General features: G+C 39.4%; 14 protein-coding genes, 3 long non-coding RNA genes, 1 other non-coding gene and 1 pseudogene across 24 annotated transcripts in view; 10 read left to right on the forward strand and 9 right to left on the reverse strand.

The window, feature by feature from the left end:
* Positions 1 to 5,914, forward strand: part of LOC133715009 (dihydrolipoyllysine-residue acetyltransferase component 1 of pyruvate dehydrogenase complex, mitochondrial) — a 7,359-nt gene extending 1,445 nt beyond the window's left edge. Inside the window, exons 6-23 of the mRNA XM_062141312.1 lie at positions 32 to 76; positions 288 to 361; positions 719 to 788; positions 1,129 to 1,308; positions 1,402 to 1,446; positions 1,560 to 1,633; positions 2,334 to 2,403; positions 2,661 to 3,056; positions 3,512 to 3,572; positions 3,653 to 3,697; positions 3,791 to 3,874; positions 4,058 to 4,134; positions 4,207 to 4,269; positions 4,535 to 4,605; positions 4,694 to 4,754; positions 5,102 to 5,162; positions 5,250 to 5,330; positions 5,504 to 5,914. Of these exons, the coding sequence (XP_061997296.1) occupies positions 32 to 76; positions 288 to 361; positions 719 to 788; positions 1,129 to 1,308; positions 1,402 to 1,446; positions 1,560 to 1,633; positions 2,334 to 2,403; positions 2,661 to 3,056; positions 3,512 to 3,572; positions 3,653 to 3,697; positions 3,791 to 3,874; positions 4,058 to 4,134; positions 4,207 to 4,269; positions 4,535 to 4,605; positions 4,694 to 4,754; positions 5,102 to 5,162; positions 5,250 to 5,330; positions 5,504 to 5,562 (1,617 nt within the window). The 3' untranslated portion in view covers positions 5,563 to 5,914. The remainder of the gene's footprint in view (positions 1 to 31; positions 77 to 287; positions 362 to 718; positions 789 to 1,128; positions 1,309 to 1,401; positions 1,447 to 1,559; positions 1,634 to 2,333; positions 2,404 to 2,660; positions 3,057 to 3,511; positions 3,573 to 3,652; positions 3,698 to 3,790; positions 3,875 to 4,057; positions 4,135 to 4,206; positions 4,270 to 4,534; positions 4,606 to 4,693; positions 4,755 to 5,101; positions 5,163 to 5,249; positions 5,331 to 5,503) is intronic.
* Positions 5,915 to 16,195: 10,281 nt separating this feature from the next.
* LOC133717785 (receptor-like protein kinase FERONIA) lies at positions 16,196 to 19,329 on the forward strand. Its single transcript, XM_062144523.1, has one exon. It carries the CDS (start codon positions 16,523 to 16,525, stop codon positions 19,139 to 19,141), a length of 2,619 nt encoding a protein of 872 aa, XP_062000507.1. The 5' UTR covers positions 16,196 to 16,522; the 3' UTR covers positions 19,142 to 19,329.
* A 4,497-nt stretch (positions 19,330 to 23,826) lies between these two features.
* Positions 23,827 to 25,056, reverse strand: LOC133715579 (uncharacterized). Its single transcript, XM_062142115.1, has 3 exons — positions 24,839 to 25,056; positions 24,649 to 24,768; positions 23,827 to 24,574 (listed from the first exon to the last, which is right to left on the reverse strand). The coding sequence occupies exons 1-3, from the start codon at positions 25,031 to 25,033 to the stop codon at positions 23,993 to 23,995; spliced, it is 897 nt and encodes a 298-aa protein (XP_061998099.1). The 5' UTR covers positions 25,034 to 25,056; the 3' UTR covers positions 23,827 to 23,992.
* A 2,621-nt stretch (positions 25,057 to 27,677) lies between these two features.
* On the forward strand, positions 27,678 to 30,874 carry LOC133715257 (mRNA cap guanine-N7 methyltransferase 2). The gene is made up of 11 exons (XM_062141682.1): positions 27,678 to 27,867; positions 27,964 to 28,045; positions 28,154 to 28,248; positions 28,596 to 28,667; positions 28,778 to 28,887; positions 29,012 to 29,134; positions 29,223 to 29,315; positions 29,723 to 29,791; positions 29,969 to 30,057; positions 30,145 to 30,239; positions 30,368 to 30,874. Exons 1-11 carry the CDS (start codon positions 27,751 to 27,753, stop codon positions 30,542 to 30,544), a joined length of 1,122 nt encoding a protein of 373 aa, XP_061997666.1. The 5' UTR covers positions 27,678 to 27,750; the 3' UTR covers positions 30,545 to 30,874.
* Positions 30,875 to 31,005: 131 nt separating this feature from the next.
* TRNAR-UCU (transfer RNA arginine (anticodon UCU)) lies at positions 31,006 to 31,078 on the reverse strand. The gene has a single exon. It is a non-coding gene; the product is annotated as a tRNA-Arg (tRNA).
* A 2,507-nt stretch (positions 31,079 to 33,585) lies between these two features.
* On the forward strand, positions 33,586 to 35,524 carry LOC133717874 (ras-related protein RABC2a-like). The gene is made up of 6 exons (XM_062144622.1): positions 33,586 to 33,847; positions 34,307 to 34,375; positions 34,461 to 34,526; positions 34,767 to 34,888; positions 34,980 to 35,108; positions 35,216 to 35,524. Exons 1-6 carry the CDS (start codon positions 33,718 to 33,720, stop codon positions 35,327 to 35,329), a joined length of 630 nt encoding a protein of 209 aa, XP_062000606.1. The 5' UTR covers positions 33,586 to 33,717; the 3' UTR covers positions 35,330 to 35,524.
* Positions 35,525 to 35,738: 214 nt separating this feature from the next.
* Positions 35,739 to 40,270, reverse strand: LOC133717873 (pentatricopeptide repeat-containing protein CRR2, chloroplastic-like). Its single transcript, XM_062144620.1, has one exon. It carries the CDS (start codon positions 38,179 to 38,181, stop codon positions 36,304 to 36,306), a length of 1,878 nt encoding a protein of 625 aa, XP_062000604.1. The 5' UTR covers positions 38,182 to 40,270; the 3' UTR covers positions 35,739 to 36,303.
* Positions 40,271 to 49,347: 9,077 nt separating this feature from the next.
* On the forward strand, positions 49,348 to 52,488 carry LOC133717078 (monocopper oxidase-like protein SKU5). Its single transcript, XM_062143712.1, has 8 exons — positions 49,348 to 49,532; positions 49,624 to 49,733; positions 49,827 to 50,097; positions 50,210 to 50,339; positions 50,436 to 50,796; positions 51,024 to 51,392; positions 51,874 to 52,130; positions 52,231 to 52,488. Exons 1-8 carry the CDS (start codon positions 49,398 to 49,400, stop codon positions 52,287 to 52,289), a joined length of 1,692 nt encoding a protein of 563 aa, XP_061999696.1. The 5' UTR covers positions 49,348 to 49,397; the 3' UTR covers positions 52,290 to 52,488.
* Positions 52,489 to 53,286: 798 nt separating this feature from the next.
* On the forward strand, positions 53,287 to 55,163 carry LOC133718839 (uncharacterized). The gene is made up of 2 exons (XM_062145714.1): positions 53,287 to 54,569; positions 54,667 to 55,163. The coding sequence occupies exons 1-2, from the start codon at positions 53,465 to 53,467 to the stop codon at positions 54,948 to 54,950; spliced, it is 1,389 nt and encodes a 462-aa protein (XP_062001698.1). The 5' UTR covers positions 53,287 to 53,464; the 3' UTR covers positions 54,951 to 55,163.
* A 1,709-nt stretch (positions 55,164 to 56,872) lies between these two features.
* Positions 56,873 to 70,054, reverse strand: LOC133718556 (structural maintenance of chromosomes protein 3-like). Its single transcript, XM_062145419.1, has 30 exons — positions 69,713 to 70,054; positions 68,946 to 68,985; positions 68,760 to 68,835; positions 68,508 to 68,546; positions 68,293 to 68,360; positions 68,130 to 68,201; positions 67,905 to 67,984; positions 67,714 to 67,792; positions 67,511 to 67,628; positions 67,257 to 67,432; positions 66,738 to 66,983; positions 66,487 to 66,608; positions 65,798 to 65,942; positions 64,759 to 64,931; positions 64,581 to 64,680; positions 64,274 to 64,410; positions 63,973 to 64,174; positions 62,929 to 63,016; positions 62,674 to 62,824; positions 61,911 to 62,061; positions 61,598 to 61,789; positions 61,316 to 61,499; positions 61,169 to 61,239; positions 60,948 to 61,099; positions 60,402 to 60,570; positions 60,128 to 60,274; positions 59,247 to 59,333; positions 58,708 to 58,882; positions 57,696 to 57,889; positions 56,873 to 57,150 (listed from the first exon to the last, which is right to left on the reverse strand). The coding sequence occupies exons 2-29, from the start codon at positions 68,958 to 68,960 to the stop codon at positions 57,699 to 57,701; spliced, it is 3,606 nt and encodes a 1,201-aa protein (XP_062001403.1). The 5' UTR covers positions 68,961 to 68,985; positions 69,713 to 70,054; the 3' UTR covers positions 56,873 to 57,150; positions 57,696 to 57,698.
* A 275-nt stretch (positions 70,055 to 70,329) lies between these two features.
* LOC133718559 (uncharacterized) lies at positions 70,330 to 70,996 on the forward strand. The gene is made up of 3 exons (XM_062145420.1): positions 70,330 to 70,370; positions 70,491 to 70,593; positions 70,703 to 70,996. The coding sequence occupies exons 1-3, from the start codon at positions 70,339 to 70,341 to the stop codon at positions 70,874 to 70,876; spliced, it is 309 nt and encodes a 102-aa protein (XP_062001404.1). The 5' UTR covers positions 70,330 to 70,338; the 3' UTR covers positions 70,877 to 70,996.
* A 1,173-nt stretch (positions 70,997 to 72,169) lies between these two features.
* Positions 72,170 to 76,113, forward strand: LOC133717930 (monocopper oxidase-like protein SKU5). The gene is made up of 9 exons (XM_062144691.1): positions 72,170 to 72,397; positions 72,523 to 72,632; positions 73,050 to 73,320; positions 73,406 to 73,538; positions 73,717 to 74,074; positions 74,796 to 75,164; positions 75,278 to 75,534; positions 75,626 to 75,716; positions 75,866 to 76,113. Exons 1-9 carry the CDS (start codon positions 72,236 to 72,238, stop codon positions 75,933 to 75,935), a joined length of 1,821 nt encoding a protein of 606 aa, XP_062000675.1. The 5' UTR covers positions 72,170 to 72,235; the 3' UTR covers positions 75,936 to 76,113.
* Positions 76,114 to 93,597: 17,484 nt separating this feature from the next.
* Positions 93,598 to 94,308, reverse strand: LOC133716798 (uncharacterized). Its single transcript, XM_062143455.1, has one exon. The coding sequence runs from the start codon at positions 94,306 to 94,308 to the stop codon at positions 93,598 to 93,600; it is 711 nt and encodes a 236-aa protein (XP_061999439.1).
* A 3,584-nt stretch (positions 94,309 to 97,892) lies between these two features.
* Positions 97,893 to 99,631, reverse strand: LOC133717759 (uncharacterized). The gene is made up of 2 exons (XR_009849922.1): positions 99,376 to 99,631; positions 97,893 to 98,966 (listed from the first exon to the last, which is right to left on the reverse strand). It is a non-coding gene; the product is annotated as an uncharacterized LOC133717759 (long non-coding RNA).
* Positions 99,632 to 105,818: 6,187 nt separating this feature from the next.
* On the reverse strand, positions 105,819 to 107,701 carry LOC133715852 (uncharacterized). 7 transcript variants are annotated; one of them, XR_009849243.1, is made up of 4 exons: positions 107,562 to 107,701; positions 107,363 to 107,463; positions 107,137 to 107,239; positions 105,819 to 106,791 (listed from the first exon to the last, which is right to left on the reverse strand). XR_009849243.1 is itself a non-coding variant. In XM_062142528.1 (3 exons), the coding sequence occupies exons 2-3, from the start codon at positions 107,461 to 107,463 to the stop codon at positions 106,164 to 106,166; spliced, it is 729 nt and encodes a 242-aa protein (XP_061998512.1). In that variant the 5' UTR covers positions 107,562 to 107,701; the 3' UTR covers positions 105,819 to 106,163. The 7 variants fall into 7 exon arrangements, 2 of the variants coding, with proteins under 2 accessions (XP_061998512.1, XP_061998511.1); XR_009849246.1 differs by having other exon boundaries at positions 107,363 to 107,443; positions 107,562 to 107,685; XR_009849245.1 differs by having other exon boundaries at positions 107,363 to 107,453; positions 107,536 to 107,671.
* Positions 107,702 to 114,960: 7,259 nt separating this feature from the next.
* On the reverse strand, positions 114,961 to 117,523 carry LOC133714108 (uncharacterized). Its single transcript, XR_009848449.1, has 3 exons — positions 117,354 to 117,523; positions 116,723 to 116,799; positions 114,961 to 115,206 (listed from the first exon to the last, which is right to left on the reverse strand). It is a non-coding gene; the product is annotated as an uncharacterized LOC133714108 (long non-coding RNA).
* A 2,839-nt stretch (positions 117,524 to 120,362) lies between these two features.
* On the forward strand, positions 120,363 to 134,589 carry LOC133716799 (monocopper oxidase-like protein SKU5; annotated as a pseudogene).
* A 9-nt stretch (positions 134,590 to 134,598) lies between these two features.
* Positions 134,599 to 135,333, forward strand: LOC133717931 (uncharacterized). The gene is made up of 3 exons (XR_009850031.1): positions 134,599 to 134,647; positions 134,736 to 134,898; positions 134,995 to 135,333. It is a non-coding gene; the product is annotated as an uncharacterized LOC133717931 (long non-coding RNA).
* A 3,294-nt stretch (positions 135,334 to 138,627) lies between these two features.
* LOC133718422 (zinc finger protein ZAT5-like) overlaps positions 138,628 to 140,023 on the reverse strand; it is a 1,688-nt gene continuing 292 nt past the window's right edge. The window contains exon 1 of the mRNA XM_062145257.1: positions 138,628 to 140,023. This exon is cut by the window's right edge and continues 292 nt beyond it. Coding sequence (XP_062001241.1) covers positions 138,933 to 140,023 — 1,091 coding nt within the window. The 3' untranslated portion in view covers positions 138,628 to 138,932.

The following is a 140,023-nucleotide window of genomic DNA, read 5'->3' on the forward strand; positions in this document are numbered from 1 at the left end:
TTTATTACTGACATACCATTTTACTTGGTAGAGTCAAGGTAACATTGCTAAATGGAGGAAGAAAGAGGGAGATAAGGTTAGTTATGCAAAACGTTCATAAACTGAGGTTCTAGGTTTCATGTGAGCTGCTATATACATACAGAAGACATATCCTATCTTTCTTAGGATAAAGATAATGACAATATATATATATATATATATATATATATTTTTTTTTTTTTTTTTTGAATAAGACTGTTCGTTTCATCAGTAAATTCCGTTTTCTGACTGCTGGTTAAATCTAACAGATTGAAGTGGGTGATGTACTATGTGAAATTGAAACTGACAAAGCTACTCTTGAATTTGAAAGTCTTGAAGAAGGGTAAGTCTTATTCTTTTTGTATCATTGCATAATAATATGTTCGATTTGGTTAGGAAATAATGCATGGTATACTTTATCTGGTTCAAATCTGCTGTTCAGATAGTTTGACTTAGTCTCAGACAATTGAAGTGTTTATCTTTTTCTTTGTTTTAATTATCATCAATTCATTATTGATATTACCATTATTAGTATTTTTCATCCCTGATGTCGGTATTTGTATTTCATTATTATTATCGTCAGAGAGGATTGTAAAGAGGAAAAAGAACCATTTGAAATCATGTGATTCTGACAAATTTTATAATCCCTATTACACTATCTTAGTATATATTTTATATTTATTTATACTTTCTCTTGCAGGTTTCTAGCCAAGATACTGGTACCTGAAGGTTCAAAGGATGTGCCTGTGGGACAACCTATTGCAGTAACGGTAGCCACTAATAATCTTTATCCTTGATTGCCTTATTTCTCTTATTCATGAAGACCTGTGCTTACTGGCGTATCACTCACCCATGCACACAAAAACACACATAAGCTGAAGTTAAGAGAAAATAGTTATGTTATCTAAAAAGCCAATTTAGTGCCAAGTTCACTTCTTCGCTATTTGATAATTATTACTTCTTCATAATGCTTCATATCTTTTGTACTGCTAGTCCGTATCATTCAGATTTTAATTTTTTTTTATTTCTTATTTTTTATTATTAAGAATTACTTTGATTACTACTCAAGCAATTAGTTATTGTAGACACTAAATTTTTTGCATTCACAAGGTCGAGGATAAAGACGAAATCCAAAACATCCCTGCTAATATTGTGGGTGGATCTGAGGTGAAAGAGGACATACCACAACATCAGAAAGATGAGGCACAAGATACAAGTTCTGTGGGGATAAACACAGCAGACCTTCCTCCTCACATTGTTGTTGAAATGCCAGCTTTGTCTCCAACAATGGTAAGGAAGCTTCATTTGTACTTTGTGCCAAGATTATCAGGCTGAATTCTATCATGTAGAGCTTATGGTTGCTTTTCATGTGTTCCTGTTCAGAGCCAAGGAAACATTGCTGTGTGGAGAAAGAAAGAAGGAGATAAGGTTAGTTATATTTAATGTAAAATTTTGATTGCCAAGCAGCACATTTTTGAACTGAATATGTTATATTTGTTAACCAATGAAAATGACTTATTTTCTTGAATATATATTAACAGATAGAAGTTGGTGATGTGTTATGTGAGATAGAGACGGACAAAGCCACCCTTGAATTTGAATGCCTTGAAGAGGGGTAACATATACAATCTTTACTCATGCTGAGTTTTCTGTTGTAGAGCACATGAACTTTGGGTTATGTTAGTGCCACCGTGTTTTTAGTGCATTATCTATTTGGTTGTTATGTAGATCGCAATTGAAGAATTTGATAGTAGTACATTTTTTTATGCAGTTGACATGTACTAAAAGTTTGTAACCGTGGCTGTGTGGATGAAATGTCTGATTAGCATGTACCATGTGTTCAACATGATAAATAGAATTTAGGAATCATTGTTTTATAAACCATGTTGAGTTGTTGGAAAAGTAACTCTAAAATTTTAACCAAGAGAACATGAGGAATGTTGACTTTTATTTTCGTTCTAGATAGCTTTTAAGAATACTAGAGGCAAAGGAAATTTAAAGAGTACTTTGAGTGGAAGACTAGGAAGGTATACAGTTAAATTACACCATATAGTCAGCTACTTATTTTGCCTATAATTTAGGTAATTACTGCTGGTTAAACATATCAACTGGTCTATTGCTATGTTTTCCCCTTGGTTGTTTTGGGATCATTTGCAGCTTTAAAAATCCTGGTTCTACTCCTTTCAATTATTTTCTTACAATCATTCTTCTTTTATGCTTTGGTAAATAGTTGAGAAAAAGTGCATACATAGTTTTTAATGAATAACTGTTTCCAGGTAATCTTGATAATTTATTTTAATGGATTCTGGTTGTAGATACTTGGCTAAAATACTAGCAGCTGAAGGTTCAAAGGATGTGGCTGTTGGCCAACCAATTGCAGTAACAGTAAGTGCAAAAATCTTGTAGGACTGTATAATCTGCCTTTTACTCATCCTTGAGGAAGTTTTTGTGTCTAAAGCCCTTATAATATGAAGAGCTTCTTCAAATCAGTCAATTAATTAAGTAGCGAACTAGTTTAGTTATTTCATCCAGTTAACTGATGAAATATACTACTGATTTCATGATGTCAAACACATTTTTGGTGTCTTAAGACATATAACAACACTAATTTACAAGAATGCTAATTCTTGTTGTTTGGCAAGGTTGAGGATGCAGCTGATTTGGAAACTGTAAAGAATGGTGTCAGTGTTGGTTCAAGTGTCAAAAAGGAAAAACCAATTCATCATGATACTAAACATGAAAGTGGAGCAGTTAAAACAACCAGTGTCAAAAGGATCAGTCCAGCAGCTAAGAATCTAATTCTAGAACACGGATTGGATACATCATCATTGAGGGCATCAGGTGCTCATGGTACGCTACTGAAAGGGGATGTTTTAGCGGCAATCAAGTCAGGAACTGGATCTTCAAAAGATTCATCATCTAAAGAGAAGGCACCTTCATCTTCTCAAGCACATATAAAGATAGCTCCAGCATCACCAGAGTCAAGGTCTTTACAGGAGACAGATTTTGAAGAGTTTCCCAACAGTCAAATTCGCAAGGTAGGTTTCATTGACAGGATTAGTAGGTTTGGGAAATAAGGTTTTTCCTTTGAGTTTTGAACTAATTTGTCTAGCCTCGTGGATCTGTCTAATTGATGACTACTTATCAAACTATAGAATTAGGTGCAAAACATCTAAAAGCCAGCCATGTTTAAACCAACATGAATTACAAGGGATGTTAGACGTTTTACATGTGGATGCCAAAATGATGAAATTTTTGAAATCATTTGTATAGCTTACAGTTGCCAACTAGTGCAACTTAGTGCATGCCAAAACAATGAGATGATCTTGGGCTGTCTTATGTAATTGTATCATCCTGTATATTGGTTTTCCAATATTCTTTTAAGCTGTATGCATAATGTCTAATTCTTCAAACATTTTGGCTGGGATATTAATATTGCTAATATGTCGTTTTGCTCTAGATGTTGTTGAAGTGTTCACAATCTGTTTTGCAGGTGATAGCTAGTAGGTTGCTGGAATCAAAACAAAACATACCACACTTGTATTTATCCTCAGGTCATGTAACTATTTGGTGAAACCTTCACTTGTTGCTACAACGTAATCCTTATCTAAAATTTGTTCCTGCTGTCTTTCAGATGTTATCCTGGATCCTCTTCTCTCTCTTAGAAAGGATCTTAAAGGTATAAAGAAGCACTTCAAAATTTACTTCTTATTCTTGCCCTTCAGCATTGTTCAGATCTAATTATTTCTTTTGGTGGGTTCCTGAATTGCAGAGCAGCATAATGTTAAAGTTTCAGTGAATGACATTGTCATTAGAGCTGTAGCTATTGCACTGAGAAATGTACCGGAAGCAAATGGTAATGACATTTGAACAGTCATTCTGGTTCAAACAAATTTGTTACTGACCGTAGAATTTATTGGGGGTGGGAGTGGGCATGAGGGCTACTAGAAAAATAGCTGTTGTACAAAAGTGTATTCATTTGGAATCAAACTGGTCCTGTCAAATAATCTTCTGATAAGTTGCATTCCTTTCCCAACAGCTTACTGGGATGCTGAAAAGGGGGAAGCGATTCTTTGTGATTCTGTTGATATATCAATTGCTGTCGCTACCGACAAGGTAAGGGGTTGGTTTTTAGCTTTCAAGAAAGTATTTTACAGCACCCATTGACAAGATAGGGTTTTGATACAGGGTCTGATGACTCCAATTGTGAAAAATGCGGATCAGAAAACAATATCAGCAATCTCCTCAGAGGTATTAGGAATTTTAGTTGTTTCTTGTGAATTGCTTCCATCCTTTTATTTTCCTTTTATCTTTCTGATAAAGACAGTGCTCAGTTATGGTACATAAGTTAATATAATGTTCACTGGCTTGATATGCCCATCTTATGTATGACATTGACAACCAAACTTGGTCTAGGGAGGCCATCCTTTAATGTTTTCTCAAAAATTTTATTTGAAAAATAGTCGTATTATTATTTTTCCGTAGTTCAATATATTTTATGCTCTTTGTTTGTCAGGTCAAGGAACTAGCTGAGAAGGCACGGGCAGGAAAGCTTAAGCCAAGTGAATTCCAAGGAGGGACTTTCAGGTGAACTTATTTCTAATCTTAGTTGCTTTTCCCCATGTTTCTTTTGTTAAGTAAGTAGGTACAAACTATGTCGCTATTTCTTTTTCAGCATTTCAAACTTGGGGATGTTTCCAGTGGATCATTTCTGTGCAATTATAAATCCACCTCAGGTTCTCTCTCTCTCTCTCTCTCTCTCTCTCTCTCTATATATATATATATATATATATATATATATATATATATATTAGATCATTATCTTTAGTTATTTTTCGGTTTCTTATCTTGCTTTTTGTAAATTGTTTTGTTGCATACTCTGATTAATGTTACATACTGAGAACTGGAAAATGGCACAACAAATTTGTTAATGATCAAGTTACAACAAACTTTCTTATTACTGATCTTGAACGGAAGTTTGAGCTGTTCTATGCTGGATGTTGCTTATTTTTGCATGGGATCTCGGTTCTGAAAATGAGTAGATAGTTCGATATCTTATGTACATTTATCTTTACTTCTTCAGGCCAGTATCCTTGCTGTAGGCAGAGGCAACAAAGTTGTTGAACCAGTAATTGGAAGTGATGGTAAAATATTGCTTATTCAACTTTACAGTTTTAAGTATTCATGCTCTTATTGAGTAGGCTAATAAAGTGAACATCTGTTTCCCATAGGAATTGAAAGGCCAGCAGTTGTCACAAAAATGAACTTGACGTTATCGGCGGATCATCGTGTTTTTGATGGCAAAGTTGGAGGTACATGATGCTACAATCTTTATTCCAAATTGCACTTGAGAAAAAAAGGTCAATTTAAGTGTTCAAAGAGATACTTCTCTAGAGAAAGAGGTCAATGGGCTGATAAGCACCACTGTTTGCTCCTAATTTATTTTTATATGCTTATGAGATATATATGCCAATCCATTTTGCAGGTACATTCCTCTCAGCTTTACAATCAAACTTCAGTGACATCCGAAGACTTCTTTTGTAAATGACAAAGTGAGATAAAGCCTTAACTTAAGCTATGGGATTTCCCAGAAATAACCATGATGGCGACTCTCTTTCAAAAATCACAATATTTTGTTCCCAGGGATATCCATTCCCTGCACATTCGCATTTGTTGTGCCATCTTTTGGTTTGCAGAACTGTTGCTGTCACTTCAAATTCAATTTTCTACTTTGTGACAGCAATATAGTTGAGGTACCAGTTGGTGCAAGATTTTGCATTACTTACCATCTGATTCTAAAAATTTTCTTCCCTTTAATAAAGGGAATAATGTACAAACTTGGCACGAAAAAGATCACAATTTTTCATCAATAAAATTTCCTTTCTAATGTGCAGAATTTGAATTGCTTATATGTATTTTCCAATTTAATTTGTTCCGAGGTCTCTACCACACAGTCCTCACTTGCAATGTGCAATCTCCGTTGATAAATTTGACCAAGGGAATCCCAAAGTAGAGTTTTAGCTCCTAATACTGAAGATGAAAAATGGGTAAAATGTGATTACAATTTGCAAATGGCACCAGCTGCCAATTTTATCCGCCATTTGATGGAACCGGAACAGAACTTTAATACTGATGATTGATTATTCTTTGAAACATTGTGTACCATATTGATTGATTATTGAAGTATGATAATCTGTCTGAATGTGATTAGGCTGGCTTTAGTGTTTAATAACCCCAATAAGAAAATCTACTTGTCTGTCATTGTCGCTATTCAGGTCTTGTTTAGGTGTAAAAAATAATGGTAATCCCATCCACTTCATTTTTCTATTATCAATAGTAGGCATGTGTATGTAATATATATTTATTAAAAAATCTCAAACAATCAGTGATTACAGAGCAGCGCAGTTGGTTTAGTTACCATCCTTTTACTTCTTACTTTCTTAGAACATGATCGGATGATCCCTACTTCCGTAGGAATCTCAGTTTCTTTTCTTTTATTTCTGTTCTCTTCATTTTTATCATCTTCTATATTCCCTTTTTTTTTATTCATGCCTTTTCATTTGTTTTCGCAGACTTTCCTATCTATTATTCAAAGGTGCGGCTATTGTCATCCTACCATTTTCTTTATTCACCCTATTTGTTCATTACATTCTACATTTTAATTTTAGTTGTTATCTAACCCTTTTTTTTTTTTCCAAACTTATATGAAATAATCCAATTAAAAAAAATTTTAACGAAAATTTATCATTGAATGTATACTAATAAAGAAACTAAAATATATTAAAGTTTCAATGAATCTGATTTACTTCCATTATTTTAATTTTTTCTTTCAATTTAACTATTCGTCTATTTCAATCCATGTTAAACATTAGTAAGTTAACAGCTATGAGCAATGAAAAAGAGATTGATTTTTCTCCGTGATTTAAAGTTTTACTTTCAGTGTTCATAAATGGTATTGTAAAGATTTTGATGAAGTTAACACTAATAATTTTGTGAATTGAATAACGAATTACGATAAATAGGCAACAAAAAAGATTAAAAAATAGTAATAAATTCAAATTTGGGTGGAGAAAATGAAGATTAATGTCATCCAATGAGAAATTAAGTAGTCGATGAGCCGTAGCCTGTTAGTTAGGTACCATGGAGGTCTCGGGTTCAAATCTCACTGACATTAGGGGTGGGGTGGGGAGTTATACTGTCGTTCAGAATTTGTATTTAATTAATTGGTTATGTAATTAGTTTTTCTTACAAATTTAGGTTTTAGAAAATAAGTGTATTTATTTATTATTAATTATTTTTTTGAAAGGATTTGATGTTATTTGATATCAAAGCCATAAGAAACAGGCCAGAGTCTAACAAAACTTACATAAGAAAACCCGGGACAAACCGGATAACCTATCTAAGCCATTCTAAACTCATTAAGATCTAAAGGGACGCTCGCTGAACAGCAAGCCTAAACTAAGCAAGAGTAGTCTCGCTCTCTAAGGAAGAAATATTCATCTAGTCTAATATGTCAGTCACGCAATTGTGGTACAAATATTAACTAGAAATGTCTTAGAAAAGCCTATAGAAATTACCCCTACTTCAAAAGGCTTGAGTCCAGAATGTTTAGGAGCTTGTGGGACTTAAGAAAGCGCGAGTCCCTTCCTCGTAGGGTTGGAACCAACACCCTCTACAGCCTCCTCAATAGCCAACAACCTCGGCATCAGGTTGCTTCTCGAGCTTTTCTTGAGAATCTGTAGTCCCCCATTTCCATATTTGAGCCAAATAGGCCCAGTTCCTGCCTTTAGCCCAATCCCTTCCCTAGGCCCAGTTAGCTTCGGCCCAGAACACAGCCCAATCCCAGTTCCTGCCTTCGGCCCAATCCCTATCCTAGGCCCAGGCAACTCGACCCAGAAAGCAGCCCAGTCCAACCAGTGGTCAACCCTAGTTCAAAACTAGGGTTTCCTGCCGATTTTCCCGGCACTTCCTCCTGCCCACCTTTCGCCGCCCAGACCTCCATCCTCTGTCCAGTCTCAGCCACCAGCCCAGTCACCGCCGGCGTTGCCGAGACCCACCTCGGAACCCTTGTTGCCACCATAAAGCACGACGCACCTTCGTCACCACGACCTGAGTCGAAGGCGTCCCATCTCGACACCACCGAATGAAACAAACCACGCCGCCACGATGACGCAGAGCCCAAACGCCCCCAGAACTGCAGGCACCGACCCCAACGTTGCCGCCTTGACCCGATCCGCCACACCTCGTTCACCAGCACACCCTCAGTTGAGAAACGCTTTAACAGGAGCCTGCGAAAAACTTGGTTGGGGCCCCAACGTTGTTGCAGAAGAAACCTCAGTCTCTCTAAGCCTAGGCCGCCGTCGTCCCGCCACTGCTTGGTCTGGAGAGCATGAAACTCCCCGCCCCCAGCACGAACCCTGGGGTTCGCCTTCCCGGGTCGCTCCGCAAGTGTCGGAGGCCCTCTCATCCTCTCTACGAGATAAGCTTATGTTTGTTGAGTGACTGTTAAAAGTATTTGTTCGATAGGCAGGCTGGCTCATGACCTACTCCATGTAGGCATGTTCAGAACATCATTTGTCTAGAAAATAAGTGTATTTATTAGTTATTTTGCACTTGGATAATATAGTCTTTTAATAATTCAAGTGTTTGTAGGGTGAACTAAGAAAATCAAGAAAATCGTAGGGTGGCAATAGCCTCACCCTTATTCAATCTTGATTATTACATAATCATATATTTTTCATTCCTATATTTCCTTTTTATTCTTATTTCATTTCAACATTTTCTCTTCTCCTTGATATTTTGAACTTCATGAAATTTTCTATTTAAAAGAGTTAAATATATCCTTTATTATATCAATTTGGCTAAGTTTTTTTAATACATTCTTTTTATAATGTTATAAATAGTAAGGCCTCATTAAAATTTTTGTTCTAGGTCTCTGAAAATTCAGGATCAGCCCTGAACACAAGGATTAATCACAAAATATTTAGATACAAATATATGTTATCCTGAATGACAAACATATTAGAAGAAAATGACTAAACTTCAAAGTTCATGTTGTCGATGAAGTGGTGGCTGAGGTCTTCTGCTTTTCACTAAGATGGAGTTCCTCTCTATAGGTCAAGGTTATGTGTACTCAGGTTATAGTGAAAGCAGGGACCAAAGCTCTTATATAGAAACTTTGCAGAAGATATCTCCCATAAAATATATTTAAGCAATATATTCTCTATAGATTTTCTTATTACATATATCTTAAACTACTTATCACAAGTAAATAGCTATACGATTCTCAAATATTCAACATTCCAGATTACATGTTGAACTACTAGATTTGATTCACAATACAACCCCATTGTACTCAAATCTGGGTGTCAATATATTCATCTAAAGCCAGAAAAGGTCGTTATATACCCTTCCGCTGCCATCTACAGACAAACAAGAAGATAGTGGTAGTACCCACAGTTACATAGAAATAGACATATCATTAGATATTCATGTATGTAGACATAGCGGGAATCCTCCTTTGGTACTACTCCAGAGGTGCTAGAGAAACATAGAGTGCGCACAAATGCTTAGCTTCCTAATACAAGAAAATTATTGTAATTAGACATACTAAAAAACATAGAGTTTGGGCCCAGAGCAGAAGAACCCCAGCCCAAAGTAGAAGCCCAGACCCAAGGTTAACCAAACCCTAGGCCCAAAACCTTGGCCTAGCCTTAATCCAATCTTCACACCCATGGAGTTCACGCCGCGCACCACCATTGAGGACACTATTGCCAACCGCGCTGCGATCGTCGTCAAGTGATCACCCAACCGCTGCCGCGTGACAAGTCGCACAACGCCCACCGCCACAGCTCGCCGCCTCCTATAAGGCAAGACTATGACAAAAAAAAAAACAGACGGAAACCCAAACCCAAAAACCGAGTGCGGATCTCCTACCTTCAAGCCGTTGCTAACCCGATAGGTGGTGTCCTGTTGCCTCCACTGATTGCAATCTGCGTCTCCGCCGCCTGCAATCTGCGTTGACCAATGATGATGATGAATGTTCCATCCATAGCGATGTTCAGATCAGAAAAAAAAATCGACCCTCTTTCGTTCAGCCATTGGGTCAAGCTATCCAAAAGGATAAGCCATGGAAGCCACCCGTCCGACAGCAGCAACGACACAAGTACCGGCGACCACCGAACGAGCCACATTTGGAAGTCGGTTAGGGTTTCGTCTGTGAGAGAGAAATACAACCCCATTATTTAATCTCCAAGTAAAGCATACAATCAGTGTTAATTAACTTAATGGCAATGATGTGTTCACATATAATTCTTACAGAATACTCACACATCTTTTTTTTTCCTCCCTCTTTAGTACATTTTAAATAGCACAAGATCATTTTGTGAGTGCTTGAATCCCCTTATCATTTTAGGAGGTAAGGTTATCTGTCCCCATACTACTTTTATCTTTTTAATATAGTAGGGGGCTGATTGCTTTCTTTTTAAAACAAATAAATAAATAAAAAAAGAATCCCCTTTCCATTTAGTTGACCAAAAGAAAGGAAGAAAGAAGAAGAAGAAGACCTAAAAAAGAAAAAAGATGAGTTGAGCCAAATGCCAGAGACTATAGCAAAATTTGTCAAGTCATCCGAAGAGGAAATGATAGATTGATGTGGATTGAGAATCTCTAACGCCAATGCCAAGGGCATAAAACCAATAATCTTTAATTATAATTGAGAGACTATTACGTGCTGCCAAATTTTAACTTGCAAGTCTTTACTGGTAGGCCTCGTTTGGTTCTCGGAAAGAAAAGTAATTCCTTTATCTTTCCCATTGGAAGGGAAATGAAATTTCTTTAGAAGTTTTAATTTCGTTGTTTGGTAACATAAGGAAAGTTATCAGGAAAGTTGTTAAAAAGTTTGTGATTAATGTAATAAAGTAATTTGTTGTGAGTAATATATAAATACAAGGAAATAAGGGCGTAAAGTGATTCCTCTGGTGCTTGGAAGGAATCACATTCACCCTCATCTTCTCTTCCCTCAGGCAAATATTTCTTTTCTTTTTGCATCCCAAATACAAGAAATGATCAAGTTCCTTTTCTTGAAATTTACTTTCCGCGAACCAAACGAGGTCGTAGTGTCCACACATTTTCGATTTTGAGAAACAAAACCATATATTCAAATCTTTAAGCATCATCATTCCCATATCATCCATCTCAAATGAATAATTCTCTTGCTTTGAATATTATCATGAGCAAGCAAGCTAAGAACCCAACTAATTAGAAGTACGAACTTACTTGTATGCAGTTATCAAATACCAACATTCAATCAAACTTGCACTCCTCTTTATATTTCGATCCTTGCTTCTTTACAGTCTCACCCTACTGGTGTCCGAATTTTGATTTCAATGTCGTAAAGAAGGGTGAAGATGATATCTCGATCGGGAATGATAGTGATGTAGGGTTTACTGGCAGCAGGGAAACAAAGAACAGCACGTTAACGAAAACGAGTAGTAGTGACCAAAATTCTACTGCCAATGAATCCATCAAAGGATTGTGGGGTTCAGTCTTCTTTGAGATCTACGAGCCCAATGGAAAATGATATGATAATAACTGATTGATGAACCACATTATTGATCCAAGTTTGAGAGGTAAGATTGTTGTCGAGTGCCTGAATAAGTTCACCGAGATAGTTATCAGTTGCATGCATGACAATGGAACAGAACAACTGTCCAAGACTGATGTTGTTAGGGGGCTTGAACTTGCATTGCAACTTCAGCAGTGTGCAGAAGGGAATATCAACTGCACTGAAAGGAATGTTGAGACTGAAACAAGCAGTATTGAGCAAAGTTGTGCCATCAAAGATTCCATCAAATGTATATCTGCGACAATATATCTTCTCTGAGATAAACAAGCCAAGTGGGAGATGAGCATCATTTTGTTAGGATTGCGGCTCAATATCTAATTCCTTGTCTGTTTTGGATTCTTTACTTCTGAAGGCTTTGGGTAAGCAATTCTAGTGTATCTAGGATTTATGGAGTTTTTCCTTAGAAGTAAAGGTTTAGGATTGAAGATCCTATTGAGAGTCGGACTAATCATGAGCCTATAAATAGTCATTCAGGGATATTGGTTTGGTGTGTGCTTTCGGAGATTGGAAGACACCATTTAGAGAAGATGTGAGGGTTTGGAGATTTTCATATTGTGGGTTGAAAGAGACTCATTCTGGAGGGTGCCATTGAGACACCGTTTAGAGAGATCCATGTGTGGATCAATTGAGAGTTCTGATAATTTGAGAGATTTTAGAGAGTTGCAAGCTTAGAGAGATCGGGTGTATTTGGGAATTCTCTATTGAGAATTTGAGTTGTGAGGAGAGAGGTTATTTGAGTGGAAGAACCAAAACGTTCTTCAAAAGTTTGTAATCTTCTTCTCATTTAGTGGATCCACCATCATCATTACCCGGGGACGTAGGTCAACTGTTGGACCGAACCTCATCAACAATCTTGTGTTTACTTGCATTAGTTTGTGATTACTGTCTTGATTCGGTTTCGGTCTTGGGCTAGGGAATTCGGAAGGTGACCCGAATTTCCTAACACATTTCAATAAGAAAGCAATCTGGATAGAATCATGAACTGGTAAGTATATTGCATTATATATTTCTACTGGATTGTATGGAAAATTATCAATAGAATGTAATATATTTGCTGTGCCACTTTCAAATCACATTGCAGTACATGGCTACATTCTATATCCTTATGGTATTCCTAGCATTACTTATAGCCAATGTACATATTTAATGACTACTGTCAAATGTAACAGAAGAATTCGGTCATCATTTGGAAAGCGAGGAAGGATAACACAATTGTAGTTACAAGACTCGTTACTGTCAATTTTCCTACACATTTAGTTCAAAAGTCCAAAAGGGAAATAACAGGATATAATTATAATTGTTACAACTTTACAACCTCCAATCTATGATTCGTAATAATAGACGGGTGGTCTAAATAACACACCGGTGGTGTTTCCCATTCCCCGAGCCAGTTCAGTTGAATGGCGCTGATAACTCTTGAAATATACCCTGGAAACGAGAAAGTTATCAAATGGCCAACTTGAAATTTTTTATTTTTTATTTTTTATTTTTTTTATTAAAGGAGCAGAGCTCTATTTATTAGAAAGAGAGAATGTCAAAACAATAGGGACGGGGCAAAACAAAACCCCTCCAAAAACAAAGCAATGGCCAACTTGAAATTGAATAATGAAACTTTTGAACAATGTAATGGAAAGGTTTAATAGTGAATCAGTGATACAGGAGAAAACGCAACAAGAAACATATCAGTTACAGTAACAAGAGATAGTAGTGGTTGACAATCTGCTCATCAAATCATCAATCGTTTCTCTGTCGATGCATCTTACATCAAAGATAACACCATAATAGAGCATCATATAAATACAAATCAAACAAATAAACTTCTTTGATAATTGGCATCCACTTGTTGCAATTAACAACATAATGTTTGCAGTCCCAAAAATGCAGCTACTTCACAGGAAGCTAAAATCGTAATTTTCTGCTTTTCCAATTTGCATTTTAAATCTAAATTACAGGGATTCACCTGCATATCCCTGAAGTGATGATACCCAATAAAGCTACAAACTTTGAGTTCCTGAGAACACCACAGCACTCCTCCCAGATATATACCCATTTTCCATTTTCCGATTTCGGCTATTCTCGTCTCGGCAAGCAAACGTTGGAGTGCGAAACGGTGCCGTTTCGATGTGATGCTGTGAATTGGGGGTTTTGATTTGGGCGAAGCGAAGAGGCTGAAGGATGATGAGCATACTAGGGAGGGTTGCTTTTCGTAATTTGGCTTCGCGAATACGAGCGAACTACGTCGTTAATCCACTTCAATTTTCGCGCCAAACCAGCGGAAACGACACCGTTATTACTACTATTTTCGCCTCAAGAGAAGTTCAAAACTTTTGTCCGAGTAAACACTCGTATACATAACAATAACACATACAAGCAATATCTCGAAATTTTTTTAATTAGAAACTAAACTTATAAAATAAAATTTCAAAGAACAAGATTTCAATATGGAAGAAGTTTTATTAAGAGATAAGTTAAGAGTGCAGATAATTACAATAAAGAGTATTAAAAAGTAAAAAAAAGGTAAATCTCGTCCTCCACTTAAGGTGAAAGTCAGGGAAAAAGCAAAAGTCTACTATAATTTGTAGCTTGAAACAACACAAGAGAAGAGAAGACTTAAAGCTATGCAAGCTAATAGAGACTTGATTTTCTACATTATATCAACCCTATTAATTAATTTGTTTTCTTGAATTGGAAAGTATAGTATATAGAGATATTCGCGGAATGCCAAAGACTGTTAAACTTAGTGCACTGCCCAAACAAAAACAACTTCGTGCCAGAGAGTATAGTTCAGCCATGCAACTTGACGATAATATCTGTAGCTTCCACTGATCAAGAGAAACACAACCATACTATATCTATCGATTAAATTTCTTGTTAATATGATAATATGATTAATATCCCTCTCTATAATTCTGCTGCCTATATAACTTAAAGAACCCAACCAACAATTACGTCTATACACACCTCTATGCAGACATCAACTCAAAGTTTTTCCCCGAAGCAGTTGGTAGTAGATCCCAAGTCGAGAAAGCACCACCGTTGTCCTCCACGGGAAGCCAAGTGCCATTCACCACAGCTAGGCTTTCGCACTCGGAATTCACTTACAGATTTCCCTTTCTGTTGTAGAAATTCAAGTCTCTGCGTGCAACACAACAAAACCTTTTAAGTCAATTTAGTCACTAATCACACTAGTGCTCGAAAACTGTTGAGAAGAAAAGTTTCAATTTAGAACAACAACAAACTTATTGCATAACAAGTTTTGGGGAAGTAGTTGGGGTTTTTTTCTCAAAAGTTTTTTTCTGCCTCTAAGTCTCTCTCTAGGGTTTCGATAAAAGTCCCCCTTCTCCGTCCGGCGGCGTGCCCTAGGGGCTCTGTCGTCGGACGGGATGTGTTGTTCCGCCTACGATGGTGGAGGTAGTGGTGTCTTCATGTGTAGGGGGTTCGACCTGGGCCGCCGCGAATTGAGGAAGGTGGAGGAGGAGCTCATGGTCTCTGTTGGGCGAAGATCTAGTTCTGGTCGGAGTGGTTGGTTGCTGAGGACGCCGTCGCTGGGTTTTGGCACCGGTTGGGTCGGGTTCTGGGTTGCTGCGAGGGTGGTGTCGAAGGGTTCTTGGCGGATCTGGGTTGGCATTATCGTTGTTTCCAGATCCGATCTCGAGATGGAGGATGGCTGGGCTGGTAGCGACGGGGTTGACAGGCGGCGGCGGGTGGCGTCTTTGCAGGTGGTGCTGCGACAGGTGCTGCGGCTTCTCGGCGGGGCTGTACCAGAGCTGGGTTGGGCTTGGCATGTTGGCTGGGCTCTCCTTGCTTCTAGGGCTTGGGCTTGGGCCCTCTACTTGGGCTCAAACCAGGCTACTGTTTTCTTTATAGTTTTTATTCTTTTATGTTGTTTAGTTTTATTGCGAGTAATAAGTCTCTGCATATGTTGTGTAGAGCTAGTCGGGCCTTTTGCCTGTGGATGCACTCAAAATACCTTGTCTGCTCTAGGTAGGCGGCGAGTTCCTTGCTTCGTCAAATGGTCGCTACCTCCTAGTGGCAGGGTGAGACTAAGTGTCACTGGATATATTTTTCAGTGGCAACATGGTGGGAAAGCTGTGATTATGGAAATTATGCTATGCTGTATTCAAGTTGCAGATCGAGTTATCTTTCCGTTGTGTCACCGCTGCGAAGCAAATAGAGACGTCTGGAGCGCGTTCTTTGCTAGTATGTGCCTGTTGGAATACAAGTGTTTAGTAGAGTTTCATGATATTATTTCAGGATGTACTCTAAGTGCCTATTGTAATCAGGGGTTCAGGCTCAATGTCCCTCCCTTGTATTCGACTGTTTCATTAATCAAGGCTTGAGGGCAGCTGCACCAGCCCTTTATTCAAAAAAAAAAAAAAAAAAACTTATTGCATTGCCAAGTCACTTCTTCACGTTTACATCCTACTTTGGCCAAGAGCTTGAGTCTCTCATTCATCAAAAGAAAAAAGGAAACCTCCACTAAAACAATGTTCTGGACAACTAAAGCAAACGAAGCTCAATAATAGAACACACTTTACAAAATAAAGTTCTGAATTTTCCAAGACTAAAATCGCTGCCGTTGATGCTGGACGAAAAAATCATACAACAACCCATCCTAGAGCTCGGTCTTTCTTTTCTTTCGTTTAATGCAAGCTTTATCTCGAGAGTTCTAATGAAATATACGGTGCTTATAACTTGTTTCATAGCGCCTGTAAAGTCTTTTAAGCTTAATTATCCTCCTTCAACCTTCAACTTTCCAAAGTCCAAATTTTGAATTAGAAAATTAAACACAGAGTAGTGTTATGCTCATGATTCTATAAGCATAGTAGCTTCCCCTGTTTCCAACTTCATCCTTACTCTCTCATCTCTCTCCCTACGATGAAACCAATCATCACTCCTCTCTACCTCTACTTGTTCCTCCACATCCTCACTCTCTTCGTCACCGGTCAGTCGCCACCATACATTCCGGTCGACAATATCACCCTCGCCTGCGGCAATTCCGGCCAATCGAGCTCCAATGGCCTCAGAAAGTGGAGTGGAGATATCGACTCAAAATTCACCCCAATAGGTACCGCATCCCAATCCATCGATGCGCCGCGATCGTCCACCGCTAGCCAAGTCCCTTACACCAAAGCTCGGCTCTCTCGCTCCAAATTCACTTACACAATTCCCCTCTCTCCCGGCCAAAAATTCATCCGCTTGCATTTCAATCCAGATACATACAACCCGGACTTCCAACGCTCCAATTCCCTCTTCTCCGTCACCGCCGCCGGCTTCATTCTCCTCAAAAACTTCAACGCCTCCGGCACCGCCGATGCTTCCCGCAGGTCCCCGCTGGTCAGAGAATTCTGTGTAGACATCAAGACAGGACAGAGACTCGAGATCACCTTCAAACCAAGCAAAGATGCGTACGCTTTCATCAACGGAATCGAAATCGTGTCCATGCCCACCGGTCTTTACTATACTTCTTCAGTTAAATTGGTCGGCACCAGCGCAAGCACATATCCGATCGGAATCAACACAGCTCTGGAGATGGTGTACCGAATCAACGTCGGCGGAGGCCCCATCTCGCCGGAAGCAGACACTGGAATGTACCGGAATTGGGACACCGCCGACGAAATTTATTTGGATGATGTAAGTAAAAAATTCAGCGTGCTACCGCAGAACAATACAATCGAGCTCAACTTTGTCAAAGTTCCAAAATACTCTGCCCCAAAACCAGTTTACATAACAGGTCGGTCAATGGGAATGAACAAAACCATCAACAAGAGCTATAACCTCACATGGAGATTTCCTTTAGATCCCAAGTTTTATTACCTGGTGAGACTCCATTTCTGTGAGTTTGAATCTGATATTACCGAGTACAGAGATCGAGCGTTTCAAATCTTCATGGCCAATCAAACCGCAGAAAATATTTTTGATGTTATCCAATGGAGTGGAGCAAATGGGAATCCAGTTTACAGAGACTACGTTGTGGGCATGTTCACGTCTCCGGTTGGAAGCGAGAAGAAAGTTAACCTCTCTCTAGCACTCTCAGCGCTCAAGAGAGATTGGTATACTACATACAACGATGCCATCTTGAACGGGCTAGAAATCTTCAAGCTCAGCGACCCGAGTGGGAATCTTGCCGGACCCAACCTCGACCCGCCCCTGGTACAACCGAACAGCCCAAGTAAGAAGAAGTCTACTCCTATGGCAGCTATTATTGCAGGTGTAGTTTCCGGGTTAATTATGCTCTCTCTTCTCGGATTTTTTGTTTTCCGGCGAGGGAGAAAGGCCAAGGACTATAGCTCAAGTCAAGTAAAGTGGGGTCTGCTTTCTTTTCCAACGACTACTAAGTCCACCACGTCTTACGGTTCATCTCTGCCGTCCGAGCTGTGTCATCGCTTTTCATTGGCGGAGATTAGAGCCGCCACGCAAAACTTTGATGATTCGAACGTTATTGGGGTTGGCGGGTTTGGTAACGTGTACAAAGGTACCATCAACGGTGCGTCCACCCCCTTTGCGATCAAACGGCTGAAAGCGGAGTCGTCACAGGGTGCCCTTGAGTTCAAGACGGAGATCGAATTGCTCTCCCAACTCCGTCACGTCCATCTCGTGTCTCTGGTCGGGTACTGTGACGACAACGGTGAGATGATTTTGGTGTATGACTATATGGAAAATGGGACCCTACGCGATCATTTGTACGACTCGGAAAATCCACCTCTTCCTTGGGAACAAAGGCTTCAAGTTTGTATTGGTGCGGCGCGTGGATTGCACTACCTTCACACTGGTGTCAAGTGTATGATCATCCATCGAGACGTGAAGAGCACGAACATCTTGCTGGACGATAAATGGGTGGCCAAGGTCGCTGATTTCGGGTTGTCGAAAATGGGCACGACCACCATGTCCAAGACCCACATTAGCACCATGGTCAAAGGCAGTTTCGGCTATCTCGACCCGGAGTACTACCGTCGTCAACAGTTGACTGAGAAGTCTGATGTGTACTCGTTCGGTGTGGTATTGTGTGAGGTGTTGTGTGCTAGGCCGGCTTTGATCCGCACAGCGGACAAGAAGCAAATGAACCTAGCTGCATGGTTTACGGCCTGTCATGGAAACGGAACACTTGACCAAATCATTGACCCGAATTTGAGGGGTAAGATTGTAAATGAGTGCTTGAACAAGTTTGTTGAAATTGCAATTAGTTGTATGCATGATAATAGGAGTGAACGACCGTCCATGAATGATGTTGTATGGGAGCTTGAGTGTGCATTAAAACTTCAACAGACCGCAGAGGGTTCGGATTTGAATTTCAATGCCGGAAAGAAGGGTGAAGATGAGGCTTCACTGGTGAATGATAGTGATGCAGGGTTTAGTGGCACATGGGAAGACTCATCAGGTTCGAAGAACAGCAAGATGACCGAAACTAGTACTAGTTACCAAAATTCCAGTGCTAGTGATTCCATTAAAGGGTTGTCAGGTACAGTCTTCTCTGAGATCGATCCCAATGGAAGATGATTCGATCATATATGATCGTTGAGTGAAATTGTAAATGTTGTGCATTTGTGTTTAATGATCTCACCTCAGTTTGTAACTATATATGTTGTGTGCTTCGATCCAAGTGAGTAGTGTGATGATGTAATTGAGTAGTGTGATGATGTAATTTTGAACAAGGATATATCATTTGCTCCTACTTTTTGTGCACCTATCAGAACCCTAGTCTCCTTTTGCCATTTCAAAGGAATTCTTCCAATTTTGCAAGTAATTTTGAAGATTATGTTGTACACAATGTTGAATGTTCAGTTCTTTTGTTGTTGATGGATCTCAGTGATGTCTCTTTGAGTTTTTGGCTTTATGGGACGTTTATTGCTAGACCCTCTTCATTACCTCATTGCTTTGTCATGTTGCACATACCCATTGCTATCCCAACTTATGTAGGTCTTTTACAACGTACGATTGAAATTGTCCTGTACGTTGATCAAAAAATTTCTACATACGATCTATTGATTTAAAGGATGATGACCTACTTATTCTCGGTGTGGTTCTAAATTAAATTAATAAATTTAAGCATAAACAGTAGAAGCTTCATTTGTCCACATGAACCACCTGATCAACTAAAAAGAAAATACAAACAACCAACAAACCAGTAGTGATACGCCCCGTATCAGATTTACCCTTTTACTATATACAAGTTAATTACTCTAAGTTTTACTTTCCTCGATTTTTGTTTTACCGATTAGGGTTCCTAAGAATTGACTTTTTATAGGATAACAATTTAATTTCCCTCACGAAAATTATAGAGGACGTTAAACCGAGTCCGTGGATGTATTTGGGAATGTGCTCTTTCTACATGTACTTAGCTCTCAAAACCTCTCTGTTATTGTATTTGGGAATGTACGTGGGTTTTTCAAATTTTGGGATCTCGGGTTACTTTGTTTGAAGCTGAATTGTGATGGGTTGCATTGAAATTTGGGATTTGTTCATAAACTTGGGAGCTTTTAATAAAGTCGATACATTTGATGGCATTACTGTTTATCTCTGATATAATTACCATAACCGTGTTAACTCAAATGATACGTACCAACCTCATTCTCGATTTCCCTGTAATAAAAATGTATATGAATCTGAATAGTATCCATAGAAAATGAAACTACTGATGTTTTAAAAAAATTATATCAATCATAAACACATATTGTTTTGATTTTCTATACTGTTTGATATTTTCATTATGAAAAAATTCTGAAAATTGTATCACTATGTTACCAAATGGTGGAATTTTTCATGTTGGGTGTCAGGAATGAGTACAGATGTAATTTATAACAACACAAGAATGCACTATGTTATTTACTTTATAGATAATATGCTATTTCTCTCTCTTTCCAAATTTAACAATTCAAGGTCAGCTCTTTCTCTTCTTCTACATCATTCATTTTAGAGAGGTAGGGCTAGGGATGGGAATGCAGAGGTTCGTAAATATGTTGTTTTCTTTTTCCCTTGATCTCAAATTCTAGAAAGTGTACTTACATGAGCATTTGCAAGCATAATTAGCTATAATGAGCCACGCTCATGTTACCGCCAGCGGTACCAACTCCCGCCAAAGGAGTGACCTACGGGAACACAGCCAAGCAGGCTACAGCCTGAGCCCCGGCTTACCCCCAGGTCACCGCCGACGCGCCTCCACGCGCCACGCCAAGACAGCATCAGAAGCTCCAGAAGCTGGGAACATAACATATCAGTCCCACATCAAAAACATGGAGAAGATCAGCTCCCTCCTCACCTATAAAAGGTTCTTTCATCTCTCCTCATTAATTACGCATTTACTACTTACCTACTGTTACTTTGTCAACATAAGTACATTGACTAACTTAGGCATCAGAGAAGAGAAGACAGCCCAACGCGGTCTCCCTCTGACGCCCTCTGTATTTTACTTGACAGGTAGCGGAAGCTCTGAGAATATCACGAGTAGCGGTCAGCCCTTCAGACCAGCATTAACCAGGATTTAGCTACCGCTAAATCTTAAGCATTAACATTGGCGCCGTCTGTGGGAACCCTTGAACAAAAGGCCATCACATCACAACAATCACCATGACTAACGGTAGCAGGGCAAACGTTGAAGAGCAGGCCGATCAATCTGCCAACCCCCATCCCGCCAACCCAACGGTTAATGTTAACCGTGAACTATTCAACACACCGGTCAACCCCAGCGTGGAACCCCAGATTACTCCCCAGGTCCCGCCAACTCAAACTACAGTGGAGGCTCGGCCGAGTAACAGTCGCCCACTGGTGCAGGACCTTGCCACTATGTATGAGCTGGCATTGGCGGACCTCAACAAGGCAAACAGGGAGCGCGAGCAGGAGCGCAGAGAAAAGGCCGAGGCCCAAAAGCAGGTGGCCACGCTGATGTCAAGATTTGACAAGCTGAAGAAGGCCCTGGAAGCAAATGCTAACCCAGCGCAGAGCGAGCAATCGCGGAGCACCAGACGCAGTCGACCCAATACCGGCGGATTGGTACCCGCACCAATACAGATGCAGGTACCGCTGAACCCACCAGAACTATTGGGAATGGGTCCACCTCCCCTGCCCCCCCCTAATGTTCGAACAAGAAGTGGAGTCACAGCCGCACACCAACCGCTCGGCAGCTAGGGCTAGAACTGAAGGTAATCCACCTGTCCCCAGGCGGGAACTGATCCAGCGGAATCTCCAGACGAGACCCACCGGCGACGCAACCGCCCTAATCCTAGAAAAGGTGCAGTAATTAGAACAAAGGCTAATCCGGGAGGAGGCAGGCGCCCCAACGCCAATCCCAAACCCGCTCTTTGCGTCCAGGCCAAGACCATTCACCGCCAGGATCCTGCAAGCTGTCAGACCAGCACATGCAAAGACACCAAAGATGTCACATTACAGCGGCATGATGGACCCCTTCGTCCATATGGACACCTTCAAGAAAGTCACTAACAACAAGGGATTTGATGACGCCACCCTCTGCCACTTGTTTAGCGAAACGTTGGATAGTGAGGCAATGAGCTGGTTCTTTGAATGCCCGCCGGGATCTATCGACTCATTCCACGCACTATCACACGCTTTCCTCTCTCGGTTCATCCTGTTGTCCGCCGGACATCATAACACAACTCAACTGTTCAACGTCAAACAGGGTGCAGAGGAAACATTAAAGGCATTTGTCACAAGGTGGCGTGCGGCGGCGTCTCAGTGCTGAGACCTGGATAAAACAATGGCGCTGGCAGCCTTCAAGCAAGGACTCCTCAAGGGACCATTCCTCTATCATCTCAATTACAATCATCCAAATGCTGCATATGACCATGTCATGAGCGAAGCCGTCATCCACGCACAGGCAGAGTTCATCACATATGGAGAGGCCCCACCACCACCGCCAACACCTGCAAAGTCCACTCAACCCTCCGCCAGCCACTCAACCCCACCACCACCGCCACTCATCATAGGTATGGTGAGATCGATTCCTATTTCACATAAAAAGGGTTTCAAAGGACTGAAAATGAACCTGCCCTTTACACCAAAACTGAAGGTAAATCAAGCATTCTTATTTGTCTCCTTATATGTTGATGATTTGGTATTTACTGGAAGTTGTGAAAAAATGATTTCAAATTTCAAGTCTGATATGATGATGAAATATGAAATGAGTGATTTGGGAATCATGCATTATTTTTTGGGAATTGAAATAGTTCAATCAATGGAGAGAATCTTCATTACACAGAAAAAATATGCAAAGGCAATTCTAGTTATCAATGAAAAATTTCAAAAAGAAGATGGAAATGGTAGTGCAGATAAAAGTATATACAGAAGTTTAGTGGGAAGTTTGCTTTACTTGACAGTAACAAGGCCAGACCTTATGTATGCTGCAAGTCTGTTATCCAGATTTATGCACAAGCCAACCAGAGTACACTATGGAGTTGCAAAGAGGATCCTGAGATACATTCAAGGTACCATTGAATTTAGTATTATGAATGAGAGGAATGTGGAACCAAAACTCTTTGGTTTATGTGATAGTGATTGGGGAGGCAGTGTTGATGATTTGAAAAGCACATCTGGGTGTACTTTAACACTTGGAACTGGTGTATTCTTTTGGGCTTCAAAGAAGCAAAAATCAGTGGCCTTATCTACAACTGAAGCTGAGTATGTGTCTGCATCTATAGCTACTTCACAAACAATTTGGCTCAGACGAGTCATTGAAGATTTTGGTGAGAAACAAGAATTTGCAACAACAATTCTCAGTGACAACAAGTTTGCAATTGCCATGAGTAAGAATCCTGTGCCACAGTAGGGCAAAACATATTGCCTTGAAGTTTCAGTACATCAGGGATGCAGTTGAAGAGAATGAAGTCGATTTGGTCTACTGCACTACTAAGGACCAAGTTGCAAATATCTTCACCAAAGCTCTACTAAGAGAGAGGTTTGAATACCTCAGAGGCGCATCTAATCCCATACCATCTAGTTTATTAATCATAATGATCATATATTAAGTAAAGAATCTTTCCTCATTGAGATTTGAGTTGATAAAAAAAATCAAAACAATCCCTAAATAGAAGTGTCTGGTCACGTATCTTGGAATCAAATTGCAAACAAAGTTACTTGATTACTAAAGCACCTTAAACCCTACAATGCAATCATCCTAAATCCTAATGTTTCCGAAACTGCTGAGAGAAACATAGAAAAACGAACACACCCAATTCCTCTCTTCAACAATTTCTCTAGCATTTTATTAAAAAGAAACTTCTCTTCTTAACCAGTGCAAACAACCCAGCCACTCGAAAACGAAAACAGAAAAATGGGCATTCCATTGTTTATGGGAAGATCGAATCTGATTCCTAATGAAAAATTGTCATGTTTATGCACTCAAAATGCTATAGTAGTAGTAGTCTTGCTCTCTTTGACAGCAAGAGGTTCATACCATTGAGGACCAAATCCAGCAGCTTTCCTCGCTTCTTCGTTGAAAGGAGGCTTCAAAGGCCCCCTAAAATGCTTCCTCACAACTTCATGGAACTTCTCAATCACTGCATCTTCCTCATTTCCATTCAAACCTTTTCCCATCGACCTCAGGAAAACATACTTAAACCATTTCACTCCCGCAGAACAATGCGTGATCTCTTCAGGGTACACCACTCTCTCCAGCAGCCCCGCCGTCTTCTCATCACCCCCATTGCGAAACCTCGCAATGGTCGTGGGCAGCACATCCATTCCTCTCGCCTCATGGACACAATGCTCCACCGCCAACCGCGCCAGCAAGTCATCCGATGTAGCAGTCGCCGAGTCCCATAACCCGTCATGCGCCGGCAAAGCCCCATAAAACGATCCCATCTCCTCCAGCCTCGAAGCCAAGAGACTGAAATGTCTCCCTTCGTCCTGAGCCACCTTCACGAAATCAGTGAAAAACTCCACCGGCATTGCCTCTTGCTTACCAAACCTAGCAATTATGTCCTGCACAGACAACAAAACCGTAAGCAACAAAACAACAATATCGAATCAAATCAGAGACTAGTACTGTAGTGTACCCAAGACAAGTCAATCGCCCAGCTCTCCGTGTGCGCCAAGCTATGAACCATTGCTTGCCTGCTCTGCAAGCTACCGCCTCGGCCCAGCTTCGGCATCTGACTCGGCGTCACCAGCTTCACCTGCACGCACCGAATCTCATTCAGGAATTGCATCGAGGGGGATAAACAAGCGATCATGAGATTACCGTACTTGGGTGAGCCTGGCGGGGCGGTCCGGTACGGGGAGGTCGAGGGTTGGGTTGTAGGGGAGAGTGATGGTTCCGTTGAGCCATTGTGAGGCGACCGAGTCGCCGAGTCGGGCCTTGTCGAAGGGGTCGGCGGTGTTTAAAACTCGGAGCGCCGCTTCAACTAAGGTGTCCATTGATTGAACCCCAAGCTCCTTCATTTGTGTGGCTACAAATAGTAGTAGTAAAAAAGAAAAAGAAAAAGAAAAAAAGGGGGCAAAAAGAGAAAGAATTCGGGTTATTTAAACCGTATTTGAACCGATTATTTTGGGTCGGGTTATAGTTAAAGGGGAAACGGACTTTTAGTTTATGGTCCCTCTTGATTCTGTCCCTGATTGAGATTTTAGTACCTAGCATTTAGAAAATGTTATTGTATTTACTCAACTTTAATCTTGTTTTACAGTTTAGTCCCTAACAAAAATATTAACTTTACTCAATTTGTTATGATCCGGTCAGATAATCTATTGATTATATGGTCAGTCGTGTTTAACTGTTGTTGGATTTAGATCTACTGATGAATAATAAATCACAATTGTCTAATACTAATCAATTGACCACAAGATCATGAACTATTTTTCCAAAGTCATTTTTTGTCAAGTCAAATAAACATTATATTCTTGAAAAAAAATAAGATAAACATTAAAATGAAAAAAATAAATTCTTTCATTCACTAAAGAGAAAGCATTACAAATATTTTTTAGAAAAAAACTCTATTTTTTTTTAATTTAGAATTTCATTAAACTAGATATTAAAATCGCTCAAAAGGGCGTCCTTAATAAACACGCGAGCATATAAAAACTAAGAATGGTTAAGAATCCTACACCTGGAGAAGCATCATATCGGGGAGGGAAGTGTTGAAGAAAGGACTACGATTTCAGGTGGGTGATGGAAGTGGTATTTCGGTTTGGAAGGATCCTTGGATAGCGTTACCACTTTCTTTCAAACCTTTTTCTCCCATAATGGAAGGGACGGAGGACTTTATGGTGGAAGACCTCATAGATAGGGAGAATGGAGAATGGTTACTAGACTTGTTGGATGAACTTTTCACAAATAGGGAGGTTGAGAATATTGCTTCTATTCCATTAAGTCTCCGGGGCGCGTAAGACAGATTAATTTGGCATTTTGACAGGAGAGGTATTTACAATGTTAAAAGTGGCTACTATGTGTTTAACAAGGCACAAACTGCTTTGGAAAAGGCTACTTCTTCTATGGCCGTGGAGGGTGGAGCTTGGCGGCGGTATTGGCAGATGATATGGGGAGCTAATGTGCCTCCAAAGGTGAGAGTTTTTATGTGGAGGCTACTCAAAGAGATTTTGCCAACTAAGAGTGCTCTGGCTAAGAAGAAGATCCATATCCATGATTTACGTTGCATGTTCTGCATGGGGGACGTCGAAACAGGTACCCATCTTTTTAAAAATTGCCCTGCTTTACTTTGTTTTTGGTTATATGGGCCCTTGAAGTTGAATGCCTTGGAGCACCCAGCCACATGCATTAAGGAGTGGACATTGGACATGCTAGATGAGTTGACCAATGATCATAGAGACTTCTTCTTTGTGGGCAATATGGAGGGAAAGAAATAAAATGGTCTGGAATGATGCTGCGTTCCAGCCTACGTTTCTAATTGATTGGGCTGTTCATTTCTTGAATGATTACCAGAAATATCATCCTAAAGCTGTGAAGAAAAAGAAGAGGCCTTTAACCAAATGGAAATGCCCACCTAGTGGTAGGCTGAAAATCACTGTGGATGGGGCTTTTAGAGTGCATAATGGTTGTGGAGGCATTGGTGTAGTGGTCAGGAACGACGCTGGTATGGGTATTGCTGCTCTGGCTAGACCTTTTCTACATGCTCACTCAGTCCTAAATATGGAAGCTGAGGCATGTAGAGCGGGTCTTCTACTTGGTATTCACCAAGGTTGGTCTGAAATTGACATTGAAAGCGACTCTGCCATTCTGATTGCTGCGCTCAATAGTTCGAAGCAGGATTTCTCTGAGGTAAGTCGGATTTTAGATGATTGTAAAGATTATTTTAATGCTTTTCAGTCAGTTAGAATTCGTCATATTTACCGTGAAGCAAATGATGTTGCTGATAGACTTGCGCACCTTGCTAGTTTGTTTGCTATTGATGATGTTTGGTTAGATGAGACTCCTGCTATTATTCAGGATGTTCTCTACGAAGATTATTGTAAGTGTTTTCCTGTAGCACCGGGTTCAGGTTTTATGTCCCCCCCCCCCCCCCCGTTGCAAAATCATACTATTAATATAATAAATAAAACCGGGCGTGGGGCTGAGCCTCCCATTCCAAACCCCTTTCAAAAAAAAAAAAAAAAAAAAATCAGTACCCACAACAACTTGAGCTAAACTATAAATCTCTACGACTAACATGACTACATTATGAGTAACAATTAACTGAGGATAATTTCCTAATAGAAGCTTAACCTCCTCCAATAAAAAACCTAGAAACGAATCATTCTCCTCTTGACTGTTAAACTCCATTGAGTCCATCTTTATTGGCAAAATGAAAAAAAACAAAATTTATATTTGAATTTGAACACCAAAGTAAAGTGCAATTTTCATTATCAGTTATTCGGTGATATATATTTTCATCAAACATTATATCTAAAAATTATATTTTATATAATTTAGTAAAAATATCCGCAACTTTAACGGTTTTTGATCACCGCCGAGAGGAGCTGGAGGTAAAAACTACATAACAAAAATGATATTTTTGAAGTATGTGTGGACCGGGTAAAAATTAAAGGGACCAAACAGATATAATTTGTTATTTTGCCAACGAGGACCTAAGATAGGAGGTAATTATATTCGTTTCTGACTCTTTGGGGGACTTTTGAGAGGTTTCCGACCTCTCTGAGCTGCAGCGATGATGATGATGATGACTCAACACCCGGCGGCGCCGAGAGCCGAGTCGACTCACAATCGACTCTACGAGTTCGCTAAAGCCGCCCTCACCAAAATCTTCGTCCACCCCTACGCCTCGGTCTGTTGTCTCTCCCCCTAAACCCCTCTCTCTCTCTCTCTACTCACATACACGTGTATTCATCTAATTGGGTGATTTGTGGTGGTGGCTGTGAAGGTCTGTGAGTTGTACTGCGGCGGCGGTGGACTCGACGCCGAGAAGTGGGACGAGTTCCAAATCGGTCACTACATTGGAATTGGTATTCCATCATCCTTGTTTTCTATGCTTTTTTTGTTTGGTTGTTGTGTAAATATGAGTGTGATGTAATGGTGGTGGGTGAAATGTGATTTGTTGTCGTGATTGATAGATGTTGCGACGTCCGGAATAAGCCAGAGAAGAGAAGCGTGGGAGAGCCAGAGGAAAAGTTACACTGCTGACTTCTTTGAGCTCGACCCCTGCATGGTCAGCCCTCTCTTTTTCTATCTCTCATTTTGAAAAGTTGAATGCCAGTGTGGTTTGAACTGAGTCTTGCTCATGTTTAGGATTGTTCATATTTTGATCTTAACCTCTAAATAGTATTGCACTACTTGTTACTTGTTTTCCATGAACTAAAACAACCGGTGGAAGTTGGTGTTAGTTCGCTATTGTGCATTTTCGATCATAAGTTTCCGCCATGTCTGGTGACTGTCTTAAAATATTCGCGTTGGAGATTTATATATTTTTTGCTACCTTTTTTAACTTGATCAATCCAATTAGTGGTTGTTTGGTTAATACATGGCTTGAAATTGGATCATTTTTGTGTTTGACAGGAAGATATAGAGCCACATCTGAATGAGGACACCATTCTGGCTGATTTAGTTTGCTGCTTGCAGAATTTGCAGGTTTCAATATACTTTTTCTCATCTTTCCCTTTTTCTTTTTGGTTTTAATGGACATGTGTTTTCTTTAAGAATCCCATGTTTTGAATCTTTAGAGGCTTTTTCACTTGCAGCTGTGTTTCCAAACTGAAGAGAAAGCAAGGAGGCTCTTGTTAAATGTGTCGTCTTTACTGAAGCCAGGGGGTTATTTTTTTGGTATTACTCCTGACTCATCTACAATATGGTATGAATTATGCTTGCTAAAGACCCGTCCATTAATTAGTTTTATAACCAGCATTGAATAGCTTAATTATTTTCATATCTATGGAGATTGTTGTTGCTAGGTTATTAACATTGTAATTATACAGGGCAAAGTACCAGAAGAATGTAGAAGCATACCACAACAGAAGTGCTGGCATGAAACCAAACATTGTCCCCAACTGCATTAGATCAGAGAACTATGTGATCACTTTTGAAATTGAGGAAGAGAAGTATGTATTTTTAGATATTAGGGATCTTAGCTTTTGTTTTCTTGGGTTGTTCCCTTTTAATCCCAATGAGTTTACTTGAAACTTCCAGGTTCCCCTTATTCGGAAAGAAGTACCTGCTAAAATTGGCTAATGATCTCCCCCCTGAAACCCATTGCTTGGTTCATTTCCCTAGCTTCATTAGGTATTATTTCTTTCTTGCTTCCAAAGCTTGATTCTAATTGTAGGTTGTTGTTTTGTTTAGTGTGACATACATTTTACAATCTGTCATTACCAAAGTTTATCTATGTTCAAGGCTTGAGTTTATTAATGATCCTTAGTTTAAGATGGCTTGCTCGCTCATACTTGTTTGAAATTGATCAAGTTCAATCCTGAGTCTAAAGTAATTGGAAATTCAACTCTAGATTATACATTGGATTATGAATAATTTCTTCTAACTATGTCATGTGTCTGGAACTCTGGATTGCTGTCGTCATAACGCCATGGAACAGCTCCTTGGCTTCGTCAGACGCACTGTTCATTTGCTTGGCTGTACTTGTAATGCCTTAGATGTTGATTTTAAAATGACCATTTTTGTTTTATGATACTCAGGTTAGCCAGAGAAGCTGGTCTTGAGTATGTAGAGATTCAAAATCTAACTGAATTTTATGATGACAACAGGTTTGAATACTAGTTCTCTTCTTAAATTCATCACAAGAAGATAGCTTACTATATAATCCTCTGAATAAATCTCTGAAGCCATATTCTATTCATTTCAGAGATCTCTACTTCAACTTATCATGGCTGACTTCTAAATTTTATTTTATTTTGGTTTTTTTTTTTTTTTTTTTGCTTTAGAGCACAGTTTGCAGGCATGCTAATGAACTATGGTCCAAACCTTGCGGATCCGAGAGGCAGACTTCTTCCTCGATCATATGATGTGTTAGGTGATGCATTCATTCTATCTATCTATCTTTGTAGTATTGCAACTATTGTTTATAGTTCCTCATTTGCTTGATAATTTTCTTTTGCAGGTTTGTATACCACATTTATATTTCAAAAGCCAGACCCTGATATTGCTCCTCCACCTATGACACCGGTGCAGGATGCACCATACATTATTGACGAGGTTAGTATTTTGAAATTGGGCCTAGGAAGAAATTCTACATTTTCAATCTGAGAATCATCTTGTTATGTTCATTATGGTTCTGCTTTATGTGATTTCACTATTGAATGCGTTCGCTTTCAACATTGTAGAAAGAGTGGCAAGGAACCCTCTGGAGAGATGATGAAAAGAGTGCACCTGTAGAGCCGCCTCCTCTTCCCGGCCTAGGGAAGATCAGCGAGCAAAAAGGGATTTTGGGTCCTGGCCCTGCTGAGTTGCGTTTTTCTGAGCCACTTGACCTGGTGGTTGTTGCAAGCAAGAAGAATTAGGATTGGAAACACTGATTTTTAACATAGTGGTCACTCTTGTGCAAAGTTGTAACACTAGTGTAGACTGAGGGTTCAAAACTTCCCGGGTAGACTCTGTGTTAGATAATTCTTTTTCTCCCAGGTGGAATATTGTACTCGTTTCCTGGGTGAACTTCTAAGCTATATATGTACGTTTCGTGTACTAGGGAAATGTACTAGGTTAACTTAATCTGAAGAACGGAGCTTTTACATTTGAAAAAGCAATTTCAGTTCAACAGAAGCCAATTGTTCAAAGACCAGTAATGAAATTGAACTTGTTTATGCTCAGGAAAATGCATTTATAATTCGGAATTCTTCAGTCTTGTCAAAATTTTCTGTATAATTGTTCTCCAAAGAAAACCAATATTAAACAGAATTTAGATAAATAAATTAAAAAGGGTTTTGTTGCTAAGGGAAAAAAAAAGGTTCACAAAAATAAATTGCACGCCCAGTGGGACTCGAACCCACAATCGCCTGATTAGAAGTCAGACGCCTTATCCATTAGGCCATGGGCGCTTGTTGGTAGGAGATGCTAGTGCTAACAAATATAAATCAACTATGGTGAATTTGAAGTTAAAACTCTTTTCCTTGCACGGTAAAAGAGATGTATACAGAAAATTACCATAGCTGACTTTGACATCAAATTTGATGGTGTGTAGAAAGGAGATGAGGATGGTTGTTGGTCGCTACGGTGATGGGGACGCAATTTGGGGTTCTGGGATCCAATCATCCAAATCCCCACAATTTGAGGGATCAAATTATAATTCAGAAATATAATCATGTCGGTATTTCATTATAGTAAAATTATGGGTACGTAGCATTGTTGTGGTTGCGTGCTCTTTGCATGGTGGACACTTGTTCATCTCTGGCATTGTCCAACGCCCATCCCTCTCTCTCAGTTTTGACATCATCTATAGTTTTAGGTGGATGATAGGCTCTCTACCTCAAACCTGAATCTTTGTGTCATCATCAACTTCTGTCATCAAATCGTCTTAAACTTCGTACTATACTACTACAGTGTCTTCCCAACTTGGATTTCCAGGCTTGCTTGTAAAAAAAAAAAAAATGGAAAATCGATGAATCGAACAGACTCTTAAATATTTTTTAGGGTCCTTGAACCAAAGCACCAAAATTGACAAAAAGTATCCTACTTGCCCCAGCAACAAATTTTTATTCCCACCTACCCTGTTTAATGCAAAATGATAGTTTTGCCCTTCACTTAATTAATTAATTACATCTGCCTCTATGTCTCTCTCCTCTCTCCACGATCTGAACTCTCTCTCTCATCGCTCTCCGATCTGCTCTCTCTCTCTCTCTCTCTCTCTCTCTCTCTCTCTCTCCTCTCCGATCTGCTCTCTCTCTCTCTCTCATCACTCCCGGATCCCCAACTCCGGCGAGGTTCGACCTCTCGCCCAGGTTCTGCTGCAACTCGCAAGTGAGCTCGACCGCGTCCAACCGCTATCGCTCTGACAACGCCCGCGTCCAACTGCTGCAACGCCCAGATTCTGTGCAACTCGCCGGTGAGCTCGACCGCATCCAACCGCCTTGCCGGTGCGGGTCGACTTTTGCCCGGATTCTGCTACAGCTCGCCCAAGCTCGGCCGACGCTGACAACGACGACCACACGACGTCTTCGATGGCCTCCTGGACGCCGCCGGTGCTCGACCCAGGCTGTGGCAGAGGAGAGAGGTGATTGGGTGCCCAGAGCTTTTCTCTGGGTGCCCAAATCAATTTCTAGTTTTTTTTTTTTTAAGTAACAGGACATAAGGAAAGAAAAAAAAAAGGTCCTTGAATGTCTATTGCCCTCTAATAGACGTCTATTACCCCTCTATTGGAGGGCAATAGACGGCTATTGGGGGGCAATAGACGGCTATTGGGGGGCAATAGACGTTTTGAATTTATGTAATCTCTTTGTTTTTTTTTCTGTAATCAAAGTTTTATTTGTCTAAATTTAGGGAGATTAGTTCTCATTTTGGCAACTGAAAGTCCTATTGGGGGGCAATACATGGCGGATAGTCGTCTATTGGGGGGCAATACATGGTTGATAGTCGTCTATTGGGGGCAAAAAAATTTTCCGGTGAGATTTTCAGCAAATTTCGGTGGCCGGTAGCCGGTGACCGGAATCCGGCGACCGTTGACCGGAAACAAGCGAAAGTTGACCGGAATCCTGTGGCCGGTCACCGGACTCCGGCGGTCGGTGACCGGGCTCCGGCGAAGTCTCCCATGGTTTCTCTCTCTTCCATTTTCTCTCTCTCTAAGTAACAAAGGGGTAAGGGTAAAATGGTATTAAAAAAAAATAAAAAACAAAAAAAAAATCTTAATGGGGTATTAGGGAAGACCTCCTTAGAATGTTTTGGGTAAGAGAGAATTAAAAAAACTTAATGGGATCTCTAAAAATGGTGTAAATGGACAAAACCCCTATTTTTTATATTTACTTAAACTCATAAATCAAAATAGTTCTTATTTTCATGCTAAACAAACAAGATTTTAGCTTGTTCTATATCCACGTGGTGGGGAAGTCGCTACCTAAGAATTTCTCTTTTTGTGAACTCTAGTCTATTGCTTATCTTTCACTATCATTTCCGTGAGAAACCCTATTCCCTCCTCCCTATTAACAGTTCACAAGTCTTGTTGGGACGCAAATAAATGTGAAGGCCTTTAGGCTAAATGTGCTTTATAGTGTGTGACACGCACAAGGAGACAAGTATTAGCTGCCAAAAAATCCGGCGTAAGGGCTAAGAAAGCTACAAAAACCGTTCAAGAAACAGGAAGTTTGTGTCCTAATAACCTGCCAAATCCATTTGCACAAATTACAGGACTGCAAATCTGCAATCATTCTTAAGTTCTTAACCGACTTGAATTATTCACAAATTACTTGAATATTTAAGCTCTCTCTCTCTCTCTCTCTCACTCACTCACTCACTCATATACAGTGTACACGTATTAGCTACCCGCCAATAACACCTGTCTTTGTACCTCAGGAAGTTTCCTATTTGCAATTCTAAGACTCTCTCTCTCTCTCTCTCTCTCTCTCTCTGTTGTCTCTGTAGTTTTGTATTTTAAGAGAAGATTAGAACCAGAGAAATATCAGTGAAACTAGAGAGTATTAGAAGAACATATATATACATAGAGAGATAGGAGAGAGAGAGAGAGAGAATGAAGGGTTCACCAAGAAATTATGATTACTCATTCAAGATTTTGCTGGCTGGTGATTCTGGTGTTGGAAAGAGCAGTCTTCTTTTGAGCTTCATCTCCAACTTTGTTCAAGACCTTTCTCCTACAATTGGTACTACTGCTACTAATACTCTTTCATCCCCCTTCAGATTTTAGCTCTTCCATGTTCTCTTTGAAATTAATGACTCAGTCACATGTCCAAGTACTTAATTGGGTTCCATATCTTGTGAAATACTGGAGTTCTGTATCTTTGCAAACTTTATGAACTCCAATGGTGGCATGCATTGATTTTTCTTTCCATTTCGTTGTTGTCTTTGTATATGAACTTATGAAGAGTCTTATAAGTTATCACCACTAGATGGAAATAACCAAATTATAAGGCCATACTTGTATTTGTATACCTGATCAGCTCCATGATTATGACTTATGAGCGCTCTGTTTCTATACAATTGCATATCTTAATGTTGAACTTCAAGGAAAATTTCTAAAAGTTATACTTGCTTTGAATTCTCTGATTGTTATTATATTTGGTGCTGATCGATCTTCTGTTCCAACCATTTCACTTTTCCAGGTGTGGATTTCAAGATCAAACAGCTTTCAATTGATGGGAAGAGATTGAAGCTAACAATATGGGACACAGGTATCCAATAATGGATTTTGAATTTCCTCATTCGCCATTTCAATGGAATTGGTTTGTGAATATTTTGTGTTGCTTTTGCGCACAGCTGGACAGGAGAGGTTCGGAACAGTAATAAGCTCTTACTACAGAGGTGCACATGGAATCATTCTCGGTATGTCATTTCATTTACAAATTCTGCATCGTCTGAGTTATGAACTGATCATTTATTCTTGACTTGTCTATTGTCTACACATGTTTCTGCTGTTCACATCATATAAATATGTGTTCAGCCATGGAAGCTACGTATATTTTTGTTTCTGTTCATTGGTTGAGTTGCTAATTGATATCAGAGCGTTAGCTGAACAATGACAAATCAAAATCGGACTGATTTCTCATTTGATTTCAATCGCAGTGTATGATGTAACACGGCGAGAAACCTTTACAAATTTATCGAATCTGTGGGCAAAGGAAGTAGACCGGTACTCCACCAATCAAGATTGCATTAAAATTCTAGTCGGGAACAAAGTTGACAGGGTAAGTTTGATTCTGCTAGCTGTGGTTTCCTACATATACAAGAGTGCCTGCTAAATACTCAAATCTGATTGTGTTGTGCAAAACTTTCCAGGATAAAGAGAGGGTTGTAACCAGAGAAGAAGGGATGGCACTTGCACAGGAGCATAAATGTTTGTTTCTTGAATGTAGTGCTAAAACTAAAGAAAATGTTCAGCAATGCTTTAAAGATCTCACATTGAAGGTATCAATCTCACATTTAGAATCTCTAAGACCTCACATGCTTCAAGGCTTTCATCTAATCACACATCACCAGTCTTCTAAGTTCTACCCAATTTGTTGGTTTTACAGATGCTGGAGGTACCAAGTTTACTGGAAAGTGGATCTGTGGACGTGAAGAGACAAATTTTGAAGCAGAAAGAAGCAGACCTGATGCCTTGCAGCGGCAATTGCTGCTCTCAATAGAGAACATTAGTTCATGCCAGTACAAAAACTGGTGTAATGCAATTTAGGTGGACTCGGATCTTCAAAAATCCTTGTCATCACTTCCATGATTTTTTTTTTTTGGGGTTTCGTAATAGTTTCTAGCTAGGTTATTGAACTCTGCAGATGTCAAGGGTTTGCTCGAGTGCTTAGGGCGTTTCAAGATTTAGAGTTTGTTAGAGAATAATGCTTCTGTATGACTGTATCTACAAATGTCTATAAATTACATAAGATGTACAGAAACTGCAACAATACAGAAAATAGCTTAAAATGTGCACATGGAAAGTTGTATTTTGCATCCTTCTTTTTGTTCTGAGCAATTTTATCATCTATTCATTCTTTTCCAGAATTTCGTATGTGTTCAATTCTGTTGCTTATGAGAGTACACATGGCTTTTGCTGATGAGAATAAAAGCTTTATTTATGTCAAATAAAATTACAATCAAAGTAAGGCCCATAAAATGGACCAGAATCTAACCTTAGCTCACAGGAGTTGTACCACCTCCAGCAACTCAAGCATTCTTCTATTTCGTCTTACCCATCAAAAATCTTATACTTCGCAAAACAAGGCTGAATATGTCACTCGAACTTGAATGACCCAACTCGGATACTGCCACCACCATTTCAAATTAGCTAAAATTCATGGTCTTTGAGGATTTCTGGGATGTCAGTTAGAAAACAACGAGCAAACAAGAGCTTCCTCTCTGCCGATCAAACCATGGTTTGCATCAGCTTCTAAAGGTTCATGAATGTCTTCCAGTTCTGAAGCCAGAATGATCAGCTTGTTGCAGTCATTAACATCGTAATATAGCTTCGAACCTGGCTCTAGTTCTTCCTTTGGCAACATTGTCGAAGCAGGATGTGTCGCTGGGGATTTGTTATATCCATCTGAATGCGGTTAATGACATCTTTCAAACGTTTTCACACATTCTGATTCATGTGGAAGGCTCCTTTTTGTTACCAATAATCTCCACATGAACAGTGCCCATCTTTAAAGTGATGGAATCGATTCACGTCTCTTACGATAATCTCCCTCCCATAGATTCTAGATATGAACTTGGTGGCTGTATGACAATCTCCACAAATTCTAAGGTTCTTTGTCACACGAAGAACTGCTCCAGGATCGGTATTAAGAAGTCCAAAGGCAATGGCAAGCTTTTCACTGTGGGTTGTAAGGTTATGTTCTTTCTCCTCTTCACTAACATCATGCAAAGCAAACCTAGTGTCAGGTACATAACCAGCTGCCTTCATCCTTTTCGGTAACTCCTCCAGTAACATGTAAATTTCATTTGCTTGAGAGTGAGATGTATCTCCACCAAGAAACAGATGGGCTTTCCCATTGACCTCTATCCAACTGCCTCCAGGGCTCTTCTTCATCCCTTGAGATTTTAATAGAATTCTCAATTTGTCCACCTCCTTCCACATGCCAGCTTCAGCATATATATTAGATAGCAGGACATAGTTGCCACTGTTGTCTGGTTCCAAAATGAAGAGATTTCTGGCTGCAGTTTCGGCAATTTCCAAGTTTGGGTGGTTTCGACAAGCTGATAACAGTGCACCCCAAATGCTTGGCCCTGCTTGCATTGGCATTTTATCTACGACATCCATTGCTTCCATCAATTGCCCTGCACGACCCAATAGATCAACAACACAAGCATAATGTTCAACTCTTGGTTCAACAGAGTATATTGTCTCCATGCCATCGAAGTATTTCAAGCCAACATCAACAAGCCCTGAATGACTGCATCCAGATAACAATCCAGTGAATGTTATATGATCAGGTTGAACACCGGCTCTCACCATGTCCTCAAAAGTGGACACAGCTTCTGATCCGCGTGCATGGGATGCATAAGCAGTGATCATAGTATTCCATACAACCAAATTCTTCTCGCTTCCACGAATCCTATCAAAACACTGACGAGCATCAGAAAGGCTCCCACATTTAGCATACATAGCTACCAGCGCGGTCTGTATGGAAGCATTCGAGTCCAAACCAATCCCGCTAGCAAACTTGTGAATCTTCCTCCCCCGCTCTAGCGCAGCCGAATGTGCACATGCAGGAAGAACACTCATTACCGTCACCCAATTCGGCTTAACCTCCGAATCTTTCTTCAACATCTCATCAAACACACTCAATGCCTGCTCAGCCAGCCCATTCTGCGCATACCCCGATATCATAGCAGTCCAAGACACAATATTCTTGCACCTCATTTGTCCAAACAACTCCTCAGCAGAACAAATCTCACCCTCTCTCATGTACCCGGCAATCAACGCATTCCACGACGAAACGTCTCTCACAGACATTTCATCGAACAGCTTACGTGCACTCCCCATCTCACAACATTTCACATACATGTCAATCAAAGAAGTCCCAACATACATATCAGACTCCAACCCAGTTCTCAAGCTCAGCCCATGAACACATTTCCCTATCCAAATCTTCGACAACTCTGCACAACACTTGAGCACAAAAGGGTAGGTAAAATGATCACCCTTTAGGCCTAAACACTGCATCTGACCATAAATTTCCATAGTTCTCGCAGAGTAACCATGAAGAGTATAAGCCCGAATAATCGAATTATACAAAAGTGGAGATGGGTACTTCACTCTATGAAACACATTTACAGCTGAGTCAAGATCACCAGAGCTGGCGTACATTGCAACCATTTTGGCGCCAAGATAGGCATTGGGTTCGAGGCCACGCAGGACCATATGGTTGTGGACCTGTTGGCCTAGCTTCAACAAGTTTTGGCCAGTTAAGGACTGGAAAATTGGTGCATAGTCTAAGATGTAACATGGGTTTTGTGCTAGTAGTGGCTTTAACAGAGTACGCATGGAGCAGAGCAGTCCCGCCAAATAGTGCCGATTTGAGTTTTGTGTTCTTGAGTTTTCATTCCAACTTATATACTTGTAATAACCGGATTTTTATAATTAATCAAAAGCAAGGAACATGATCATTTCATTCTTTACCTTTCATGATGATTGTCGATTAGAGCACTATGAATTGTTGCCGACACTCGATCGACCGACAGCAGAAACTTAATTCCTTTCCTCTCTATTTCTCTCTCGTTCTCTCTCTCGTTTCCTCTCGTCACAGTCGAAGAAACAAAACAGAGCTTTGTTCATCGTGCTGCACCGTCCACCACAGACCACCAAACAACCTCAGACCACCTTCCACGGCTTCGCCTCGACCTTGCGCAGCTACCGGAGGTAACCTTGCGCGGCGGCACGGCCGGCAGCGACGGCGGCGACCCCGAGTCCGGTTTAGCTCGTTTTCGTTCCAAACTCGATATCTCGAGCTACAGAGCACCATTTCACTTGATTCTTGGCTCATTGAGCTCGCCTCATCTTCCTATACAAGCACCAAGAAGGATCGGAACTGGATCGAACGTTTTCACGTTCGTCGGAGCTCGACCCGTGCGGATCGAACAACCAACCTTCGGATCAAGATATCTCGAGCTATACACGATCGTTTCTTGTGATTCTTGGCTTGTTGAGTTCATAAGGAAGTTCTGAACAATTCTCCAGAAGGGATCGAGGCGTGAGGTTGTAATTTTCACGTCGATTTTGGAGCTCGCCGGATTCTGGAAATTTTCCACCACCACCGAAGCTTTTGATAGGTATATCTCGAGTTGTAGTGCATCGTTTTGAGTGATTCTTAAACTGGTAAACTCACCTTGAGTTTCTTAACAACTCTCTAGAAGGAATCGAAGCCTGAAATTGAAGTTTTGACGTCGAAATCAAGCCTTGCCGGATTCTGCAAAATTCTGGAATTTTTCCGACCACCGAAGCTTTCGATCGGTATATCTCGAGCTACAGACCATATTTTTCTGTGATTCTTGAACCAGTGAGTTCTTCTTGAGTTTCTTAACAACTCTTCAGAAGGAATCGAAGCCTTAAATTGACGTTTTTACGTCGAATTGGAGCTCGCCGTTTTCTGCAGTTTCTCGCCGGTTTCTGGAAAATTCCGGCCACCTTCATACTGTTCAAGGTAATTTTCGACCCCTTCCGGTCATTTTCAGACTTCGTGCTAGTTATGAAAGTTGTCAAGCATGATGAGAGGAAGAAGAGCAGCCCGGCCCCGACACCATTGGTGGTGGTCGGCGGCGGCTCTGCCACTAACTCCGGCGGCCCTTTCCGGCCACCTCCGGGGATCAAAAATATGGTTTCTGTACATTTTCAGATTCTATATTTCAATACGATCATTTCGATATATTATACGCAATTTTTGGATATCGTATGATTAAGTTATGAATTTTTAAGTTTAGATCGATTTCGATCGTTAGATTTGTGATCTGTGAAGTTAGTACCGTCAGATGGACTTGTAGTTTTGATATGATGATCTTATGACAGTCCCAGTGGCTTTGTGTAGTCATGGGCGAAGATCCGACCGTTGGATCTTCGTATAAATGCAAAACAGTGATTAGGAAGGCGATCCGTGAGGATCCGACCGTTGGATCATCATTTAATTTCAATCCGACCGTTGGATTGTCGTTTGATTATGTTTTTGAGTTATTTGCTAAGTTAAGGTCATGTTTGATTAGGTGATCGACGGTTTGATTTGGCGGACGATTCGTGAAATTGTATTTTGAGCTGTTAAGAAGACGCAGCGGGAATTTAGAGGTGAGTAAACCTCACGTGGTTCATATTACGAACCGAATAAATTTAATTACCTTATTTTGTCGTAATTGCGTGAAAATATTTATGGAATAAATATTTGTTTTAAAATCATATGGACTTGATCAATTACGGTCCATAGGTAAGTAAAATGATTTTAATTATACAAAATGAATTTCACGATTTTCTTGTGTGAACTATAGTTGGTATTAGTGATTATCCCTGAGCGGATAATTACGTATATATATATTTACGTGATTATATGTGAATGGCGTGACATTGAAGAGTGTGAAATTGAGATGATTAAATTATTATAAATTGACATGTGACTTACCATATTTATATGTGATGAACATGATTGATGAGTTCTTGTTAATATTCATGATTTACATTGGAGGATGTATAGAGTCAGAGAATGTAGGGTTCTGAGGATGAGGTGTCCGAAGTTCGACGGTTAAGGATAACCGGAGTGTTTGTGTACTGAGGACGGGGATGTCCAAGGTGCGACGGTTTATTATTAACCGAAGTTGTGTGCTGAGGACGGGGATGTCCAAAGCGCGACGGTTTATTATTAACCGAAGTATATGGTGCTGAGGACGGGGATGTCCAAAGCGCGACGGTTATAGTGTTAACCGAAGTATTTTTGCCGTTGCTTGACCCTAGGCCAAGGTGTCAGAGGTAACGAGGCAGTTAGAGCTCTAACGTGTTATGGGATGGGACCCAAGTGGTGATAGTGTTGTGAGATAGGACCAAAGTGGTGATATTGAATGGGTTTGACGTTTGCGTCGTGGATGTTGAGATTGTTGGTTGTGTTGTTGAGTTATAAGAATTGTAATTTAAAATCAACAGTTCTTTCTTGTTTACTCATACTGGCTGTAAAAAGCTTACCGGGTTTTGTGTTGTTGCAACTCCCGGTACACTATTCAAATTGTGTAGCGGGAAATCCTACAGGTCAGGAGAACCAGGACGGTGATCGGGCTGCTTAGAGTAGTGTTATGTGAATTACAGCATTATATTGTGAGGTTTGTTATGCTCATTTAGAGCTTTGCAATTTTACTTTGTAAGAGTGAATTGTGATAATTAACTCGAGGTTTTCGAGTTTTTGTGTTGAGTGGCGAGTGGTGTGTTTGTTTGTGAGAAAAAAATTCAGAACGTATTTGTATTAATTGTTTATTCATGTTTCGGATTTGAATTGGTTATTCAAAATTCGGGGCGTGACAGTTTGGTATCAGAGCGTAAGGTACATATTTGGTGATAATCAGTACCTCCCGAGTGATGGCCCGTCTGCAGCGGATCCCCATCATATACTCTTCGGTACTGGTATAATCATTGGGTATGTCTTAGTATGGGGTCTAGACAACGTGTAAGTCCGTAGGACGGTAGAGTTGTCTACTAAGTTCGTATTAGAATAAGTTTAGTTTCCGCGAGTTGTGATCTTCGAGGAATAGGAACCTCTGGATTTAACTCTGATGAGTCGGTGAGGTAGAGGTCGAGTCTGATGTAGGGACAGGATCTTTCTATGGAGACAGTTGAGGATGAGGTGGAGGCATTAGAGGTTGAGTTGCCTAGTCTACCTGTAGTTGATGTGATGGATGTTATTCTTGGGTTGAAATGGTGAAAGAGATTAAGACCCTAGGAATAGTTGAAAAGAGAATTGATCTCACCAACTCAAGATGATAGGAGTGTGAGAGATTATGAGACAGAATTCTCAAGACTATATTGGTGTACGAGTGTAGTGATGTAATTTGGGAGATACTTATGTTACCTTTAATAAGGGTAGTATGTTAAGTGATCATGGCATAGGTTGACTTTGTAAGTGAAGTGGTGGAGTTTGTGTAGCTTCTTTGAGTTATAACCTTTGAGGAATGGGAACCTTTGGATTAAACTCTGGTGGAGTTATTGAGGATGGTTTCCACGAAAAACAGTATCCTTATGTGCATTGTAGTCGTTGGTTGTTGGGGTCATGGTGTTTGACCAATGCTTGTATCTAAAGTCGTTACGAGTATTTGACTAGTAGTTGTGATACTTTCCATTAGTTGGATATGCAGATGTTTTGAGTTGAAGAATACTTAGCAGTTATTGGTTGCTTAGTGATGGAATTGTGTTATAATGGAGCATTCATTCATGCTCAGTTGTTTGGTGTTTAGGATAGCTACTATATATTAGCTAAATGTCGGGGTGTGGTTTGAGGTCTGCGGATGGTATTGGAAATTATTGTGGAGTGCTGCTTCACTGACTATTGTTGAGTAGTGATGCATAATTCGTTGTTACTATGATGGATTTTGTGTATGGTTGACTTATGGAAAGATTGATATGACCTCGTGATAGGATTGACTGTGAAGAGACATTGTGTTGATGTATGAGCTTAGGTAATAACGTTGTTTTCAACTCTAGGAGTGCTAGGGTTGTATAACTAATTTATGAGGCCAGATACTGTTGTGAGGACAGATTATGGATTATGACGTGGTTAGTGTGAAGTGCTATAATCACAGAATTTTGACCACTAGATGTTGACTTACCACCAAATGAGCAGTGAGGTGATTCGTGGGTGAGATACTGAGTGTTGTACCAGTATCGATTAGTGGATGCTAAGATGGTACATATTGCTTGTTGAAGCAATTGATAGATGGAATGATCGAGATTTTTTTTAGAGTTGTAAGTGTAACTCTAAAGATGTGGGTTTTTCCTAACTAACTCAGGAAGTGTTTAGCTTTATTAATCCCTAATTCTAGCGACGAAATTATTGTGTTTGGTTTGACTCAGAGGATACTAGCTTGACCTCTGTGTGACTTAATTGATTGCTAGGTTTTGAGTGATTGTTTTTATTGCATCATTATGAAAGATGTGTGCAGTAGAGTTGTTTATGGTTTTGAAAACAGTATTGGGTGACCAAGGTTCGATCCTTGGTGTTGTTGTTGGTTAAACAAACAGGAAAGAAAACATGCACACCATCTTATTGAGTTTATATTACAAAAAAAAAAGAAAAAAAAAAGAAAAAAAAAAGCGAGGACTATGCTATACTAAGCCTAGTCAGCAGCTCCGGATGGGTTGAGGCTGAGCTCAAGAGAAACGTTTGAGCCACTGTGGTAACCGCCTGAGCCACCAGAATAGTAACCAAAAGCGCTACCTTCCTCGGAAGTAGCCTTCAGGTTACCAAAGACGTCCTCGCCGTGCACGGGGAACAGAGGAAGAGTTTGAACCTCCTGGTGATCTCCTCCTCGTTGTTGCAGGGATGTTTGTCCTCCTGTTGTGCCAAAAGAGTTGTACTAGTATTAGTGTTGAAGTGTGAGGAAGAATATGAAACAGAATTTAAATCAAGAAATCCTTCATTACCAGTAGAATAGGTGGAACCAAAGTTGAGATCAATGGATCTACCATCATCAGTAGAACTAGTGGACCCAAAATTGATGTCAATGGATCCACCAGCTGGACCAAAATTGATGTCGATGGATCCACCAGCACCAGTAGAACCAGTGGACCCAAAATTGAGATCAATGGATCTACCAGTACCAAGAGAACTAGTTCTCATGGGCACTGGAGCAGCCTGATTACACCTATTCATCTGCTTCTCTCGAGCCCTGACGTTCTGGAACCAAAAGTAAATGTTCTTACCCTCAACATGCCCATACTGGTTCAGCTGGAGACAGATCTCGTGAATCTGCTCTGTAGTTGGGCACTTAAATCCCTTGACATAGTAAAGATCCTTGAGGATTCTTATTTGTTCTGGAGTAGGAATCCACCTGGTACGGCTTCGCCAGAAATCCATGTTGGCACTACTTCCAGCTGCTTGGGTGTTTCCTCCCTCCTCTGTTGGTTGCTGTTGTTGTGGTTCCATTTGTTGCGGGGTTTGGAGCTCCATTAGTTGCAGAGTTCGTGGCTCTTGGGTCATGAGGTGAGAGGATGTGAATATCGAGGAATACATGGTTTAGTGTTTGAGGGAGATTTTGTTAGAAGGATTGGAGTTGTTGAACTGGTGATTGGAGATCTGAGATTCTCAGAGGAAAGATGAAATCGAATCTTCAAATGGGAGAGAAGATCAGAAGAGAAGGATTGAAATTGATGAAGAAAGGATTTGAGTTTCGAGAGGAAGACTGCAGAGTTTGAGAGAGAATGGCTGGGGAAAAATTCTTTTCTTTGGTGTGAACAGTTTTTCTCCAGGATGCACCTATTTATAGAACGAGGTGAGCAGATCTCCACCGTTGGATGGACGATCTCTGAGATTCAATCTACGCGTTGGATTAAAGTCATCCGAAAACCCGGAAAAGTTGTTGGCGCGTGGAGAGCGTGTAAGGGGACAGGCCGAACCTCGAGACGCTGTGGCAGACAGCTTTAGCCGAAAGTGATTTGCTTTCCGTAAATCACGGAAGAGACGTGTCGTGGCACGTGGAGTGTACCGACAGTTTGTCGTTATTCTATCGCTTATGATAGAATAAATAAAAGAAGTTGCATGGATAGTAACGAGAGCAGCTGGTGCTCTAGTGGTTGAAGAGCAAGGCTCTTGTACAAGAGGTCAGAGGTTCGAACCTTGCCTCTCGTTTATTTTTATTATGTTCGCTTATGACATAATAAGTATAACATTTGTACACATTATATTAAGCACAGCTTGTGCTCCAGTGGTTGGGGGAAAAAGGTTTCGTGCGGCAGGTTGAGGTTTCGAACCTTGTCTTCCCTGTTATTTTATTTATGTCGCTTATGACATAATAAATATAACACGTGAGCATATATTAATGAAGGCAGCTCTTGCTTCAGTGGTTGGGAGCAAAACCTTCGTGTTCGAGGTCGGGAGTTCGAACCTTACCTCTTACAAATATTTTTGGATCTCGTATATGCTTGATATACGGATGTATATACGGTATGTACGATATACATACATATATATGGTCTGTACGGTATGCATACGTATATACAGTTGTACGATATGCATACGTATATACGGTCTGTACGGTATGCATACATATATACGGTATACCTACGGTATGTACAATTTCATACCGTAGCCGAGCTGGAAGTCGGTGGGCCGATTGGTAGGCCCAAATGTTAAGCCCAATTGTTCGGCCCGAATGGTAGGCCCAAATGTTAAACCCAAATTGGTTCGGGCCGGTTCGAAATGTGAATGGTTCGGTTTCTTCGGCCCAATTGGCCAGCCCTAATGCTTAGCCAAGGATTGAGCAAGCCCAAGTCATCGTCACTCGGTGACATATTTTATTGGCGTGCTTTTGGGGATGATTTGTTTTGAGTGATGCTAATTGAGTAGCGAAACGCTTTGTGGGAGTGTTTACTGTGCTTGTATGCCAGTACAGGGTGAAGATCTATGTGAGGATCTATGAGATAATCTCTGTGAAGATCTAAGTGATGATCTATGTGATGATCCATGTGATGATTTTGTGTAATTGATGTGGAGTGATGTTGAGCAGTTGTGTTGTGAGTTTACGTTTGTGATGAAAGGATTTAGTGGCCATAGGAATGTATTTTTATACAAAGGGCTGAGGCTTTGTAGATTACTACAGATTTGGAAAAGATGGAGATTCTATAGTTAGAGTCTGACATGAGAGTGAAGTATCCACAGCTCTTTGTGGAATTGGGTGCTTGAATTTCGGGACGAAATTCGTTTAAGGGGGGTAGATTGTAATAACCGGATTTTTATAATTAATCAAAAGCAAGGAACATGATCATTTCATTCTTTACCTTTCATGATGATTGTCGATTAGAGCACTATGAATTGTTGCCGACACTCGATCGACCGACAGCAGAAACTTAATTCCTTTCCTCTCTATTTCTCTCTCGTTCTCTCTCTCGTTTCCTCTCGTCACAGTCGAAGAAACAAAACAGAGCTTTGTTCATCGTGCTGCACCGTCCACCACAGACCACCAAACAACCTCAGACCACCTTCCACGGCTTCGCCTCGACCTTGCGCAGCTACCGGAGGTAACCTTGCGCGGCGGCACGGCCGGCAGCGACGGCGGCGACCCCGAGTCCGGTTTAGCTCGTTTTCGTTCCAAACTCGATATCTCGAGCTACAGAGCACCATTTCACTTGATTCTTGGCTCATTGAGCTCGCCTCATCTTCCTATACAAGCACCAAGAAGGATCGGAACTGGATCGAACGTTTTCACGTTCGTCGGAGCTCGACCCGTGCGGATCGAACAACCAACCTTCGGATCAAGATATCTCGAGCTATACACGATCGTTTCTTGTGATTCTTGGCTTGTTGAGTTCATAAGGAAGTTCTGAACAATTCTCCAGAAGGGATCGAGGCGTGAGGTTGTAATTTTCACGTCGATTTTGGAGCTCGCCGGATTCTGGAAATTTTCCACCACCACCGAAGCTTTTGATAGGTATATCTCGAGTTGTAGTGCATCGTTTTGAGTGATTCTTAAACTGGTAAACTCACCTTGAGTTTCTTAACAACTCTCTAGAAGGAATCGAAGCCTGAAATTGAAGTTTTGACGTCGAAATCAAGCCTTGCCGGATTCTGCAAAATTCTGGAATTTTTCCGACCACCGAAGCTTTCGATCGGTATATCTCGAGCTACAGACCATATTTTTCTGTGATTCTTGAACCAGTGAGTTCTTCTTGAGTTTCTTAACAACTCTTCAGAAGGAATCGAAGCCTTAAATTGACGTTTTTACGTCGAATTGGAGCTCGCCGTTTTCTGCAGTTTCTCGCCGGTTTCTGGAAAATTCCGGCCACCTTCATACTGTTCAAGGTAATTTTCGACCCCTTCCGGTCATTTTCAGACTTCGTGCTAGTTATGAAAGTTGTCAAGCATGATGAGAGGAAGAAGAGCAGCCCGGCCCCGACACCATTGGTGGTGGTCGGCGGCGGCTCTGCCACTAACTCCGGCGGCCCTTTCCGGCCACCTCCGGGGATCAAAAATATGGTTTCTGTACATTTTCAGATTCTATATTTCAATACGATCATTTCGATATATTATACGCAATTTTTGGATATCGTATGATTAAGTTATGAATTTTTAAGTTTAGATCGATTTCGATCGTTAGATTTGTGATCTGTGAAGTTAGTACCGTCAGATGGACTTGTAGTTTTGATATGATGATCTTATGACAGTCCCAGTGGCTTTGTGTAGTCATGGGCGAAGATCCGACCGTTGGATCTTCGTATAAATGCAAAACAGTGATTAGGAAGGCGATCCGTGAGGATCCGACCGTTGGATCATCATTTAATTTCAATCCGACCGTTGGATTGTCGTTTGATTATGTTTTTGAGTTATTTGCTAAGTTAAGGTCATGTTTGATTAGGTGATCGACGGTTTGATTTGGCGGACGATTCGTGAAATTGTATTTTGAGCTGTTAAGAAGACGCAGCGGGAATTTAGAGGTGAGTAAACCTCACGTGGTTCATATTACGAACCGAATAAATTTAATTACCTTATTTTGTCGTAATTGCGTGAAAATATTTATGGAATAAATATTTGTTTTAAAATCATATGGACTTGATCAATTACGGTCCATAGGTAAGTAAAATGATTTTAATTATACAAAATGAATTTCACGATTTTCTTGTGTGAACTATAGTTGGTATTAGTGATTATCCCTGAGCGGATAATTACGTATATATATATTTACGTGATTATATGTGAATGGCGTGACATTGAAGAGTGTGAAATTGAGATGATTAAATTATTATAAATTGACATGTGACTTACCATATTTATATGTGATGAACATGATTGATGAGTTCTTGTTAATATTCATGATTTACATTGGAGGATGTATAGAGTCAGAGAATGTAGGGTTCTGAGGATGAGGTGTCCGAAGTTCGACGGTTAAGGATAACCGGAGTGTTTGTGTACTGAGGACGGGGATGTCCAAGGTGCGACGGTTTATTATTAACCGAAGTTGTGTGCTGAGGACGGGGATGTCCAAAGCGCGACGGTTTATTATTAACCGAAGTATATGGTGCTGAGGACGGGGATGTCCAAAGCGCGACGGTTATAGTGTTAACCGAAGTATTTTTGCCGTTGCTTGACCCTAGGCCAAGGTGTCAGAGGTAACGAGGCAGTTAGAGCTCTAACGTGTTATGGGATGGGACCCAAGTGGTGATAGTGTTGTGAGATAGGACCAAAGTGGTGATATTGAATGGGTTTGACGTTTGCGTCGTGGATGTTGAGATTGTTGGTTGTGTTGTTGAGTTATAAGAATTGTAATTTAAAATCAACAGTTCTTTCTTGTTTACTCATACTGGCTGTAAAAAGCTTACCGGGTTTTGTGTTGTTGCAACTCCCGGTACACTATTCAAATTGTGTAGCGGGAAATCCTACAGGTCAGGAGAACCAGGACGGTGATCGGGCTGCTTAGAGTAGTGTTATGTGAATTACAGCATTATATTGTGAGGTTTGTTATGCTCATTTAGAGCTTTGCAATTTTACTTTGTAAGAGTGAATTGTGATAATTAACTCGAGGTTTTCGAGTTTTTGTGTTGAGTGGCGAGTGGTGTGTTTGTTTGTGAGAAAAAAATTCAGAACGTATTTGTATTAATTGTTTATTCATGTTTCGGATTTGAATTGGTTATTCAAAATTCGGGGCGTGACAATACTGGTGACATTGAAGTGGTGTCTAATGGTATAATGCTATAGCATTAGTCCCAAAAAAAAAATGTCATGGCAAAGCATTTTTATGCCAAAAACCTATAATGATTTATAATTGTATTTTCTCGGAACAATAAGGTTCGTGAATAGTAAGAATGAAATAAATACGGCTTTTTTATTTGTTTGGTTTGTAAATTATTCCTAGTTATTTCCTACAATCATTTGTGCCTGTTGCATTATTACACCGCTCGTTGATGGGCCTCACCGCCTCACTAGCTAGCTTCGTTACATGAATGTGCAACTACATTTTATTTTCTCATTAATAAGATAAAGAGAGAATTTGAACTTAAGACCTCTTTCACTAAAGAGAAAAATAATATTACTGGACTACAAGTTAGCTCGTTGAACAATTTTTGGTACCTCATAACTTTTTCAGCGTTCTTTTTGTTTGGTCATGTAGCGAACTCCATTACCTAAGTGGATATTATTTGTTTTAAATATGAAAAGATTACTTAGTAGAGGACAAATGGGTTCTGAGAAAACGGGCTTGTTACAGTCTTGAAGGAGTCAACTAGCTGAGCCCCCAAGGTTGATCAAAACAATGTCATGGTCCGTGACCAGTTCCTCTTGTACTCTGGTTGTTCAGCTTGAACCTGCCGGCTTTGGTTGGTTTGGTCACTAATCTTTTATGCTACTATACAGTCAGTAATAAGAAAGAGTTTGATATCACCGATTGATACCATTTTCCAGCTGTTACCTTTATCCTGGTTTTTGTCTTCCCTCTATGAACCTTCACCTCTCTAACCCTTCCTTGTTATTCACGTATATAAGCTACATTGTCCATTTGCATTCCTAGCACGACGCAGTAGACCCGAAACAGAGAAAAATGGCCTATACTGGCCTGATCAAATGCGCAATATTGGTTTTAGCTCTTGTTGCTAGAGCCAATGCTATTCATATTTATCTTGATTGGGATGTGACCCTTGACAGCACCATCAAGCCTGTGTCTATGGATCAACCTGTAAGAACCGGTTGCTTTTAATTTGCTCGGTTTTCTGCTTCTTCTTACAGTTAGAGAATTTGAACCTGTGCTTGTGTTAATTGTTGAGCAGGTCATCACCATAAATGGGAAGTTTCCAGGGCCTCTTATCAATGCCACAACCAATGACTTTGTTCATGTCAATGTCTTTAACAACATGGATGAGCCTCTACTATTTACATGGTATGTACAGTTTTGTACAACAATTAATTTTGCATAGACCCAATTTCAAACGTTTTAAGTTAACAATGAGAAATGATTGTGGTGGTGGTGTAGGAATGGTATACAGCAAAGGCTAAACTCATGGCAAGATGGAGTTTCAGGAACAAATTGTCCGATTCTACCTGGTACAAACTGGACTTATGTGTTCCAAACCAAGGACCAGATTGGCAGCTTCTTCTACTTTCCATCCATCAACTTCCATAAGGCTGCTGGAGGGTTTGGAGCTATTCGTGTTATCAACCGCAATGTCATTGCCGTCCCCTTCCCTGCACCAGAGGCCGAATTTGATCTCCTCATTGGTGATTGGTCTTATGACAGCTACAAGGTCTCTTTCACTTGAAATTCTATTCGTGAACATCATGACCAATTAGCTTCAGTTCAAATTTCAATTTCATTTTAGGCTTACATTTTATTTTTTGGACATGGAATTGGAACAGACAATTAGGTCACAGATGGATACTAGCGAGACGGCTTATTACACCTTTCCAGATATTATGTTGATGAATGGCAAAGGCCCTCTAGATAATCAAATGTCAAAAGACCATGAGTCCTTCGATGTCACACAAGGTACATTTAGCTAGGATTGAGAGCTATATGTATCTACTATATAATGAAATATAGTGTGATCAAATATTTATGATTGCATGTTTGTTACATATGCAGGGAAGACATACAGGCTGAGAATATCAAATGTAGGGAATGCTGTGAGTTTCAATTTCAGGATTCAGAACCATCAAATGGTGTTGGTCGAAACAGAAGGGTCATATACTAATCAGATTACTTTGGAATCTCTGGACGTACATGTTGGTCAATCCTACTCAGTTCTTGTCACAGCAAATCAAGATGAGGCTGACTATTACATGGTGGCATCTCCCAAGCTGCTCAACAACTCTGATTTTAGCAGCCTGGTGGGCATAGGGGTGTTGCACTACTCGAATTCTGTCTCAACAGTTGGTGGACCGCTGCCAGAAGGGCCGGACCCATTTGATGTCAATTTTTCGATGAACCAGGCCCGGTCTATTAGGTAAAATACAGAATTGATTCAAATTGGACTTGTTAGAACATTAAGTTCGTTCGCTCATTAATATAAGAATTCATATGTTGAATGGTTCAAATTAAAAGGCGAACAACATAACATGTGTGTCTTTGTGGCGAGAGAGTGTTTTTCCTCTTCTACACAGACTTCATTTTCGATTAGTTTCATCACACACATTCTGATGTGTCTCCCCCAATTAACTTTTCCATGACCAGGTGGAACTTAACTGCTGGAGCTGCAAGGCCCAATCCACAAGGTAGCTTCAACGTCTCAAATGTGACCCTATCCCAAACCTTCGTCCTAGAAAGTACAGTGGCTCAAATTCATAATCTACCACGTTATGTTGTCAACAATGTGTCATATGACACTGTAACGACCCCGCTGAAACTCGCTGATCACTTTGTCAATGGTTCCGGCGTGTATCAACTTGATTCTTTTCCAGTGAAATCAGTCAACCCCGATGCTGGTTATGGAGTATCTGTAGTGACTGGAATCCACAAAGGGTGGATAGAAATAGTGTTTAAAAACAACCTGGCTGCCATGGATTCTTGGCATTTGGATGGTTACGGATTTTTTGTGGTTGGGTAAGCCTCTATTAGCTTTAATATTTCTTGATAGCTAGACACATTATTATGGCATATTATGATCTGAAAATTCAATGTTCTCAGTACCAGTTTACCTGATCTAGAATCTAGATGACCGGTGGTGGACTCCACAAATTTCTCTTGGCAAAACATGATGAAGAAATACCATACCCTGCTTAGAAAGGAATACCATACCCTGCTTCTTTCATTTCTTTTATCACACACCTTTTGCTCTCAACTACATCCACTAATGAGGTTGAGAGTTTACCAAAATATCATGCCACACATTTTGAAAGCTTCAAGCAAATTATAGTGTGCATACAGTAACCAAACCACAAACATTATGCTTGCAAACTCTCACTTGATCGATCATCTAATCAATAGGTCCAAACCGAGTAATAGCAAATCCCGAAAATTGAGCATGTAATGCAAAACAGGTACGTTGGACACTAGTCTGATCCTGTCAAATATTAACAAGCAGGTTCGGCATTGGAGATTGGACTACAGAATCACGGAGCACATACAACCTCTACGATCCTGTTGTAAGATCAACCGTGCAAGTGTACCCGGGAGCATGGACTGCAGTGTATGCATTCCTAGACAACCCTGGAATGTGGAACTTGAGGTCACAACTACTGAAGCACTGGTACTTGGGACAAGAACTCTACGTACGAGTTTTTGATGCTGATCCTAACCCTGCTAAGGAGCGCCCGCCACCAGATAACCTCCTTCTATGTGGTAACTAGTTCATGCAATTTCATTTATTATCAAGTACTTATAAACAGTTTTATTAGTTCTCGGGAAGATTAAATTGTGTGTGCTTTCATTCTATTTGCAGGGATTTTTTCTGATTCTCCTCCAGCCCCAGCTCCAGGTCCATGGACAGGAGAGTGGTGATTGGAAGCGGACCTTAATTTGTAGAAATATATATAGCAATAATGTTCGAATTTGTTTAAGTGGCTACATATAAGTATGACATGTACTACTACGCACAAAGCATGCATTCTTTTTCTGTCCAGAATCCAGATCGGTTGTGCTCCAACTTAAAGTTACTTGACTCATTAGTTTGGCTTCATCTACTTTTTCTTTGTTGCAATATGTTGTTGAGTCGTGAATTATGTCATGTTATTATTTAGGACTCATAGAAGGTGTATCTATATAACGAAAAGCCCTCCTACACTCAAATTGCAGGTGTGGTAAATGTACTATAGCTGTATGGCAATAAGGCAATCTGAAATATAGCTAATGAAGTAATGAGTCAACTAAATATTGAACATGAATGTATGTCCAGCCGTACATTCAGGCTGTCTTCCCTTGCGAATAGCCACCTGCCGTATAAAGATTCAACCTCAACATTCAAGACTGAAAGTAGAACAAATTTTGTAAAATCACTAGAGTGCACATGATCACTCCCTTGAGGGCAATCATATAGCTAGATCGACTTCATCATATTCCTTAATTCATAGTCTTCAAGGGAATCCAAGGGTCTTCTTCCCGAAGATCCCATTAGATTAAGCTTGCGACATCCGCGGACATCAAGTGACTCGAGCTGAGGACAGCCATCAAGAATTTTTCGCAAGGCGTTATTTGTCCCTAACAAGCTGGAAGCGGTGTAAACCATGCATGGTTTCTGCAGCAAGTGCTTCATCCTCAGACTGGTGGCGTAACCATTTGTTCAATTTGAATGATGTCAAAAGAGGGCAATTAAGAGCGCCCGATATTGCTTCTAGAGATTTCCTTGAGTAATCACGGCATAATGAAATTTCAAGTCCCTCCAACAATGGAATATGTCCATTAATTTATATTACAATGGAATATGTCCATTTTTATTTAATTACTCTTTTTTCTTTATGTTAATTTTCTTTTTCTTCCAGTTTTTCTAAAACATTAGGGCAAAAGAAAATATATGGTGAACTAAGGATTTGATAGGATTTGAAGAAGACAAAATATGCCTTGGCTGCTTCTTCTCCTCCGTTAACAAGTAAGCAAGTTCTTTCCGGAACTGAGAAGCGGAAAGGGAAGGAGTTGAAGATTACAATAGGCAAATAAGAGTCAGAGAGGTGAGGAGGTGCATGCCAATGGAGAAGCAGAAATCCCTATACGTATGTACGGCCGACTATGACAGTAAGCGCCGTCGGTACGTTGTGTACCGAATCAAACTGGCAGAACTATTTGAGAGACATGCTTCCTTGCAGCGGCTGGCAGAATTGCAAAGTCAGCCCATGGATACCATTGTAACCGAACCAATGCTTTTTCCTCGGTTCCACATGGGTTGTGGTGTCTTTGGCTCTCGAATTGTCTTCGGGGGCGGCTGTTTGCCCTCTTCGTCAAAGTTAAGACACAAAGGACATTTGTGGTTTCCAAGATGTTCTCGCACGGAGTTGTATGTCTTTGAGATGGATTCGACAGTTGATCCGCACCCTAACATCAAGCCAAACATGATGCCGAACTTCAGTTCTGGCAAACTTCAGCCTATGATGTTCGAGTTTGAGGGTCGCTTGTTTGCCCTAGGCACCTCTATGTCGAATTTTTGTGACTCTCTTGCATTTGAGGTTTTTAACCCGAATGAAAATCGTTGGTTACGGCTTCCGGATCATCCTCTGATGCAGTCTCTTGATCCTAGTGGTTTGGACCAGCTGCGCGACCCTTATGCGCCAAAACCTCTTGCTGGTTATAATGAAGATGATTTCTATTTTTCGTACGCTCTGTTGGAAAACATGTTATGGGTCTCCAGTAGTGTGTATAGTGAAGTATACATGTTTAACCTTAAGTTATCGGAGTTTGCGACTACTGAGTGGGGGCAGCCTCCATTTGCAGTCGAAAAGTTTTGGCCTACAATTCGTGGAATTCCTCCCGGAATCCTTGGCAGAGGGAGAGCATTGTACGTGAGAGTGTCTCCTACACCCAAAGGAATGCTTTTTAACTTCGCATGGAATGAGTCTGCAAGGAAGTGGGAGATAATGATGCATCGCCTGACTCCACAGGGGTGTGGAATCTCAGAGACTTGGTTGGAAAAGGAATCGGACGACCATCATTATGCGGCTGTTGAGGGTGTTCCACATCTTGTGTGGCAATGCCCTGATGATGGAGATCAGTTCACTCGCAACATAACGCATAGCTTAGTGGATTTAGGAGAAAGAAAGATTTGTTGTGTCCTAGCCAAATTTGACTCCACAGGTAACAAATAATTTTGTACATATATACATGAGTACATGACCAGAAATTTGTAAACACGCTCTTACTATTTTTACTGCTATGACTTGTGTTTTTATAGGTGTTAAACAAAAACAATGGGGGGCAGTTCGGATCGATGTAGACAATGAGCCTTCAAAATGGTGGGCAGCTCGGACCTGGGGGCAACCATGGGGGCCAGTTCGGACCAATGTAGGCAGTGAGACTCCAAAGCTGCGCATTCATGTCATATCATTTAAAATTGTGGGTGATGAGTACACATCAATGAGCACCGAAATTCTGAATTCCCGAGTCTTTGAACCAGATTGGTCTCCGGATTCTGCAGGGGTCTTGAATGGATCAGTTCTTCATAGCTTTGTCCGCTGAGGCTGGTAAGTTAACTCTTTTCGCATTGTGTGCCTCAATTATAGAACCAGTCTGTCCTTTTTCGCTGAGGCAGGTATTTTGTGATTGTTAGTCTGTCCTTTTTCTTGATGGGTGTCAGAAAACCTGTTTTAAGGCTAGTATTACTATATAGCAAGAAATTGAAGCTCCATGAGTCGGCATTTGAGAATGCATCTAAACTGTTGAAGCTCATTAATGGAAAGGTAGTCCTTGTAGTTACAGAGGAGTTTAGTCATATTTCTTTTTTTTCCTATTTCTTTTAAGTGAATAGCTGCTGTTGCCTAGTTTATTAAGAGTTTCTTGTTGAATGTTGATTGTTTGGCTTTCGGCTGTTTTTTCTTTATGTAGTGATTTTGCTATCCACCGCTCTGTTATGTACACTCCTTTGCCTTTGACTCTGATTATGATGAGTAGGGTACAATTATCTACTTGTGGTTTAAGTCGACATCCGATCCCTCTCTTTTATATGCTAAAATTTGCAGTTGTATAGGCTAGGATATGAGCTAGTCTATTTAGCGGTGTGTCTTATGTGCATATATAGGCTTAGCTTTTATTGTTTTTGTAGTTTGTATGGGATATGAGTGAGTCTATTTGGCTGTGTGTCTTATGTGCATTAGGCTTAGTTATATGTGAGTAAGAAGAATAACTGAGCTTTTGTTAGAAGACCTCAAGTTATGTTGATCCAATTTTGGGTCGAAGCCACTGATCCATAAATAACTGACAGAATCTCTATAGAATGTTTCTGAAGTCAATCTATACTTTCATCAAAGATCAAAGTCTATATAAAAATTTGTCCTCCTTGGAACATGCAAAACCCCCATTTAACTACTGTATGGATTACTTGTTAGATATGGTAGTCTCTGGTAGTGAGAGGTTTTTAAAACCCAATTTTCGAACTAAATTGCAAGTCTCATTGGTTTTTTTTTTTAAATGAACTCAGTTGCCAATCTCATTTGTCATAAGCAAACACATGCTTAAACATTTAGCCGTGCATATATATATATATATATATATATATATATGGCAGGCTGAGCTGGATCATGCCTTGTTAAAAGGATAAAAGACCTAATTTTATGTTGGTTTGAAACTTGCATCGGACATAGTTTTCCAGTTTGTCATGTTTATGTTAAGCCTCCTTTATTATTATGTTGCGGACGCGTTCCAAAGAGGACGTCCGCACTTTCGTTAAAGTGAGGACGGCGCTGCTGCAGCTCGGCTCGGGGTGCGACGGAGCGGCGGAGCTTGCCGGACGGACGCCACGGGTCAGACGGATGGGTCTGCAGTCGGTGGAGTCGCCGGCGACGTGGTTGCAGCCTTGCCCAGAAACCTGCAGTTGTAGGTGAGCTCGCTGCCCAGAAACCTGCAACTCCGACCTCCTCCGACCTCGAACGCTTCCCAGAACCGTCCGCCAAGCCTCCGGCCTCCGTCCGCCAAGCCCCGAGCCGCCGTCGCAGCCTGGAACGCCGCCGCTGCTTCGCCGTCCGCACTTTAGCCAAGTGCGGACGTCCGCTTCAGAACCCGCACCCGCCTGTATTATGTTGTATATGATAAACACAAGTCTCCTCTATCCTTATTGATGAAAGTCTATTTTCGATTAAAAAAAAAATTACGGGTAACGGAATTGGACCAATTAATTGTTTTCATCCCCGCACACGAGACCAAGGAATGAAGGAATTATGATCGATGGATCAACTAGACAATTTTGAATTGGACCAGCATACATCAAGAGGTCACTCTCTTATATGTTGACCTTTAATTATAGATCTCCTGTTCTGTAAAACTTTCTACTAGTCTCCTAGACATCAAAATTCAAATATCAATAACCTTCAAACAGCTTGTCATCGAACATATGTAAGCCTTTCAGGTTATATTGTTCTCAGAGAAGGAATGTATGCATTTGCATATGACTGGAAAAATCCAATTTCAGGTTAGAAGGTCAAATCCATAGTTTAGAAGTATTCTGTACTCGTGGTTAATACATACGAACAATAGATCTTATGAACAAGCAATAGGAAATGGATGAAGATAGTGGTTCAGTATCAAGAATCTTGAGCCAGAGCATAAACCTACTTTGTACAATATTTGACTGCCCCATCCGTGTTTGAATTCACCAAACGCTACAACAAGAATATGACACAAGAACCGAATGCAGGCTGCTCCATTGTCCTTCAATCGAACCTTGCTGAATGTACCAAAACAAAAATATTGTTCAGTTACAAATACAGTAACAATGGTTCTTTGACCACTTTCTCTTTGTTCTGTGTTTCTTTTAAACACCACAGATATTTTCTAGTCGGTTTTCAAAGACAGAGACAATACTTATACTCCTGAGTCCTACAGTTGGGCAGCCCACTATAACCCTCCAACACTTAAAAGCTCATCAGATCTTTAGATAATATCCTAGATATATTTCACATTCCCCATATGCGCTTTCTCCAATGTTCATATGGAGCCATGATATATGAAGAATATTGGACTTGCTGGATAGGCATAAAAGGAAATGTCTCCTGGAAAAAGTGCCTGCTAGCTAGCAAGACTCAAAATTCAGGGACCAAATTGAGACAGTAAAAGCTCAAGGACCAAAATAAGAAATTCGTCAAACTTGGGGTGCAGTGGTCTAATTTACCATAAAAGTTATTTATTGCAAGTTTGCAACTACTTCCCAAATAACCTAATCAAATTCATGAAGAAAATATCAGAACATTATAAGACAAACCTTTTTCTAACCTTTTAATTAGCATAGTGAGACTGGTCTTGATCAATAAAGTTCAATGCTTCTTCCTTTGAGATAACATTGACACGGCTCACCCTGTTTGAATGTGTAACACCATAGATCTTGTCAGAAACTTTCACAAGCTCTTGTCGGAATGTTGTAGTTATAAATTGAGTAGTTTCTGTATCTGCCAGGCGTCGGATCATATCTACAGCAGGTAATTAAGGAACATCCATGGCTGTAAAACTTCCAACACAGACATGTCTAAAAAGAAACGTAGACAAAGCGCCCATTACAAACATAGACATGAGTAACATTTTGAACATCAGAAGACACCAAAATGTCACTCTGCAAATGAACCAATACCCACAGAAGTTGATCACAAAGCTGCCTAAAGTCATCATAAACTGTATTAGTCAAGCATGTCCTTTTCACAGAGACAAACTGACTCTTCTTACTTATATGCTTCTTTGATTTGATGTCTCAGCTAGCTAGATACCTATCAACCAAGTCTTCTTTCACAAAATATGCTATTTTCTGAATTTATCTTTTTCTTCTGTATCTCATCTGGTAAGAACGTGCATTTGTGCAGGCTTTGTCATACAAGAACATTTAGCCTCCATTAGTATGTGTATTGCAAGAGACTATCTATATCCAGACTCAAACTTAATTAACAGTGTATTACTGTATCGTTATTTGTTCTAGGTAACTTTTCATTTACTTACGATCCTTGGGAATAGAAAGACACATTCCAGCACATAATGAACTTAACCCCATGAGGCATTAACCATTTACACAGATTAATCATTAGAAAGGAGGTTCAAAGTTCCAATTAGAGACACTTAATGGTAGGTTGCATACATTTGACTATGATGGAGACACCTAGAGTAGAGTGCCATAAATTTTATCAGAGGTGGCTAATGGACTGGATATGAAGGGTTTTAGGGTGCATAGTCAAATGAAAGTAAAAACTAAATCAACTTCAGAAGAGTTATAGAACTCCACAAAGTACGACATAAAGGATACTTCCAACAGCAGTTCTGTACTGAGGATCCAGCGCTGCATCTATTTCATCGAAAAGATAGAAAGGAGCAGGATCACATTGCTGGATTGCAAAGATAAGCGTCAACGCAACAACAGTTTTCTGACCCCCAGACAACTGCTTCATGGACTGAGTCTCTCCTTGCCCGGTAAAAGAAACCTGTCAAAAAAAAAAAAAAAAGCGAGCCAGAAAGATTATGTTAAACTGATAGCATCCAGAAAATCTTGGACTGAAAATTTCATCAAATATATCACTAAAGTCTAGTAGGTTTGCCAAAGACTGGGTTCCTAGAGCAGGAGGCGAATATCATCCTTCTAAATTAATTATCAATAAATTAATTTACTGATGTAAAATCTAGTAGGTGTGCCAAAGCCTGGGTTCCTAGAGCAGGAGGAGATATCACCTTTCTAAATAGATTATCAACAAATTAAACTTTCAGTTTGCTTACTACTAAATGTCACAAATAAGGTGGAGATGTCTTTTTAACCCAAGGAAATGAGTTTTTATGCCAGAAAATACATGCCTTTACTTTCACACCAATATATTTCTCAGATCTATCTGTTTCTGGTCCATCGTCCTCATCCAGATCATCGTCAGCATGGATACCATCCTGTCAACATTACACCCATGTTCATTTAAAATCACATGAAACAGAGCCAAGTTTCTACAATTAAAACAATTTTATACCTTAAACTCTTTAAAAGAAACAGTAAAATATTGGAAAAATTCCTTGTGTATGTTTCAGTCAAAACCTTTCTATTGGCTTCGTAAGTTTTAATTTTTGGATTTGAAAATTATTCTCATGTTTATTTAAACAGACACCAAGACAATAGCTTTTTTCTTAGTTTTGCCTGAAAATAATTCCCCAGCTAGAAGACATGATTGCTTTTAAGCCTTTATGTTAAGCCAAAGTCATGCTTAACAGATAAGAAAAAAATCCTAATGATAAAATCTACCAACCAACAAAAAGTTTTCGCCAATCGAAACAATCTGTCAAATTTTATACTTCTTGAGTTCTTGCACAAAACAGAGCCACAAGGAGAATTGAGAAACTTCCAAATGGAGGGGGGGGGGGGGGGGGTGAACAAAGATAGGCCAAGTTCCAAGCTTTCCAAAACACAATCAAGAGGGGATGACGCTAACAAGAACTATCCTAACACTTTCCAAATATAAGGTTGTCTAAAGAAAAATTCAATGAAATGTTTTTGAGAACAAAATGGGTACAATAGTTTTTAAAACAACATGTCAGTGATAGAGGTGTGACCGAATTAACAGATTACATTAATTTACTTTTCACCGATACTGAACCAATAAATACAATAATACATAGCAACAAGTAAATCCACATATCTCAGAACTGGCTATAAAGAGCAAAAACTGAAGAGATCAAGTTCAAAAGAAAACCTTTCTTTTCACCATGAGAAGGTGACCATGGCCACCTTGCACAAGTTCAGAGAAAACTTCTCGAAAGTTCCTAGCAACACCTTTAAAAGTGCGTTCGATTGATTCATCCTTCCTTTGATCTAAGAAAGATATAAGTTCTGCAATTTTCTGCACAATTGAAAAGACCATAAATCAAGATAATCTAACCTTTGCCAACCATCAAAGAAAAAGAAGAAAAAAAAAAAAACAACTATGCATACAAGAGATCTGACAGAGATTCTAGTGGAAGTGATACCTCATCACCTGCATCCAGTTCAGCTTGCCTTCTCTGGAGTTCTTCACGTTGTTCTGTAAAATTTACATACTGGTCAAGTGCTTTCTTGTTTACATGACTAAACCGTTGCAGTTGCTCATTGCATCTGTGCAGCATTTGATGCAGTTCTTTGATGTTCCTTCGCTTATACCTACCATTCCAGTACAAGCAACTATGAGGAACCATGCCAACTGTGAAACGTTTGAAGGTACGATAAAACATATAAGAATCTACCAGCCACATATATCAAAGAGTAAGAACTATCATCATATATGTTGGAATATAATGGTTGATTTACAATCTAACAACCCTACAGGATCCAGGCCACTAGAGCTTGGCTGAAGTAACATGTGAGATGGGAAAGAGAAGGCGTAAAAAATATAAAGCATACAAATAATCTCAATAAATGGATAATCTAGCACATAAACAAATATATAATGGAAGTTTTGAGACCTCAAAAAAACTCCAAAACATATGTGCATAAACATCATCACTCAATAGAAGATAATTCAAAGTATGAAGTAATACGTTTCAAAAGCATCTGATGACAATGCACCCAATTCCCGGATTTTCTTTGAGTACTCTTCTTGTTTAGCAAGATACATATTTCTTTTACTCAGTTGCTGCTCTAGCTCTTTGGCTACATCCTGAAATGTCCTCTCATAGTTGTCTTCCGAGTTCTGCATTCAGAAATGGTCATCTTAGCAGATAAAGTAATCATTTACGATCTAACATGGTAAAAGGACTACCTTCCACGTAGTCTTTTCATCCTTAGTTTTCCTCAATTTCCTTGACTGACCGTCAATACTTTCAGAAACTCCTGATGAGCAAAACTCATATGTTAACAAACAGGAGCAGGAAAACAACTTAAGAAAACAGCAAATCATTGGCCTCACTTCTGAGCTGCTCTGTTGCATCTTCAACCAATAATCTAGCATCATTCAGTTCCTGAACCTTTATTTCATCTTCACCATGCAAATTATCAGTTTCCGCAGAAGATACTATTGCCTCTAATTCTTGCTTCCGCCTCTTAAGGTTCGTAGTTAAATTAGTCTCGAGCTCTGCCTTTCTTGCTTCAGTCTATCAGTAAGAAGAAGAAAAAAAATGCACATGAGGAGACATTAGAATGAAATTTCCACATAAAAACACATGAATAGAGAATGCTACATACGGCTTACCTCAGTTCGATCTGCCTTGCATGTAATAAGCTTCTCTTTAAGATCTGCTATTTCAGGGTTCAATCTTGAGAGAAGATCCTTCTCCTTTGGAGTCAAATGATCAATGAGATCAGTGCCCATTTCAGCCCTCTTCATGGCCATACTAGCTCTAAGCTGATCAATTTGAGTCTGCACATCAGCAAGTGATTTTTCCTACAAAAGAGGGAAGAGAATAAGCCAGTAGAACAGAAAAATTATATAAAATAAAATAAAATAAAAACTAGTATTTAAGGCTCAGATTGCTACATGAACTCATCTCAAAGCCCAAAAATACCTTATTCCCAAGTGCTTTAGAAATTAAACTTTCCTTCTTATTAGCATTCACAATGTCCTGCTTAAGCTGTTCCAGTTTTAATTTGCTGTGAGCTCGCTCAGCATCAATTTTCCCCAGCTTAGTTTCAAGATCTTTAATTTTCCAGTCTATCTGTAAGCTAAATTTAGTAAAAACAAGACTAAAAACTTGAAAAACTCATAGGATCATGAAGACAACACTGCGACATTCACTAGAGAAACTATGGTAGCTTGAATGTTACTTTTTCACGCTTACCAATTATGTAACTATCATCACATTATAGGAATAGGAAAGAAATATATACTAGACGGCAGGAAATTATGTTTGAGCTGATGAACAGAGAGCTTAAAAGAATTGTACAGAACTGTTGCAGAAAAACCCTAATTCTCAAATTTTTCCGTCTTGAACTCAGCTACTCACGTTCCAAAGATTTGGTCTTCTTTAAAAAAACAGAGGAGCAACACTTTCTTCCTTAAACCAGCACTCAAGACATTTTTATATGTACAGAAGAATTTGAGGGAAAAGCAAATGAAAAGTTTGGGCATCCAAAAGTTTGCAAACAAAATATCAACTCCCAACACCCAATCTTCGCAAGGCTTTTCAGAGTGAGTTAAGAGTAGGGGTGTCCAGAACTTCTCTATGACACCACTGAACAGCACCTATCAACTTATGCTGGTGTCATGAAAATTTGATCTATGAAATTAGAAAGCAGAAACTGAGAAAATATATAAAAGTTAAGAGGATATCTTCAAGCATAAATGTGATTTTCTCAAGTTCTTCTTCTTTCAAGTTGATAGATTTTGCATTCTGTCGGATTAGATTCATAAACTTCAATTTTGAGTGTCTATGATCATAAAATCCTCCTGTCATTCCACCCTTCTTGCTGACTTGATCTCCTGTTATATAATATAATGTGGTCTGTCAGGGCATTAGGATATAGGACCAGTTATAAAAATACAGAGCACAAAATATGCAGACAAAGTCTGCAGTTCTTACAAACCTTCTAAAGTGATGCAGTCTAGACCATCGGTACGAGCAACCTTTGTGGCCACATCCAGATCTCGACAAACAACTGTTCTTGCAAATACCTACAAAATATAAGAACATATAATCATAAAAAGTCAATCTTGAAACTGCATGAAGCTTCAGTTCAACACCGCCTAAAATGCATATACAAATTGACAAAATGTAAGCCTTAATACTTATATTCTCAGATAAACCCACTTAAGAAGGTTACGAATTTTTAAACTCTTTTATCCATATCAAGCATGATACTGTTTCACCAGAATTCATACGATACCAAATACAAGGGTCAATCCAAATCATGTAGGAAACCTAAGAATAAGAGCAATTGCATACCAGCACAAAAACATACCTACCAAGCAGTGTCAAACAAATATCAGTTTACCATATTTCCCCCTTTCCATGGCAGTTCAAAAGCAAGACCTCTTGGTCTTTGAACTTAGTCCAAAGCCAGGTACAAGGAACTGGGGAAACAGATGTTACTTCAAATAAAATAACAGTGTCTTTCTCTAGATATTGTCACAATTAGTAGTCAAGACTTTACCAGTTCAATAAATGATCTTTCAAGCTTGTTTTTGTAGAACTGAAGGCCGTTTTGTGAGACATAGATAATGATGTTGGAAGTCTGCTTGTAAGTAAAATTGTGACATTGATTTGGAAGTTATACCCTGCATGCAGTGTGTTGAAATTTTTACAATGTAAGGAAATGAAAGATTTTTTTTTAGGCAAGGAAGTTACTGTTTTTCTGTTCAAGACTAAAGGTTCTAGTCTTCTCTTTAAAACATTTAGGTTACTAAAAGTTCATGCATTAACTACACAAATGTATTAGAATTTGAGATGACAGTAAATATAGGAACAAAAGGCAAAATCCACCTTGAAAGTGGAAATTATAAAATTAGAGGTTCTACAACCAAGGATAATTTCTTAGACAAATAACTCAACTACTAAGATGGAATCAAAACTTACATATGGACCCAACACCAAATAATACTTTTACAAGATTATTCAGGTACAAGCTAACCTGAGCAAATGCAGCAGTGTACTTTGGAAGAAATTTTAACCTCTTCAACAAAGGAACCAGATCTGAATTTTGTGGATAAGTTACCCTTGGAGCCGTCACCCTAGTCAGAGGGATAAACGTAACACGGCCACCTTTCAGTGAATTAAGGTGCCTGATTATCTGAGTTGATATATCATCATTTTCAACCACAACATGAAATAAGCTGTCCAGGAAAGAACAATAGTAAATAATAGAACTTCAACTGTAACCCAATGATAAAGATGACACCAAAGAATGGGGTAGAAAGTTAGTCATTAGATACCTGTTCCCAGCAGCAACGTCCACTGCAGTAAATAACTTTTCCTCACAATCAAGCAGCTCAATAACACAGCCAAATACCCCAGGAGTATTATGCTCTCTGCAGATCTTACGAACAGAATTTAGCCCTCTCCTCACATCCTGAAAGCATTACACAGGGGAAGATTGAGATGTTACATGTAATTCTGGGTAAGGATAGTATTTTGCACTTCTACTGCACAATTGCAGTCACTGAGGCGCATATTTCAATTTGATATCGATCCATGTTCAGCATATGAGAAGCTACAAAAGGTCAGAAAATGATCACTCACACCAGGAGTTGCATGATCAAGGCTCTTCTCTGCCTTCTCAACTTCTGTTCTCAGTTTCTCAATTTCAGCAGAAAGTTCAGTTTCTTTCTTCCATAGGGTCCTACGCCAAAATATATTTAGTAAATTCATATTAGAAAAGGTAATAGAAATTAAAAATGGTAATTACAAATACTCATACTTGTGCTCATCCTCCATCTTGTTCCTCTGTGCTTTATAATGACTGAACCCTTCACGTAACTGAGAGATGACACACTCCATGGTAGTAATTTCATTTCTTTGAGATCCAACGTAAGTACCCTGCTCATTCAACTCAGAATTAAGACGTTTGACTTCATCCTGAAGCTTTTTCTCCTGGAACATACAAGAATAAAAAATAAGCTTTTTACAAATGCCGTTTCCCCTGCCGTCAACAGAGCATAAGGACAGTCTATCAAAAGTTTATAGATGCTTCTCTGTTTCTTGTAGCAAGAATTTTATTTTAGGATATATCTGAATGATTTGGTGCATTTGGAAAAGGATCGGATGAGGTTGCTGTGCTCTTAGAGAGTTGGACAGGACCTGCTTGGCCAATTATTTTTCTCATCACATGTAGTAGAAACGTCGGGGATGTTCAATTATAAATCATGTAGGAGAAGGCATTCTATTTGCTCCTCACCAGTTGATATTTCAACCTGGTGTGGATGATGCTTTTCTTCACTATTCTTATTTTTAAAACTCCCTACAAATTTTAAGTAAGAAAAACTACATTAATTTACCCACTCACCATTCACCAATTAAACTCAATATCAGTAAAAACAACCATAAACCTAGGATACAATTTCTTATTTTAAGTTTTGTATAACTGTAGCCATGTGTACAGTTTGCTCCGAATCTGTACTTATTTATATGAAATTAATTTATTGGTTCAATCAAATTTTTGGATTTATGATCTGAATCCCATAATCGGTTAACTTAAATTGACTTCCATTACAGCCAGCATGCTTGAAGAAAGTTTTGAGATAAGATTAACAATTTAAAATGAAAAACAAAAGAAACAAATTAAAAATAAATTAAAGTAATTTTTCTGAGGAACTCCTCAAATGGCTCTGAGTGGCATAAGGTTCTATATCTGCTAGTTGTGATTATGCAATACATAAACCACCATATACTCATATGACATGAGCAACACCATGATATGACATATATGGTACACAAAATACTCAAAAAGGTGGTCATACCTGTGCCAAATTTGAAGAAAGAACTCGTTCAAGATCATCAATTTCCTTTTGAAGCCATTTGTCACGAGCAGCTTTACTTGGAAACTGGGTCGCACGACCTTGTTTTTGATAAAGTATGCTGAGCTGCTTCTCGCGCTCCATTATTCTATATTCCAAGAGAACCAAATGTCAGAAAAAATACCAGCACCTAGCACCAATTTTGCAAATCTGAGAATAAATTACATTATTTGGAATGGACTTGATAGAGCATGTGTAGATAACACATAACTGCTACAAAGCCATAGTTCAGTCATATAAAACAGGTGCACAGGGTACTTAAAACTGATTAAATAAATTGTTCGAGTAAAACAGAAACGAGGAGAGGCAACCATGTAAGATTTAAGTTTCCCGTGTAATGAATAGTAATTCATTACCAGGGCAACTTAATCTTACTTTCCTATAATTGCACCAAATTTAGCAACTATAGGGATAGCGCAGAAGGTACACAACTGGATTAGTGTGCAAATTAACATAGTATTTGTCTAATACAGGGAGACTAGATGGACAAATTTTGTAGCCTGCACATGAATGGTATGGAGATGACATGACATATTATAATCAAAATAAGATTAACATTTTCAAAGGGATGAAGCAAAAGAATAATTAACAAGCTGATATAACTTTTTGATATCAAATATCTATAGACATACCCCTTTGTCATCTCCTTTTCCCTCATGACTTGATTCTCAAACAGAGGACTTATCTTCTCAAGCTCATCCATTGAATCCTGAATTTCTTTCTGTAGACTTTGTAGTTGTTTCACAGCATCCTCCTGGAAGCATGAAAAGATCAACATATGCAGCATTTGTGTCCCTCCCATCACTAGCAACAGAACATGAATAGGAAAAAACAAAAAACAAAAAAATTACTGCTGAAGGGATAATTAATATTATAATATTACTTTGGCTCGGATGTTTCCAGATATCTTCTCCTGTAGATCTTTGACATCAAGCTCAAGCTCTGTGTGTTTCTTTGTTGCTTCTGTTCTTCGTTTTTCTACTGCTTCTTTCTCTTTATTTAAAGCTTGTAGCTCTTTTGTCAGATATTTCAATGCCTTATCCAAGTCCTTGTACTTTTCATGCGCCTCCAGCACGCTATTATACTTTTGCATCGATGTTTCAGAAAGCTTATTTCGAGCATCTTCTACCTAATTCCGGGGGATGAAAAGCATACAGGTTGAGAAATAAAGGTCAGTCTAGACTCTAGACTGTCTTGATGCACACATTACACACAGCTGGCTTCCTACTAAATAGGAGTCAGAAAAAAATTAGACCCTAACTTCTATAGAAACGGAAGGCCAGAAAGACTAATTCTGACGCTACCATAACTCATCCACACCCAACTATAAACTTCATATACCTATCTCTTTCCATCAATACAACCCAAAAAACTGCTAACCCAATAGATCATTTCTACTAACCTCTGTCAGCCTCTGGCGAGCATCCTGAAGTTCCTTGTCATATATAGTGTACTCCAGAGATTTTCGCTGCTTGTCAAGCTGCTGATACTTTCTAAGTTCCTCTTTCTCTTCGTCCAGTTGCTTTAATCTCTCATCCAAGTACTGAACAACTTGAATTATCTGCTTTCTTTTGCTACCTGATTAGCAAAGAGAAAACAGAAATGTGAGAAAGCATAACTAATTACCATGAAACAACCAATGTATTGATGACTTACCAGTGTCCTGCATGATTTTCAAACTTTCTTGATGTCTCTCCTCATACACTCGAGTGCCACCGATTTCCTTAAGTAAATCCAGTCGCTCAGAATCTTTCATCAGTGTCAAGGATGCTATCTATGAAACAGTCACCATTTAAAAATAAATAAATATTCTTCAATCATAACTATAACTTAAGTTTAAACAAGTTGCACGGCTAAACCTTTCCTTGCTGCACAACATAATATGGATTGGAGCGAGAGAACCCAGCACTTTCCAGTAAATTCATAACCTCGGTTTTCCTGAAATTAAAGATATCTTCTCTCATTCAACAAACTCCATGGAAAAGTCTAGTGATCAAACCACATAATATGCAGTCCTAAATTTTTCTGCGGGGGAAGTTTATATACTCACGTGATGTGCTTTCCATTCAAGAAATACTCATCCTTCTTTAAACCAATTGTCCTTCGCAACCGCACTTCCTCCTTATCATCCTATTAAGAAGTGATGCAAAAGTGCAAGGAAGACCCCAATCGCCTCATTTTTTTGTTAATAAGATAGATAGTGAGATGACAAACTGACTTTATTAAAAAGGAATCTAACTTATAAGAAAAGGAATGAGGAGATGCAGCGTATTACCGTTATTCGATTGTCAGAGTTATTGAATACAATCTCCACAAATGCAGATAAGACTTGGTGCCCTGCACCTTCCTGTTTAATATATATATTGCAATAAAAGCTGTTTACTAAGCAAATGGTTCAACATCCTTGATGAAAAATACAAGTATTTAGTAAGACATACATGGAGTAGCGTATGCCGATCGTCACTCCGAAGGTTTTGGAAAAGGTCACTTAGTACAAACTGAATTGCTATAAAAAAAAGTACAAAAATAAAAACAACACATTTCAAAATGGGTCAAGAATTGGAAAAAGTTCTTCCAGAAGAATTAAAAATGCAAATAAAATACTTTCCACAGGATAAAACTACTGCAAGAATCGTTTTTACTTGCTACTTACCATGGAAAAAGTTCGTCTTTCCAGACCCATTAGCACCAACTGCAGTAGACATTGTTGAAATCAATGTCAAATTAATTAGAAAACATAATAGAGCATGACATCATTAGAGAAGCAAAAGCTGGTACAAACAGACCAGTGACATGTTTACTTTACTGATAAGATCTCAATTACAAGAGCAAATATGATAATTATGCTCCCATACAGATTTCATCAACAACAGAAAGCACAAAAGCAAAAGAAGGAGATTGTTACCAACACAATTGATTTTTGGACTGAATGGCTCAGTAGCAACTTGTTCTCTGTAGCTCTTAAATCCTTCAATTATAATCTAATTCCAGAACCATAGAAATCAAAAAATTAATAGAAAAATAAATAGTCCACTATAGATATCACTTAAGAAAACAAGGTAATTGAACTATACCTACAACCAAAACTCACCTGCTTTATGTGCATTTTGAAATCACCCGACTGTCAACCTCTGTGAGAAATGTCAAAGAAAAACTATCAACTTACAGTCATAGTAACAACTCAGGATTCCCATAAGGAATGTACCTAAAGCAACAACTCTTAGACACCAATATCCATGGGTGTTCTGGCAAGGGAAAGATACACACACCCCACGTGCATTTACTTACAAACGCCATCCAAACAAAACCTTAGTATTGTGGATGTACTTTTAAAGCAATCTATACCATTACAGAAGTGATTTGCCACTATCGTACGTACTGATAACTTTGCTTTAAGCCAAAGCACAAGCACTCGAAAATCATAGAAGCTAAAACCCTCAATCTGCCATGCATTACGATTTTTGAAACCTAATGGTGTATGGGCGATTGAAAACATGGATTTTTTTTTTTTTGGTGAATAAAAAAACATGGATTTGTTACTGAAGGAACCAACGCCAAGTCCAGTACAAAACCTAATCATACTTCTTCAGAGACGTAATCGGAAATTCAAGCTCTCGACCATGAGAATCTGGACTAAAACAACACCACCACTCTGAAGGTATCGAACTGAACTCAAACCCTAGCTATACCCAGGGGTCTATAACTATATATACGTACAGTCTACAAACTAAAATTAACCCAAAGAGGAAGAAAACTTCAAAGAAACTGAGCGATTCAAAGACTTTCGAGAAACCGAAAATTGAAATTACATTTGGTTCGGAATTTAAGCTAACGATTTGAGAAGAAAGAGATACTTACCGGTTGAATTTGACAATTGAGTTCATACCATGAAGAAGAGGAGAGAGACGGCGAGGAGTGGTAGCAGTGGAGTAAGTGTTTGCTCAAGCTTGGGTTTGGGGTGGTGCGCAAGCTAAGCCGTGTGGGCTCGGCACGGAGTTTATGTAGCAGATCGGAGGGGAAGTAAAAGGCGGCAAAAATGAAAAAGGGTAAAAACTTTAAATGGTACATGCACTATTGAGGAAGGTATTTTTTGGCAAAAAGAATGTGTTATAAATTGTCCCTTTGACCAGTCACGAGGGTTGGGTCTGCTAGGCTTTTTTTAGGGTTTGATCGCGCCGATCAAATTCTAGGGTTTTCCTGGTGATCTGAGTCTGGTTTTGCGAGCAGAGTGATCTGGTTTGTCTGTCTGAGCGGCTGCGCGCAAGAATGAGAGGGTATCGAACGTCGTTTTGCTGGTGTGCTGGTGTTATCGGAGAGGGAGTCGAGGGATTTGAGGATAGGAGGAAGCGCTGCAGAAATTGTAGGGTGTTCTCGGTGAAGTCGTATCGTCGGCGGAGCTTTATGGACCTGTTCTCGAGACTAAGGGTGGATAGAACTTGTTCACCACAATGATATATACGGAGGTCATGGTTCTTGGCATTTGGATGACTATGGTCTATGGATTCTGTTTAGTTGGGTAAGTACAAGATAGACTCTAGATTCATCAATAATATTCTTGTATTTTTTTTTCTTGGAGGAGGCTGTCTCATGTCTATGTTTGCAGCGTTTATGATGTAGTGGTGTGTATATGGTTCAGGTGTATCTGGCCTCGATGTTGGAGTGCTGTGTATGCATACCTTGAGAACCCCGAGATGTGTTACTTAAGGTCACAACATGCACTTGAAAAAATTGGCATCGGGGTAAAGAAATTTATGTCAGTCTTAGTGTTCAAGAAGCTAGGATATCAGGATCATACTTCGTTAACTTCTGTAGCTTAATACATAACTATCTGCCTTTTTTGTTTGGCAGGAAACTCTGCCCGTAGCTACACCTTATGCGACATCTCCGCCACCTCTAAAGCCATCTAGTGTTAAAAATTATAGCAGCAGGACATACAAACTAGCTAGCCATGCCACTGCTAATTCACTTGAATCAATCATAATTCTGATTACACTCATGCTTTCCCTAATGTTTCTTAATTAGTTTCTTGAAAACTCCTGAATCTTTTTCATATCTAACCTATATTTCTATGTTTCTGTAGGTTTGAACTTGCCTTTAACTGATTGTTGCGACGTTCTTTCAACTATGCAGAGGTTCATTCAATTATTGATAAGGGGCCAAAGAGTACCCTAGCTACAAGTATGGAAGACCTATATATAGTTCATGGCCGGTTTAGTACTTAATTAACTCTTCATCGAGGTGCTGCCTGAAGGCGTACGTTGAAATAATTATAGTTTCTAAATGATTCCACTGATCGATGACTGTGAACTGTTTTTGCATGTACAAAATTATTTATAACAATTGATCGAGCTTGATAAATTCCTCCACCTCTCATATAATGTGATTGTTATTAACCACTTCTCATAGATATTACTGTGGAGCTAACTCCAGATTATGTGTTTCGATATCATTCTGCGATAGCTCTAATCACCCTATTGTCGATGAGCTAGGTGGATTGCATCAAATTTGTTTTGATTATGAATGCTACTTTGAGAATATGAATGTTACTTTAAAGTTCTTTGATTATGAATGTTACTTTGAGATTAGAGCGCTCCACATCATGCAAATGCAAAATGTAACCATTTGCGTTGATGAACATGTTGGAATACATAAAATGTGATTAAAGTGTAACATTTTTGCACACCCACTTTTTTTAATTAAATACAAAAACAAGAAACAAAGTAATTCTGAAATTAAATAAATTACATACGAAACCACTTGTTACTTTGTCGATCTTTTCCACTCAAAATACCATCCTTTTGTGAAAAAGGATGAAGACCAAAAGCTAAAACATAAAATGGAAATCTAGAAATTCTAGAAGCCCAAAAGACCCAAGGTTGAATAGAAGTCCAACTTAATTGAAATTAACATCTCTCACTCTAGCTTACCGTTAGTATAGTCGAATTAAATTCGAAGATTTGCAGTTACCCTTTTTTTTTTTTTTTTTTTTTGAGAATTGCCATCACGTTACTTATAACTCGTGTTGGTGATAAAATGGTTCAGAGTTCACCATTAGTTCCAACTCATTATTCTATCTTTATCCTTTGTGCAATTTAAATATGATATTTATTGCAAATTAACTGGTCCAGGGCCTGCTTTGCATTGCTGGCCGAGAAAAACAAGGAAAGGAATTCGTATTCTTAAATAACTCTTCTACCTTGTTTCAAAGTTTCCCTCTCCATTTTCTTTTGAACCTTTTGCTCCTTGGCTCTTTCTGTTTACACTGAAATTTCCGAAGCTATTTATTCTAAGGCGCTCATTGCTATGCTAAACCATTCTAGTTAAAACCAGCCAAACCCTCTCTGCGGGAGACAAATTAAGTCTCAAAGTCCATGCAATAACATGGCATTAAAGTCTGGAAGTGATCGCCGTTGTCCATGGCTGATTCTCCCTGCAACTCTTCTCATTGTCCTCCTTGCCTATGGAGCTCATGCTGAGGACATTTTTCTTCAATGGGATGTCGCCGTCGATACGAGTATCAGACCTGCATCCGTGGACCAACCGGTATGTATGAACAGATTAAACTATGTGTTATTTTCCAAGTTTGTATCCCTCTTCCACCTATTTCAAAAAATGAAAATGAAGATTTGTGTTTCAGCTCATAATCCATCTTTGTTGTTCTAAAATAGGTGATTACAATCAATGGGAAGTTTCCAGGGCCGCTTATCAACGGCACAACCAATGATATTGTTCATGTTAATGTGTTTAATCATATGGATGAAGAGCTGCTCATAACATGGTATGGCCAAATCTCTCATGTTTTCTTGCACCTGAGAATCATACTGAAATCAAATATATATTAGAGAAAAAGTATAAGGAATTGAAACATTGTTGGAGTCTTGCACTTAGGTAAGCACAAGTAGTGAGAGACGGTGGAAATTAGGTTAAAATTACGGTAGGTCAATACTATGAGTAGCCCATCTTACACTTCTGAACTGTCAAGCCGGCACAACAAAAGATTTTACTTGATCATCCAGATTGATAGATTGGTTACACTAGAGCAGCCAGGATTTTTTTTTTTTTTTTAAATAGTAAAATAATTTCATCAACCTCTTTGAACATTAGAATATAACACTCGCACAACCCTTAAAATTAATGGCCGGCAATACTTGTGAGCTAATTACAAGCCCCTAAAGATTAAAGAATTCTATTGCAGGAATGGGATACAACAAAGGCTAAACTCTTGGCAAGATGGAGTTTCCGGAACAAATTGTCCCATTCAGCCTTTTACAAACTGGACGTATGTGTTCCAACTCAAGGATCAAATTGGTACTTTTTCCTACTTTCCCTCCATCAACTTCCTCAAAGCTGGTGGGGGATTTGGTCCGATTCAGATCCATAATCGTCCCGTCGTCCAAGTTCCATATCTGAAACCGGAAGCTGAGTTCGATCTTCTCATTGGTGATTGGTATGAGACGAGTTACAAGGTAATAATTTTGCACCATGATAATGATCTATACATATCGTTATGCACATGCAATGACATAATATTATGTTTCATAAATATAACAGGATCTTAGGTCCATACTCAGCAGCATGCAAATGGCCGCCTACAATAGTACCCCTGATAAAATCTTGATGAATGGAAAAGGATCATACGGGGATCCTCTAGCAAAGGCGTATGAGTCCTTCACTGTTACACCAGGTACAAATAGGGTTTAGTTTTGTGTGTGTGTGTGTGTGCGTATTTATCGGACGATCTGATATGTCCTATTGTCGAATTGTCATTTACTGGCACTTGCTACTGTAATACATCAAATGCAATATATACTTATATAGGTAATTGCATCATTGGTAACAGTTATGTGCTTATACTTTTGCAGGGAAGACATACCTAATTAGGATATCAAATGTTGGAAGTGCGTGGAGTTTGAATTTCTTGATTCAAAATCATCGAATGGTGCTGGTTGAAACAGAAGGATCCTATACTAATGAAATCACCTTGGATTCTCTTGATGTACATGTTGGACAGTCCTACTCTGTGCTTGTCACAGCTGATCAAGCCACTTCAGACTATTACATGGTAGCAACTCCTAAATTGCTTAAAATCACAGATATGACCAAATTTGGAATTGGTGTGCTGCACTATGATAGCTCCACCACAGCTGCTAGTGGACCTCTACCAATTGGCCCTGACCCTTTTGATATAGAACTATCCATCAATCAAGCCAACTCCATCAGGTAAACACAAAAACCAGCATTTTTTGTTGCAAGGTTGCACTCTTCTCTTGTGTTTATGTCTAGAATAACATTGTGCTTAGAGTTTGGATTAAACATTTTTAGTTTATCTTTACACTTAAAATCAATATTAAAAATACATATATATATATATATATATATATATATATATATATATATATATATATATATATATATACAGATCTTATCCAGAGCGATGCGATGCCTCGCTCTGAAATTTCAGAGCGAGATTAGGGTTTAGGGTCACTTTTCGATCGCATATTCACATCTCGACCGTTCAGTTTTTAGGTACTAATGTATAGATCATCTCTGCAAAATTTCAGCCAAATTGATGATCTATAAGGTATCTAACTCGTTCGATCAAACCAATGGACGAACTAAATATGTCCAACCTGAACCGTACTAGCTTTAAGACAGTTATCAATGCCTTAACGACCATCAATTTGATTGAAATTTTGCAGAGATGATCTATACATTAGTACCTAAAAACTAAACGGTCGAGATGTGGATATGCGATCGAAAAGTGACCCTAAATCCTAACCTCGCTCTGAAATTTCAGAGCGAGACATCGCTCTGGATAGGATCTATATATATATATATATATATATTAGCTAGAAATAAGCACGGAACCAGCATCCTCACATGAGCCATACTCTTTGTTACATATTCGTCTTACTAGGATTGAACTTTATTACTTGTGAAGGTGGAACCTGACTACAGGGGCAGCAAGGCCTAATCCACAAGGATCCTTCAACGTTCATAATGTGACACTATCACAGACATTCATACTAAGTGCATCAACAGCAGAGATTGATGGTGCACCCAAGTTTACTGTCAACAATGTGTCTTACTTAACCCCAGATACACCATTGAAGTTGGCTGATCACTTGGTCAACGGTTCTGGAGTTTACGAGCTTGATGAATTTTCTACTAACTCTACAAATGTTAAACCTGAGCGTGGAGTTTTTGTTGCAAGTGGGATACACAATGGGTGGATAGAACTTGTTTTCCACAATGATTTGGAGGTCATGGACTCTTGGCATTTGGATGGCTTCGGATTCTTTGTTGTTGGGTAAGTACAAGTCTAATATATCATCAAGGAAACGTTCAGTTGTCAAACTTTTAAAGAGTTGCAACGACATGAAATGTTAGTGTACTTTCTGATACTGATATATATATTTTCAGCTACGGCCGTGGAAAGTGGAGTGCTAAGTCGCGCTCAACCTACAACCTTTATGATCCAGTGGTGCGTTCTACCGTACAAGTGTACCCACGGAGGTGGAGTGCGGTTTATGCATACCTTGACAACACTGGAATGTGGAATTTGAGGTCACAGCACTTGAAAAATTGGTATTTGGGTGAAGAGCTATATGTGAGAGTCTATGATGCTGATCCCAACCCTGCAAAAGAGAGGCCTTCCCCTAATAACATTCTTCTTTGTGGTCAGCCTCATTGTTTGTTAAGATAATTTCCTTGTGTAAAAAGCTAGGATATAACATTGAAATAATGATGGTTGCTTTTTCTCTTTTGCAGGAAAATTTTCCCCGCCCACTCCTCCTTCTGGACCGTCTGCGCCTCCTCCAAAGCCATCTAGTGCACCATCTTTGCAAATTACAGCAGCAGGGTACGTACTAATCAGACAAACTAGCTAGCCACTGCTAATTCACTTGAATCAATTTTGATTATATGCTTTCCCAATACCAATTAATTTCTTGAGAACTCCTAGCTAGCTAGTCTCTTTCACATCTAACCTTTGCTTCTTACTTTTTGTAGGTCTCATATTGCCATATTCTGCATTATTGCAACATTCATTCAAATATCCAGAGATTCATTCAACTTTTGATAAGGGGCCAAAGAGGACCTAGGTAGAAGTTAGGAAAGTATTTTTTTCTGAGGATATATAATTTAATTCATTGGCAAAAGTCCTATAATATATGATACATATCTAATTAGTTCATGGATTATTTGTATATTATCCTATTAATTTATGATACAGAAGTCAGTCTCCAGCTTATCTCCTATATATACTCTTAAGTACTTACTTAGTTTGTGGCAGCAAAATTCTTGGATGAGTACTATTAATTCCAAACCAACAAAGACATACTGTAATCAATCGATCTTGATCAATTTCAATATGACATATGCTATACTTAGTTTCTTCTAATACAAGTATTAAGAATGCAATCACTTCAACAAAAGACTAAGAGATACTCTTATTTATGTGTTTTTTTTTTTTCCTTCCTATCTGACCTTTAGTACCTGATGAACACAGACTGGGTGGATGGTGCAGCATATGCTTGATATTCCCTAGCCTTTAAAATGAGATGAATTCATCATGAACCTCGACGTATTAGTTTTTGTACCAGAACACTTCTAATGTGGATTCTGAATTCAAGACTTACTAAGAGATTCATTTTGGATACATATAGTTCAGGCAGAACCAAATGTGTACCACATTAAGCACAAAACTCTCTCTCTTTCTGCATATCAGAAGGATTAACCTTCAAACAAATAGCAATAACTTCTTGAGTCACGCTCGAAAATGATCCAGTTGAGCATGTTCATAATTTCCTGTAGACTCTGTTTAGGGATTTTATGGCTTGTCCGCCTCAACAGTTGGCATTGGGTGCCGGCACAAGGGACAAATGTGTCTGATCTCCAGGGACCAAACTATGCAATCTGCATGGTACTGGTGTTTCCAGGGTAAGCTAGTAATGAGTTCATCAAAATATTCTGCAAAGTCCTCAAGACAAAAGGGCCACGATGGGGTGGATTTAATACCAGCTTCTTCCAAACTATCAAGTCTTATTGTCATCAAACCCTCAACTGATGATCTACTTGCAGGAACAAGATTGACCCTATAAGTTTCAGTACATTCCCTTGTCACCCTATTATATATAGAGCACTCAACCTCAAGGATCTTGTGGCAAAGGCTACGTACAATGAAAAATTGAGTTAACTGAAACAAAACAATACCTAAAAGTCATATCTAAAGAGCCTCACCCTTGTTTCAATCACCCTCCTAAGAGAATTTCTTGATATATTTGAGGGTAAGGAAAGATTCACATCTTTTAACACATGTATGATGTTGTTATCTTTTCTCAACCACATCCATATATCTCATGGATCTATAAGATGATCATTCACGTCATGAACGTATGGAATACATAACATCATCTATCTACTCATAAACATTTCCAATCTCACTAGGTCAAAATCATCAACAAGAGAGAGATGTTTTAAAGGCAAAGAGAGAAGATGCAGAGAGATGAATGAATGAGAATATGAGATACAGGGCTTCATTCTGTATTCAAAAGCTCCAATACATAGTAGATTTCTGAATTTCGAAACTACCCCTGTTTATGTCCAATCAAGGAATCTGGTTTAACGGTCTTTTACATTGGAACAGTTTCTGAATCCACCAGTTCGAGTTCTGTTCCTCATCTTGATCACCTGAAAAGTTACAACCTTTCCATCCACGAATTATAGCATAAGGTACGTGACTGATCTTGTTATTGCTAGATTCACGAATCACTATTACTTTCTAAGTTTTCTCGGTGGATTTTATTAAATTTGAAAGGGAATGTGATTCAAAGTTCAAATATTTTGTTCTTGCTGAATTCACGGTTACTAATTTTAAAGTATAGTGTTGACCATGATATTGATATCGTCCATTTTGAACTTTCAAAGAAACTTTCTTTCTTAGTGTTTGGTTTTCTGGAACTTTAAAATGTTATCTTACTTTGTAACTAATGTATTGCTGAGTTCTGAAAGCATATCCATTCAAGCATTTGGTCACTGATTAAATATGTTCAGTCTTTCTAGTCATGAGTGGTATGGTATGTTGTTTAAAGTTCATCAAAGTTTCTTTAGCATAGAAATCTGCACCAGAGGCCATGATAAGGCATTATCTAACTTCTCTCCATTATATTGGTCTTGATAAAGTATACATGTTTAAGTATGAAATATCCATGTTCGTTTTAATTCTTTATTCACCTGTATCTATAAAGGTACGAGTTCATTATTTGCTCGCTTGTGATTGACAACTTGTGTGGGTAGTAATTAATGTAGGAGGCCTGTATACCTTTGTTATTTCGAGATGAAAAGACACCAGATTCATCTATCTTAGCCGTAACTAACCACATACAAGTGTCGTCGCCAGTTCTTTATCGTGGTACATGACACCTCTGTCCGCTTCTGGTGATCCTGAAGGAAGTCAGGAACTAAAGCAATCTATCCTTGATGTTTCTGATCATCAGTACCACATTCATATGAAGATTTTCTCGCAAGGGTCAGATACTCAGAAACTTGCGTTACAGAGGTACACCATATGTACACAGTCACATATACTCATTGAAACTTTTTTTTTTTTTCTTTTATACCCTTCACTCTACATTAGCCAACTTTTTTCCAACTGAGCCGGCCATTAGGTACTTTGAATCTCTTTAATTTCTCTAAAATAGATTTTGGTTAACTTTCAGGCATTAGGTAATAAGCCCTGTCAAGATTGAAGTTAAAACCATGATAAACATTGTTTAATTAGGTCAAATGTAGGAACCTGGCTACCAAAACAATTGACATCCTGAGTATTTTAACAAGATATAAACAAGAGAGTTGGTCTGGGAAGTCTATTTTTGTTTGGGTGGATACATGAACTGATATCGGTTGCCTAAAGGACTATGACATTCCAGATAACCTGGATTAGGCTGAAGTTGTGACCTCTGTCTATGTTGAGATTAACATTATGGTGTTAAATACAGATGCATTTGGCAGGATCCTCTAATAGTATTGACTGTGAAATGGGCGTACAGCTTGCTTATGACAACCTGCGTGGAGAAATTTGGTTGGTGATTTTATGGAAGCTAGCATTGCCACGAAATTTGGTTGGTGAGTTTATGGAAGCTAGCATTAATTGCCACTCAATATATGAAACTCTTTGGCTGCTGGGTACAAATAGGTTATTAACCACTGATTATTGAGCCAAAACAAATATGACTAATAATCCCTGGTGTGACTTTTGCAATGGATTTCGATAGAATGGGGAACATTGTGATTAGGGGTTTCTTGAAAGCTGTTGCTGTTTAGCATACTATATTGTGAATCATAGATGTACAGAAGTTGGAGGGTCATAGACAGTATCGTCATTCGTGCAGTCTATTTGAGCAAATGAAATGGTTCTGCAGTTGATGGACTTGTTGCCCAGCGACAAATTCTTATCTAAAGATAAGCACTCAGTCTCAAAAAGGGCAAGCACAGTGGTTATTGCCTTTTGAATAATGAATCTTACACATGCTTTATGTGGTATGGATGCTTAATTCAGATATTGTTTAAGTAAAATAGATTCGAGAGAGAATTGTAGAGAGAGATGTGTATTATTATTGAGAATAGGAGCCCTATATATAGGGATTACAAAGTACTAGTTCTAATGTTACAAGGAATACCAATCCGTGTAGGATTGGGAAATCTAGAACCTTCTCTCCTATTGCTACTCCTAGTTTGATAAGGCACACTAAATCGATATTCCTTCAACACTCCCCCTTGTGCCGCTTCAAACTTGGTGGTGACGCTTCATCCGTTGCCTCGTTAAAAACCTTGCCAGGTAACAAAAACCCTGTGGGATAAAAATAACCCTGGTCGAAGGACAAAAAGAGCACAACACGTCCTTCACTCTTCGAGATCGAACATGTAGACATCATAACTCCCCCTGATGTCGATATCTCCCCCTGATTGCTACAATCGTGGGAGTTCGGATAACTTTCTCAATCTGATGCTCTTCACATGTTTCTCGAAGGTGGATTTAGGTAACGACTTAGTGAATAAGTCCGCTACATTATCCTCTGATCGGATTTGATTCACTTCAATCTTTTGAAGTGATTGTTGTTGCTGATTATAAAAGAACTTAAGCGATATATGCTTGGTGTTGTCGCCTTTGATGAAACCTAACTTCATTTGTTCAATACAAGCTGCATTATCCTCATAAATGCATGTAGGTTCATCTGTGGTAGACTTCAAACCACAACTTCCTTGAATATGTCGAATCACAGACCTTAGCCATATACACTCACGAACGGCTTCATGTAGAGCAATAATCTCTGCATGATTCGAGGAAGTAGCAACAAGGGTATGTTTCGTAGACCTCCAAGATATCGCAGTGCTTCCCATGGTAAAGACATAACCAGTTTGGGAACGACCTTTGTGAGGGTCAGAGAGGTACCCTGCATCAGCAAATCCCATCAAAACATCATTGTCGTTTTGATGGAGGGGAGTAGGGTGAGGCCGGCCACCCTTAGTGTTGGTGGCGGCGTTGGCGGCAATATGGCCGGCCACTTTGTCATGGTGGACGGTGGCTCCATGCCTAATGGGGTCCGATCTCATTCTTCTGTCATTCCTCTTCTCTCTGTAGGGATAAAATAGGCCCATATCAATCGTACCTCCTAGGTATCGAAAGATTGTCTTTACACCAATCCAATGGCGGCGTGTTGGCGCAGAGCTATGTCGAGCTAACAAGTTCACTTCAAAAGAGATATCTGGTCTTGTGCATTGAGCTAAGTACAATAATGCGCCTATTGCACTTAAATAGGGCACTTCGGCCTCTAATGGTTCTTCGTCCTCATCCTTTGGACGAAACAGATCTTTTCCGGGCTCAAGACTACGACCAATCATGGGAGTACTCACAGGCTTTGCTTTATCTTCATTAAAGCGCCTTAGGATTTTCTGAGTATATGCAGACTGATGGATCAAATCCTATCACTACGGTGCTCGAGTTCTAAACCGAGACAAAACCGTGTTTTCCCAAGATCTTTCATCTCAAATTCGGATTTCAAGTATTTAGCAGTTTCCTTCAACTCATCTAGAGTTCCAATTAGGTTCATGTCATCGACATAAACTGCTACGATTGCAAATCCGGAACTTGTTCTTTTAATGAACACGCATGGGCATATTTCATTGTTAATATATCCCTTCCCAATCAAGTAGTCACTTAGACGGTTATACCACATCCGTCCGGATTGTTTTAATCCATATAGTGAGCGTTTTAATTTTATTGAAAACGCGCTCCGTGGTTTAGAGCCACTTGATTTGGGTAATTGAAGACCATCTGGAACCTTCATATATATCTCTGAATCTAGATCCCCATAGAGATATGCTGTAACCACATCCATAAGCTGCATGTCAAGTTTTTCGGAAACTACCAAACTGACAAGGTAGCGGAACGTTATAACGTCCATTACGGGAGAATATGTCTCCTCGTAGTCGATTCCAGGGCGTTGTGAGAAACCTTGCGCCACAAGGCGGGCTTTATATCTTACCACCTCATTTTTCTCATTACGCTTTCTAACAAAGACCCATTTATGGCCAACAGGCTTTACACTTGGGGGTGTCTGCGTTACAGGCCCAAATACCTGTCTCTTTGTTAGTGAATCCAATTCAACCTGGATCGCATCTTTCCATTTAGGCCAATCTGCTCTTCGTTGACATTCTTCAACAGAGCGAGGTTCGATATCATCATATTCTATCATTCCTTTTGCAATATGATATGCAAATGCATCATCAATCGCCATAGAATTTCTATCCATCATCTCATGTACACTAGTGTAATTTATGGAGATCTCTCTATTCTCTAGAGTTGGTTCTGACATTGGAGCGTCCCCCAATGATGTCTCTTGGACATAACCATAATCCGGAATATTCTCATGAGATGGATTATTCACATCGATGATTAATGGATTATTTTGTGCCAAACTCGCTTTCTTTCTTGGGCGAGAATCCATCGAACCTATAGGCCTCCCGCGCTTCCTGGCAGGAGCCATGGGCCTAGCCAAAACGTCACCATCACTGTGAGAGGGGACGTTGGCGCCATGCTCATATCCTCTTGAGTTGGCGTCATGTCCTCTAGTTTTAGGGACATCAATCCTTGCAGGCACGTTTGCAGTAGGTATGTGTGATCTCATCACTTTAGCGATATCAGAAAACGCATCAGGCATCGATTCTGCTACGTTCTGAAGATCGAGAATTCTCCGCACTTCAATTTCGGATTGTGCGGTTCGGGGATCAAGATGAGACAGAGTGGGGACAGACCACGACAATTCCTGTCGTTCCTGTTGAACATTGATGTTCTTATCTCCCCCTAACAACGGGAAGACTATCTCATCGAAGTGACAATCCGCAAATCTAGCGGTAAAGAGATCGCCTGTCAAGGGTTCTATGTAGCGGATAATCGTTGGAGAATCATATCCAACATAAATGCCTAATCATCTTTGAGGACCCATTTTGGTGCGCTGTGGTGGCGCAATTGGCACATAAACTGCACACCCAAATATGCGTAAGTGTGAGACATTAGGCTCATATCCAGTCACCATCTGGGACGCAGAAAAGGGTTGAGTCGCAGTGGGCCTCAGACGAATAAGCACAGCTGCATGCAATATTGCATAGCCCCAAGCAGAAATAGGGAGATTGGTGCGCATTACCAATGCCCTAGCGATCATTTGTAGTCGTTTAATGGCGGCTTCTGCGAGACCATTTTGGGTGTGAACATGAGGAACTGGATGTTCAACTTCTATCCCAATGGACATGCAATAATCATCAAAAGTTTTTGATGTAAACTCCCCAGCATTGTCTAATCTTATAGACTTAATAGGAATCAGGGTGGTGAGCCCGTAACTTAATTATTTGTGCTAGGAGTTTAGCAAATGCAGCGTTCCTTGGGGACAATAGCATGACAGGTGACCAGCGTGTCGATGCATCAACCAATACCATAAAATATCGAAATGGTCCGCATGATGGTTGAATAGGTCCACAAATATCACATTGGATTCTTTGCAAGAATGGTATATTGTCTTTGGTGTCCTTTGCATAGGATGGTCTCGATCCTAATTTTGCTAAAGAGCAGGCTTCGCAGAACGAATGATGGGCTTTAGAGACAACCAATGAGGATTTTGGTTTAGCCATGAAGTCACAATTGACTTTAGAAGTAGAAGGAGGAGTCAAACAATGATCCATGGCGTCAATGCCATGTTGTTGCCGTAGGGGGTAGACGGAGCCGGCCCTAAGTGGCCGGTCTTGCACAGTCTTGGCGCCGTGAGGCGCAGGTGCATCTCCTCGAACCAATTTTTGGTTTTTACTTCTCTTCGTTCTGAAGAATGGATGTCCGTGTGAAGTTTTTAATATACGGATCATCATATCACGACCTGGGTGTCCCAGACGGTCATGCCAAAGCCCATATGTGTCAGAATCCATAAATCATCTCTCATGACATGGTTGGATTCAATTATTCGAATAGTGGTTGCGTACAACCCACTAGAGCGACACATAAGTTTCTCTAAGACTCGTTTATGTCCGTAGTCATTAGAGGTGATGCAAAGGAACTCTTGTCTAGGGGTGGGCAAAAATAACCGGAAAACCGAAAAACCGGATAGAACCGATCCGGACCGGCCGGTCCGGTCCGGGTTTTGCACTAAAAATAACTACATTCGGGCCGGTTCGGTCCCATTACTAAGTGTTGCCGGTCCGGTCCCGGTCCCAGAATTGCGCTGACTTCGTGGACCGAAAAACCCGAAGATGTGTATGTGTCCTTCATTTATTGGTTAGTTTTTAGAGTCTATGTTATTAGTATGGACATGACCACACGTGATTGATGAGGCCCTAAAATCCTAAATGACCTAATCACCTAAATCAGATCAGTTATACGACCTCACACTCACACTCACCTACTCGGCCTCGGCTACTCCGTCTCGGGCTCTCGGCCTCGGCTACTCCTCCGATCTATCGAACTCCACTCTTCCAACATGATCAGGGTCCTCAGGGAGATGCTGTGAAGTTCAGTTTGGTGAGGAGAGAGACTTGAGCCATTGAGGGAAACTCACTCCCTCTTCTCGACTTCGGTCTCACTCTCACACTCTCACTCAACCTCGGTCTTCTCTTCTCAAAGACTTAAAATTTCTCTCTGAGAAACCCAGTTCCAAAGGTATTACTCTGTCTCTCGAGCAAATCTTTGTTTCTTGCTCTTGTCTTTCTGATCTGTGGCTCTGTGCTACTGAGTTGTTGTCAGATTTTGTAGATTTGTTTATAAATCTTTGTTTTTGCGATAGTGGGTTATTGTTCTTTCACTTCTTTGCTTTTAGTTTGCGCAAAGTAATAAACTTTATTGAGTTATGTAAGTTTTGAGATTGATTGGATAGTCTTCAAAGTCCATTTCTGGTGTGTAAGTGTGTAACACTGTTTTTGTATAAGATTTATGTTTGATGGTTCTTGTGTTCTTTGTTATCAGCTTTTGTTTTCCTCTGTTAAATTATGGGTTAAATTTTTGTGGGTGGTTTATTTTTGCGAGTTATGAAATGATGGTGTTTTATCTAATTGCTTAATTTAAGTCCGTATGGTTGATTAATTGAATTCCAAGCTTTCAAAATCATAGAAATGATCAAATGATAGAATTAGTGATTTTATCAAGTGATTAAGAAAATAATCAATTTACTGGTTCAAGGAGGAGGACGAGGAGGCGAGGAGCCGAGGAGGAACGAGGAAGGAGGACTTTGACACTCACTTTTGGACTCTTGGTAGGTTGTGCTTATTTAATTTCTTGAGCTTTTTTTATTTTATTTAGTTGATTGCCTGACCTTATCAATTGGTGCTTTTGGCTTTGTAGGCAACACAAGTTCCCTTGGTGGTTTAGCAGGCATTTCTATTTTCTAGGCAGAGCAACTTTGGAGTTTGGACAATCGTATGTCATGAGTCATGACTCGTATCTTTTGTAGTTACTATTGTGTTATTTGGTTCTTGGTGTATCCACTGTTTTTCTTTCACATAGATTAAGTTCCATAAGTTTTAGGATGAATCAATTCTCTAGTTGAGTTTAATTCCAAATATTCACATGTTTTCTCAGTCAAAATTTTATGATTCTAGTGTCTTCCGGTCTTCCCAGTTTGATCGGTTTTGGTTTACTACATTGTTCATAATTTCAAAGTTGGTACCTTCTTTTTGAATGGACATTAAATTAGTTATGTTGTCTTTTACAGGTCTGTGGCTCAAGGCTCGGCAGCTGTACAACAACCAGTCCTCATTTCAGATTTGATGGCCACCTCATCAGAGTCAAGTCATTCGTTGAGTTCTCATTCAGAAGATGGTACTAATGATGAAGTGGCTGTTGCTGGGAATGATTCAATTTCTATTCGACAGGAAGCTGAGATTGAAGGAGCAGCCAAGGAAACAGAAGCTGCAATCCGTGCAGAAGATGAAGCAGCAACTCAGTCATCCCGAGGTGAGCCGAAAAACTTGAAAAAGAGAAGAAGAGAAAATAAAATGAAGAAGGCTGCCCCGAGGTCAAATGTGTGGAATCATTATCAAAAGTATGACAGAACACTCTACATTGAAAAAGATGGGAAGAAAGAGGAATGTGGATTTGAGAAACGGGCTAAATGTAAGTATTGCGCCGCTGACCTTGCTGCTGATTCTTCGTTTAATGGAACAAGTACTTTGCGTAGACATATTGAAAAGGTGTGCAAAAAGTATCCTGGAAGGGAGAATTTAGAAGACACACAAGGGCTATTGATTAGTGATGGTGGAGCTGAACCTAGCTTGAAGGTGAATAAAGGGTGGACACAAGAAGATTGTGTTAAAGCTGCGACTCAAATGATAGTTATTGATGAACTGCCATTCAGCCACATTGAGAATGAAGGGTTTAGGTACTTCTGCAAGGTAGCAGTTCCAAGATTTGAAGTGCCTTCTAGGAGAAAAATAGTGAGGTGTTTCTTGGAGATGTATGAAGAGAAGAGAGAGGAGCTTCGGATTGTCTTAAGGGACCATAGAGTGTGCTTAACAACAGATACTTGGACATCTGTACAGAACATCAACTATATGGTGTTAACTGCACACTTCATAGATTGTGGTTGGAATTTGCACAAGAGAATCTTGAACTTTTGTGTAATTCCCGACCACAAAGGCAACACGATTGGGAAGCTGTTGGAAACATGCTTGCTGCAGTGGAGGATAGACAAAGTCTTGACTGTTTCAGTTGATAATGCTAGTGCAAATAAGGTGGCAATCGAGTATCTACAAAGGAAAATGGCTGGATGGAAGAATCCCCCCATGTTTGGTGGCAAGTTCATGCATGTGAGGTGTTTGGCTCACATCTTGAACATCATAGTTAGGGCTGGTTTGAGAATTATGGATAGAAGCTGTGCTGCAATCTGAAATGCCGTGAAATATATTAGAAGTAGTTCTAATAGATTGGACTGCTTCAAGGAGTGTGTTGAGAAGGAGACCCTGGAAGGCCACATAGATTCTAAAAAAATCCCAGCTTTGGATGTTCCAACGCGATGGAATTCCACCTTTTTGATGCTTGACATAGCTTTGGAGGTAAAGCCAGCCTTTGATCGGATGGCTGATGAGGAAGCAGCAAAGTACAATGACTATTTTGATGAAGATGAAGAGGTTGGGGAGGAAGAAGAGGCTGAAATACAAGTTAAAAAAAAAGGAGTTCAACCGAGAAAAAGAGTTGGGCCACCAATATGTGCAGATTCGGATAAAGCTGAAATCTTTGTGAAGTTCTTGAGGGTTTTTTACGATGTGACAATGAGAATTAGTGCAACCAAACACCCCACTGCTCATAAAGCTTTTCATGACATTGTAGCAATCGAAGCTGAGATTGATGCACTCTTTGTGCCTCCGGAGATGAGTGATGCCGATGGAAGTGAAACTGAACTGCTAATGATGGAGATGGCAGTGAAGATGAGAGCAAAGTTTAGGAAGTATTTTGGAACGATGGATGATATGAACCAGCTGCTGTTAGTGGCCCTTGTCTTGGATCCTAGGTTCAAGTTGAAGAACATTAGTCACATTTGCATAACTCACCTCCAGTTTGATGTTCCCGAAGCAAAGGCCAAGGCCAATGATGTGAAGGAGCTGTTGGTATCCTTAACCGATCTATATAGATCATCAAGCAATGCATCTTCAAAGAGTTCTAGGAGCAGCACTGCAACAAGCTGTGTTGTTTCTAGCAGCACAAAAGCAACAGCCACATCTTCCAAGTCCAAGTCCAAGTCCAAGTCCAAGTCCAAGGAGAAGACCAAAAAAATGTCCGGGAAAATGGCTGAGATTTTAGAAGGTTGGCAAAGAGCCGTAGCTGAATCGGACGAGGTTGTTGTTGAGAGTGAAGTTGACAGGTATCTACTTGATCCATTAGAGAATCCCAAAGATGATGATTGGCAGCTGCTTGATTGGTGGAAGATCAACGGCTGCAAATATCCAAACCTTGCTCTTGTTGCAAGGGATGTACTTGCAATCCAAGTCAGTACAGTTGCATCGGAGTCCTCATTCAGTACCGGTGGGAGAGTCATTGACCCTTTTAGGAGTTCTTTAACTCCTACAACTGTGGAAGCATTGATTTGTTTGCAAAACTGGATCAAAAAATGAGATCAATCTGATATTGAATATTATCCAAGCCTAGAAGAGCTTGAGTTTTATGAAAAAATGGAAAGAGGTATGCTTGCTGCAGATTGTTGATTTGTTGTTTCAATTGAAAAAAAAAAAAGAAGAAAAGGTCGTTCACTTATTGTTTGCCTTCTTTTACTTGTTGCAGATGTAGCAAAGGGAAAGCAAGTGGCTGTCGAAATTGAAAATGCACCAAGGTCTGCAAAAATCTCCAAAAAAAGTGCAGCTGCACCTGCAGCTGGAACCTCAAAGTCTGCATTGCTGCTGCCACCAAGAAAGTCGAAAGGTATATCAAATTATTCAAAATACTGAAAATAATTCCTTACTGCCTTTTTCGGTTTCTTTTTTTAACTTTTTATTGTTGGCTTATTGCAAAGTATAAGTTGCAAACTTGTAATACGTCTTTTTAAACTGAATTGTGTAGGGAAAAAAAAATGAAGAGGCATAAGTGCATAACTGCAAAACAGCAGCTGCATAGCTGAACTGCTTATTTGCAGAGCGGAATCATTTGATTTGTTTTATTTTTAATATGTTATTTTGTTGACACAATAAAAGTTGCTGAGTTGTAGTCCTAGTCTTTGTTATTAATTGCTTATTTGCAGAATGGTTGATTGGTTTCAAATTTCAAGTTATTGAATATTGACAATTGATGAATTGAGTCTTTGAGAATTTGAGTAATTGAGTTTGAGTTATTGACTTTTTTCGCTTCACTTGATGACTTGATTAGTTGATTGTTGAATGGTACTATGGTAGTATGAATTGGTACATAATATTGAATTGCTGGAGACTGGAGTTGCAATTTCCTAGTCTTTATTTGCTAATTTGCAGGTTTGGATCTTGCATTCTTGCTGGTCTTGGACTCTTGGATAGTTAATAGTTAGTTCCTAAACAAAAGCAGCCAAGCTGGAGTGCAGGACAGCAGTAGGTTTTGGTGGCAAAATGCAGCTCTGCTGCAACTGCTGCCAGGAACCGAAAGCCCGGCCAAACCGGACCGTTTACTCTCGGTCCGGGTTTAACCGGTCCCTATTTCCATATATTGAAAGCCCGGCCCGAAGTACACTTGCCGGTCCCGGTCCCGGTCCCGGTCAAAACAGTGCCGGTCTGGGACAGTGCCCAGGCCTACTCTTGTCCATTCTCACAATGTGTTTCCACATGAAAACCATTGGCTCTTATATCTTTGAAGCTTAATAGGGTTCTTCCTGCCCTAGGAGCATATAATAAAGTTCGAAATTAAAACATGTCCAAGACATTGAATAAAATAAATCGATACTTTATTAATAATAGCCAATGATTACATCAAACTTTCTTGACCAAAATCTAATCCAATATAAAAATCAAACCGTAGACAAATCGTAGTCACTCAATCCGTTCGGTAATTTCAATTTAGTTGTGACCAGGTAAGGTAAGGCGAGATTTTGGTGGAGCGTTGCTCACTTTTAAAACCGTTCTCTCATATCAAACCTTGCCTAGACATCACAATTACTCTTGAGTACGCCTAGAGGGAAAGAGTTAATACAATAAGTCATTTTATTGATTTAAGGCATAATTGCCATTACATGATTCTTGGAAATAATAAAGACTATAAAAATTTGCGGCATTTTGTCTTCATCGCAAGAGTTAAAGTCTTTGTGAACTCGATGTCTTGATCACCCTGATGCGACTACCTTCGTAGGTACATTGCAAATTCAGGTCCATTGATCAGACGTTCCATATCAGAAATAGACACCATAAAGAGGATTCTCCCTTGATTGAGGCGCATTGGCGCAATATGCATAGTCCCTAGGACTGGTGGCGTTGGAAAGTGGTGCCCATGGCCAACGTTGGCTCCATGGTTTCCAACCCTATGTCCCTCAAAATCACGCCTCCTACGGTCGTGTGATTGTTGCCTTGAGCGATTACCTCCTTGAGCATTTCGATCGTATGGATCATGACGTCGATAGCGACTTTCTCTAGCCATAGGACGATGCTCTTGATAGCTATCTTGAAGCCTATCAAATCTTCTTTGCACAAGTTCATTGCCATGTCTTTCAGTAGTGGCCATAGCTTCAATAAGCTGTTGAAAACTTGTGATCCGTCTTGCATTTACATGAGTCCGGAATAAGTCAGAGGACCTCATAGCACAGGCGGGGAAGGTATTGAGGGTTTTCTCAATCAACTGGTCTTCTGTGATCATCTTTCCACAGAGACGCATCATTACTCTGATGTGGAGGGCTTCCGAATAAAATAGCATGACCGTGTCAAATTCAGAGAAGCGAAGATCTTTCCATTCTGCTTCTGTATTCGGAAGTATGGAGTCACGAACATTGCCATATCGTTCGCGAAGCGCATGCCAAAGCTTTATGGCGCTATCCTCATTTATGAACTCAAACTGTAGGTCACTATCCATGTGACATTTCATGAAGGCAAGTGCCTTGGAATTATCTTTCTCAGTTTGAGGGTCTGGAGCTGTTTCTATAGGACAAAGCTCTTGGATAGTATGCAATAAATCACGGGCAATAAGGTGGATCTCGACATCAGTGACCCAAAATAAGTACCTTTTGCCTGCATAATCCAATGGAACAAAATCGAGTTTGTTTGTTTTTGACATCTTGAAAGATGAAACAAAAAACAAGTTAGTTTCGGAGTCAATGCTTCCACGAAAACTAATATAAATAAGATTTCCGAGCTATGCTACCAAGAAATCGATTTCCAAGAATAATTGGATTACACCGAAACAATGATGTTTGAATGGTCAAAATAGATGCTCACGAACGCTCTTAGTCCGTAGCATACGAACGCTCTTAGTTCGTTAAATCGATGCTTACGGACGCTCTTAGTCCGAAGTCTTACGAACGCTCTTAGTTCGTTAATTGCGTGAATCCCCACGATTCCGCTTTTCAAGAATCGAACCCACGTTATAAGAAAGGTGGGATGTAGAAGAAGGGAGGTTTTCAAGTCCCCGAGAAAAGAAGAAATATTTGAATTATAGGAACTTTAAAACTTACTCTTGAATACTTACTTGTATTTGGATCACGCGCGTGTCGATGCAGGCGTGATGGAGCGAAGCAATCCGAGTAGAGGTTTGCAGCGGTGCGGGGCAGCAGGGGCTGCAGTGGCAGCAGTAGTGGTGCAGGGCTACAGGCGCGCGGGCGCGTAGGCTGGCAGCGATGGGCAGCAGCAGGCGCAGGTGTGCGCGGGGCAGCAGTGGGTCTTAGGCCAAGATGTGGCAGGTTGGTTGGCTGCTATGGCTGGCCGAGGTGACTGTAGGGGCAGCTGAGCCTTGCGGCAGAGCTGCAGGAACGCTGCAAGGGCAGCGTGGAGTGGACGCACGGGCGCGGGGTTGCAGGGCAGCGAGCAGAGCGCAGGGGCGCGCAGGTGGGCAGCAGGGGCTGCAGTGAAAAGCTCGGCCTAGAGGGCTGCAGGAGCAGGCGGGCTAGCAAGGGGCTAGGTGCTGCGGCAGTTTTGAGGAGAAGAATTTCTTTTCAGGTTTTTGGGTTTTTAGCTTTTGTGGTTTAGGGCTCGTGCTGATAACGTGTTTAAGTAAAATAGATTCGAGAGAGAATTGTAGAGAGAGATGTGTATTATTATTGAGAATAGGAGCCCTATATATAGGGATTACAAAGTACTAGTTCTAATGTTACAAGGAATACCAATCCGTGTAGGATTGGGAAATCTAGAACCTTCTCTCCTATTGCTACTCCTAGTTTGATAAGGCACACTAAATCGATATTCCTTCAACAGATATGAATTTAATCTTCATTTTCCATCCTTTTTATTTAAGTTCAACATGAGGATATTGATTTTAGTTCAGACAGGAGTTTAGCTGCAAACAGTCTTGCATTCAAGTGATGTTAATGCTTTCATGAAAAGTAAATCATTATCTTCTGGTTTGACTATGTTGTTTGAAGTCAGTTCTACATTTCTAATCTAGTGTGGAGCTTAAAGTAAGGCTTGTATATTTATAATTGGTTTCAGTATTTCAGCTACAGATTTGTGCTTAGAACGTAATGAATTCATATCTTTTGTTTTAAATGTATTTCTCATTAGATGTTTTCACACTTAAAACAGGCGGAAAGTTGCAGGAGGAATTGGAGATATTCATTTACTATCACTTATGTGATTGCATTCTTATCTGATTAACTATAACCTTCATGTCAAAGATGTGACCAAATTTGGCATTGGAAAGGAGCACTCGACCTACAACCTTTATGATCCCGCGGTGTGCTCTACTGACTACTGTACAAGTGTACCCAGGAGGGTGGAGTGCAGTTTATGTGTATACCTTGACAAACCTGCAGGAATGTGAATTTGAGCTCACAACACTTGAAAAGTTGGTATTTGGGTTAAGAGCTATATGTGAGAGTCTATGATGCTGATCCCAACCCTGTGAAAGAGAGGCCTTCCCCTGATAACATCCTTGTATGTGTTTCCTTGTGTAACAAGTCAGGATATAATCAGATAATGCTAGATTGATTTTCTTCTTTTGTAGGAAAATTTGCCCCGCCAGCCACTCCCCATTGTGCACCGTCTGCACCTCCTCCAAAGCCATCTAGTACGTGCATCATCTTTGCAACTTACACCAGCAGGGTGCTAGTCAGACAAACGTACTATGTAGCCACTGCTAATTCACTTGAATAAATTTTGATTATATGTTTTCCCCAATGTCAATTCATTTCTTGAAACTTCCTAGATACTCTCTTTCACATCTAACCTTTGATTATGTGTTTTCCCCAATATGCATATTATCTGCAACATTCATTCAAATATCCAGAGGTTCATTCAACATTTCATATGGGGCCAAAGAAGACCCTATGTAGGATTTAGGAAACTTTTTTTTTTTTTTTTTTTTTTTTTATGAGAGGACATTCAATTCATTGGACAGAGTCCTATGTCTAATTAGTTCATTGGTTATTTGTATATTGTCCTATTAATTTATGATACAGAAGTCAGTTTCTCAGAACTAGTTTAATGCTGCAGAATTTTTATCTCCTATAGTCCAAGTACTTCCTTAGTTTGTTGCAGCAAGATTCATGGAAGAGTACCACTAATTGCAGACCATCTAAGAAATAATCGATTGATCTTAATCAATTTCAATATGGCATATATGCCTAGGATACTTGGTCTCTTTTTATATTTGAAAGTATTAAGAATACAATTACTTTCTAGAAGCATAAATATGTGGAAAGGCCGGAAATGTGAACAAAGAGGACAATTCTTCCAGGATCGATCCTTGAGGAAAACTCTCTACAATTACTTTCTGATGTGTGAATATCTTGGGGAAACTACATGTTAGAAGTTGCGGGAGTAGTGATGGCAAGGATGATGTGATAGACTTGGATTCTGAATGAATTCAAGAGATTCATTTTCGATATGTATGTCAGTTTATCTATGAAATCAAGAGGTCGGGTGTACCACCATTAACACAAACTCTCTTTCAGCAAATCAGAAGGATCAACCTTCAAACAAATAATCAAAACCCTTGGGCCAAAATTGAAATAAAATAGAATCTGATGGATTCTTCTCTGATACCATAGAATGGTAAAGAACATGAGAGTGTTTGACAGAATTGCTTATGTATTTCTTCTTTGAGTTCGATATTACATTTACATCAGAGTGTTTGAGAGAATTTCGTGTGTATTTCTTCTCTGAATTCAATATTACATTTACATCAACTTATATTGACCACTTTGGCATTTGCCCTACATAATTCAAAGTAAATACGTGTATGGTGATTGTGAGCTCAGTACAATTCAAAGGCTCCTCCTTGTCTTGCTTTGTGCTTGTCTGCTCCACTGCTCCAGTCAGATGGAATCTAATCTGTTCTATGTCTTGGAGCATAAGGTTGTGCTTTGGCACTGATGTGAGCAGAGACCTGCATATTGTCTAGTCTTGGACCACTATTGCCTCTCAATCCCGTATCAGGATTGTTACCAAACTTCAATCCTATAGTCTTGAGATCTTGATGAGGAGTGTCATCAAGTTCCGATCCTAAATTAGGATTGTTTTTACTTTCCAGTCCTATATGCTTAACAAGCTTTCCCTTCCATAGCCTCATAACAAAAATTTCCCGAGTCTTCCTCAGTGATTGATCCCCTAGACTCTGTTTATTGCTCCTCCCCTTCCATGGTTGGCAATGGGTATCGGCACAAGGGACAAAGGTGACTGATCTCTAGGGACTGGACAATGCAATCTACATGATAGTGGTGTCTGCAAGGTAAGGTTGTAACCAGTTGATCAGTACATTCTGCAAAGTCCTCGAGACAAATAGAACATGATCCAAGATCTACTTCCCAAGTATCTAGTTTTATCTTCTTCAAACTCTTGATCCAAGATCTACTTGCAGGAATAAATTTGAGCTTATTTGTACCCCAATGGTCCTCATATACGATGTGCTCTTCTGCCACCCAATCAACGATCTCATGATAGTCAGCACTACCCAACAAGGACACGCTGATGTCCAATATATTCACAGTATATGGCACATAATGGGGGATGTCGTCAATATCTACAATATACTTCTGAACAAATTTCTGAACAATAGCTTCATGTTCTTCTGGTGGGACACCCATACGCAAAAGATGCTCAGCAATAAACTTTAATTTGGCTGGGCCAGGTTGGACAAGAAGTATCTGTTCATCTACGAGGGTTGGTTCACCATCCTGTGTGAAGTCTCGTGGATTATCATACCAAAACCGGCTTTGTTTGAAAAGACGTAGTATGACCAGAGTCCCTTCTCCCTCCTCCAATATTGGTACAGGTTGTCCTGAATCTATTTGCGACACTGTGCTATGAAAAATATGCCTCTCTGCGGACATGTTTGTAACTTTGTACAACTGATATCTGATTATATCAAACTAGTAATGAGGGTGATGGACTATATAGGAGGCTTAGTCCTAAATCAACGAGGAGTAAGATCGAGTCTATATTCTACGAGGATAAGGAAAACAAGGACCAAGGGACTGAAATCTTCTGTTCCCATTCCCCTATCCCCACCCTGTCCCTTCATTCTGATTGGTTAACAAGGATTAAAAAATGAATATAAAGATTAAAAAATGAAACAAAAGTTTAAGATAAGGATTTTTTAATCCATATCAACCAATCAGAATGAATGGACACCTATCCCCATCTGAATTGGGGACAAAGGATTTGCTGCCAGGACCAAGTGTTTCTCTTCTACAAGGATTAGGAAAAGCCCTTTCTTCTAGGAGGATTAGGAAATCCCTCTCTTCTAGCAATCCCTAAAGACCTTCCCACCCATCCCTCATACGCTCCTTGGCATTTGTTTTATAACTGGTTGATAGAAGACTTTTAGGAAAAAGTACGTGATTTTGATTGTACAGAGATTAGTTATCAGACTAGTCTCAAAAGTATAATTTTTGAGTCTGAAATAACATTACTTTACGCTCCCAAACCAATTCTCAACCAGTCTCCTAGCAATTGCCCTATATATCTGGGAAATGATTCTCAACCAGTCTCCTAGCTATTTCCCTATATATCTGGGAAATGACAAGTTTACCTGACAGCTGATCCAAAAAAGGAAAAATGAAGGTGGCGTTCGGTAACGTTTTCAAGTCATCTTTTTCATTTTATAAAATGAAAATGGCTTGAAAATGCGTTCGTTGGTCTGTTTTCAAAAATACAGAAAATAAAAATTGAAAATGATTTTTTATTTTACTCGTAAAACAGGAAAACGACAAATAGACGTTTTCACCTTTTCATTCTCATATTTTAGAAAACACGGAGATATATGTATACATTTTCATTGTTTTTTGTATTTTCATACGGTAGTACCGGACTCGTTTTTGCTGTTCTCGTTTTTGAAAATTGTTTTCGAAATAAACTACCGGACACATTTTCGGATCTCAAAAATCCAATCTTGTTTTCTCGTTTTCATTTTCAAAATCTGCTTTTGAAAAATCATTTTTAAAAACGTTATCGGACAGGCCCGAAACTTTTAAAATTCACAAACCCAACAGTCCCGGAAAATCCAAAGCAATGAGGTCGACAAAGCAAAAACAGATACCAGTAGAAAAAATAAAGGAAAGAACTTGGCTGACCAGCCCTGGTCAGGAGGGGCTGACCACAGCCACTAACAATCTGACAGCTGTCCTTTTTTTGTTTTTTGCACCTTTTCCTTTCGGTTCTCCTTCTTCAGTTCTTCCTCCTCTGTTCTCCTTCTTCCTCTTCTCCACTCCCATAGCGCAATGGAGTCCATAGTCGCCTTAGCCGCCCAGAAGCCACAGGAGCCGCTCCTCTTCGATCTCATCTCCGCCGTCGTCGAAGAGCCCAAGGTCCCTCTGCGTGAGTACCATTTCGGAGGATACATCTACCGGGAGGTCTGGAAAGAGCTGTAGGCTTACGGGTTGCGAACTGCAGCAACTTTTTCCGTTGCCGTCGGCCAAGGTGGTGCGAACTGCAGCAACTTTTTCAGTTGCCGTCGTCCTCCACGCGTCCCTGATTAGGAGGGTCATTCAGATCCCACATTTTTTCTTCTTCTTCTTCTCTCGCGCTTTACTTGCTCAGTAGCTTGACGTGTCCCTGATTAGGAAAGATCTACAAATAAACTCGGGTTCTTAACATCAAACCCAGAATTCTGGGCAAAACGGTATAAAAGAACAAGAACAAGAGGAAGAGGAAGAACTGAAGAAGGAGAACCGAAAGGGAAAGGGGCAAAAAAAAAAAAAAAATTGGACAGCTGTCAGATTGTTAGTGGCTGTGGTCAGCCCCTCCTGACCAGGGCTGGTCAGCCAAGTTCTTTCCAAAAATAAATCACCTTTAATTTCCTTATTCTGGGTACTATATATGAAACCTTCTTTGCAAATTAGTGGCAGGGTACTAATCAGACAAACTAGCTAGCCACTGCTAATTCACTTGAGTCAATTTTGAACATATGTTTTCCCAATACCAATTCATTTCTTGAAAACTCCTAGCTAGTCTCTTTCTCATCTAACCTTTGCTTCTTACTTTTTGTAGGTCTCATGTTGCCATTATCTGCATTGTTGCAATATTCATTCAAATATCCAAGGTTCATTCAACTTTCGATAAGGGGACAAAGAGGACCCTAGGTAGAAGTTAGGAAACTACTTTTTTCTGAGGATATATAATTCAATTCATTGGACCAAAACTCCTATAATATATCTAACTAGTTCATGGATTATTTGTATATTTGTCCTATTAATTTATGATACAGAAATCAGAAATTAGTTTCTCAGAAGTAGTTTATTTTAAGATGTCTGAGCAAGTACCATAATGCTGCAGTCTCCTTATCTCCTATACTCCAAGTACTTCCTCAGTTTGTTGCAACAAGATTCATGGAAGAGTACTACTGATTCCAGACCATCTAAGACATAATCAATCGATCTTGATCAATTTCAATATGACACATATGCTTAGGTTACCTGGTCTCTTTTCATATTTAGAAGTATCAAAGATACAATCACTTTCTAGAAGCATAAATATGTTGAAAGGGCAGAAACGTGAACAAATAGGACGATCCAGGATCCTCAAGGAAAACTCTCTACTATGGGATCACTTTAATTAAGGAAATCTCTCTACCACCTCTACGAATGTTAAACCAGAGTGTGAATTTCTTGGGGAAATGATATGTTAGAAGTTGCAGAAGTAGTGATGGCAAGGATGATGTGAATGCAATATTGCAGATTCCTTTCTAAGGCTATTCATATGACTTGTTGAATCCAAAGGACTAATTAAGCTATCTTCCCTTTGAGATATGTAAGATCAAAAGTGGACTCATCACAAGTTATCCTAGAGTAACTAGGAAACCATCAAATACATTAAATCGTATACAACATGGATTTGGAAAAGAATCAACCTAGATATCTAATGTGATAGTGTATTTATCATTGGATTAGGAATCCATTTTTTGGACTACAAGAAAGTCCTAAACTGTGATGCATTAGGATTCTTAGATACAATACTTGATCCTTAAGGAAAACCTTTATGGGAGGATTCTTAGGACTAGTACTTGTATAAATAAGAGGTTAGGGTCCCTGTTATCACCACCGTTTTACAAGCATTGTGTTCTGCCCATTCAGAAGCATAAGTTGGTGAATAGCAGAAGACTTCAACCTCGTCTTCATCCTTGTTTTTGCAGCTGCAGCAATGGCCTCAACTTATGATGTCAATGGTATGTTTAAAGTTAATAATGAACATGTAATTGTGTGAGCTTGTTTGTAATCTAGTTTTACAAGATACACTTAATTGAAATAAACGACGGCATATACTGGATTTTGACTAGCCTTTAAAATCAGAACCTGGCAGACTAGGTTTTTGTAACAAAACACTTATAATGTGGATTCTGAATGATTTGAAAATAGATTCATTTTTAATATGGATGTTTAGTTTAGCTCTGAAATCAAATGTGTACAGTGTACCACAATAAACACAAACTCTCTTTCAGCAAATCAGAAGGCTCAACCCCTTCAAACAAATAATCAAAATCCTTGGGCCAAAGTTAAAATAAAATACAGCCTGATGGATTCTTTCTGGTAAACAAAGCAATTGCTATAAAATACAGTCGGGAGGATTAACTCTCCCTTTCATTTATTTCTGGTAAAAAGAAAAACAACTAAAATACAGTCGGGAGGGATCAACTCTCCCTTTCATTTTTTTTTTCTTCTGGTTAAATGATAAATAACTAAAATACAGTCAGAAGGGAGAGCTACTCCTTTCCATAGCCGAGTCATCCTTAGTTATTGATCCAGTTGAGCGGGATCAACTCCGTTTATTGCTAATCCGCTTCCACAATTGGCATTGGGTATTGGCACAAGGGACAAAGGTGACTGATCTCCAGGGGCTGGACAATGCAATCTTCATGATACAGGTGTTTGCAGGGTAGGGTTGTAACCATTTGATCAGTACATTCTGCAAAGTCATCGAGACAAATAGCACATGATGGGATGAGTCTGATAACAGACTCTTCCAAACTATCAAGTCTTGTTTTCTTCAAACTCTTGATCGATGATCTACTTGCAGGAATAAAATTGACCCTATTACGGTACTCGTCCTCAAATAGGATTGTTTCTGCTTCAACCCGATCAATAATGTCATGAACTCATGATATTCTGCAGTACCCAATAAGACCACAGTGATGTCCAGTATATTCACAGTAATAGGCAAACGATTAGCTACATCAAACAAAAGCCGCTCAAATATTTTGCCAGAAATAGCTTCGTATTCTTCTTGTGGGACACCTATACCCAAAAGATACTCGCGAACAATGCTTGTTGGGCTGGAGCAATCACCGAGCAGAAGTCCTTTTTCAGTCACGAAAGTTGGTTCACCATCCGTTGTAAAGTCTGCTGGATCATCATACCAAAACCGGGTTTGCTTGAAGAGACATAGATGGATCGGAGGGAAACAGGACAAATCCAAACTTGGTACTGGGTACCTTGTTTCTACTTGCAACGCTGTGCTAGCAAATATATGCCTCTCTGTGGACATTCTTGAAGAACTGATATTCAAGGAAAGAATGGAGAGTAAGGCAGTTGTGACTTGTGAGGGCGAGGGATATAATTAGAGTCTCTTCTACAAGGACTAGGAAAACACCCTAAAATTACCTCTCTTCTACAACGATTAGGAAAAGAAAAAAGATTCATAATTTATGAAAGGGTAAAAGGGCTATAAACCAAAACCAACAAGGATTAGGAAATTGGTGTGTACAGAAATTACTTCCGCCAGCTAGAAAGTTAATTCTAAGTTAGTCTCATTAATCACACTCTGACCCGACCGCCGATTAACGAGGGAATACAAAACCCAACAATCGAATTCACACATAACTCCAATTCATGAGACAATTCACAGAGGATAACATTCAGCAAATCTATAACAATGCACAGATGCAAGTACAAAAAAGAAATCACCTTTTATTAGCCTGGGAATTGACAAGTTCGAAGGCTTGAAATTGCACGGTCAACCTGTATGCATCTAAACCAATCCAGAATTACCCAAAACGAAGAAGTTATTCTGAGATAATCACAGAAGCAAAAAGTCTCCACTTTTTGGGTCTTTCCGTCGAGCTCGAGCTCGAGCTCGAGCTCGACCTCAGGTCAGATGCGGCGCCTTGGACATCGAACCTCAGCTGAGGAACCTGCACCACCTCACTGTTTATCAAACAGATGCCCGGGCCCAATTCGATCCGGTTCGGTTTAAATTTAAAAACCCAGCCCAAACCGTATTGTTTGTTACCGAACCAAACCGCAACTTTACCCTCCATTTAGTTTACGGATTTTGAATCAAACACATTCATTTCCCGCGTTTGGTAAGCACCAGAATGGTAAAGAAAAAATAGTTGGGGGAAAGTTGTGGCCCGTTGCTGGTTTATGATTTAACCATCTGTAGCCTTATTGGTGTTCTAATGATAAGGGATCACTTATTAGATCCACTTTTCGATCACATATCCACATTTCAACTGTTCAGTTTTTAGATCTATATAAGTAGATCACCTCTGCAAATTTTTCAGCCAAATTGATAATCGTTAAGGCATTCATAACTGCGCTTTACAATTATATACATGAATGATTCAGGTTGGACAGACTCGTTTCGTTCATTGATTTAATCTAGTTCGATACCTTAGCGATCATCAATTTGATTAAAATTTGTAGAAGTGAGATATATACATTAGAGCCTAAAATTTAAACGGTCAAGATGCCGAAATGAAATGACAAAAAAATGATCTCTCACTAGAAGGAACATGTGTGTGTGTGTGTGTTATTGACTTGTAATTACTGTAATCCGACGCTACTATGGTCAATAACCATGAGGCTAGTACAGTAGAGGTTAATAGATTTAGTCCGCCACAGATAGGAGAGGACTACACCATACTCTAAGATGTGTTCAGCATCGAAATGTTAGCACCATTCTTGACAACAATATGCGCCTAGGCAGCATGATAACAATGATGGACAACTTGGGTCAGATTGGAACTGCATTAGGATACTCAATGGGAAGTATAAGCACATTTGTAAAGGTCATGGGTAGGGCTGTCAATTCCGACACGACTGGAAACCCCACGAAATAAAGTTGGTTGAACCCGCACGATTAAAAAACGGGTCGACAGCGGGTCAACCCAACATGACCCATTTAATAAACAGGTCGGCCGCAGGTCAACCCGCCAACACAAAGTGAACCCGTATAACGATTATACTATAATTTTTCTTGAAATTTTGGACGTTAGGAGTATTTGTCTATTTGATCCTAAAATTGGACAATTTGAAATATTTTACTTCATCATTATTGGATTTAATTATTTTTGAATTACATATAATTATTTATATTCTTCGTCTTATGGAGTTTTTAGTGAATTTAATCAATTTATGCATTTTTTTTAGTTAAATGGGTCGCAATGTGTCATTTTGTCCAACACGACACGACCCATTGACATGAGTTTGATTCTCACTGATATATATAAGGTGTGTTAGGCTAAGGGGAAAAAAAAAAAAAAAAAAGAGTATAAGCACATTTGTGTCACTCACAAGCATATGGGTTTACCTAGGGGAAGTAATTGTATACTCTCAAAAATCTACATCACAAAATGCAAGTGTCCCAGACCTCTCATTTTCACTCTATCCCTCTTGCTATCATGCATATCACCTTCTGATTGCGTTCAATGTCCCAAACGGTCTCTGTGGCTTCGATAATCATCGAGTTTTGCTTTGGTGGACATTGGCCACTGATATTTTCAGCAACTTTTGAATTTTTCGGCCTTAAGCACAACTCTACTCTGAAGCCTGAACAATGCTGCTGCTGTATTGTGGTCATTATAGAGCTCCTTCAACGAATCGAAGACCCTGCCAATCCATAAATCTCCCAGGTTCATGTTTACTTCCTAGTACCATTAAAGATGAAGAATGTGTAGTTTGTAGATCGACTGCCGGATGGGCAGATACACTATTTTATTACTTGTACTATATAAGTCATTTAATTGGTGGTGAAGTAAAAAAGGATCCGTAGAACATTTAAGGGATTTGTATGTTCAGCATTCAAGGTGTATTAATGTTAGGAAAATCTTGATTCTTCTGCTTTCCAACATGGCTGGCCTTTCCAAAAGCCACAGTCGAATTGGTCTTTAGAATGGGAAAACACAGGTCTGCTATACTGCTACTCAAAGCTTTCTGCATTTGCAGATGCAGGAAACCTATCCAGTGTTGTTGTCTGCAAAAAGCTGAAAGTAATGGGAAATTTTCGCTATTATCACCCACTATCTGCAAGTAGAAAACGGATCCAGGTCTGATAATAATAGCCAACATTTCAAGTAATCTTCCACTACACTAAAGCAAGAAACATATACCAACTAAAGGAATTTGGTTTGCATTTTGAAGAAAATTCAAAGCCCATCCACCAACAAACACTTCTCTAGCTGACAAAACAACAATGAATTTACATTTTAGACTCCAGCATAGACAAAATTAACTTTGTATAGAGGCCTACTAGAAACGAAAGAGTGCCAGACCCCCCAAAATACAGCTCCACAAAAGATGTCAACTGTTTTTTCCCTCAACTCTGATCCAGCAGAAAAATCCACATCCTTACTAATTCATTAATGCTTTCTGCTTCATCACGGCTCTCAGATCACGGCAAACAAGATCAACAAAACTACGCAGCATAGCAATCATCCACTTTCCTCGAGTAACATCAGGACCAGGGATGAATGTCGCGGTTTCAACATTACACACTCCTGCACCAACTGCCGTTGTTGCAACCCTAATAGTAGCATTAGCAAATTTTGTAACATGGGACCAAGTAACACTATGTTGAATATATATTTGTAAAATTTTGATTGCTTCTACTTTGTATTTGAACAAAATATAATCGAAACCACAACTTGTTGATTTGATTAATTTGCAGTAGCAAATGAAGCATGAACATATCAGCTTAACCCAGCAAACTTGTGTACTTGAGTTTCTGAACTTGTTCACCCTTTTACATCAACCAACACTTCCCTTATATAGGGTACAAGATTAACCTACAAAATATCTAAGATGAAAGCATATTAAACTAGATTAAAAGTACTTTAGATACAAAATATCTAGCTTAATTTGAGTGGAGCAAACAGTAATGCAAGTGGCTGTAAAAATATCTTTCACTGCAGCTAAGACTTTCACCGCAGCATGTTTCGCGACAGCGAACAAACTCAACATTCGCAAACAGACTTAGTTATTCCGCGAACTATTATTTGCGAACACTACTCTCAGCGAACTCGCGACTTACTAATCCCCACAGTGACGTCATCCTCGCGAACGCACTTTTAGGGAACATTCGCGGCGAACTCACTTCGCGAAATTTTCTCCGCGGTGACTTTATCTCTCGAACGCACTCATCTCGCGAACGCACTTTAGCGAACATTCGCGGATGGAGCAGGAAAGCATTAATTCTATCACACTATTGGAGAGCTTGCTAAGAAAATTCAGCTTCTCTTGCAGATGTGCAGCACGCTCAACCCCCAACTTCTCACCATGAACTTCAGCTATCAACTCTGTGCTTGAAGTCTCGATCACATAAGTAGATATACCCAATTTTTCTGTAACTTCAACAGCAAGAAGAGAAGCAGATGCCTCGCCATCCAAAGGGGATTCAGAAAAGGTGGTCTTGCAAAGACATGCTTGAATTTCTGCTGAAGAACTCCTAACTAGTGCAGCTAGAACACATCTGGTATCCAACTTCCTCCACAATGAATCAATATTAATCTTCATTATACCATCCAATGGAGCAGTCCAACAATCAAGCCTGAACAGAAAAAAGAAAAGGAGAGTATGAACCAACACTCACTTGACAAGAAATGCAATAAGCAAGGTTCAGATTTAGTTAAATTGAGATGCTAGAGTTCAGTTTCCTATCTGATTTCATGGGTTGTGAAAGAGTTCAGTTCATTGAGATGCTAGAGTTAAATTGACACAGGGACGTGGTAAAAGTAACAGACAACCAGACTCCAAAATGATCACCCATTCAGTCACTCCAAACAAATACGCCACATATAATTGCAACTGTATATCATTAGAAAGGATGCAAAAAGATCATCCATTTGAACACTACAAACAACCAGACTACAAAATGAGCATTCAACTACAAACACAGATCAGATCTCATTCTAAACAAACCAAGTAGTTACCAAATTTTGTATTTCTGCTTGGCAACAAAAAATATTTGACCTAGGTCTCATATTGCCATTAACTACATAACGTTTTTTTTTTTTTTTTTACAATTTTCCTAATTTTCCGACTTTGGAAGAAGAAAAATACTTGCAATGCCGAAAGAAATCTGAATTTTATATTTTATGTCATCGATTGATAAGATTTTTTCCCTGACTCTTGAGATATATTGACGTTTTCCCAGCTAAATAAAAATGTGACAAATATGCAACAGACATGAGAGCTCATTAAGCACATTCTTATTTTTATTTTTTGTTGAACAATGATCAATTACACGTTGATGTTTCCTCATCCAAGTAATAATAATTTGACACATATGCAACAAACGTGACTACCATACTTGAGGACACCGTGTGATTGACAAATCAAAAAAAAAAAAAAAAACAAACGTGACTACCATACTTGTTCATTACATTTATATATTTTTTTTCTTTTTTGTTGAACATTAATCAATTACATGTTGATGTTCGATAGAAAGTGGCATTCTGTTAGTATCACAATTGCATGCATGCGAAAAGAGAGCTAGTACGTGATTTTTACTATAAGTTCGCTCACAAAAGCAAGCTCAACACAGATTTGTAAAGAGTAGCATTTTGCCTAGATAGAGTTTTCTTGCCGATTAGCTTGTTTAAGTGCATGTAAAACTCTAGCTGATGGCTATTGGCTCTAATCATATCAATTTGTATTAAAGAAAAGTTACATGTTGATGTTTGCCAACCCAAATAATAATTTGATACATATACAGCAAACGTAAGAACCATATATACTTCTTGCCAAAAAAAAAAAAAACGTAAGAACCATACTAGGGATGACAATGGGGATCAAAATACCATTTTTGTTTCCGAAGTCATTCTCTAGTCTCATCCCACATTGATCCTCGTCAGAATATATTGGGGATTCCCCATCCTCATAACCCATGGGGATTAAGTCCACATAACCGCCCTGGATTCTCGTTAACACATATTTTATAATTCACTCTATCAATAATTATTATACAATAATCGAGGTTTGAAAAAAAAATATGAAATTACAATTAAACATCATAAGATATTAAAGAATTTAACTTTTAATTATATTAATAGGATTATGTTTAATTGTAATTATTAACATATTTTAAAAGAACGTTCATTTAAATATCAAATAATATGATAAATATTATATAATTTAAAAATAATAAAAAAATTACTATTGAGTGGGGATGAAATGACGATCGCAATACCATCTCCACCTCATCCCCGATTTGAGAAATCGAATATTAGGAATTCCCAGCCCTATTATCCGATCAGCTCCAAATTTCTTTCCCATTAGGGCGAATACGTGATGGGTATCCTACAGGTATTATCTAACTAGTTCATCGATTATTTGTATATTTTTCCTATTAATTTATGATACAGAAATCAGTTTCTTAGAACTAGTCTATCATAAGATGTTCGGGCAAGTACTAGAATGCCGCAGTCTCCATATCTCCTACTATCCAAGTGCTTCCTCAGGCAGCAAGATTCATGGAAGAGTACTAATAATTCCAGACCATCTAAGACATAATCAAGTGATATTGATCAATTTTAATATGACACATATGATTAGGATACTCGATCCCTTTTCATATTTAAAAGTATCGAGCCCTTTTCATATTTAAAAGTATCGAGGATACAATCACTTTCTAGAAGCATAAATGTTGAAAGGGCGGAAATGTGAACAAATAGGATGATCCAGGATCCTTAAGGAAAACACTACTATGGGATCTCTTTAATTTTAAGGAAATCTCTCTACTATACCTGTACGAATGTTAAAACCAGTGTGAATTTCTGGGGAAAACGACATGTTAGAAGTTGCAGAAGTACTGATCGATGGCAAGGATGATGTGAATGTAATGTTCCAGATTCCTTTCTAAGGCTGTTTATATTATGCATTTGTTGAATCCAAAGGCATTTGTTGAATCCAAAGGACTAAGTAAGCTATCCTCCTTCTGAGATACTCTTATTTTAAATAAATGGCGGCATATACTTGATTTTGACTAGCCTTTAAAATGAGAACCTGGCAGAATAAGTTTTTGTAACAGAACACTTATAACGAGGGATTCTGAATGACTTGATAAGAGAACACCTTTTACATTTTGTATATGTATGTTGGTTTAGCTATGAAATCAAATAAGTAGGGTGTACCACAATAAACAGAAACTCTTTCCTCAAATCAGAAGGATTAACCTTCAAAGAAACAATCAAAATCCTTCAGCCAAAGTCAAAATAAGATACAGTCTGATGGATTCTTTCTGGTAAACAAAGGAACTGCTATAAAATACAGTCGGGAGGATTAACTCTCCCTTTCATTTTTTTTTTTCTGGTAAAACAATAAATGACTAAAATACACTCCATAGCCGAATCATCCTTAGTGGTTGATCCAGTTAAGCCCCTAGACTGTTTATTGCTCATCCGCTTCCACAGTTGGCATTGGGTATCGGGACAAGGGGCAAAGGTGACTGATCTCCAGGGACTGGACAATGCAATCTACATGATATGGTGTTTACAGGGTAAGGTAGTAACCAGTTGATCATCACATTTTGCAACGTCGTCGAGACAAATAGCACATGATCCAAGATCTACTTCCAAAGTATCAAGTTTTATTTTCTTCAAACTCTTGATCCAAGATCTACTTGCAGGAATAAATTTGAGCTTATTTGTACCCCAATGGTCCTCAAATACGATGTTTTCTTCTGCCGCCCAATCAACGATCTCATGATAGTCAGCACTACCCAACAAGGACACACTGATGTCCAATATATTCACAGTATATAGGACATAATGGGTGATGTCGTCAATATCTACAAGATACTTCTGAAGAAATTTCAGAAGAATAGCTTCATGTTCTTCTGGTGGGACACCCATACGCAAAAGACGCTCAGCAATAAACTTGGCTGGGCCACGTTGGACAAGAAGTATCTCTTCATCTACGAGGGTTGGTTCGCCATCCTGTGTGAAGTCTCGTGGATTATCATACCAAAAGCGGCTTTGTTTGAAAAGACGTAGTATGACCAGAGTCCCTTCTCCCTCCTCCAATATTGGTACCGGTTGTCCTGTATCTACTTGCGACACTGTGCTATGAAAAATATGCCTATCTGCGGATATGCTTGTACAACTGATATTAAAAATGAAGAGTTGCAATCAGTAACTTGTAGACCTTTCAGTCGAGATCTGATTATATCAAACTAGTTGTGAGGGTGATGGACTGTATAGGTGGCTTAGTCCTAAATCAACGAGGAGTAAGAGTCTATATTCTATGAGGATTAGGAAAACAAGGACAGAGTGTTTCTCTTCTAAAAAATTTAGGAAAAGCCCTTTCTTCTAGGAGGATTAGGAAATCCCTTTTTTCTAGCAATCTCTAAAGGCCTTCCCACCAATCCCTCATACGCTCCTTGGCATTTGTTTTACAACTAGAGACTCTGAGGAAAAAAGAGATTTTGATTGGACATAGATCACTTACCAGACTAGTCTCTAAAGTATAATTTTTTGGTCTGAAATAACATTACGCTCCCAAACCAATTCTCAACCAGTTGCCCTATGTATCTGGGAAATGAGAAGTTTACCTGACCGCCGATCCAAAAAGAAAGGTAAAAAATTAAAAAATTCACAAACCCAACAGTACCCGCAAATCCATAGCAATGAGGTCGAGAAAGCAAAAGCATATACAAGTAGAAAAAAGAAATCACCTTTCCTTATTCTGGGAATTGCCAAGTTGGAAGAGATCTATACAACCGGCTTGAAATTGCACATTGAAGCAGACCTTGTGCCTGTTTACATCTGAACCCATCTAAAATTACCCAGAATTTGAGAAGAAGAAAAAACAATAACAATCAGAGAACCAAAAAGTCTCCATCTTTACCAACAAACAAAAAACAAAAGCTCGACCTCAGGTCAGCTGCGGTGGCGGCGATATCGAACCTCAGCTGAGGAGGAGGTCCAGGCCAGCGGGGCACATTTATTAATCGTACTTGTATTTTGGACCCGAAAATGAGCATTTTTTTAATAGAGAAATTTCATTGTTTATAAATGGTAATGCAAGTACAATAGTCCAGTACTATTTGGTCTAGTTGCATAAGTCTACATTTTATAAGTGGAAGGTCGTGATTTCGACTCACAATAAATTAGTTGTTTAATTGATCAAAAAAATATAAAAAATGCACGTACAACATATGTTCTATTATTGAGCCTAAAGCAAAAGAAAACAAATCATCACTACTAACATATATTTGAATGGAACTAAGATGAATAGCACAAGCCGCCAACTAAAAGACAAGTAACCCTCTGTAATGACCTCGATATTCGTTATTTAATTTTGGTAATTAATAATGGACTAGTTGTACGAATAATTGTTATTATGCTTTATTCGTAAGTTGTATGTGAAATGGAATGGTTTTCGTACGTATAATTATTCGAATTTCACAGTTTAGACTTTAGGGGGTCGTGCGAAGTTTGACTTTTTATACGTTGAGATTCTCGGAAAACTTCCTTCACGAAAGTCGTAGAGCACGTCGATACGAGTTCGTGGACATGCGGAACGCGTCAATTGGAGTTTGTATGAGGAAGTTATGGCTCTCAGAAAAAGTTTCTGTTTTAGTATAAATAGGGAAAATCCAAAAATATTTTTCATAAATCCAAATTTCCTTTTTCGGAAACTCTCTTCCTCTCTCTTCTCTCTCGACTGATACCTTCGGTATCAAAGAAATTCGACTTACCCGACCCGATCCGACTTTTCCGGCGAGCTCCGGCGGTGAAACTCTCCAGATCGGCTCATCTCTGCCGTCCGCTCCTCCCTGTGAAGTCCTCTAGCGGCGATTCTCGGCGGTGACGGCGCAGCAAAGCGGCGAACTTTGGGGTATTCGAACCCGGCCGGAAAACACAGCTTCGGTGACGCCACAGCTTCATGCTTCCTGTTGTGAGTTCGTAGCAGCCTCCTGTATCGATCTGTGGTGGTTGTTTGGATCGATTCACGTGAAACTTGATTCAACTCGGATTGAACAGTAATTCACGACTTGCGAGGTAGTTTTCGACCCTTTATGCTTAGTTTCTGACTTCGTGCTAGTTATGAAAATGGTTAGCCATGCTGAGATGAACATCTTTGATGTTGGAAGTTTTGTGAAATATTGAGTTTTGGCTAGCGGCGGTGCGCCAGCTCTTGTGGCAGCGTTCTGGGGGCGTTCCGGCCATGTAAGGGACTGTTTCTGGTATTATATATCTTCTACTCGTGGATACGAGTATTTCGATATATAATATGCAATTTTTGGAGTTCGTATGAATTTGTTATGATTTTTACGGTTTCATACCGGTTGATTTATTTGATCCGTGAGGATTCAAGCGTCCGATCGACTTGTGGTTTGGACATATCGATCGTGGAAGTATTCCGGAGACTTTGGAAGGTCTCGGATGTGGTTTCGCCTCGATTGGTGCCAATTTGGGGATTTTAGTTCAAAACAAGGGTTTCAGACTTAAATCGTTTGTGAATTCTTACTAAGTTGAAACCGTATGTGATTAGGTACTTGACGAAATATTTTTGGACGGTTATTTTGTGGATTGACTGCTTTGTTCTATATTGAAGACGTAGCGGGAGTTTCGAAGTGAGTAATCTCACAACGTTCATTTACGAACGGAGTTACCATTATTGTTTTAGCGTTATTTATTTAACTGCAAACTATAGCTGGTATTAGTAGGCATTCCTGAGCGAATGACTACGTGTATATATATATATATTTATTTATTTACGTGAAATATATATATTCTTGTGAGTGATGTGTGAAGGAATAATATGCATGATTGTGTTCATGTTATTGCTAAAGGCAACTTTTCGGGAAACAATATTGTGGAAAAAAAAATGTTTTCTATTGTTTGAAAAGTATTGAGTTTGATGTTACAATTGCGAGTCAAGCGTGACTTATTGTAAGTGTATTGGTCCTTGTACCAAGAGTCACAGATGGTGAGCAGGGATGGGGAAAGCCGAAACTAGATGTTTGTAACGTTTTTAGGTCGGGTGCGACTTACTTAACGTTTGATTCTAAGACCAGACGGGATCTGAAAATCATATGTCACAAATGGTGACCTTAACGTTTGATTCTAAGACCAAACGGGGTCTGAAAATCATATGTCACAGGTGGTGACAGGTTGCAGATGGTTACGATTTCAGTTAAAGCTCTAGTCTGTCTGCCATTATAGCTTATGGAGGTAACAGTCGAGGTTGCTGGAGACTCATAAGTATGTAGTTTAAAGGAGAGTTCTGAGAGTATTCTTCTTTTATTGTGTAGATGAGACTTGAATTGCTTCTTGATGGTTAAGTTAGCAAATAGAACATTGTCACAGCGGTGACTTAAGTTGTCCCTTCGATGGAAAGGATATGGAATGTTAGAAGGAATCATGGTTGCATCGTTTCCTTAAGCTGATTGTGTGAGTTGTTGATTGATGTTTCATGAGTTACTCATCCGAGCTTTCATAAGCTTACTGGGTTTGTTGCGTGGCAACCCGGTGCACTATTCAATGGTGTAGGGGTTAATCCTGCAAGTCAGGGTAATCGTAGCTGAAGCTGAGGTAGCTTGTTGGCAGCAGAACGGGTAGGAAGCAAATTTTGTTGGCTTTGCCATTGTATGACTTCCGCTATGTAGTAAGCTCTGAGGAGCATTTACATTTTATTTTGTGATGACAATTTAATTCGTAAGTTTATGTAATATATAACTCTATGGAGCGAGTGTATATTAACTTTGAGGGTTTAGGGCATCAGTATGTACTTGGTTTAAAGGGAAAAAGTTTCCAGGTATTTTGTATTGATGGCTGAACGATCACACATGTATAACTATGGGATTATATATCAATTTTTATTTGTGTAAAAAAATCAGGGGCTTGACACCCTCACAGTTAACACAGGAAACTTAAACCTTTCCTTTGCCCTTGTCTTTAAGGAACTAAGATGAATAGCACAAGCCACCAAGTAAAAGACAGGTAACCCTCACAGTTAACACAGGAAACTTAAACCTTTCCTTTGCCCTTGTCTTTAAGGCTAGAACCAGTACCAGTATCTACAGGATAAGTAAGCCGCAATGGAGCAACACTTGACTTCTTGCTGGGGCGCGACGTCTTCTTATTCTTACTTCTAAGTGGCCAGTCCATCTTCTTCTTCAGAGTTACTAGTATAACATCAGTGTCATTTTTGACTAAGCCTAGAGCTTCAGCCAGCAAGGTTGGAATCTTACCACCCAATATAGTTTTGAACTCCATAGCTACAGAATCATTCAATCCAGTACCAGTCACCAAGTCAGGTTCCCTCACCGAAGTCTGTTCATGCTCCAAACCTTGTTCTATAGCTCAAACAGCAGCAGCCCTCCTTTCTTATTCTTGTGCATAATCAGTAGGTGATGCAAGGTTGATGTTGGACCGCTCCAACCTGTGAATAGTTGGCTTCTTCTTCTTTGGGATAGAGGAGGAAGCAGTGAAGAAGTCACAATGGTTATGAGCCGAGAAAGAAAAAGAGCCTCCCAAAGCCTAGGGCCCAAAGAAGTTTAAAACCCCAGTTCGACTCCTCACACTTGGTTCCAGCATGGGTGATTACACCACGCTGAGAGCATCTCCCTTTCAGATGCTCAAACTGAAACTGAAGAACAGGTTCAACAACATCCAAAAAAACCTTATGATCAGGAAAGACCGGTTTGGAGATGTCATGAGTAAAGAGAATCCGGATTGATCCCTTCTTGAATTCCTTGTCATAGTCCAAGAAGCCACCCAACAGATTGCCAATCAGAGTGAAATTTTTAGATTCCTCAAATAATGGAGGGATCCCAAAAACCCTAACCCATAATCAGACTATGAGTCTGCGACCAAAAAGCATTGAGAATTTTCATTTTTTGTGGCTTACCAAAACCAGAAAATCCTTCATGGGTCTGATGATTCAGAAAAAACAAAGAGAACAAACATAAGCATTACCTTCGAAGGCCAATGCTTCATCTGCCGAAAGCAATCTGACTAGGGGAGATGGGACTTTCTGCATCAACTCAGAGGGATTGGCATCTATTCTTTCTTCCATAATAGCACGAGCCAGAAATCTCACAGCTTGATTTGCATTGAGATCAACTCGAGACCAGAAAATCCGACTATTTTCGCTTAGAAAATTAAGCTTCCCGCCTAATAATCCTGGACAGTTGTCCCTCATATTCTTCTCCTCAATATGCTGCTGATAGGAGCATTTTAATGCGACGTTTTAACTGCATTTCCCTACATTTTCTGCGTTATTTCCTTAATAAAACTCTGTTTCGGAAAGTTTCCATTCTTCGATTGGGAAAGTTCTTATTTGTAGAAAGTTTCTATTTTGTAGTTTCTATTTTTCATTTTTGGAAAGTTTCCATTTTCAGTTTAGGAAAGTTACCATTTTTCATTTTAGGAAAGTTTCTATTTTTCTTACTAGTTTCTATTTTCAGGACCTCGGAGCTAAAAAGTGGAAATGAACTCATAAATGGAAAGAGGAGCTTGCAAACGTTAAAGGGAGCAAAAATGAGAAACAATGGACCACAGAAATGAGCAGAAATGAAGAAAAGAAGTTTTCCTGCTTCAACCAGGAAACCCTGCGAAAGGAAGGAGAGCTTACCAAGCAAGTTTCCAACGCAACCATGAAAAAGAAATGGAAAAATGAAGTGTTATGACGTTGGAAGGTGACAAGGCTTGAAGTTGAAGCAACAAGGCCCAAGAACTCTCAAGACTTATTGGATTTTCGGCAAAATGGATCAAAGGCCCACAAAAACCCATGGAATTAGGGTTTGTAACGCAATGAAGAAACCCTAGAGAGAGTTTGCCGTGAAATATCAAGAGAGAAACAAGGAATGGCGTGAAAAATCAGAAAATACAAAGAAGATTTCGGTGGAGATTTTCTTGGAATGAAATATTCTTGGAGAATTATCTTGTGTATTTGCCATGAGGAATTAAGAGAGAAAAGAGGAAGCAACGTGAAAGCCAAGCAAAGATGACGCCAAGAGAAGAGAGTTTTAAGGAAGGAAGAAGTGTGGACACCAAGAAAAGCTCAAAACAAGTCTAGATACATTCCTAGAATCTCTAAGGGAATTTTGGCCGAAATAAAAGAGATAAAATCAGAAATATTCATGGAATTTCGGCAAGATTATTTAGGGAGATATTTTAGAGAATTTTGTGATTGGTTGGACCACCTCATAGGGCTTACTTGGCAAGATATCATTGGAGGAAACTATGTGGAATTTTCAGATTAATTCCATGGATTTGTTAAAGGTTTACACGGCTTGGAGACCAAGACATGCATCCTCTATATATACTCCCTCTTTCTCAACGTCAAGGGTTCCTCTCTTTTACGTTTGACACTTTAGAAAAAAAATCAGAAAATCTCTCTAGCATAGCCGTGAGCTTCTCCATCCTCTAGTCATCTCCACGAGTTCAAGCAAGGCCAAGGGAGAAGAAGAATTGCCATGAGCATCCATCGTCCATCTCCAACCTTGAAGCTTGCTTTCGAGATTCAAGAGACCACTACATCAATCGTTCATCACCATCATCATCCACGCACGGTGTAATCCGATTCTTCTTTGTAACATTTGCTTTGAATTTCGTTGGTTATGAACTAGTTGACATATATGTTTGAACAAATATTAATTTCTGGAATTTTTATGATTAATTGAGAATTTTCAGATTCTTGTATTGTAATTCGAGAGTTGCTTATGTGAGTTTGTTTGATTAAATTTGCTTTATAGATATCTTTTGTGTATTAATCTTGTGTGGTACGAAACATATAGGGTTTATGCATAATTGTTGCTAGGTTTAAGAACATGAATCAACTTTTTGTTTTGTGTAAACTTGAATCAAAGTAGTAAAGGTTTTGGACAAAGATCGAATTTAATTGACGAGGATTGCAATTAGGTGGACTTTTCCATACTAAGTTGTACACTTGAGTTGATAACCTTTCTCTATGTCTAATGCGTTAAACATGTCATGATTGACTAGCTTTCTAGGGTTTGATTACATGTTTGATAGGATTAATCTAGGTGCTTTCACTTAGGTTAATTAGCATTGAAAAGTAAAAAAATGGGAAATTATTTGCTTTCGAATATTTCACATGATCAACTCCTTTCTCATGACTTAGATGAACAATATTAGGGTTTGAATCGATTTTAATCATAGTTTCGGTTTTGATCTTTGTTCTCTCATTCCATTCGTGTTTTTATGTTTTTGTGTTTTATTTGTTTTCTTAACTTAGTTAATTTTTTGAAAACCAAAACCAAAAATTCCCCCCTTTTCGTAAATAATGTTTATACTTGTGAATATCTTTGTGAATATTATACTTTGTTTTAATTTTAATTGTTTAATTGTTTGACAATGACAGGTGTACCCTCAATCCCCGGAATAGAACGATCCCTATTTGCTTATACTGCTAACGATATTTTCAGGGTTAAATTATGCGCTTGCTTTTAGCGTGTCAGCTGCTTCAAAGTAGGACTAGTAGTCTCTACAATGTAATCTTCAAGCTTAAGCCGTTCTCCCATTCGGATGGCAAGCAAGGCAGCCTTTGCCTCAGCCTCTAAGCAAGCCGTTCTCCCATTTGGATGGCAAGCAAAGGCTTAGAGGCTGAGGCAAAGGCTGCCTTGCTTGCCATCCGAATGGGAGAACGGCTTTAGCTTGAAGATTACATTGTAGAGACTACTAGTCCTACTTTGAAGCAGCATATTGAGGAGAAGAATATGAGGGACAACTGTCCAGGATTATTAGGCGGGGAGCTTAATTTTCTAAGTGCGTGGAAATAGTCGGATTTTCTGATCTCGAGTTGATCTCAATGCAAATCAAGCTGTGAGATTTCTGGCCCGTGCTATTCTGGAAGAAAGAATAGATGCCAATCCCTCTGAGTTGATGCAAAAAGTCCCATCTCCCCTAGTCAGATTGCTTTCGGCAGGGTGATTCTGTAATCAACTCCCCTCATCTTTGCACGACTATTCCTCGCCAAAACTGCAATGTCACACTTGTTATAAGTGTGTAAAAGTTGCATTAATGTTGATTCTTGCGTTCTTGAGATCTTCAAAAGTGTAACCATGTCCTTTTCTAGTTTAATTTCGGTTTTCTTTTCTTGTAATTCAAAACAGATTTTTGTTTTGTTATTTTGGATGTTTCGAATTCTAGTGAGATTAAAGTTTGGATGTTAAAGATTGATTTCCAATAGCCATGAAGCATGTTTTGTTTTAGGTTTTTCAGATTATAATTTTCAATTTCAAATATGTCATGATTTGTCACGCCCCGAATTTTGAATAACAAATTCAAATCCGAAACATGAATTAAACAACTTAAACAAATAAACGTTCTGAATTTTTTTTTCTCAGAAACAACCTCGCCACTCACGCTCAAATTCAAAACTCGAAGACCTCGAGTTAATTATTACAACTCACTCGTACAAAGTAAATTGTAAAGCTCTAATGAGCATAACAAACCTCACAACTGAAAATCAGAGTATTACAAAGCAGCTACTCTACACGGTTCGATCACCTTCCTGAATTCTCCAGTCCTGTAGGATTATCCGCTACACCGTTTGAATAGTGTACCGGGATTGCAACAACACAAAACCCGGTAAGTTTTTGACAGCCAGTATGAGTAAAAGAAAGAATGGTTGATTTATTATAACACAGTACTTTTAACTCAAGTAACAACCAACAATTTCAACATCCACAAAGAAAACCACAATCTCGATAATCGATCACCAAAATCATTAACTCCAAATCATTTGAAATCACACACAAAGAAATCAAATGAATCACTCATCTCTACTCTTAACAAGATGTCTTTATCCCCACAATACGGAATAATATTTCTCAACTTTCTACAAGTCTCATCCATCACTGCACTTCCCAATTAAACTAATAAGAACATTAATCATGCATAGAAAATTAATTCAGGAAATAACCAACACGCATAAAATCAGAAGTCATAGTAATCCCTGCATATAATTTAGTTCAGGAGATTACATTAAAAACAAACAATAAAATGAAAACGAGAAATAAATGGGAAATCGAACCATAGAAATGATCAAGGAAATAAATAGAGATAATAAACAATATAACCGAAAAAAAAGAAAAGAGAAAAAGAATAGAAATTTAAACAAAAGAATTAACAAGGAAATTAATTAAAAACATCATCAACTCACACTAATAAATCCATCCAAAACTCAACACCTTTTACCAAAAGGACTCTTACAAGTCACATCGTGACAAAATCATAGGAAATGTTAACCTAACAAATCATTATGAAAATCCGGTCCAACCTGGACACGTTGGCAGACAGACTAGAGCTCTAACTGATCGAAATCACTAACCGGGCCAAAGGCGTAATTACGATATATTGCCTGAGGATGCAACCTGCAAACCCCGGATCTTTAGGCCAACCTGACCCTTAGATCAAAACATTTAAGCGAGTCGCACTGGACCCAAAATGTTAAAACAAATCAAACGGAGAAATCACAACCTGTGACTCTCAAATCCTCAGACCACCGGTCGTCAGATTAAAACATTTAAAATGGTCATACCGGACCTGAAAATGTTTCCCAACCCAAAAGGAGAAATCACAACCTGCAACTCCCCAAATCCTCAAACACTTTTCAAAACAATAGAAATACCATTTCCCACGACATATTGTTTCCCGAAAAGTCATACCCAAAAACAATATATGAACTCACTCACAAATATTGTTTGCATCACAACAATTCTACCAATACATATATGTTTCCGACATATGTAAATATTCAATTCAATAATCCACATACCACAATGCCACACCATCCATATATATATTCCACATAAATATATATATACGTAATTATCCGCTCAGGGATAATCACTAATACCAACTATAGTCCACACAATAAAATCGTGAAATTCATTTTTATAGTTTAAATACATTTTACTTACCTATGGACCGTAGTTGATCAAGCCCATATGATTTAAAACAAATATTTATTTCATAAATATTTTCACACAATTACGACAAAATAAAGTAATTAAATTTATTCGGTTCGTAATATGAACCACGTGAGGTTTACTCACCTCTGATCCAGCTGCGTCTTCTTAACAGCTCAATTAACAATCTCACGAATCGTCCGCCAAATAAATCCATCGATCACCTAATCCAATAATGATCTTAACTTAGCCAACAACTCAAAAGCACACATATACGGGAATCTGACGGTCGGATTCTAACTTATATAAAAATCCGACGGATGGATTCTCACAAATCGCCTCCCGAATCACCATTTCTCAATTATACGAAGATCCAACGGTCGGATCTTCGTCCGTGACCACACAAAGTCATCGGGACAGTCATACGATCAACATATCAAATCTACAATTCCATCAGACGGTCTGATCTTCACAGATCACAAATCGAACGATCGAAATCGATCGAAACTTAAAAATTCATAACTTAATCATACGATATCCAAAAATTACGTGTAATATACCAAAATGATCGTATTGAAATATAGAATCTGAAAATGTACAGAAACCATATTTTTGATCCCCGGAGGTGGCCGGAAAGGGCCGCCGGAGTTAGTGGCAGAGCCGCCGCCGACCACCGCCAATGGTGTCGGGGCTGGGCTGCTCTTCTTCCTCTCATCATGCTTAACAATTTTCATAACTACCATGTAAGCTGAAAATGACCGGAAGTGGTTGAAATTACCTAAAACAGTCGAGGTGGCCGGAATTTTTCCAGAAACCGGCGAGAATTTGCAGAAACTGGCGAAGCTCCGATCAACGTAAAAATGTCCTCCTTTCGCTTCGATTCCTTCAGGAGACTTGTTCAGAACTTAAAGACGAACTCACTGGTTCAAGAATCACTCAAAACGAAGCTCTACAGCTCGAGATATCTTGATCGAAAGCGTTGGTGGCCGGAAAATTTCCAGAATCCGGCGAGCTTGAATTCCGACGTAAAAACTTCAATTTCTCGCTTCGATCCCTTCATGAAAGTTGTTCAGAACTTTAATCTGAGTTCACCAGCTCAATAATCACAAGAAATGATGGTCTGTAGCTCGAGATATACGGATCAAAAGGTGATTTTCGATCTAAATCGAGGCGAGCTCCGACGAACGTGAAAACGTTCACCCCAAGTGCGATCCTTCTCGGAGGATGATCAGAAGGTTGAGGCGAGTTCAACAAGCCAAGAATCTTGAAGATTGGTGGGCGGAAACTCGAGATATCGGCGTTGACTCAAAATCGACATCAAACCGGGTCGAGCTCCCCGCCGCTTGTACAGGCCGCGCCGCCATGCAAGGCTGCCACAGATGGCTTCAGAGGAGTGAGGCGAAGCTGCTGGACGTGGTTTCTCGTCCAGAGATGGCCGGAAGAGGAAGATAGACGCCGGCGAAGGGAAGAGGCCGACGCGGCTCGAGAGAGAGAAAAAGAGAACTGAGTTTCCAAAATGGAAAAAAGAAAATATATTTTTTTTTTTTTGGAATTTCCGAAAATGGAAGCTTTATACAAAACTGGAAACTTTTTCGAAAAATTATAATTAATTCATACAAACTCCGAATATTGCGTTCCACATATGCACGAGATCGTATCGCCGAGCTCTACAACTTTCACGAAGGAAGTTTTCCCAAATTTTGAACGTATAAAAAGTCAACTTTCGCGAGCCCCTAAATAACGTTCGTTTTTTCGAAAATTAATCGTTCGAACTAATTCCACAACTTCTCCGAGCCTCATACTCGCTCCCACTATCGTGAAATCATTTCTAAAAATCCACGGAATTTAATTTGGATTTTTCGGGGTATTACATGATTGTGTGTTGATTTTGTGCTTCAATCCCACCTTTTATGTGTTTATGTTCTTTGGTGCGCAACTTAGAATTATACGCATGTAATTGCATCCAAATTAAGATATGCTAGCGTTTTAGGTCTTAATTGCTTAAGTGGAAAACCTATAATTCCTTAGGTAAATCAACAATGAGCTTTGTATGATAAGATTAGCGTTCTAACTTGTTGTCTTTGCTTAAATCAATCAAACTTCCACACGTTCTTAATGCGTTAATTGTGTTTTGTTGGGGAATTGATCACTCACTAGCTTTGCATGATTAATAGGGTTAATTATGGTGCGTTCATCTAGTTAATCTAATTAAGGGAAGTAATAAGGACTTTGTATGCGTTCATCTTTGTTCTTGATTGATTTCTTTCTATGATATGTTTGATTCGAAAATTATGTTTGATAATCTGCTTAATGTGTTGATGGTTGTTAATTATATCTCTACTTCCTCCATTCATCTACTTCTACTTTAATTCAGATTTGTTTGATCACTTGTATAATATTTAGTAGTTAGATTTAGATACAAACTTTCGAAATCCCCTATTTTGTAATTTTGTAGATATATACTTTATTTTATTTTTCTTTTATACTTTGTGAATAATACTAATTTGTTTAACGTTTTTGACAAGAAGTATACCCCAATCCCCGGCTTAGAACGATACCCTACTTACTCATACTACAATTCGATGCAGGGTTTAAATTGGCACTCACTTTGATTGTATCACTCCACAACCTTTCCAAACAACAAGAATTACCCATAACACCACACAGAAAATTTACAGTCTACAGTTATTGTCATTTGATGCATTTGTCAAGCCAAGCCTAATATTTAGCAAACAAAATTACCCATAACACCACACAGAAAATTTACAGTCTAGTTAGTTATTGTCATTTGATGCATTTGCCAAGCCTAGTATTTAGCAAACAAAACGAAACGATGTGAGTCAGCTTGATGAGAATTAAAGCAGATTCGAAACAGAACAAGAGGAACCTTACTACTCAAAGGAAGGATGGGGTGGTCTAATATTGATCAGAAGAAACACCACTCATAATAAGATGTCACGCATATGAAACCCTAATTTTCGAACTAACATGCCCTGATTTATGAACCAATACAAGTAAAGAAACCACAATCAATTCAGGAACTCACATTTTCCATCTCTCGTTTGATTCCCGTGCTTGTGCTCTTCGCGTTTTTCATTGTGCTATTCGCTCGCGTTTTCCTTCTGTTCTGTTCTGTTCGTTTAGGGCTTGTAATGTTCGCGAACCAATTAGAGTGTGGTAAATGAAAATCGGATTAATATTACAAAGAAATTTAGAATTCTGCTAGTTACTTAACCAAATTTATAATTTTGATTCTAGAAACCCAATTTCACTCCCAAAAAAAAAAAACACCCTGAAATCAAATATAATGAAAATGATTTATAAAAAAATTAAAATTAAATTAAAATCGCATCTATATGCCCCCTAGCCTCATGTTATGTCCAATCAAGTTCGTTAGAAGGAAACAAAGAGTGGTTTTACGGTCATTTCACACAGAGAACACGAAAGCATTGCTGCAGCGGATTACTGCCCAAGAGTTAGTACCGTACTTCGTCTTTCCCCAGTTCGTCGCCGGAAAAGGCTCAATCTTTACATCCACGAATGGTAACATAAGGTGGTAATTGATTCAAATTAAGGTAATTTTTTATTGCATTCACAAATCACGATTAATTTCTGAGTTTAATTTCAAACGGGATTGTAGGGATTGGATTCATGAATCTGACGATTAGTTTCCAAGTTATTAAGTATTGGATTTGAATGTTGATTGGATTGTGGAAGGAGGATTGTGATTGAAAAGTTGAAAGATTTTGGGATTGCTGAAGGGTAATTCACTCTTTACTGATTTGAGAGTTCATTGTTGAGCATGATTCAAATTGAAGTTACCCTTTTTATTATGACCCAAATTAAAGAAACAAACTTTCTTTTCTGAATTTACTGGTTTTACCGAACATCAAACTTTCTTGAATGATTCAAAATTCAAGGCTTACCTGTTACCATTTCAGATAGAATTTCAGGCATCTGGTTCTGTTTAGCATAATTTGCACATCTCTACAAGTCCAGGTCCCTTTTTCTCCCTAGCTTTGTTTGCAACAACATCAATTTCTGCCCTCTATTTCCAATGCAGTCCTGCTTTGCTGAAAATATAATTGAATTGGCATGTATCATCATTGCTGTACTAATCAGCAGTAGGGTATGCAACATCTTTTGCAAGTTACAGCAGCAGGGTACAGTTGAATCAATTTTAATTACATGTTTTTCCTCAATATCCATTGATTTATTGAAAGTTCCTAGCTAGTCTCTTACTCTCTTTGACATCTGACCTTTGTTACTTTTTGTAGGTCTCATATTGCTATTATCTGCATTGTCTCAGCATTCATTCAAATATCCAGAGGTTCGTTTAACTTGTGATGAGGGGCCAAGGAGGACCCTAGATACAAGTCTGGAAGTGATCACTGTCGTCCATGGCTGATTCTTCCTGCAACTCTTCTCATAGTCCTCCTTGCCTGTGGAGCTCATACTGATACAAGTATCGGACCTGCTTTTGTGGACCAAGCTCATACCTGATACAAGTAACTGATTAGACTACTTGTTAATTGTTATAGCCAAGTTTGAATCCCTCTTCCTCCGAGTACAAAAAATGAAGATAAACATTGTGTTTCAGATCATGAGCCAACTTTGTTGTTGTGAATTAGGTGATTACTATCAACAGGAAGTTTCCAGGGCCTCTAGTCAATGCCACAACCAAGAATCATTCTGATATATTTTAATTTCTATTATGAGAAAAACTCTAGCAAATCGGTAGGTACTTACAGTGAGGGATTCGGACGCCAGACCACATAGGAGAGAAAACAATGAATAAGACTCTTCCTAGTACCCGTGTTGGTTACATATAACCTGACTCATTATACTATCAGACTTGAAACCGTGTAGATACTAAAATAACTGTCAAGTCATGCCTATCACTTTTATTTTCTTTAAGAAATAATGGACTTCAGTAATAGGACAACATAGTAAGGAGCAATTTGAATCCCAGTTCTAACAATATCCATCTCTTGCAGGCTTCATGGCTCTCTGCTTTCTACGACAGACCGTCGATTTTTTGCAGGAAGTGTTTAGTGGTTTGAGATTGTAAGTTTTAAAGAAGTATCTTTCAATTGTGTTGTTACAATAATCAGTTCCATAGTAATGTAGAAAAGTATTTGGTGAAATGTGACTTGAGAAATATTGCAAGTATGAAATGTGAGATATATTGATGTTTTCCCATATTTTTTCCCTGACTCTTGAGATATATTGATGTTTTCCCAGATAAATAAAAATGTGACAAATATGCAACAGACATGAGAGCTCATTAAGCACATTCTTATTTTTATTTTTTGTTGAACAATGATCAATTACACGTTGATGTTTCCTCATCCAAGTAATAATTTGACACATATGCAACAAACGTGATTACCATACTTGTTCATTACATTTATATATTTTTTTTCTTTTTTGTTGAACATTAATCAATTACATGTTGATGCTCGATAGAAAGTGGCATTCTGTTAGTATCACAATTGCATGCATGCGAAAAGAGAGCTAGTACGTGATTTTTACTATAAGTTCGCTCACAAAAGCAAGCTCAACACAGATTTGTAAAGAGTAGCATTTTGCCTAGATAGAGTTTTGAATTTTCTTGCCGATTAGCTTGTTTAAGTGCATGTAAAACTCTAGCTCATGGCTATTGGCTCTAATCATATCAATTTGTATTAAAGAAAAGTTACATGTTGATGTTTGCCAACCCAAATAATAATTTGATACAAGAAAAGTTACATGTTGATGTTTGCCAACCCAAATAATAATTTGATACATATACAGTAGACGTAAGAACCATACTAGGGATGACAATGGGGAGGGTAGGGGCTGGGGATCAAAATACCATTTTTGTTTCCGAAGTCATTCTCTAGTCTCATCCCACACTGATCCTCGTCAGAATATACTAGGGATTCCCCATCCTCGTACCCCACGGGGATTAAGTCCACATACCGCCCTGGATTCTCGTTAACACATATTTTATAAGGCATATCTTCACAAATGGTGTATGAACTTTAGACATTTCGACACTTTGGTGTACCAACTTTCATAACTATCAGAATGGTGTATCAAGTTTGCTCTAATATTTCATTTTGGTGTATGCCGTTAAATTTTCCGTTATCTTTGCTAAAAAAAAAAAAAAAAAATTCCGTTATCTTTCCTTTAGCTTTGTCAGTTTTTTTTTTTTTTTTTTTTTTTTGGTAAAGATAACGAAAAATTTAACGGCGTACACCAAAATGAAATATTGGAGCAAACTTAATACACCATTCTGATAGTTATGAAAGTTGGTACACCAAAGTGTCGAAATGCTTAAAGTTCATACACCATTTGTGATGTTTTCCCATTTTATAATTCACTCTATCAATAATTATTATACAATAATCGAGGTTTGAAAAAAAATATATGAAATTACAATTAAAACATCATAAGTGTTCAAGTAAAACCCTAATTTGTGTTTGGCCCAAACTCTAGGTTACTTGACCTAGTGGTAATAGGGTTTAATTAGAAGAATCTAGAGATTATCTTTCCTTGTATGATTCAGATTCTATGCATTGTAATCCTCTATATAAAGAGGCCCCTATCAATGAGAACACACAGCGATTTCCTCTCAATTTCAGTTTCTCTATAACAAGTTATCAGCACAGAAACCTTAAATTCGTAGCCTTCATATCCCAGCAACCTTCGCCGCCCACCTTGAAGCTCTCAACTTCAGGAGTCCAGAACCGGAGGCGATACCCCCAAAACCGGCCGGAAAAACACCGAACCGGCCTCCAGAAGTGACAGAAGTTCCCCTGCCCGGTTCAAAGCTTTTTCCTTCGCCTCAGACCGCCACACTGTACCATCGGAAGCGTTTTGATCCCAAGTTCCCGGAACCGGAAAAATTATTCCCGGAACCGGCCAAAACATACCCGGACCGGCCACCTGAACCTGCTGCACCTTTGAACCGCCACCTGCATCTCCAGCTCCTGCCTCAAGCCCTGTGCAGCCCAACCCAGAAGAATCAGAAGCAGTCCGGCCCAGAAGCAGAAGGAGACCAACTCGGCCCAGCAACAGAAGAAGCCAAACCCTCGACCCAGAAGACCAAGGAGCCCAGAAGCCCACCGCCACATCTGCACTGCCACGTCAACGTCAGCAGCCACGTCAGCACCGGTCAACGCCGGTTGACCGTTTCCGGTCAACTTTCCGGCCACTTTCCGATGACTTTTTCAGACCAAATTTTCCGGCGACCTATTTCGAGGTATTTTTTACTAAACGTTCCCTTTTTTTAGAGTTTTTAAATTCAATTTCTCTTCTTTTTTGGGGACTTGCAAACTCCCTTCTACTACCCCCCTTTCTTCTTCATAGGGGAGACCAAAAGCCGAACTGTGGGGGTTCGTGCTCACTCCAAGCTTGGAGCTTGTAGAGTCCTCCAAACTTAGAGTTTGTTGAGAAGAAAACGATCGACCACATACATCATTGTTTCGATCTAATCTAAAACCCCTCTTAGAATCAGATTTTCTTGGAAGCGACTACGCTCAGAAAATCTCTAATTTCTTGGAAGCGACTACGCTCAGAAATTTTATGTGTTTTCGTGGTAGCTTTTTCCGCTCTGAAACTAACCCTTTTTCTTGTTCTCTTTCAAGATGAATAACTTGAACAAATTGGACTTTGCTCCATTGGGAACAACTGGCTCTACATATCACAGGTGGGTTCGTGATGTCCGCCAGCATCTCAAGGCTGATGGAATCCTGGATACGATTCTCGAGCCTAGCCAGGACGTGCTAACTGTTGAACAAGCTCAAGCTTTGGAAGCAAATAGAGCAGCCTTAGAGGCAAATAAGGCGAAATCCATCATCCTAATGACTCGTCATATGGATGATTCGCTCCAGTACGAGTGTATGAATGAAGAAGACCCCAGAAGGCTGTGGGTCTCACTCGAAGAAAGATTTGGCAATGTCCGTGACTCCCTGCTTCCTGACCTAGAAGTAAGATGGCATAGCCTTCGCTTCTGTGATTTCAAGTCAATTCTTGACTACAACTCGGAAGCACTTCGCATTAAATCCTTAATGAAATTCTGTGGTAAAGAGATCACAAATGCGATGTTGATTGAGAAGACTCTATCTACCTTCCCCGTCTCTGCATTGATGGTTGCTAAGAACTATCGAATTGATGTTACTGCAGGACAAATCACAAGGTTTCATGAGCTCATTGGAGCTATGAATGTCGCTGAAAAGCATGACAACATCCTTGTGAAGAACTGTAATTCGAGATCCGTGGAAATAGAGCATATTCCGGAATCCAATTATAGTCGTGCCCCTAAGAGAAGGCGCCAAGAGCAAAACCCTTACCTTAGGGATACTTCTGGACTTTCTGGTCCATATAATCGCTCTACTTGGGAAGGTAATCGCCAAAATAGGCAAACACGGAACCGAATAGGTCAACGTGGAAAGAAAGAGAGAGGCAACGCCTCTGGCCATGTTGGTGAAGCCACCAACACTAAGAGCCATCTAAATGACGCTTTCAAAGCGCCTCAATCAATGAAGTTTGAGCAAAGATATGTATGTTCTCGATGTGGAGTGTCTGATCATTGGGCACACATTTGTAGAGCTCGTGAAGAACTTGTCACCGCCTACAAAGCATATTGTGAAGCAAGAGAAGCTCACTATGTGGAACAAGAAGATCAAGAAGATGATCTAGAGTGAAGGGTTGAAGACTACAAATCTGGCTGGGATCAATAGATCGCCAATTATGTTCATGTCTTTATTTTTCCAAGAGATGTAATAGGGAATTGCCATATACTTTGTAGTAAATGCCATTGGTTTAGTTTTTCTTCACATAGGCTCATCCAAAATGAGTGTGATGTCTAGGAAGGTTTTGAGATAAGTGGTACTTAAGCGAGCTTTGCTCCACCGACATCTCTCTACTCCCCTGGTCATATTTATTTTGGAGTTACCGAAAGAAGTCAAACGACTACCTTTGTTTTGCATTAGCTAGCATTTGGATTACATTCTCCTAATGGAGACAATGATGTATTCCGTTGGCTTATGAATAAAATTTCGAGTTCTTTTCATTATGACTCAATTTTGATTCTGAGCATATTACTTTGTGACTACGATGGCTGGGCCATCAGTATTAATTCAAGGACATGGAATAGCCCAAGTTCCCCTTGCCAAAAGGCACCTTGATTACTGTCGCAAAAAAAACTCTCTACGCTCCTAGAGCAAATCGTACCCTATGAATAGCCAACGGATTCCATGTGAAAACGCATGTAGAGAACTGAAATGAGTTCCTTTGCAATACCTCTAATGATTGCGAACAAAATGTGCATCTTAGAGAAGTTTATGTGTCTCTCTAGTGGATTCTATGTCACTATTCGAGCTATTAATTCAATAAAGTTGTGAGAGAAGATCTCTTGGATTTAGACACATATTGGCTTTGTCACGACAGGATAGATCATCCTCGTCATGATATGATGATCCGTCTACAAAAGACTTCATACGAACATCCATTCTCTCGAGCAAAATGAAGCATGAATCAAAGGTTGATTCTTGGACTAAGTGTGACCGCTGCCGCTGCCCCTGGCACCGCAGCAGTCCACCACCAGCCTAGGGCTGGCGCAGTCCCTATCCATGACACCATGGATGGCGTGCATCATGGTGATGGCGCCCCAGGTGATGCTGCAATCACCAACTTGCTTCAAATAGCGTTTCAGACGCTCAGGCTCAACCAAAATCCTCATTGGTTGCTTCTAAAGCCTCTCGCTCGTTTTACAAAGCTTGTTCCTTAGGGAAATTAGGACTGAGACCGTCCTATGCAAAGGATATAAAAATACTCATTATGTTCTTACACAGAATCCGTGGACTAGTTCAACCAACTTGCGGACGTTTGAATATCTCATGATGTTGGTTGACACGTAAACACGCTGGTCACGTGTTGTGCCATTGTCCATTTGTAAATGCTGCTTATGCTACACTCCTAGCAAATATCATATGACAACGGGCTCACTCCCCGGATCATCCTAATTCCGTCAATTGGACTTGACGATGCTAGAGAGTTTACATTGAAAACTTTTGATGGTTATTGTATTGGGACTGATGTTGGACATCATATTCCCATGAACACACCCAAACGGTCTCGCGGAAACGACTACGATGGTAGTCCGGACATTGGTAATGCGCATCAATTTCCTTATACCCGCTTGGGGTGATGCAATATCACATGCAGCTATGCTAATTCGTCTACGACCCACCGCCACTCAATCTACCTCTGCGTTACAGCTAGTGACTGGGTACAAGTATCGTACTTACGCATATTTGAGTGTGCTATTTATGTGCCAATTGCGCCGCCACAGCGCTCTATGATCGGTCCTCACAGACGAATGGGCAACTACGTTGGATTTGAGATTCCAACAATCGTCCGCCACTTAATGCCCTTGCATGGCGATCTCCTTACCGCTAAATTAGCGAATGTCACTTTGATGAGACAATCTTCCCGTCGTTAGGGGGAGATAAGAACACAGATGTTCAGCAGGAACTACAGGAATTGTCGTGGTCTGTCCCCACTATGTCTCACCTCGATTCCTACTAAAGTGACGAGATCACACATCTGCTGCAAATATGCCTGCAAGGATGTACGTCCCTACGAGAGGACGTAGCGTCACCTTACACGGAGGTAGGCATGGCGCCAATGCCAAAGAGAGTGGCACTCTAGCGTTATAGGCCATGGCCCCAGCTAGGATGCGTGGGAGGCCCGTGAGTTCGAAGGATACTTTGGCACATTCCAAACCTTTGATCATCGACACTCAAAATCCGTCTCATGAGTATCTTCCGGGTTATGGTTATCGTTGGGGGACGCTTCAATGTCAGAACTTATTCCTGAGAATATAGAGCTCTATGAAACTTACACTAGTGTACATGAGACGTGGGATAGAAACTCCATCATAATTGATGATGTAGTTGCGCATGAGTTTGTTGAGTCAGATGATATCGAACCACGCTCCGTTGATGAATGATTGCCAACGTAGAGAGATCTGGCCTAAATGGAAAGATGCGATCTAGGTTAAGTTGGATTCTCTAACGAAGAGGAGGGTTTTTGAGCCAGTGATGCCAAAACCTCCTAACATAAAACCTATTGACTAATGAGTCTTCGTTAGAAAGCGTAATGAGAAAAAGAGACGACAATCTCGCCTTATGGCGCAAGGTTTCTCACAAAACGCCCTGGAATCGACTACGATGAGACATATTCTCTCGTAATGGAAGTCACTGAACTCCACTACCCTGCCAGTTTGGTAGTTTCCGAATAACTGAATATGCAGCTTACGAATATGGTCAACACGTATCTCTATGGGGATCTAGATACGGAATGTACATGAAGGTTAATTGTGAACTTCATTTACCCAAGTCAAGTGGCTCTAGACCACGGAGCGCTTTTACAATAAGATTGAAACGCTCACTAAAGTGACTACTTGATTGGGAAGGGATATGCCCATGCATTTCCATAACAAGTTTCGGATTCTATCACAGTTCATGTTGGACATGATCTTCATTAGAAGCCCTTAAAGAGTTAAGGGAAACCGCTGAACACTTGAAATCCGAGTTTGAGATAAAGGATTTTGGGAGAACACGATTATGTCTCGGTTTGGAACTTGAGCATCGTGTCGATATATGCTTTGACATTTTGACAAGGTCAAGCCTTCAAACACCCCCATGATCGTTCGTAGTCTTGATCCTGAAAATGATCCTCTTCGTCGAAAGGATGATGACGAAGATGTGCTAGAGGCAGAAGTGCCTTACTTAGTACAATAGGCGCATTATTGTACTTAGCTAAATGCACAAGACCGGACATCTCGTTTGCAATGAACTTGTTAGCTAGATATAGCTTTGCATCAACGCAACGCCATTGGATTGGTGTAAAAGATATCTTTCAGTACTTGAGATGTACGATTGATATGGGCTTGTTCTATCCCTACAGAGAGACGATGGATTCAGACCCATCACACACCAGGATCGCCGCCAACACTGGCCTGCGTCCACTATCCCCATCCCAAAACGACATGTGTTTTGGAAGGTTTTGCTGATATTGGGTATCTCTCTGACCCACACAAAGGTCATTCCCAAAATGGTTAAGTGTTCACCATGGGTAAAGACCATGATATCTTGGAGATCTACAGAACAGACCCTAGTTGCTATATCTTCGAACAATGCAGAGATCATTGTTCTTCACGAAGAGGTTCGTGAATGTATATGGATTGGATCCATAATTACGCATGTTCGAACAATTGTGGTTTGAAGTCTACCACAGATGAGCCTATGAGCATTTAGGATAATGCTGCTTGTTTTGAACAAATGAAGCAAGGCTACATCAAAAGCGAACTAGGTTCAATCTGAGGACAGTGTGGCAGACTTGCTCTCTAAGTCATTGCCTAAATTCCACTTTCGAGAAACATGTTGGTAGCATCGTTTGCGGAAGTTATCCTAACTCCCATGACCGTTGTCATCAGGGGGAGATGCAGACATCAGGGGGAGATGTCTACATGTATGGTCTCGAAACGTGAAGGGTGTGTTGTGCTCTTTTTCCCCTTCGACCGAGGTTATTTTTGTCCCACTGGGTTTTTGTTACTCGGCAAGGTTTTTAATGAGGCAACGAGAGAAGCACCACGTTTGGGCAACACAAGGGGGAGTGTTCAAGTAAAACCCTAATTTGTGTTTGGCCCAAACTCTAGGTTACTTGACCTAGTGGAAATAGGGTTTAATTAGAAGAATCTAGAGATTATCTTTCCTTGTATGATTCAGATTCTATGCATTGTAATCCTCTATATAAAGAGGCCCCTATTATAAATGAGAAACACACAGCGATTTCCTCTCAATTTCAGTTTCTCTATAACAATAAGATATTAAAGAATTTAACTTTTAATTTTTTTTTTTTGAGAAATAGATAACTTCATTAACTTATCCATGGCCAGAAAGCACATACATCACAAGCTGTCTCGTACCAACAGATCTAGCTGGCACAAGTTGCCAAGTAAATGACAAGTACCCTCACTGAAAACAAATGCGCTCACTTATTAAAGTGCCTAGCAAAATGCTCAAAACCCAAAACTATCTAAGCTCTTGCTATAGCAACCCAACCGCCTAGAGACTTCAACTGGTGTACAATTAAAATAGCTAACTTGCATAGCACTAGACTCTAAAACAAATACTAGGCACAGAAGAGGACCGGGAAAACCTAGAGTTTCCCATTGCCCTAACCTTATCTCGAGAATCCTCCGTCTTTACCACTCTAGAGGATTTGCTAGAGACACGAAAGTGCGTAATTCCCTAACAAACGTAGAGAGTACAAACCTAGGGTTCTAGACCAAGGTAAAAAGTAAAAAAACTAAAAAAGAGCCCAACTAAAGAAGACCCAGTAGATCGGCACAACAGCCCCCCCCCCAATCCTTTGTACAGCAGCCAGACGTGCACAACCGAGCGCCGCCGCCGCCGAACCAGCACCGCCAGAACCACGTTGCACCACCCGAAGCACGTCAAGTCGATCTCAGATGCCGTCAACGGAGCGTCACCACCCATCAAGAGCCCCAAACTGGAACTCCAGCAAACCCGACAAGGATTCACCCAAACAACCAGATCGAAGCCACCAAGAAGAGGACGACAACACCGCCTGGAAGGAAAGCAGATTGGGATCCAACTGCCTCCCATCCCAATCCATCGCGCGCCCACATCACCAAGATCGGAACACCGGCCACCATATGTGAAAGGGAGTGGGACAGAAAAAAACCACTGAACCATCTGCCAAGCCTTGAGTAGCCATAGCCCCTAGGACGCTGTCCCAAGCCTTAATCTCATCACCCGTCCGGCAACGGAACAGACGACAGGAAGGCCAGAGGCCAGTCCAGCCTCCGCGCGCCGCCGGACGAGCACGATAGAAAACAGGGAAAAAACCTTCTGTAGTTAGGGCGCGTGTAGCGCATTCTCTAGTAAAACTAGGTTTAGAATTTAACTTTTAATTATATTAATAGGATTATGTTTAATTGTAATTATTAACATATTTTAAAAGAACGTTCATTTAAATATCAAATAATATGATAAATATTATATTTTTTTTAAAAAAAAAAATTACTATTGAGTGGGGATGAAATGACGATCGCAATACCATCTCCACCTCATCCCCGATTTGAGAAATCGAATATTAGGAATTCCCAGCCCTATTATCCGATTAGCTCCAAATTTCTTTCCCATTAGGGCGAATACCTGATGGGTATCCTACAGGTATTATCTAACTAGTTCATAGATTATTTGTATATTTTTCCTATTAATTTATGATACAGAAATCAGTTTCTTAGAACTAGTCTATCTTAAGATGTTCGGGCAAGTACTAGAATGCCGCAGTCTCCATATCTCCTACTATCCAAGTGCTTCCTCAGGCAGCAAGATTCATGGAAGAGTACTACTAATTCCAGACCATCGAAGACATAATCAAGTGATATTGATCAATTTTAATATGACACATATGATTAGGATACTCGATCTCTTTTCATATTTAAAAGTATCGAGGATACAATCACTTTCTAGAAGCATAAATGTTGAAAGGGCGGAAATGTGAACAAATAGGATGATCCAGGATCCTTAAGGAAAACACTACTATGGGATCTCTTTAATTTTAAGGAAATCTCTCTACTATACCTCTACGAATGTTAAAACCAGTGTGAATATCTGGGGAAAACGACATGTTAGAAGTTGCAGAAGTACTGATCGATGGCAAGGATGATGTGAATGTAATGTTCCAGATTCCTTTCTAAGGCTGTTTATATTATGCATTTGTTGAATCCAAAGGCATTTGTTGAATCCAAAGGACTAAGTAAGCTATCCTCCTTCTGAGATACTCTTATTATGAGAAAAACTCTAGCAAATCGGTAGGTACTTGCAGTGAGGGATTCGGATGCCAGACTGCATAGGAGAGAAAACAATGAATAAGACTCTTCCTAGTACCCGTGTTGGTTACATATAACCTGACTCATTATACTATCAGACTGGTGAAACTGTGTAGATACTAAAATAACTGTCAAGTCATGCCTATCACTTTTATTTTCTTTAAGAAATAATGGACTTCAGTAATAGGACTACATAGTATGGAGCAATTTGAATCCCAGTTCCAACAATATCCATCTCTTGCAGGCTTCATGGCTCTCTGCTTTCTACGACAGACCATCAATTTTTTGCAGGAAGTGTTTAGTGGTTTGAGATTGTAAGTTTTAAAGAAGTATCTTTCAATTGTGTTGTTACAATAATCAGTTCCATAGTAAATGTAGAAAAGTATTTGGTGAAATGTGACTTGAGAAATATTGCAAGTATGAAAAACAAAGCATTGTAAGTATAAGAACGATGGTAGCTCAAACATACAAAGTATTTGGGGTACTGATTTTGTGTCATCATTAGTGTAGTCTATCTGAGCAAATAAAATGGTTTTGTAGCTAATGGACTTATTGCGCAGCGACCAAGTCTTATCAAAAGATATGCACTCTGTCTTACGAAGGCCAAGCACGGTGATTATGGTCTTTTGAATAATGACTCTTAGACATGCTTTATGTGGTGTAGATGCTTTACAAACTAGATCCTGTGAATGTAATCTTCATTTTCCACTCTTTTTAGTTAGGTTCAACATGAGGATATTGATTTTAGTTCAGACAGTAGTTTAGCTGTAAATAGGCTTATTTAGGTGATGTTAATGCTTTTATGAAGAGTAAACTATTAAATCTTCTTGTTTGACTGTATGTTTTTTTGGAGTCAGTTCTGAGTTCTGACATTTTTATTTCTTGTATGGAGCTTAAAGTAAGGCTTGTATATTAATCACTGGTTTAAGTATTTCAGCTACAGAGTTATGCTTAGAACGTAATGAATTCATATCTTTTGTTTAAATGTATTTCTTATCAATTAAATTCCCACTTAATACAGGTGTAAAGTTCCAGAGAGGAATTGGACATATTCATTTACTATCCCTCAAGAAAAAAAGTATGTGCTTTGGCGTTAGTGCATTATCAGATTTCCAACGTCTCTGTAAAACTTGAACAGGAGCTCATTCTAGGAGAGAAATATTATGTACAAGCAAGAAGTGGTTGCAAGATAAAACAACCAGGCCTAAAGATTAAAGAATTGTGGTGCAGGAATGCGATACAAAAACTATTACTGCTGGCAAGATGGAGTTTGAGGCAGAAATTGCCTATTCTGCCATGTCAGAACTGGACCTACCTGTTCCAGCTCAAGGATCAATGCTGGTGTGGATTTTGGTCCAATGGACCATAATTGTCCAGTCATCCAAGTTACCATTTCCGCTATCAAAAGCAGAATTTGATCGTCTCATTGGTGATTGGTGCCAGACGAGTTACAAGGTAATAATTCTGCACCATATTAATGATCACACACATATCATTAAGCACAAATTTGATTGTGATTAACATAAACTATATGTCACATAAATCTGATATGATCTTAGGTGCATACTCAGCAGCAAGCTAATGGCCGCCTACAATAGTACCCCTGATAAAGTCTTGATGAATGGAAATAGATCATACCGGGATCAATCCTCTCACAAAGGCCTATGAAACCTTATCTGTTGCACCAGGTACAAATAGGGTTTAGTTTAATACTGATGTTTGTTCTCTTATTTGACTGAGATGTCGAATTGTCAGTTACTGATCCAAAGAAGCGATTACTTGCCAACAGCCCAAATGCAATATTTAAGCAATTACATTCATCATTATAATGTTTAACGATTATGTGCAGGGAAGACATACCTAATTAGGATATCCAATGTTGGGAGTGCATAGAGTTTCAATTTCATGATTCAAAAATCATCGAATGGTTCTGGTTGAAACAGAAGGATCCTACACTAATGAAAGCCCCATGGATTCTGTTGATGTACGTGGTGGACAGTCCTACTCTGTGCTTGTCACAGCTGATCAAGCCACTTCAGACTATTACATGGTAGCAACTCCTAAATTGCTTAATATCACTGATATGACCAAATTTGGAATTGGTGTGCTGGACTATGATAACTCCACCACAGTTGCTGGTGGACCTCTACCAATTGGCCCTGATCTGTTTGATCTAGACTTCTCCATCAAACCAAGCCAAGTCCTTCAGGTAAACATAATAACCAGCATTTGTTGTTGCATGGTTGCGCCTCTCTTCCTTCTAATGATCTTGTGCTTATGTCTAAAACAACATTGAGTTCGGAGTTACAGGAAACACTTTGAGCTTATCTTTACGATTAAAGATCTATCTTAGAAAAATAACTAGCTAGACATTAGCACAAAATCGACATCATCACATGATCTGTACTCTTTGTCATTTATTCATCTTACTGGGATTGAACTTTATACCTTGTTAAGGTGGAACCTGACTACAGGGACAGCAAGGCCTAATCCACAAGGAAACTTTAACGTAGATAATGTGCATCAACAGCAGATATTGATGGTGCACCCAAGTTTACAGCCAACAATTTGTCTTACTTAACCCCAGATACACCATTGAAGTTGGCTGATCACTTGGTCTACGGCTCTGGAGTATATGAGCTTGATGAATTCTCTACTTACTCTACGAATGTTAAACCTGAGCGTGGAGTTGTTGCAAGAGGGATTCACAAAGGGTGGATGGAACTTGTTTTCCACAATTATTTGGAGGTCATGGATTCCTGGCATTAGGATGGCTTCGGATTTTTCTGTTGGGTAAGTACCAAGTCTAACATATCATCAGGGAAATGTTCAATTGTCAAACTCTTAGCGAGTTGTAACATGACAGGGTAGACTTTCTGATACTGACATATTTTTCAGCTATGGCAATGGAAAGTGGAGTGCTAAATCTCGCTCAACCTACAACCTTTATGATCCAGTGGTGCGGTCTACCGTACAAGTGTACCTAGGAGGGTGGAGTGCAGTATATGCATACCTTGACAACCCTGGAATGTGGAATTTAAGGTCACAACACTTGAGAAATTGGTATTTGGGTGAAGAACTATATGTGAGAGTCTAGGATGCTGATCCCAACCCTGCAAAAGAGAGGCCTTCCCCTGATAACATCCTTCTATGTGGTCAGCCTCATTGTTCTTGTTAAGATGGTGTCCTTATGTAACAAGCTAGGATATAATCATATATTACTACGTTTTTCTTCTTTTTCAGGAAAATTTGTCCCGCCGGCCACTTCCCCTAGCTTCTGCACCTTCTGCTCCTCCTCCAAAGCCATCTTGTGCACCATCACCTTTGAAAACTACAGCAGCAGGTTACTAATCAGATCAATTAGCTAGCCACTGCTAATTCACTTGAATCATTTTTTATTATATATGTATGTATGTTTTTTCCCCAATATCAATTCATTTCTTGAAAATTCCTATCTAGTCTCTTTCACATCTATCTAACCTTTGTTTCTTACTCTTTGTAGGTCTCATATTGCCATTAACTACATAACGTGTTTCTTTTTTCTTTTTCTTTTTTTCTTTTTTTTTTTCCTAATTTTCCAACTTTGGAAGAAAAAAAATTACTTGCAATGCTGAAAGAATTCTGAATTTTATATTTTATGTCATAGATTGATAAGATTTTTTCCCTGACTCTTGAGATATATTGATGTTTTCCCAGCTACATAAAAATGTGACAAATATGCAACAGACATGAGAGCTCATTAAGCACATTCTTATTTTTATTTTTTGTTGAACAATGATCAATTACACGTTGATGTTTCCTCATCCAAGTAATAATTTGACATATATGCAACAAACGTGATTACCACCATTCATTACATTTATATATTTTTTTTCTTTTTGGTTGAACATTAATCAATTACATGTTGATGCTCGATAGAAAGTGGCATTATGTTAGTATCACAATTGCATGCGTGTGAAAAGAGAGCTAGTACGTGATTTTTACTATAGAGTTCGCTCACAAAAGCAAGCTCAACACAGATTTGTAAAGAGTAGCATTTTGCCTAGATAGAGTTTTGAATTTTCTTGCCGATTAGCTTGTTTGAGTGCATGTAAAACTCTAGCTCATGGCTATTGGCTCTAATCATATCAATTTGTATTAAAGAAAAGTTACATGTTGATGTTTGCCAACCCAAATAATAGTTTGATACATATACAGCAGACGTAAGAACATAGAACTATACTAGGGATGACAATGGTAGGGGCTAAGGATCAAAATACCATTTTTGTTCCCGAAGTCAGTCTCTAGTCTCATCCCACACTGATCCTCGTTAGAATATATTGGGGATTCCCCATCCTCGTACCCCATGGGGATTAAGTCTGCATACCCGCCCTGACAATAGCGTCCCACGAGCCCGCTCCGCCAATTCAACACCGCGCACCGCCGCCTACAAGCTCCAAAACCACACCGCCGCTGGATCTGGAAGACCTCGATGAGCACGCCGTCCCCGTACAGAAAAACAAACAACCACGCCCAAAGATGCCGCCCAAAACCGTTCGCCGACCAACCTGCCAAAACCTCTCTCCTAACCACCCAAGCAATAGCATTCAAAGCACCCATCCGGCAGTAACTCAATAGTGGCCCAACGAACCCAAACCGACTCTAAGCCGCCACCGGACGAGCAGAAATTCGCCAAACCCTAGACTAAGAAAATTCAGGTTTTTTGGAGCTCGAAACCCTTTGCTCCCAATCTCCTCTTTAAAAGAACATTCATTTAAATATCAAATCATATGAATAAATATTATATAATTTTTTTAAAAAAAATTTACTATTGAGTGGGGATGAAATGACGATCGCAATACCATCTCCACCTCATCCCCAATTTGAGAAATCGAATATTAGGAATTCCCGGCCCTATTATCCGATCAGCTCCGAATTTCTTTCCCATTAGGGTGAATACCTGATGGGTATCCTACCCACTAGAAATTTTTGTCATCCCTACACCATACTCTTTAGGGATAATGACTATTTACACAATTTTAGCATAAAAATTACCCACTACTCGTTAATTACATTTTTATTTTTATTTTTATTTTTATTTTTAATTGAATAATTAATAATTACAATTCATAATCTAAATTTGTATTTTGTTTAACGGATTTATCTATTTATTTATTATTATGTCACTTATGTGATTTAAATTTCGAATGGTATAATGTGCAAAATTTGATGCACTAAAAATATTAGACATCCAATTTCAAGCTACATATTGGTTTAGTTCCCAACCCACAATGAAAAAAAAAAAAGCAATAGACAAAAAGGTCCCTTTGATCTTGTTCAGGGACTTTTACCCACTAGGTTTTCATAGTCCTTTTTTTTTTTTGGGACAAATTTCATAAAGTTGATTCAAAAAAAAATTATGAATTCGTCATAAAGTCTTTTAATTGGTTTTCATAAATTTGTAAACTTTTGATCTTCAATGAACTTCCCGTTATTAAAAAAAACCAATTCATGTCAAATATTTATCTCGATCCTCTTTCAAATTTTGGCCAGGATTTACAGATATTAACAACATCTATATGAAACATTACCTTGAAAAGCTAAAACATTAAGTTAAGTGAAGCATATCCTTGACACACCACGTTGGCACATTCATCCTTGACTTCACAAGAAGAACCTGTCAGTGTTAATTAAGCTTAAAAGTTGACCCAACTCCCAAATTAGCACAAACCCTCTCTCTCTCTCTCTGATCTGTGAGGTAGACATAGACCAACTCTTACTTACTTAGAACAGCTAATGATGCTTACTAACAATGCCATATGATACCAATTGTACAAGGCTGTTTAGTTGTCCTTTTTAATGCTGTCTTGAATTGGATGGTTATTATCGCCAACTTTGTGCTTACACATGCTTCTAGCCATCATAAGCACCACAAGTTCTATTAGTTAGGCCAACTTTGCAATAACTAATTATGTAGTCCACTCTCTACCAGAAGCAAAATAAAACTTGAACTATGGAATGTGCATTAGTCATGAGCCACTAATTTGACAAGGATTGTCGGGACTTACCTACACTATGTGCGAATCCGGTGTGTATGGTGGGAAGCACCTAGTGTTTAACAATATGTTATATATCTAATGAAGTTTTCTAAAATTTTATACAGTTGTTATATTGGTTCATTAGATAACATATTATTAAAGGGAGTCAAGAATTTGTGACAATAAACACGTAAATCTCTTAAAACTATCCAAAATTTCATTCATGCATGAAAGGTGGAGAAATGTCTAGACTAATCTTGATCACTTAATTACCAAATGCTGCCTTACAAGAGCCACATCTAGATGACCTAAGTGGCAATTCTTAAAACATACATGTTTGGGGGCCAAATTAGATCAAACTCAGAACAGAAAAAGAAGAGTACTAAAGTTTGGAATCACATTCTCTATTCTATTTCCGCCACCGAACATATTTATTATACTACAAATTAAAATAAATTTTCACTCACCGATACAATAAATGACTTCACATCTCGTGTACTAATATAAAAATAAATTCACAAATGAGGTTGAATCACCTTATAATTAATCAATAGGCACTTCGCAACTTACAAATAACATTACTTCGGATCAAATACTAAATTGTGTAGTTTCGATCACCAACACAAAGAATCAGTAAATTACCAACTTATTCCTGTTGTCCGGTTATAAAGTGTAGGATAATGAACTACTTTCAGTTCCTAAGTTCAACATCCAAGGACTGATGAGTACTTTAAGGTTTGTGGGTCATGAAGCAGTGGATCATTCCACATATTGCTTAGGTGTACACAGTGGGGTAGTAACTAACAAAGAGGTGACCAAGCAAAGAAAGTGACAAAAATAGGCAACTAGACACATTATTTTAGTAGCACATATTGTTATATACAGAACATAAAGAGAGAAAGGACAATAGGTGGATTCATGTGGGAATTGCAGTGTCTCAGTGGCTTTCCACACTTTTTATTCTATTCTTATCACTTACATCAATGGCAGCAGGCTTTCTTGTAAATGAAACAATGAAACTCACACCATCACTAAAATTGGTTGTGAGATTGTAATGGTGGTGGCGACAACCTAGCTCTAGCTAAGCACTCCCCAAGTGTTTCTCACATTTCTCCCACTAGAAAACGACCAACAACAAATCCCTATTGGAAAGCAGAGGACAAAGCCTCATCATTACATGGTACTGTTAACAATCTTGTAGATCAAATACAATTGTCCCACATCGGAAAAAGTATGACAGTACAAAAATTTTACACCGACTTAGCAAAGAATCGAAGTCCATATATTTGATATCGTTCAAGTTGAATCAAAAGAATCCAAAGAATTTCAAGGTAAAAGGAAAAAAAATATATATGGTAATTCACATCAAGTTGACCAAACTGTGAGAAGGAACTAGATTTTTTTTTTTTTTTTTAACCTTTCTTTAGTAATGACAATCCACCAAAATTCTTAACCTCTCTTGCTGCTGTTGCTGCGGAGGCTGCTGCGGTTGTTGTTGCTGCTGCTGTTTGGGTGCAAACACAAATTTGGATTGATCTCGATGATGATGATCATCTTCGGGTGCTGGAAGGTTGAGATCCAAATCCAAAGACAACATGCTTCTTTGCTTCTTTAAGGGCTGTTGTTGGTGGTGGTGTTGATGTTGGTGTTGGTTTTGTTGTGGTTGCGGAGCTTCCAAGGCTAAAGGAACTGTTGGAGGAGGAGCTGTCAACGCCAGGGTAGCTGGTCCTCCAACGGGAGCCCGGTGGCGCCTCATGTGGCCTCCCAAGGCCTGACCGGAGGTGAACTCCGCCCCGCAAATGGAGCACTCATGAACCTTAGACTTGTTGTTGTTGGTACTCAAGACCAGCCCCCTGTTACTCAAATGAAGAGAAAGTAGGGATGAGGAGGACGTGTTGTTGTTCATGTTCATGTTCTTGAATAATTGTGTGTCTTCTTCATCCGATGGTAACAGCCCAATTCCAAACTGCTTCTTGTCATCCACATTTATCGCTGCTTTTGGCTTCTTGTGACTCGCCCGGTGACCACCCAATGCTTGGAAAGAAGGGAAAGTCCGGTTACACGTCTTGCATTCATACACATAATACCCGCCAGCTGCTGCAGCCGGCCCCGCCATCTTGGCGGGCCCCACGGCAGCGGCGAGGGGTGTTGCTTCCAGGAATCTCCGACTTGTTGTTGTGGTTGCGTTGTGATCGTTATGGACTTGGGGCAGCTTGGGGGACGAAGAAGGACCCCGGGATTGGCCTTGTGCCAAGAGGATCAAACAATTCGCCATGTCCTCCTCTTCCTCGGTGCTATCCTGGAACTCCGTGGAGGTGGTGGGGGACGAGTTGGTGGTGTTGTACCACTCACCACCACCGCCACCTTGGCCACCGCCATCCGCGGTGGACGAGTTCGTGGGGATGGCGAAAGGGATGGGGGATTGAGGCCTAAGGCGCTTTGTGCGCTTGCCCTTGATAATAATGTTGTTGGTGGTGGTGGTGGTGGTGGTGGCGGTGTTGTTGTTGTTGTGTT

Source organism: Rosa rugosa, chromosome 6 (assembly GCF_958449725.1).
Source record: "Rosa rugosa chromosome 6, drRosRugo1.1, whole genome shotgun sequence".
Taxonomy (NCBI): domain Eukaryota; kingdom Viridiplantae; phylum Streptophyta; class Magnoliopsida; order Rosales; family Rosaceae; genus Rosa; species Rosa rugosa.

What these genes read in the sequence shown, in the direction of transcription:
- LOC133717785 (XM_062144523.1), top strand. Translation starts at nt 16,523, where the DNA reads ATGAAACCAATCATCACTCCTCTCTACCTCTACTTGTTCCTCCACATC.
- LOC133715579 (XM_062142115.1), bottom strand. Translation starts at nt 25,033, where the DNA reads ATGAAGGAGCTTGGGGTTCAATCAATGGACACCTTAGTTGAAGCGGCG. An exon ending in GCCCCGCCAGGCTCACCCAA is followed by an intron (nt 24,769 to 24,838) that starts GTACGGTAATCT and finishes CGGTGCGTGCAG; the next exon opens with GTGAAGCTGGTGACGCCGAG. An exon ending in GGGCGATTGACTTGTCTTGG is followed by an intron (nt 24,575 to 24,648) that starts GTACACTACAGT and finishes TTGTCTGTGCAG; the next exon opens with GACATAATTGCTAGGTTTGG.
- LOC133715257 (XM_062141682.1), top strand. Translation starts at nt 27,751, where the DNA reads ATGATGATGATGATGACTCAACACCCGGCGGCGCCGAGAGCCGAGTCG. An exon ending in TTGAGCTCGACCCCTGCATG is followed by an intron (nt 28,249 to 28,595) that starts GTCAGCCCTCTC and finishes TGTGTTTGACAG; the next exon opens with GAAGATATAGAGCCACATCT. An exon ending in GAATTTTATGATGACAACAG is followed by an intron (nt 29,792 to 29,968) that starts GTTTGAATACTA and finishes TTTTTGCTTTAG; the next exon opens with AGCACAGTTTGCAGGCATGC.
- LOC133717874 (XM_062144622.1), top strand. Translation starts at nt 33,718, where the DNA reads ATGAAGGGTTCACCAAGAAATTATGATTACTCATTCAAGATTTTGCTG. An exon ending in AGACCTTTCTCCTACAATTG is followed by an intron (nt 33,848 to 34,306) that starts GTACTACTGCTA and finishes TCACTTTTCCAG; the next exon opens with GTGTGGATTTCAAGATCAAA. An exon ending in TTAAAGATCTCACATTGAAG is followed by an intron (nt 35,109 to 35,215) that starts GTATCAATCTCA and finishes TTGGTTTTACAG; the next exon opens with ATGCTGGAGGTACCAAGTTT.
- LOC133717873 (XM_062144620.1), bottom strand. Translation starts at nt 38,181, where the DNA reads ATGCGTACTCTGTTAAAGCCACTACTAGCACAAAACCCATGTTACATC.
- LOC133717078 (XM_062143712.1), top strand. Translation starts at nt 49,398, where the DNA reads ATGGCCTATACTGGCCTGATCAAATGCGCAATATTGGTTTTAGCTCTT. An exon ending in GAGCCTCTACTATTTACATG is followed by an intron (nt 49,734 to 49,826) that starts GTATGTACAGTT and finishes GTGGTGGTGTAG; the next exon opens with GAATGGTATACAGCAAAGGC. An exon ending in GGTCTTATGACAGCTACAAG is followed by an intron (nt 50,098 to 50,209) that starts GTCTCTTTCACT and finishes GAATTGGAACAG; the next exon opens with ACAATTAGGTCACAGATGGA.
- LOC133718839 (XM_062145714.1), top strand. Translation starts at nt 53,465, where the DNA reads ATGCCAATGGAGAAGCAGAAATCCCTATACGTATGTACGGCCGACTAT. An exon ending in AGCCAAATTTGACTCCACAG is followed by an intron (nt 54,570 to 54,666) that starts GTAACAAATAAT and finishes GTGTTTTTATAG; the next exon opens with GTGTTAAACAAAAACAATGG.
- LOC133718556 (XM_062145419.1), bottom strand. An exon ending in GAAAAGGAGATGACAAAGGG is followed by an intron (nt 65,943 to 66,486) that starts GTATGTCTATAG and finishes CTTGGAATATAG; the next exon opens with AATAATGGAGCGCGAGAAGC. An exon ending in TTGATCATGCAACTCCTGGT is followed by an intron (nt 64,411 to 64,580) that starts GTGAGTGATCAT and finishes TAATGCTTTCAG; the next exon opens with GATGTGAGGAGAGGGCTAAA.
- LOC133718559 (XM_062145420.1), top strand. Translation starts at nt 70,339, where the DNA reads ATGACTATGGTCTATGGATTCTGTTTAGTTGG. An exon ending in TATGGATTCTGTTTAGTTGG is followed by an intron (nt 70,371 to 70,490) that starts GTAAGTACAAGA and finishes TATATGGTTCAG; the next exon opens with GTGTATCTGGCCTCGATGTT. An exon ending in TTGAAAAAATTGGCATCGGG is followed by an intron (nt 70,594 to 70,702) that starts GTAAAGAAATTT and finishes TTTGTTTGGCAG; the next exon opens with GAAACTCTGCCCGTAGCTAC.
- LOC133717930 (XM_062144691.1), top strand. Translation starts at nt 72,236, where the DNA reads ATGGCATTAAAGTCTGGAAGTGATCGCCGTTGTCCATGGCTGATTCTC. An exon ending in CTGCATCCGTGGACCAACCG is followed by an intron (nt 72,398 to 72,522) that starts GTATGTATGAAC and finishes GTTCTAAAATAG; the next exon opens with GTGATTACAATCAATGGGAA. An exon ending in GAAGAGCTGCTCATAACATG is followed by an intron (nt 72,633 to 73,049) that starts GTATGGCCAAAT and finishes ATTCTATTGCAG; the next exon opens with GAATGGGATACAACAAAGGC.
- LOC133716798 (XM_062143455.1), bottom strand. Translation starts at nt 94,308, where the DNA reads ATGTCCGCAGAGAGGCATATTTTTCATAGCACAGTGTCGCAAATAGAT.
- LOC133715852 (XM_062142527.1), bottom strand. Translation starts at nt 107,671, where the DNA reads ATGCTCATTTTCGGGTCCAAAATACAAGTACGATTAATAAATGTGCCC. An exon ending in GCCACCGCAGCTGACCTGAG is followed by an intron (nt 107,444 to 107,561) that starts GTCGAGCTTTTG and finishes AGATGTAAACAG; the next exon opens with GCACAAGGTCTGCTTCAATG. An exon ending in AATTCCCAGAATAAGGAAAG is followed by an intron (nt 106,792 to 107,362) that starts GTGATTTCTTTT and finishes TTTTAATATCAG; the next exon opens with TTGTACAAGCATATCCGCAG.